At 35.7% G+C, this 105,773-nt stretch overlaps 1 protein-coding gene and 2 pseudogenes across 2 annotated transcripts; 2 read left to right on the forward strand and 1 right to left on the reverse strand.

Moving 5' to 3' along the window:
* The first annotated feature begins 5,770 nt into the window (after positions 1 to 5,770).
* On the forward strand, positions 5,771 to 46,907 carry LOC145991876 (NADH-ubiquinone oxidoreductase chain 5 pseudogene; annotated as a pseudogene).
* Positions 15,483 to 87,532, forward strand: LOC145991602 (uncharacterized). 2 transcript variants are annotated; one of them, XM_083127664.1, is made up of 2 exons: positions 15,483 to 15,568; positions 85,911 to 87,532. In XM_083127664.1, the coding sequence occupies exon 2, from the start codon at positions 85,936 to 85,938 to the stop codon at positions 86,899 to 86,901; it is 966 nt and encodes a 321-aa protein (XP_082983790.1). In that variant the 5' UTR covers positions 15,483 to 15,568; positions 85,911 to 85,935; the 3' UTR covers positions 86,902 to 87,532. The 2 variants fall into 2 exon arrangements, with proteins under 2 accessions (XP_082983790.1, XP_082983789.1); XM_083127663.1 differs by lacking the exon at positions 15,483 to 15,568 and adding an exon at positions 73,397 to 73,517.
* Positions 50,084 to 50,752, reverse strand: LOC145991877 (cytochrome c oxidase subunit 2 pseudogene; annotated as a pseudogene).
* Positions 87,533 to 105,773: the final 18,241 nt, after the last annotated feature.

Genomic DNA, 105,773 nt, shown 5'->3' on the forward strand with positions numbered 1-105,773 from the left:
TAAAAATAATAAATTATGTTTTCTCACTTAACGTTTTTAATTAGCAATTTACATATGTCACCAGTAAGAGTTTTTGATATAAGAATTTTGCAACGTGCCACCACTCGTAACTCCAGGATATGGAGTCACGAATTTGGTAACCCTCAGCTTCTTGTTCCGGCTAGACAGTCGGAAGCATCAGTTCTCAGCCTGAGATCGGGATTAAGACTATCCCCAATCTTCCAGGAAGGTAACCACAGAGCAGCACATCACGTCAAATAAAATTCAAATACTTTATAATAATAACGTCCAAAAACTTTAATCAAGGATCGCGCGCGTACATACTTATTCGCACAAATTAAAAATATATGTTGGGTCCTGCTTGCTCGTAGGCAGTGTTATGTTCTTATTTGTCACGACAGAATTCTCGCACCGCCTTCACCGTTAACAGCAAGACCTCAACTGCTAACCTTAGGCGCGAGGTGCAGCATAACAGGTTGTTCTTTCTTACAATGCTACAAACTCATCCCATAAAAATAACACAAGATAAGTTGATAATGTATACAGTCAGATTAATGCTAAATAGCGATAGTAAGCTTGGGTTGTGGTTGGCGAATGCCAACGTAGAACTTTTGACGTCATGAAGCGTCATTCCCCACTCCTAAAATAAACAGCCAATAGGAGATCGATATATTATTGAAAGCGAGAGAGAATTGATTTCCTATAATGTTATGATATTAACTAGAACAGCAAATAACGAAACTGGTTTTATAAAATAATTCAGTAATTATGTGATATCGCCCGAACACCTCTCACTCGTTTATTTCGTTAATTTTAGCATTGATACTTACCTATTCTGCATAGCGGATGATTCTTTAAGGTGAAGTTATGCCTTTTTCAATAAAATAGTGTCAACTGTTCATATTACGAGTCATTATTTTTCTTCCTTGTTCCGCTTGGGTAACAGACAATATGGCGTGCACTCGTCATGGATCATCGCGCGTCGTGCTTGTGTTTTGTCGATTTGGAGTGGATATGCAGTGTTTCAACCTTCTTAACAGAAAAATACATACTTTCGTGTTCATTATGTCATCACAAACCATTGACGGATAGTCCCAAAAAAAACATTCACGATAGCCCAACAAACCATTGACGGATAGACCCAAAAATTACTTTACAGAAAATGCAAGTTCCTTACATAAAAAGTGATTATTTGGTAAATATGCGATATCACCCGAACGGATTTCTTCAAATTTACAGGACAAACTACTTACTGAAATCAGTTTCTGTAGCATTGTCGAAGTTCTTTGAGGTATTTTCTTTTGCGGAAACTGAAAACTTCACCATAGAATGCTGCAGAACAAGAAATAATAACTTTTTATGTAAGGAACTTGCATTTTCTGTAAAGCGACAACATAATGCCGTTGTTTCCATTATGTACCTGCAGATGGCGCGAGCGTCGAAAGTCACATGGTCTCGCCAGTGTTTCCAAACGTGCCTTTTTTACGAGAATTTTTTTAACTATGCTTACCTAGCCTAACCCAACCTAACCTAACCTTGCCGGAAATGGTCCGTGGGGCTATCGTAAATGGTTTTTGGAGCTATCGTGAATGGTTTTAGGGGCTATCCGTCAATGGTTTTTTGGGGCTATCCGTCAATGGTTTGTGATGACATAATGAACACGAAACTAGGTATTTTTCGGTTAAGAAGGTTGAAACACTGCATACCCACTCCAAATCGACAAAACACAAGCACGACGCGTGATGATCCATGACGAGTGCACGCCATATTGTCTGTTACCCAAGCGGAACAAGGAAGACCAATAATGACTCGTAATATGAAAAGTTGACACTATTTTATGGGAAAAGGCATAATTTCACCTCAATGAATCTTCCGCAATGCATAATAGGTAAGTGTCAATGCTAAAATGAATGAAATAAACGAGTGAGAGGTGCTCGGGCTATATCGCATAATTACCACTTATTTCTTTTCGCGAAAGAAAATACCCCGAAGAACTTCGACAACGCTACAGAAACTGATTTCAGTAAGTAGTTCCTCCTGTAAATTTGAAGAAATCCGTTCGGGCAATGTCGCATATTTACGAATAATTCATATTTTCCCTTGCACATAAAATGATTAAATAAAGATTTAGATTATTTCAATCTTGTCAGTTGTTGTGAATTATCGGTATTAGGAAGAAATGTATTTAACATGTGCTTAAATAACAACATTTGCGTGAAAGATAGAAATAATCCCAGTCATCTTGGATTTGACAACTAACGAAAACATTGCATATAGTATTTAGGATAATTATTGGCCTATAAAATCTGAATAAATGTTGCAAAAACACGCGAATAATATAATAACATAAGATAAAACATAAATATATACATAATTTATGAAAACAATTAAGTATAAATAATTGAATGCAAGCTATTAATTTGAAAGCATACGAATAAGATAAATCGCAATATATGACTGAAATTTGCCTAACATGGCGGTCGTTACAATTTTCAGAGACTTGTTTCTTGCATGAATGCATGGATTTATTGAGAATTTTTTACATCAATAATACGAGGACATTTATGTAGCGCCTAGTGTCAGTAACATAAATTATGCCTTTGGCCACATTTGTTAGTTGGTTTTGAAGATATGGGGGTTTGAATTTAGGAAATTGTTTATTTCAAATCATCTCCATGGAATCGTTTACCCTAACATTGGGTTTGTGTTACGAGTGTTATGGATAAATCACGGATTTAGTAACGAACACTATTATTCCGTCATAATTGGAATATTCAATATTTCTTACCTGTGACAGACGCAATAAACAATGATTAACTTGAGAAAATTCAGTTGTGTACTACAGAGACATCTGTTGTCGATTACTCAAAGGTGAAAACAAGAAAATCGTTCGTGGCGACTACAGCAGTTAGGACCGAAATAACCATGCTTGATAGGCAAACTACATACAACATCTAATCTACAAATTTAACTAAATGTGTATGTTTTATGATTTTTACCTTACTGCCTTACAACGTGTTTAGCTGTTGTAAAAATTTCAATGCACGGGGAGTTCTGATAATGTTTCCATGGCCTGGTACAATAATTAGAATGCAACAATATAAAGATTAACAGCAAAAATGAGTTTCCTTGGTGACCAACTCGTCTGCTAGACCTGTAGGAGGGAAGCCTCTTATGAGAACTACCCATTATTAATCTTCACACTAATGCTTTTTAAGTGTTCCTCAAAAGTTAAGTGGGAACTTTGGTCGACGGTGCAAGTTGTATTAGAACCGGAAGTTGTTGTACTTAGTTCATTGTTGTTTGTGTTAATAATGGTGATTGCCGGAGAAGGGTCTGCTGCAGCAATACCACGTATGAATAGGGCGGTTTTGAATCAGGTACGTTCACAAGGTTCGTACGAGAAGATATTCGATGAAGGGGTTAGGGCATTTAGGCACCGCAGACCTGGATTGGCGAGACAGTCAGCGTTCACGCACCGTAAGTCAAAAATGGTACTGCTTCCTGGAGAAAACTGCGTCAGGAATGGTGCTGGCGACTGTAACAGACTCTTGAACGCGAATCACAAGCTAGCAAACTCGAAACAGTTTCCAGCACAACCGATGATGTTATTGATAGAGGACAGCAGCATATCGTCTAGTGACCCAGCGCTTGACAGCGCAAACACCCAGCCTGTCGCAATGGGAGGGACTGCTTTAATCTACAATACCGAACCGTACCCAGAGTGTTTACACAAAGATAAGGAAAAATGCCAGGACGCTACTACGTCCACCACAGAATCAAAGGTGAGTAAACATGCAAATTGGATCCTAATAATGAAAGAGGAAACTACATCATGCCACACGCCGATTTCTACAGAAACTCTGACATGTATAGACAAAATGCTGCCTGAGACTTACCGCACTTCCAACAAGAGCATTGACTCTGAGCAATACAACAGCTCTTGTAATTCTCAATCGTACGAGAACATGATGTCTCAGTCTAGTGTCTACAGTATTGGCACAACTGAATCCTTCTTAGCTTCCATAGCTCGAGAGATGTGCGATATATTAATGGGCAGTTTCTCTGCTACTGTTGAGAGCGAGTGCAACACGGATACATACGGTACGAATAACCGAAAAGTTAATGATATGTGTGATCCAACAGCTAGAATCAGTCAAATGTCATCTTCATCTGATGATTGCAGCAGAAAGCACACCAGCAATTCCCAAAGCGGTTTGAGTATATCAGTTGATATTAACAATTCGGAACCAGCTATTGATGCGAGCACTCCAGCGAATGTTTACATTATTCTTGTTGCTCCAAGGAATTTAAAAGTAATGCCGAACGATTACGACCCTATCTCAGTGATCTCAGAGGGAATATTTGGAGAGCAAATCGTCAAGACAAGTACCTCAAGAGATATTGTGGTTTCTACAAAGGAGACACCTTGGTCATCTACCGTACACAAACTGAATATGACCATGAGGCCGAGGACGATAATCAATAAGCAACAATTACCATTCGGTGCCCCCAACAATCACAGCAAGGAAAGTTCAACAATCGGTGTTAAGGGATCAATTCCTTCAACTATATCGTCATACATGTATACAGAACCTTTCACTGAATACACTACCGCTTCAAGCAGAGACGAATCTTCAACGCATGATACTGAAAGGAAACCGGTTATGATTCCCGTGAATTCCATCTTTAAAGTGCAGAGCGGTGATGGTATGGTTCGACTATTCACGACGACATCTACACACTCTGACGAGGAAAAGTTCGAAATTGATTTGCAACCATCAAGGACGCACCCGGTCGAAAGATATAGCCTGAAACAGAAGCTGAAACATACGTCATTCTTAGTAGAGACAACCACATTTTGGAAAAGAGGAACAGTTAGTTACCGGAAGGTACGAGGGCATCCCAGGACAAGTTCCAAGAGAAAGAAAAGCAGAAGGAGACCAATAGCACATCTGGTTCCAGAGCTAGTGGGAAAACTCCGAACGAACTCAAAAAGGAAGTTTAGAAACATCAAGAGCAATGGTAAACAAGTGAAGCATTAGGTTGTAAACAAGGTCCTAAGAGGAGTGATTTAGTGTGGTCCGATACATCAAGGAATTGGAAGACGTGTTGTGTTCAATGTACAGGGAATTAAGCTTGACAAATCCACGTTGCGTTTCCTAAGCGTTGTTTGCGTGTGTGTGTGTTATTCGCTTTTGCTATGATTGCAAATGTATTTTTGTGAAAAATGTTATATATTTCTTTATTTATTTGCTCATGAGCCGAGCAAACTGGCTGCTCAGTACGAAGGTTCTGGGTTCGAATTCTTGCCTGCGCATTTCATCTTATCATTATTCATCCTCAACATCGCCATTATGCAGAAGCGCGTAAAGTAAACAAGGACGCATTAACGCCGACAGAGATGAGGGGGATAGACGGAAGACTCCCCCAGCAGGCCAATTCTCTCCTTACCCTTCAACCTTCTCCACGTTACAAAAAATAAAAAGTTTCAAATGTACTTTATGTTGAGATAGGTTAATCGAGATTGAATGCACAGTTTAAAATACACCCCCACCCAAGATTTGATTGATTGATTTGGTGTTTTAAGTCCACTTTATGCAACAATAAGGCTAATTGGAACTGGACCAACAGCTGAAAGTGGGATCCGAACCACTATGTGCCTCCACCGGGTATCGAACCCGTAATCCCTTTATTACAAGGCGACGACGCAAACACTGCGCCATCGGGGAGCCACCTCCCCCCCCCCCCGAGAGAGAGAGAGAAAAAGATGGACGGGAGGGAAGAAGGAGAAGGAGAGAAGAAGTTGAGAGAGAAATGTCACCCTTTCGCCCAAGAAACAGAAGGAAAGGAGGAAAAAGAGGAGAGGTAACTTGGGAGGGGAGAGGAGGAAAATGACTTCTCTCTCTCTCTCTCTCTCTCTCTCTCTCTCTCTCTCTCTCTCTCTCTCTCTCTCTCTCTCTCTCTCTCATCCCCTCCACCCTCCCTGCCACCGAAGTGGTGTGAGAGAGAGAAAGAAAGACAAGAGAGAAATAGGTTCTCCCTGTACCTCTCTCCCACTATCTCTCTCTCTCATTGGTGGAGGGTGTTAGGATGGTGAGAGAGAAAGAGAGAGAGAGATCGAAGAAAAAGAGAGAGAGAGAGAGAGAGAGAGAGAGAAAGGGAGAGCAGAGAGAAAGAGAGCACAAAGAGAGAACGAGAAAAGAAGGGAGAGAGAGAGAGAGAATCGAGACAGAGAGAGAGCGAAAAGAGAGATAATATCTTCCTCTTTCTCTCTCTCTTTCTCTCTCTCCCTCTCTCTCTCTTTCTCTCTCTCTCTCCCTCTCTCTATTTCTCTCATTCTTTCTCTCTCTTTCTCTCTTTCTCTTACTCTTTCTCTCTCTCTCCCTCTCCTCTCTCTCTCTCTCTCTCTCTCTCTCTCTCTCTCTCTCTCTCTCTCTCTCTCTCTCCTACCCCACCAGAACTCAAACTGCTCCACACAGTGCCTCCACCGTGAATCCCACTCAGCAGGGACGACTGATGATAAAGTTTTGCGGATTTTTCGCGCTCCGCTATTTTCTACCCTGGTTCCCTTACTTTTCACCTTCTTCCTTTATAAAGAAAAAACACGTGTTATATATTTACGCTTCCAATTACAAAATATAATAGCCTTATTTTTTTTTTTTATTAATGCTGTTAAAGAACACGTTTATTGTAGGTATGTGTTTTGACATCTTAGCATAAATTGCTACATAATTTTGCAATATACTTATTATGTTTTGCAGTAACTTCAATTAATTCTTGACTACACAAATCTAACTCTTTTATGAACAAATAGGTACGCTTATGTAATCAGAAATAATATTTTTCCGCTACCCAAGGGGATTTTGGCACCCCGCCAGGCCCATACGCCGCCACTGCAATGTAGGACCTCTTTATTACAAATAGCAAACTGCGATATCTGTAGGGCTCAAGAGGACCTCCTCGACTTCTTTGAAAACTGTAGTTCCAGACCGGATTAGCATATCTGTCCATAAAGTGGACTTCAAAATACCGTACACAAACAAACAAAAGACAAGAAAAATATTCTATGTTGCCAAACAACACTTACATATACAACTTGAAGAACATGTTTAATTACACTTTCGCATCATCCCTTTCCGGTTTGCCTGCTTACTCACCATTTTTTGCTGGCGCCGTTAGTTTTCTGTCGCATTAACCAGCAGAGATTGCAACAAACAAAAATAATAAATAACAGTTAAGCTGTGAAAATGCTCAAGTCGAAGAAGTTGCCTGAGTAGTCAAAAGATGGCGCTGATAATCTGACTCTGGAAGAGACAACTAGCGCCGCCGCTTAAGTGTTATGCATCAGAACTACAATCAGGATAATCGCCAAAAATATTAAGATATTAAAAACCTATCTTCATTTTAGTAGCGGCGCTCTTTATACCTTAGTTCATCGCCAGAAAATTGTGATCACGTGGGCACAAATGTGGACAAAATATTTACATGGCTTATTCGATATTTATATTGACACCTTTTATTTTTCCTTGTTTCATTCTCTTCTTACCTTTCCTCTCTATTCCTCTATATTCTCCTTTCTCTATTATCTTGTTTTCTTACTCTCTCTTTTCTTCTTTCACTGTTTCGATCCCTCTCTCCTCCACTTTCTCTGTTTTTGCATGTGTACCGCTAAAGTTCTTGCTGCACTACAAATTATTGTAACCATATCTGATGTCGGTCATTCGGGTGTCAAAAGGGAAGACGGAGACCATTTCACGGATGGGTAGATCTCACCTGGTGGCAGTAGGTGAACGACGAGGACTTGTGATAGAAGGTTGATTGATTGATTGAATTGCTTTATTTTACTTTGTTTTTTGTGTCGCTTTTTTGTCACTAATTATCGAAGATGAGGATGAGTGATGATATGATGAAATTAATGAATGGACACTCACAAACATCCATGCCCAGGCCGGGATTCGAACCCGGGACCCATGGAGTCGTAGCGCGATGTGCTAACCACTCCGCCACGGGGGTCGGCTTATAATAGCAGGAAAATGACAAGGAAGAAATGACCTTTGCTAAAAGTACTATCCCAGCATCGCATTGACTGAAAGGGAAAAAAGCTTCCTTTTCCTCTTCATAATAACATTTGAAAGGTTTTTAATAGTTGAACCCTTAGTTGCGCTTGTGTCGCTTCGTGCATATGTGTAATACATACAATCGGAATGTATCCGAAGTACAAATTGCAGAAACATCCTATTAGGATACAAGAGATTGAAGAATGAACTGTACTAATGTACCACATTTGTACCACATTTGAGAGAAAAAATATATTGAGTTAGTAGCACCTAGCACAAGAAGGAATAGCTCGTATAGACCATCATGAACGTTCCAAAAAAAAAAATTCCAAGAGGGGAGGGGGGGCAAGCAAGGTATTTTTCCCAGGAAGGGGGGGACGAGGCACATATTCCCCAGTAATAGCATTTTAGTCTCAAAAAACATTACTTCGGTTTCAAGTCATGATGTTCCTGCAACACTTTTTCAATAATTAAGATATATTACTGTGACTGAATGAAATTGTATCAATGCAATATATATACACCTATATATGTATGTATATATATATATATATATATATATATATATATATATATATATATATATATATATATATATATATATATAATATTGGTTGACTCCCATTTTCCTGGGGCCATGCTCCCCTTGCAGACGTACATAGACCATATTAGCACTAACATGTCTTCTGACAATAGAATCAGGAGCTGATGCACAATATCCGACCACTATTAAAAGCAAACTTGCCTCAAATCTTTAACATAACGAAAAAGTAAGAAATAATGTAGATATATTAAATGAAGAAGCTAATATCTACATTTAATAAAGAATTTAGCAACAAACTTCTACCTGTGTTTTACTAATACTGAATCAGATAACTTATTCTCCCTATCACTAGGCATTCACACACTATCGGATTTTATTAATATATTTTAAAGTATTGACATATTAAGAAACATGTACCCCTTCCCCCAAAATTGTTTAAAAAATACACTTTAAAATATTTATGGAATGTACAGCCTAGTATATGCTCCCATCATGAATATGATCCGTACTGAAAGATTTCTATAGAACATAAAAAAAATGTTTTGTAGGTCTGAGCCTTCTATAGCACACATTTGGCAAGATTACTGTGGAATTACCACCAGATTCTTCTGCGCTCACTGTCTCAGAGTATCAAATGCAATTTGTAAGTGTGGTCTCAATGTGGGTTGTCTGACATGTAAATACTCTACCAACCATTTTAAACTTTGATTATTCATAACTAGAAATTTAAAGAAAGATCTCTCTTCTGCAGACTTCCCACACAATTTTTCATTGTTGACAATTTCAGTGTAAAATGACCATCTGTGCTGTATCTGGAATGTTCTCAATAAATAAATAACGCCTGCAGAAGCTACATCATGTGGTGAAATCTTGAGTTATTAAAACAAGTAAGTGTATGCCTAAACTGGACTTGAACTACTTATTGAAATGATGGCATGTGGCGTAATTTTTACCTTATGGTGCTAAATATCATGATATGTATTAGAACATATAAAGTTTGTACATATATAGTAAAAGTATTGAACTCCAATTTTAAAAATGCATTAAAAATCATCATATACATACATCACACACAATATGCCACATTTAGTCTCCACAAGTTTCTGTACTTTCTTACATTCAATCCTCAGAATATATTGTAATGCCTTTCTCGCTTTCCTGCTTGTTCTATAAAAGTGAGCTTGCAACCTTGCCACAGTAGGGTCAAATTAGGGTGTTCCAATCAGATGCGAAGAAATTTGACTAACTAGCATTTTCGCTATAATCCACATTCATAGGCGTGCGCACGGGTTGGAGCAAGAGGATGCAGTTGTCCCCCCCCCCCAATAATACTCTCTCACTTAGAAATGTACTGCAGAGGAATCTTATGACCGTTATTAAACAATATTATGCTCCTTACAAAATTAAGTATTTAGAAGCAGATGAAAGTTCCACTTAACTACTTAGGAGGAGGAAACTGCATTATTTCCTATGAAATTGAGCTATTTCTGGTTATAAACACTCGCACACACTTTATTCGTTGGCTGTATTAAATCTATGTGGTTGCAGAATAAATTGCCCACGCAATGGAAATCAGTAGCCGCGATAGGGTGACAAAAGTCGGGAGGGGAGAAAGGACAGTTTATCATTGTAGACAAGGCTTAGCGTTAAGAGACCATTGCAGTGGCAAAAAAAGTGCCAAAAAGTGCGGGGCAACTGCCCCCTACTCACATGCTAATCGACGTCACTGTTGGAAATGAATAAAATATGTGTATTTGCTTTGAATGTGCTGTACGAAACCATGTTTACATGTAAATGAAGTGTAATTATTGAATAAGTTGTTTTACATATGTAAAGAGAAGGGGGCAAAGAACATTGGCACTACAGAAGTTTGACTTCTTCTAATACAGTGATTTTCGACGAGTTTAAACACACACTATGTGCTCCCCCTGTTCCATACACATCAAAACAATAAAACATTGAGATGAAATTTGATTTTTCTTTATACGATTGTACTTTCATCAAGGCTTTTGTCCCCCCCCTAATCAGATGGTCTGCACACGCCTATGTCTACTTTGTTCACCACAAAATCACCTGGTACTAAACATTCCTTGCACGTAAATTCCTTTGTTTGCGAGATTTTTCTTCACCATCAAATTTAGTGGGATTGTCACAAATCAATTCACTTGTTTACCAGCTTGAGGCGTGAAACGTAGAGACAATTTTCATGAATGTTGTCGTTCACCTGCAATTAAGAATTTTTCGTTAACGTAGAGAATATACATGTCATTTGCAGTTATATTGTCAAACTTGACTTAACATGGATGCAAATATTTACCTATAACTCTGAGTTTTATTAGCTACTGTAAATACATAATAGATCTTGAATGTTAACCTGCTTATTTTAAAATTAGAAATGAAATCGATGCATCATATCAAGTATTTGAGAAAATAAAACGTGAGACACGGAAATCATTTCATAACTTGTGCCCTTTCTGATACTTCTGATGGAGACAAATACGTTAATGAAATATTAATATATCCACAATGTAATCTTGATATGCCAACAGTGCTGATAATTATTCGAGAAGATATATTTTCACAATATAACACACGTTGAACAACATTTATTTATGGCGAAAAAATTAAATTTGAAATTGAAGTAATCATGTAAGCATAATGAAATGTGTATCTCAAGCATTACATCTCAGTGAATTTTTTTTTTCATTCTTCAGCAATTTTTGTAAAATATCATGATGATTTGATTTGGAAAATGTACATGCAGTGCAATAGAAAAATTACTGCATCACAATAATTACAAAAGAATTATATTCTCATTTTGCAGAAAAAAATTTGAATACCTAATCTTTTTTCATCATTCCTTTCTCCAGCTTACATTTACGACTTAGGAATTTTTACTTTCATAAAATATCTAATTGTCAGCTTTTCATGCATAATGGGCATCATAACCTCCAACTAACATCAGTTTTGAAATTGAAATTCACACAAACAGGTTTGCAAGATAAGTGTAAAATATGTCTCAAATTTGGGAGCAATAACAAAATATCCTGGAAGCCCCCAAAAATAAGTAATGGACGAGCAGATTAATTTATGTGATAGTTGATTATTATCAACTGATGTTTGTTACAGCTTGGACATGTTTGTGATATTTTCCTCCATTATACTTTAGGAAAAAAAAAACAGTATATTCTTCTGATATCTAATTTATGTGCCTACCTCTGGTCCCTATTGTTCTTATTAAAATATGTATTGTTTTAGAGCAAACAAAATGTTTGTTCTTTTGTGAGAGTTTATTCAAGTTCATCTAACGTCATTCCCCATCCATGTCCTCATCATTTTGAAAGAGGCAGATAAAAAACACTAAAAAATAACAAAATACAAATATGAAAATGAGTATGTGGGTTCCATTTAATCATTTCTTTAATGTAATTCAGATTTAATAAGAAATGGCTGGTTTTACAGAACATCAATAAGTATTGTGTCTATGATGTTCCTATACATGCCTGAAAACAGTTATTTCTTTTTCCAAGTTTTGTAATATGTATACAGGAAAATTTCCTTAATCTGATTCTGCCGTAAACTGCCTACTTAATCACTTCACCTCTCTTACCACAAATATAGAACGGGATCAGTATTCATATCCGAAAATTATGTCTGTATGTCTTCCATGAATATAAACAGTTCACTTTTTTCAAAATTAAAATCATTACAAGTTCTTCCTGAATTGCTGTAAATATGAAAGATCGCTATTCCAAACGTTAATCCACATATTATTACAATTTAGGATTGAAAGCACATTTGCAAACAATCAAATAATACTTTACTTGAAAGCGTTCATGACTTTACATTTTAAAAACATTCGTAAATTGCAAGTATGTTTCATTGTTCCTGGGGGCATATATTTAATTAATTCTAACATTGTACAGCAAAGTTGCAAAAATTAGCTCATATGCCGTACATACGATTTATATTTGTCCTTGTACTTGAAACAAACAAGTCCTAACAAAGATTTGCAAAATATCCAAGATCAGAAAATTTCGAAATGAGTTTTACGAAACTTAATTGGGGATTTTTGCCTTCGAATTTCAATGAAACGGTACACAATATGTCACACGGGAATTATTGGCAATTCCAAATCGAAATATATTGCATTAAAATTACTTGGCGAATGGCAGCGGTGATGGAAATGACAATCATATATTAAAAAATAAAATGTCAAAATATTTTTTCTATATTATCAATGGCATGAAAACAATATAGATTGATAACACAGGGCCGCATGGGTTCTGTTGTTTTTATAATTTTGGGTGTTTTACATGCATTTGAACTTGCTGATGCTGAAACTGGCGTTAGTTTTCTCACATCACGCAAGAATGTTTTACAATTCACGATTTTTATGTGGGTTGTGGTATGCACGTTTCAGTGCAATTGAGGTGATTGTCGCTAGATGTCACTGGTACTTTTCAAAATTATTCAACAAGTAAAAAAGACTAACAAGCTTTAAATGCAGAGAAGTTTTGTTTCATTTAAATTAATTAATATGTTTTTTGCCTAAATGCTGAAAATAATACTATGTAAAACATTGATATATCATTTGAAATTAATTTTATATGTAACTCTCAAAAGTCCTAATTTGCATGGTGTGGCCATGGTATCTCGTGGTTGTCTGAATAGCCCAGATATGTTTTGCTACATCCACGGTGAATTTGTTCCCCGGGTACAGACACAGGAAATTACAGATTTTGTAAGAAGAGCATATTACGCATACTTTAAAATGAAACTAGGAGATCAAGATAGATCGTGGGCCTCACACAAGGTATGTAGATCATGTGTGTAATCTTTACGAAACTGGAGCACGGGAAAGCGACCATCTATGCCATTTGCAATACCTATGGTGTGCAGGAAGCCTCAGGATCACAGCAATGATTGTTACTTCTGTTCCTGTGAAATTGTAGGTCGAAATATTAGAAACAAGAAGAGGATAGTGTATCCCAATATTCCCTCTGCAATGAGACCTGTGTTGCACGGTCCAGACTTGCCTGTACCGACACCTCCATCAAGTCTTGAGTGTGTAAGTGATCCTGGTTCACTAAGTGATTCAGTGGAAGAAAGTGAAATGGAAGATGACATTTATGACCCCTCTCACGGATCTCGTGACCCTATACCGTTCACTCAAAGCGAACTCAATGAATTAGTTAGAGACCTAAATTTATCTAAAGAATCAGCTGAGCTTCTTGGTTCCAGACTTAACGAAAAGAACTTGCTGGTTTGTGGATCAACATTTTCCTGGTACAGACACCGAGAAAAAGAGTTTGTGCCTTATTTCTCGAAACAAGATTTTCTCGTGTTTTGTTGTGATGTGTCCGGTTTGCTGACTAAGTTAAATTTTCCTTGTCTTTGAACTGATTGGAGGCTATTCTTTGACTCGAATAAAACAAGTTTAAAATTTGTTCTGTTACGTAATGGAATATGTAATATTGCTCATTCTGTGTCACTAAAAGAAACCTACAGCAATATGCAACTTGTTCTTAATAAATTTAAATATGAGGACCATGGTTGGTTGGTGTGTGGTTATCTTAAAGTTTTGAGCATTTTACTTGGACTACAATGTGGATATACGAAAATGCCATGTTACATCTGTGAGTGGGATAGTAGGGCACGAAATTACCACTGGGAAAGAAAATAATGGCCAATATGGAAAATGTTGAACCCGAGTTCAAAGAACATCGTACAACAACATTTAGTCAGTCCTGAGAAAGTTGTACTTCCTCTTCTTCATATCAAATTAGGGCTGATTAAACAATTTGTGAATTCACTTAACAAGGAAGGACAATGTTTCCAGTTCATATGCAACAAATTTTCATCCCTGTCGTACGGCAAAGTGAAAGAAGGTGTTTTTGTTGGACCAGATATTAGGAAATTAATGAATGATAAAGACTTCGAGGAAACAATGACTGTAGCTGAAAGAGATGCTTGGATAGCATTTAAAAGTGTAGTGTTGAACTTCTTGGGGAACCGCAAAAGTCCTGATTACAGAGAAGTTGTTGAGAATATGTTACTTAAATTTCAAGAGCTGGGTTGCAACATGAATCTCAAATTACAATTTTTGCATTCACACCTTGATAACTATCCACAAAATCTCGGTGAATTAAGTGAGGAACAAGGCGAACGGTTCCATCAGCACATGAGGAATATGGAGAAAATGTATCAAGGACATTGGAGTGTTAGCATGATGGCTGACTACAGTTGGGCATTGTACAGAGCAACGCCAGAAGAAAATCACAAGAAAGTTAAGAAAGCTTACAGAAGAAAGCGTGCTAAACAGAACTGAAAAGTATGTATTGTGTAATGATTTTCTTGTGTGTATATTATATACTGCTATATGTCGTTTTCTATATTATATGGGTCCTTTGTGTCTGTCTATATTCATTTTAAAATAAACATGTTGATGCGTTTAGTGTGATAAGCTACTTATTCTGATTGAAGAAAAGAAAAATTATAATAAAACAGTATGCAATATTGGACAAAGCCCAAATTTTGAAATTTGATTTGTAAGAAAACCTTGCGTGATAGAGAAAAACGAATTTCATATTCGTGATCAGCATGGCACAAATAATAAAGTTCACCTATTAAACAAAAAACAACATTAAATTGAATTTAATTTGCGGCCCTGTGTAATCGATTGATTTGTATTGATTGACATACCCTTGAACGTAATTTATGTGAAGAAAAAAATAATTTTGCTTCTATGCGATGCGATTTTGTTGTGATAAAAGGAAACGCCTTCGAAGGTCAGAAGGTCGTTGCTTCAGTTCTAGGCGCCGTAGATCTGAGTCGTGTATATGACGAATCAACGTATTCGCCCTGCCCACTGTCAGTGATAAAGGGAGCCTTAGCAATAATTTTATGTCTGCTGCTGATTGCAGTTAGTGTGACACGAGCGTCTATAAACACCTATGCAGAAGTGAGTGCAAATTCTTATTCATTAATGAACTGTGTTTGCCACTAAATAGTGTTGTAGCTCATTCAGTGCAGTTACAGTAAGGTCATCATGGCCCGAAATTTTATTTGCATGATACATGTTTTTGGTTAAACCTAGCTAATGTGCTGCATGAATTTACGTTAGCGGTTTCAGAGTGTGTTCAGAGTCATTGCGTGTCCGCCATAGGTTTGCGAAGACCCTGTGATCAAGGGGGCAAAAGCCTTGATGAAAGTTCATTTCATCTCACTGTTTTAGAATTTTGCCAGAGAACGAAGCGGGACAGTTCAGTTACATATGAAATAATGCACCCTCCCCCTCTTAGTTGCTTTGAACTTTCATCGGCTTGAAAAATTCTTACTTTTCTTTAAGCGTGTAATGACGGCGATAAGATTCCTCTACATTAAATTTCTAGGTGAAAGTATAATAATATAGGTGAATGGACGTCTGAAAGGTACAGGGGTCCCGGGTTCGAATCCTTGCCTGGGAATGGACGTTTGTGAGTGTCCATTCATCAATTTCATCATATCATCACTCATCCCCATCTTCGCAAATTAGCCAAAAGTGGCACATAGAGCGAAGTAAAATAAAGCAAATCAATAAATCAGTCTGGAAGGGGCAAGGATTACCACGCCTTCCTCTTACAAAACGACTGTCAACCTAAACGTATATATTTATCACGTATAATTTGATTTCAGTCACAGTAATTTACCTACATTAATTATTACAATGGGGATGCAGGAACGCAATAATTTCAAATTCAAGTGGTGTTTTTTTTTAGGAGGGTAACTCTATTGTGAAGGTAACATGCCTTGGGAAAAAAACTGCGGACGTCCATGATTAGGGGGACAACGACCTCACTTGCCTCCCCCGTGCGCACGCCTGTGGTATCCACGTGTAACAATAAATGATTAAGCGCCAAGGGTCCCGGGTTCGAATCCCGGTCGGGCTTGGTTGTTTGTGAATGTCCATTCATCAATTTCATCACTCATCCCCATCTTCGCAAATTAGCCAAGAGGCACAACGCGAAGTAAAATAAACTAAATCAATAAATCAATCAATCAATAAATGATTAAGAAAGTCTATAGAAATTACATACTTACATACTACTGGTGCAACCACGGCGGTACTGGACTGACAGTGAGGGTAACATTGTGTGAACTGGCGAAAAGTTGCTACAATCCTTGTAAAGTGATCATGAGGGGAGGGCATGCACATAGTTGGAGGAAAAAATCACGTGTAATGTACTATAAAGTTATTTTGTGTTCTAATGCGTAATTTACGAGTCTTATCACTTGGCAAGCAGCAAACATGACGCCTACGGTTATCTGGAATAGTTCATATTTGCTCGTCCTGAAGTCCCTTTTAAGCAAAGATTTGTACATTATACTAGAAAACCAGACCAAGGATAGAAATTCTTATGCACAGTTCTTTTAATACTCATGTCCAAGCCGTAGCCAGTAATGAAACCGGAGTTCAATCACAAGTACAGAGTTCGTTCGTATTGATCGCTGCAATTCCTTGTGTTAGGTTCTATTGTATATTGTCCTCCATCGGGGTATGTGCAATGCAGGGTGTGAAATCATTTTAGACTGGTGGGGGGAGAAATATACTAATCTACAACCCCCCCTTCCCCCATATACGATATACATATTTATAATGTTGTTAAAAGTACAAATACATTACTAAATTAAAAATATCTTACTATTATTATTATTAATTATACAATAAAATTGTCACGTTTATATACAAATATCAGATATTATAAAGTAGCAAACTACGTCCTTTACTAACTGGTTAAAGATGTTAATAAATTATGAAGTAGTTGAATGGTTTATTATGTGCAAGATTTTATTTAGTTTTTGCTTTATGTTAATATAAATCAATCAGATTTCATAGTTATTATTGTCTTGCATTCTTGTTTCATTGTGCGTATTGATGTAGATTTGATAATGATCTCTTGAGAGAGGAAAAGCATTGGACACTCACAACTACACTAATTTGTGTATGTTTTCGATATTATTCTTAGTACAGTATATTTGAAATTAAAAGTAATTGCTTATCTTTTGTTTGTTGTAACAAAATCTCTCCCTCCCAGAAAATTTTTGGTGGGGGGGGATTTTTGAGGCCAAGATTGGGTTATTTTGCACCCGTCACATTATATGGGGTCCAGCCCCTTACCATAACTAAAATAGCATAATTGCAAATGTCCTGTTACTAAAATATTAAAATATTCTGACTTTCGTTAAAAGCTGAGGCTGTAAAATGGCACTCAGCACGCACAAGGACAAAAAAAAAAGGACAACACACACAAAATTATACTGACCACAAGGGCCAGTCGCCAGAGCCTCGTTAGTCTGCAAAATGCAGTCCGGGGTGTACGACGTGGAAGGTCAACCCTTACACCCCGAGATTTCGATGTGGAGAGAAAATAATAATAAAAGAAATATGGTGGTGAGAATTTTGGGCGGTGAAAATCTCCCCCTTCTTTTCTCAAACATTTAAAGGTGTTACGCTTTAGGGCCATGACTAAGGTTTAATATCTGTTATGTGTGTTGGCCATTTAAAACGTTATCTGTACTCAGTGGCTGCGATTAGGAGGGCCGAGGGGGTCAGTTTTCCCCCTCCCCACACTTCCACACTTGAAAGACAAATAACTACACCTCGTAAACTTTGGAACACATTTTGAGCACTTCATGTACACTTTTTTAAAGTACACTTTCGGTACGCTTCGAAGCACAAGAAACTGATATGCTTCGCGATTAAAAATATGAATAAAATGGAATTTTAATAAGAGTTGTTTTCCACGCGAATTGGTAAGATTATATAGCGCACATACATACACACGCATCAAAACTGGATTTTATGAACTTCGCTTGCATCAAATGACACATGAAATATATAATTATGGTTTTCTTGAAAATGCCTCGGTGTATGATGCATTATCAAATCGGAAATTTACTCTAGGTTCTTATGATACCAGTGCTCAAAGTGTGGAAACGTGGTGATGTTATCCTCCCAGTGAAGAAATGTTTAGTAAAGCATCCCCTCCTGCTAGGATAATTTGCCCAAGTATCCCTCATCTACTGTTTTGTCTCCATGTTAATTCGTACAAGCATCCCCCCAATCAATGACAATGGGAGTCCAGGGGGTCCGGACCCCCACCGAAATTGTTTAGCATTTGTTATATAATCGATGGTCATTTATTTCCACTGAATTTATTGGAAGGCAATGGATTGGGAATTAGTCCAGTCAAATTAGAGTTTAACCTGGACATTCAAGAAAATGAGACGAAACTTGCTGGAGCACTACTTGAGGTGTATTTCTCACAAAAAGTCCCAAAGAATCCCCTCGCGGGTTTCGGAGATATGACGTCATCAATATGGCCGCCGTCAGAATTTGTAGTTCAATCATTAAACGCGTATAACTTCTCACAAGATAGTGATAGAACCTTCGTTTTTCCACCAAATGAAAGAAACTAAATTGGGAAAATTATTAAATCAAGTATATTATCTGTTCTTAACACATTGTCTGAAATATATTACAAAAATTGAGGAAATTAGATTTTACATTACCTGTTTTAACGATTTTTCGTATATTACTTAATAATTATAAAGTACTATTGAAACATTTTGACATTATAACTGTAGAGCGTTTTAAGGACTATACAACGGTACCTGGTTATTTTCTCTACCATTTACCTTAAGGGAGTTATTTGATTTAATGTAGTGGTTGTTTGTTAGCTGATATACAGCCCTACTAGTGCGTTTGAAAAGCAAGGAAAAGTGGTAGATTACGGTATTTCACTTCTGGCGGAGAACATGCCCTTTGGGAATGGCATAGTACATTTCTTCCTGAATGTAAAACGCTCAAGACCACAAGTTTTTAAGCTCTCGTTCATCGGTAATGACGTCATCAAAATGGCGGCCATGACGAATATTTCCATTCCTGTACCCTGTTGATTCATTACAGTCATTTATCATTCATGGCTTCTTATTTTCATGAAAGTTGCAGTTTATAACTCTATTATGAAAATAAGAAATTTAAAAGACCCACTTTACCAAATAACATTAAATATGGTGGTGAATATGGCCGCCGAAAATTCAAAATAAACAATTCACCGATATGGTTAGGTTTGGTTTGGAATCATTAAGTGTGGCTTGGAGGTTCCAGAATTCAACGGTGAAACCAAAATTAGTGCCAGACTGTCTATAAAATAATACTAGTTATCTTTTGACAAGTATACATGGTGATTCAAAAGTTCGTCATCATAGACCAACTTCGTTATTAGAGCAAATAGCGAGAAATGGAAAATCATTGGAAATATGTGGCGTTGTGGCCACATTTCTTATTTCGGGCGGGCGGAATAGGCCTACTGTGCCCTATTACTAGACCTCGGATTTTTAGGTTTTACAAAGTGTGCTTTTAGATTCCTAAAATAGGCTCTAAAAATCCTAAAATAGGTTCTAAAAATCCTATAGTAGGTTCTAAAAATCCTAAAATAGGCTCTAAAAATCCTAAAGTAGGTTCTAAAAATCCTAAAATAGGTTCTAAAAATCCTAAAGTAGGTTCTAAAAATCCTAAAATAGGCTCTAAAAATCCTAAAATAGGTTCTAAAAATCCTAAAGTAGGTTCTAAAAATCCTAAAATAGGATCTAAAAATCCTAAAGTAGGTTCTAAAAATCCTAAATTAGGATCTAAAAATCCTAAAATAGGTTCTAAAAATCCTAAAATAGGTTCTAAAAATCCTAAAGTAGGTTCTAAAAATCCTAAAATAGGCTCTAAAAATCCTAAAATAGGTTCTAAAAATCCTAAAGTAGGTTCTAAAAATCCTAAAATAGGCTCTAAAAATCCTAAAATAGGTTCTAAAAATCCTAAAGTAGGTTCTAAAAATCTTAAAATAGGCTCTAAAAATCCTAAAATAGGTTCTAAAAATCCTAAAATAGGTTCTAAAAATCCTAAAATAGGCTCTAAAAATCCTAAAATAGGTTCTAAAAATCCTAAAGTAGGTTCTAAAAATCCTAAAATAGGCTCTAAAAATCCTAAAATAGGTTCTAAAAATCCTAAAGTAGGTTCTAAAAATCCTAAATTAGGATCTAAAAATCCTAAAATAGGTTCTAAAAATCCTAAAATAGGTTCTAAAAATCCTAAAGTAGGTTCTAAAAATCCTAAAATAGGCTCTAAAAATCCTAAAATAGGTTCTAAAAATCCTAAAATAGGTTCTAAAAATCCTAAAATAGGCTCTAAAAATCCTAAAATAGGTTAAAAAAAAATTAAATTGGTATAAAATTCCTGAAAATACTGATTAGATACAATCGTTAAAATCATAATTTCACAAGAACCGTAATGACCAAATATTAATTTTCTAAACAAATTTTAATTTCTTTGTATCATTTTCAAAATTATCTCCAAATGATTATAATACTACACTTAAGCTGTTAGCAAAAGTTACTTGTTGATATGAAAAATGAATCACGTTTCTATAATTTGCTGCACAATATCAGGGTAGCTACTCACTGGGAATTCCTTGAATTCCGGGAATTACACGTGAATTATTTGCTCCGGGAATTATGCGTGAATTACTGCCTCTGAAAATTACTCATGAACTTTGGTAAGACATATGTTTTCTCTATTCCCATTTTTTCCTTACGTAAACGTGAAAAATTGCAACTTTTATTAATCTAAATCCCATTAAATTTATAAGTGTTTATAAATGTCCTGAGGCAAGTTTCTTTCAGTTTATTTTTTATTTTAATATTTTTTTAGGAAGAAAAACAAAGCTACATGAAAAATATAACAACATTTTCATAATCCTTTATTTTCTTGTGTGTGGGGGCGGGGGCGGGGGGGGGGGGAGGTTGAGAGTCGGTAATACGTAAGGTTGGAATAGAGAAAACATCTGCTTGTATCCTTGAAGTTTTGGAAAGTTCGCCTTGAAAACGAGGAATTATACTTGAATTTTATGAATCTTTTTGCATCTTATCCACACTCAAACTCCGCCTTTTGTCTGTGAGGATCATTTCAGGTGCTGAACATTATTTGTAAACAGAAACATAGAGTCAGTGGTGCAAATTTGAATGCTGAAACATTACTTCCCAAGGCGTGAATGTCAAATACGACCAAACTGTCACGAAAGCGAGCAAGGCAACACAGATCAGAAGTTTGCACTTTGGACCGTGCAGGCTGTAAAGAAGATTGGGTGACAAGACTGAGGTGTTGGAGGAGGGGGGAAGGGGGGGGGGGGTTGACAGTTTACTTTATCTTAGGAGGCAAGGCTTAGCATTAAGGGAGAATTCACACCGAAGAGACACGCGACATGCGACACGTGTCGCTTGGAAGCAAACACTCAGTAATCAATGCAACCTTTCGAACACGATGCACGTGTCGCATGTCGTTTACGTGTCTCTCGGACTGTGACGTTTTCTCCATACCGTGCATCGTGTCGCCTCAGTTTATTGTCCGCGTATGCGCAGTGAATGCTTCACTCCAACGAGCTATATTTAACTCTAGAAGAGAGTCCAACAGGGGGCTTTACAACATGTTTGAACCTCGAATTTATTGATATAATAAAGTATCGATATGTACAGTCATGGACACTTCTGCGTTGTAACGATTCCATTGAAAGTTAATGGAATTGTTATAACCCAGAAGTGTCCGGATATTGGTACAATATATTTAATTTTCGGAGTATGATCAGGAATAGTTGGAACATCATTAAGTATCTTAATCCGTATAGAATTAGGCCAGCCAGGAAGTTTAATTGGAGATGATCAAATCTACAATGTAATTGTAACTGCACACGCATTTATTATAATTTTTTTCATAGTAATACCCATTATAATTGGGGGATTTGGAAACTGATTAGTACCTCTAATAATTGGAGCCCCAGACATAGCCTTCCCACGATTAAATAATATAAGATTTTGATTACTACCCCCGTCATTAACTCTACTATTATCAGGAAGAATTGTAGAAAGTGGTGCAGGAACTGGTTTAACAGTGTATCCTCCCCTATCTGCAGGAATTGCACATGCTGGAGCCTCTGTAGATTTATCAATTTTTTCATTACGTTTAGCAGGAGTATCCTCTATTCTAGGGGCAGTAAATTTTATTACAACAGTAATTAACATACGAACTATAGGAATATCTATAGAACGAGTACCATTATTTGTATGATCAGTAGTAATCACCGCAGTTCTACTATTATTATCACTACCAGTTCTAGCAGGAGCAATTACTATATTATTAACAGATCGAAATTTAAATACAGTAGTAGTATTTACGGTACTATAAACCCGAGAAAGTATGAACCCCTCTCCAGCAGATTTGCTATACTTAAAACAAGCTTAACATGAGCATATGAGCTTTTTGTTCAAGTGTGGAATCTTGTCTAATCTAAGATTTTTGTGAAAATGCCCTCGGGAATTTCCTCAGAAAGTATGACCCTCTCAGATTGATTTGTTTATACTTACAAAAGGCACTTTTGTGAGATTGTTATCCATAAATTTGTTAAAAATATGCCCCTCTTGTGGCCACACTTAAAACTGGCCATCCACACACATACACACACACATACACACACACACACATACATATTTATTTCTGGTTTAAGTTCAATTGGCCACCAGGCTCAATTTACATATCTAATATTAAGACAATGTAATTCTTCTAGAATTGCTCCGTGACAACAGACCCATCTATGTGCAAATGCCTGAACTCGGTGAATACTTGGGAACAAGTCAATTTTTTTCATTATGTCAACATTTTTAACTTCTTTTGCCAGTAATAGGGAAATGGTAGCAAGCATTAGACAAAGTACTTTGGAGCTGAATATTCCTTTTCTTAGACGTCGTATATTACTAAAATATTTTCAATTCACATATTTCTCATACCGCTGTATCTTGTTCTATTAGGCCTCTTCGAGAACATTGCCTATTAGGACTCTTCGAGAACATTGCCTATTAGTAAAATAATAGGACAAGCATATGGCGGTATGGGGATATGTGAATTGTTGGTTTCTTCAATTCACATAAAAGGATTGAATAGAAACTAGGATATTTTGCATTTGTTATATTCAATTTATTTGTTGTAATCTGTTCATATATAAAATCAAGCCCCGAGAAAATATAAGATCAATACTTGAACAATATGTGCGCATGACGGCCCCAAAGCGGTGGGATCGATACTTTCTGCACAGCGATCAGTTCATTTCGAGCCCAGCACCGGCGTGTCGATCAATATTTGGAGCAGCGATCCTTTACAAATTAGTTCCAGACAATTCCGCTCCCCTAAGCGTGGAGGCGCTGCGGTCGGGATTGCATGTACGCTCAGCAGAAAAACGGGATACATTCAGAAGAAAGTACTTCGGCAAAAATGTTAGAGAATAGCTCATGTTTCTGAATGTACTCTCACAGTGTTTCTATTGGCTCTGTAAAACTATAAAAGCTAGGGTACAGTGCAGATTCTTCACCATTGCTGGATTGGCAGTGGAACCCACTGCTCCACCAAAGTATAGGAGACTTGAAGCATATAATTTGGCGGAATAATCCAAGTAAGGTCATATATACATATACATACAAAGCACAGTGCTGAACTCAACTGATCCAGCATAGAGTTTTGAATTTGAACCCCAAGAAATTGTATATAAATACCAAAGCCAAAACTATTAATACACATACACACATACACACACACACAAAGCACAGTGCTGAACTCAACTGATCCAGCATACAGCTTTGATTTGAACCCCAAGAAATTGTATATAAATACCAAATCCAAAAATATTAAGTGTATACATACATATATACATACACACATACAAAGTACAGTGCTGAACCCCAACTGATATTTTTATTCAGTATAAAGTTTTGAATTGAAACCCAGGAAATTGTATATAATAAACAACAGCAAAAATGCCAAATCAAAAATATTGTAATCAGTGCAATAAGAATATATCCAGCCCCAATTGGGCCAAGCATCAAAAAATTTGTAATCCAGATAGATATAGAACTCCCACAAAAATTTGCCCCAAATGCAATAGAAAATACAACATGGAATATTTCACATATAAACATAAAGATACTTGCTCTGCATTGCCCTCTCAACCATCTACATCTGGTCTGAAAAGAAGGCACGAAGCACCTGTTAATGCCAGACATATGTTTTCTCTATTCCCATTTTTTCCTTACGTAAACGTGAAAAATTGCAACTTTTATTAATCTAAATCCCATTAAATTTATAAGTGTTTATAAATGTCCTGAGGCAAGTTTCTTTCAGTTTATTTTTTATTTTAATATTTTTTTAGGAAGAAAAACAAAGCTACATGAAAAATATAACAACATTTTCATAATCCTTTATTTTCTTGTGTGTGGGGGCGGGGGCGGGGGGGGGGGGAGGTTGAGAGTCGGTAATACGTAAGGGTCACCTCTCATGTCCATACCTGAGCCTGATTTAACTAACTTGCCCCAAAACAGTCTTTCTAGATGGCAACACATTCAGCAATTACAACAACATTTTTGGAAAAGATGGTCGAAGGATTATCTCCACGAACTACAACAGCGTCGTAAATGGACGGCTTCAACAGAAAATCTTCAACCAGGCATGGTGGTTCTGGTCAAAGAAGACAACGCACCTCCACTTACATGGAAAATAGCAGTAGTGGTAAAGACGGTGTAGTGCGTGTGGCAAAAATTAGATCAACAACTGGTTTTACTAAAAGACCAGTGAACAAATTGATTCCCTTACCTAATGACAATTGAATTAGCAAATCTGTTGATTGGAATTTATCCAATCAAGAGGGGGGAATATGTATAGGAATGTGTTCTTGTTTTCATTATTTGGTTTTGATGATGTGGGTTAAATTACTTTTGTTCTCAAGAGATGGCGTATGGAGTCCATGTATCAGCTGTTTTGCGTGGGCGCCAAGCAAAGAAAACGGTTAGTGAGTGAGAAGCAACATGGCGCGAATCGCAATAACCACAGCTGGACATTACTAAGAACATACGTCGTCTAAAGTGATTAGAATTGCCTTTCAGTGATACTTCATGGTAGTTAGTGCATTACAGGTAGAAAATAGATGTCTCAAAAGAATCAGCGTGTGCATTTGTGATTGTGTTTTCTTACAAGAATCAACGCAACTCCAACAGTTAATGAATTCAATTTCCGTCCGGGAGAGAAAATCAGCAAGTGTAAATGGGTTCTAGACTGTAAAGAACCTTTTTATGTTTAAATTATTTCAATTCGGTTCAAGAACCTATTTTTCCGGATCAATTTCAATACGGCCCAGGAACCTTTTTTTCAATGAAACAATATGCAACTTGTACCGAATTTAAATTCTGCGAGAAAAAGGGTTCCGGTACTGCAGCGGAACCCAATAGAACTCATTAGAATTTATGGGACCCTGGACCAGTGATGTGCCGTAGACTATAAGTTTACGTCTACATGTGTTGTCTACACGTAATCTACGCGTAGATTACATTGGTTTGTAGTTTACATAGACTACGTAGACAATCTAAAGTGCATTTTGAAGGCTTTCATGAAAGGAAAGTGACATTTTCAACTATATTGGTTCCTAACGAAATGAAAAGAATCCTATTTACAACAAAATTTCTCTTCTCTTCTATTATCAACTATGGATGAAGATAAATAATATGCAAACAACAACAGATGGCAGTTGTGAGCCAAGAGTGGTCTTTTCCCCATAAAACACTAGAATGTTTCCTATATTAGGTTTCTTCCTAGGTGAGAAATTGTTCGAATTTGGAAGAAAGAGTATGGAAAGGTGTCCTTACACATCAGCAACTGATTCCATGGCGCCCTTTTCTAAGTTATCACGTTTCGCCATGTTATTTACATACATTACGTAATCTACGTGTATAAAATAGTCTACGTGTAGAATGTAGACTATCGTTGTTTACGCGTAGATCCACATCACTGCCCTGAACCTTTAACAACCCTGGCCAATTCTTACCTTCTCAAATTCACAGCAAACCGTGGAAAATCCAAATCTGACACAATAGCTGTTGACTCGAAAGATGCAAAACTAACAATAAATGCATCTACTTCACCACTTTCCCTTCATTCATAACGCGTGTACTTTCCGTATCTGCACATTGAGTCACGCTGCACGATTTACACTGATGCAAGAAGTAATTTATGCAGTGTTGCCAGGGGTTGGCGCTCATGCCTATAAAAGATAACCACTCCTCTTCAGGAGAACTAATCATGCTGTACTTTGGATAGCAACGAAGACGAGAGAACCCGGGGTCACTGACGTCATGCGAAACATTTTACGACATATTACGTAGCCAACGATGCGAGTCTACCCCAGAATTATATCAGTGGGGACAGAGTAAGGTACCATATCTTTCCCTTCAGTCATAGAAACTCATACTTCACCTTTTATTACTATTACAAATCATAATATTGAAACTGAATTGAAAATACCTTAGCGCTCTTGATAACTTCAGACTTGAGTCCACTATTTAAATAGAAACAGGATTGGCCTTGCTTCTTTTCCATAAACATTTATCGTTTTGTTATAGAAAATTGTATGTCCCGAAAATTTCCCGAATTTTCTCGTTCAAGAACGCCGGGATTATAAAATTGTCTCTTCCTAATCCTATCCCGACCGGAAATTTTCGTACCGCATACTCTTAGCCAATGTAATAGGTAGACCTAGGATTTATGGTTTTTAACCTAATTTCTTCCTTTGCCCAGGTAAATAAGAAATAAGTTATGTCAGCGATTCATTCAAGAATGCAACAACTGACGAAGTTTTATTAGGTTTATGTGCCTAAATTAAACCTTGTTTGTAGGTTTTACAGGATTTTTGTATCTCACAGAGGTATTTACTAGGTTTGGTGGCGAAATAATTCAATGACTGGCGTGTTTGAAACATGTTTTCTGTCGATTTCCTTCCCTCCAAGTACATGATGTTTAACAAAGCTCTAAACAAAACAAAATGTCTGACGCCACTGTTACCTGCACACAGTGGTGGCGATTAAATGGGGCAGTCCCCCCCCCGCCCCTACGTCTTAACCCTGCACGAATTCACACCGAAGAGACACGCGACACGAGAGTTTCACACCGAAGAGACAAGATGCACGCGACACACGGCAAATGACACTTGTTTCTTTGCTCAGTTTGCATGATGGTATCAATATATTTGCATTAATCAGTTTATTAGTAAAAAAAAGTAAAGTGCTCCCCTGTGCATAGCACAACGCCAAGAAGGCGTATAGGCGGTGTGGGGGTAATGCCCCCACACTTTCTTGATCCGGTCGTGAGTGGGGGTGATGTAATCAGCATCACGCCCCTGACCGCCTTTACCCCCCAGGGTTTCCCCCAGGTACCCATGTTATTCGACGCTGGGTGGGCGCCGGGACCGCTTCATTCGTTTATTAGTCACCCGAAAAAAAGTAACAAGAACCATTGTTACATCTAAATCGCATTGTAAAATTTGTGCAAGTTATTGAAACTCGGAAGACGCATGTGTTGCATGAGAAAACTGAGAAATAATATGCACTGTCCTCAAACTGTATACGCTAGACGTTCCAGCCTGAATAAAGCGAATATCTAAACAGTAGAGAAATGGTTCTCAACCTTTGTGAAACTATAGCCTGACAAGTTAAGTCCCGATATGCGCAGATCTCTGTGGAGCACTTCCTATTACTTCATCCTCTCCACCACTCTTCTACATACTGGTCTGGCCTTGAGAGTACGACTGGTGCCAACTCAGCAAAATTAAGCTAAAGAAACAAGACTAACGTTTTTTATTGCGTGGATTGACGGCTCATATCAGTTTATCAGTGGTTCATTAGATTTAATCCGGTCTTTAAAAATGTGTGCGGTCCGCGGATCGTAAACTGTAGTATTACGCACGCGCGTTAAGGTTTATAACGAAGAGAAACTACTGGGCGAATGACTTCATCTTCTGAATGCGACATCGAGCAGTGGCCTGTTTTTTTTTAAAGCCGAGTGGGGTGGGGGTTCTTTTGTTTATCGTACAACAATCACTACGAGAAGGCAATCTGATAACACGCTTGCCTGTGTTATTTTTTAAAGCATTGAAATGTTCTTGCTCTTTACTCTTGGCTGCATATTTTTGAAATGCAAAAATCAAATTATGTCGGGTCCAACGAAATCCACAATCTGCTCTGGAAGGTCCCTTAGAGGACAGGCCAGATACATTGTTTACAATGTTGCAACATATTTGCGAAATCAGAAGCAGTTACATAAACTTAAGTATAATGTTGTCGAGTCCACAAACGCCGCCACGGGAGTATCTAAATTGAAAGTTTCTCAACTTTTAAAATAATTGGATTGGGTTGATTTGTTGTTTTAAGTCCACTTTATGCACAGTAAGGCTAATCGGGACTGGACAATTAGTTGCCTCCACCGCGAATCGAACCCGGGACCCCTTGATTACAAGGCGACGACGCTACCACTGCGCCATCGGGGAGGCCAAGTTTTAAAAGAGGGAAAAGAGTCGTTGGCGAAAGGTGCGCTGAATTTCTGTATTCCGACAGGTAGATAACTGCCCAGGAAAAAGCGAATACAAATTTCGTTGAAAATCCTCAGATCATTCCGCTCCTTCCAGGCTGAATAATAATACTTGATAGTAGTGTATACTTAGCGTTTCAACGCAGCACTTGGTACGAGCCCTCTTTTTTTATGGATTTAACCTCAGTGGTAGCATATTTTGACGATTTTTTTGTTGATTTTATAGCGTTTGACGACTTTTCAGTGCAATTTTCACCGCATCTAGTTTTTTCCCACCTCGCACTTGGTACGAATGCCACGATCTTACGTGATATAACTTAACCTATCCTTTTTTATTACGTGCTAAACTACACGAGAGCCTCTACAAAGTAGTACAATAAGCCTGCTTCACGGACATTAAGTGAGGATAAAAAATACATCAAAAACTCACTTTCTCTCCACGTTCCGCGCCTCATTTATTGCGCTGACGATGTTTCGCAGCGTAGAAAACAGCACCAAAACATCAAAAACTCACTTTACTCATTTGGGGATCACCAAAATCTCAAAAAAAAACAAAAAAACTCACTTTCTCTCATTTATTGCGCTGATGATGTTTGTTTCACAGCGTGTTTATATATCGTGACCTTTGTAAACCTCTCTCTCGGGAACGATGTGTGTAGTGGACTTTAGAGAGAGTTCTGCGCCCTTAAGTGAGGTTCAGTGTTAGCAACCCCCTGAAGAAAAAAGTGGACAGAAAAAAAAAAAAGAGCTCTGGCATCACTTTTTAAGCTATTTTTTACCTCCTGCTCTTATGCTAACTCGTCCTTTGACCTACACACTTTTGAAATGACTTACGACATTTTTTCCTATAAGTCTGCTGTCTCCTCCTACTGTAAGGTCCCTCAGTGTAATCTACTACGACCTTGTGTGCTCTCAGCGTAATCTGCTACGATGTTTTTTTTTTTTAAAAAAAAACAACTCATGTGTGATCTTCTGCGGTGTGTGTGTGTGTGAGATAATCAAAATTATTTTTGTTAAGGCCCCATCAAAAAAAAAGAGAATAAAATATATATCCTGCCAGAGAGATGGGGGGGTGCGTGGTGCCCAACAACCACTTCTAAATGGTCATGGCTATCAAAGCCACGCGCGCCTCTGTATAGAGTTTCATGAGTTATTATTTTTTTTTTAATTTGCGCACCGAACTAACTTACATTGTATTTTATATAACCTTGTTGATTTTTTTTTTTAGTATGTGGCAATTATTTTTTTTACGAATTATTTTTTAAAACTGTTCCGTCACCCTCTCGTTCTTCACGTCGTACGCGAAAGACTTCTCTGCGACCAGGATGACGCTGCACAGAGTATCGGCAGGCAGCGCGTCGTGGAACTCGCACACGATCTTGATGTTGGTGCGATCGTTGACCACCACCTGCTTTCTTTTTGTGGCATTGATGACGAACATCGGCCTGCGTGCTTTGAATTCGCTGGGCGCGTAGTACATGTCCACGCTTCCCTCGGTCACGCGCTTGTAAGCCGTGTAAGCTTCGTAAAGTTTTAGGTAATCGTCTTTGGTCATGTCGAGGTTGTAATTCTCGCGCGGGAACACTTCGTTCCTGCCGTTCTTGAGATAAACGTTCTTGATCTTGCAGTCGTCGAACTTGCTGGAATCTTTTTCCTGATTGTTATCGCGTCCGGTCTGAAAGAGTACAATGACGAAATCTGGCATGTCGAACTGTATGTTGTTGAACTGCGTCGTCACGTCGAATTCCATGTGACTTCCCGACGCCATCTTCTGCACGCACTGGTAACCGTGAAAGTGAATCGGTACCTGTGGACTCTTCAAGATCTCCGCTTTGTACTTGAGGGCGTAGTTGGTTTCGTATTCCACGATCGGCATTCTCAACTCCATGCTCCGTATGACGCATTTCGCCGCTTCGGGTAAAGTGTTGGCTATCGGCGTGCCGTCGGCGTTCAAGTTGGTGTATCGCATCAGTGCGTCGTTGTCGTTGGCCGCTCTTCGAAACGTGACGCGCAATCCTCCCTTCCACATGATCTCCTTGTAGTCCGAGAAGAAACCGGGAAGCAGACGCATGGGAAAGAGCACCGTGTGACTTCTCGTCGATATTTTCGTCCCCGCTTCGAATCCTCCCGCCTGATAGTACGCCGCGTCCGTTTTAGATAATTTCAATGTTCCAACTGCCGTCGACGTGATGCCTGGATAATCGATTCTGTCGATGACGGTGTTGTGTTTCCTCACCTCCACCTGCGAGAACAGGTGAGGCACGAAGTTCTCCACGAGTTTCAAATTGGCATTGGGCGGAAACGCTTCTCCGCTTTCCTTCTTCACCACGTCGAATTGAAGGTAGAGGTCCGCTCTGTGAGGATGAACGAACCCGTCGCCTACGTCCACGTCGTATTCGATCTCCCGATTCGCTTCGTTCAAATTTGCGAACGTGCGACGGTTCGGAGGAAAAGATTGCAACTCGTAACTTTCGATTTGCTCCATGATGTGTATGGTTAGTTATTATACGTCGATCTCCAGGACGGCCGTCGTCGTGGCACCTGCGAAATCCACCACGTCTTTCCTTTCTCGTTCGTCACCACCAACTCTATGTTGTCTATGCGGTTGCGACATACTGGAAAATAGATCGGCGATCCCAAGTCTTACCGTTTCCAAGATAACCCCACTTCCGGTCGCCATTTTCGATTTCCGAACATAGGTTCTATTCATATTTTACTCACGTATAGGTGTATGTGATGAATCCACAAACAGATTTTTCCTAAGTCTTACCGTTTCCAAGATAACCCCACTTCCGGTCGCCATTTTCGATTTCCGAACATAGGTTCTATTCATACTTTTTCTCACGTATAGGAGTACGTGATGAATCACCAAACAGATTTTTCCTAAGTCTTACCGTTTCCAAGATAACCCCACTTCCGGTCGCCATTTTCGATTTCCGAACATAGGTTCTATTCATATTTTACTCACGTATAGGTGTATGTGATGAATCCACAAACAGATTTTTCCTAAGTCTTACCGTTTCCAAGATAACCCCACTTCCGGTCGCCATTTTCGATTTCCGAACATAGGTTCTATTCATACTTTTTCTCACGTATAGGAGTACGTGATGAATCACCAAACAGATTTTTCCTAAGTCTTACCGTTTCCAAGATAACCTCACTTCCGGTCGCCATTTTCGATTTCCGAACATAGGTTTTATTCATATTTTACTCACGTATAGGTGTATGTGATGAATCCACAAACAGTTTTTTCCTAAGTCTTACCGTTTCCAAGATAACCCCACTTCCGGTCGCCATTTTCGATTTCCGAACATAGGTTCTATTCATACTTTTTCTCACGTATAGGAGTACGTGATGAATCACCAAACAGATTTTTCCTAAGTCTTACCGTTTCCAAGATAACCTCACTTCCGGTCGCCATTTTCGATTTCCGAACATAGGTTCTATTCATACTTTTTCTCACGTATAGGTGTACGTGATGAATCCACAAACAGATTTTTCCTAAGTCTTACCGTTTCCAAGATAACCCCACTTCCGGTCGCCATTTTGGATTTCCGAGCATAGGTTCTATTCATACTTTTTCTCACATATAGGTGTACATGACGAATCACCAAACAGATTTTTCCTAAGTCTTACCGTTTCCAAGATAACCCCACTTCCGGTCGTCATTTTGGATTTCCGAGCATAGGTTCTATTCATATTTTACTTACATATAGGCGTACGTGATGAATCCCCAAACAGATTTTTCCTAAGTCTTACCGTTTTCAAGATAACCCCACTTCCGGTCGCCATTTTGGATTTCCGAACATAGGTTCTATTCATACTTTTTCTCACGTATAGGTGTACGTGATGAATCCGCAAACAGATTTTTCCTAAGTCATGAATTGGAGGGTTCTATGACAACCTATATTAATTCTCGTAAGAGAACAGAAAACACAAAAAAAAACAATACTGTGGTCACTACAACAAATAGTCTTCTTCAACCCCAATCCAACAACCCAAAAATCATCAGCCTAACTAGAACCATGTAACTATCTGCCATCTGTTAGAGGTTTTGTGAACTTAGTGGTGCTTTGTTTGTGTGTACAATGCTTTTTGCACTTGGTTATCATCACCTAACATGTTATTAATTGTTTTTTAAAATTAATTACAACTGAAAACTAATAATTAATATTATCTAAAGTTACTAATTAATATTATACAAGTAATTGATATATTTTTTTTGTTCTTGTTGCTAGTGTTGGGTAATTATAGTTGTTGCAAAATATTAGCTCTCGCGTATGACAGTTTCTGAGTTTTGTTGGGTATATATAGACGAATCGAAATTTTACATGGTATCTTAAATTGTATGTTAGGGTACATGGTAGGAGAAATCATTGTATATTAGAGCGCTCTTTTAATGATTAGCCTATAACTGCATACAGGCAGCCGTAAATTTAGCATAAAATATCCTGATCCTGTTTCTTCTAGCATATGCGACGTTTGTTGTGGTGGGATCATTGGGGGAAATGTGATTCTCCCATGATGTCATCTGACGTACTAGCATATACGATACGAAGAACAGGTGTGTATGTGGCTTACTAGGATTAGGCTCATGGTAATGAGGTCCTAGTAGCTGAAACGTTGTCGGGGTATTTTGCATTTTTTTTTTATTACGTGCTAAACTACACGAGAGCCTCTACGTGATTTCTAACCCTTCTCGCAGATTACTATTACGTCGCTTTGGATAACCGTATTTAAATGAAATTGGTGACATTTGAAAGAAAAACTCAAATATTTTATTTTACAACTCGTAGACATTGAATGTGGCCGCCCCCCTCCCCCCACGAGTGCCCCTGCAGACATCAAGGCGATATTCCTATTCATGCCACACACGCTCCAACATGGACTGGATTGCAGAAGTGATGCGAATTTGCAGTTCTTGCAGGTTTTGAGGCAATGGCGACCAATTGTCATCATTTCCGGCACGTCCAATCCAAGCCGCTCATTCTGATGTTTCCGAACATGTAAATGCCTGTGAGGAGGTGAAAAATAAATTTATTGCCTTCATTTTCTTCCAATTGTGGAAATAAGCATTCAGTGAGCATGTCAAGATAAGCTGGACCTTTCACAGTGGCCGCTCGAAAGAAAAAATGACTTGACGTTTCGATACTCGTTCATTGTTGATATTGGTGTCCATTGTTGACATGCACAAAAAATATTTGAGTTTTTTCCTTTCAAATGTCACCAATTTTATTTAAATACGATTATCCAAAGCGACGTAATACCACTTTAAAGTATGACAGTATATTTATGGACACGGTGTACTATTTTCCTCCGAGCTTGCCTTTCGGTCTTCCATCAGAAGAAATGCTTGTAATTAATCACATAGTGCCATTTTTTACTTATTTTTTTGTCAATTTGATATTTACTTTTATGTTGTTTTGTTAGTCTTAATTTTTTTTACTTATTATTATTGCTTTCTCGTTGTTGACAATTTCAGTGTAAAATGGCCACCTGTGCTGTATCTGGAATTTTCTCAATAAATAAATATGTCAAATTCATAAATTGATTTGTTTAATATGGAATAAAGAAGAAAAAACCTTCAACAGTGGAAAGAATCCATAATTGTTCCTGTGTTTAAAAAAAGGTGATAAAATGAACTGAAATAATTACCGTGGAATTTTTCTCTACTCTCAACAAAATATAAAAATATTATCTCATATTCTTTTAGCAAGACTAACCCCATATGCTAATGAAAATATATGTGATTATCAATGTGGATTTAAACGTAACAAACCAAATTTTTCACATCAGACAGACACTTGAGAAAAGTGGGAATATAACGAAAATGTACCTCCATTTAAAAAAAAAAGAAACACATGATTCCATCAAAAGAGATAAAATATATTATCGATTTAGAATCTTGTTAATATGACTGACAAATGTACAATTCAAGATAGGTTATTAAAAAAAGATGCAACATATCCATTGCTCTTTAATTTTACCTTAGAATATGCTATTAGGAAGGTAAAAGAAACTAACGAAGTACTAAAATTAAACGATTTGACTCAACTGTTAGCATATGCAGATGATGTAAATACAATTAAGAATAATGCTAAAATATTTTTCAAAGCAGCTAAGGAAGTTAGCAAAGAGAAAATTACAGGCCGAAACCAAGTGATAATTATTCGTTTGAACCAGTTTCCAATGTCAAGTACTTGGGAGTAATACTAACAAATGAAAATTATATTAAAGAGGAAATGAAAAAAAAAAAGGCTTAATTCGGAAAATGCATGTTATTTTTTCTCTGTCTCCTCGTTTAATATCTAAGAAACTAAATCTTAAAATATACAAAACAGTAATTTTGCCTATGGATGCGAAAACTTGATCCCTTGAAGATAAATTGAGAGTATTTGAAAATAAGATCCTTAGGAAAATATTTCAGCCTAAAAGGGATGAAGAAACAAGTGAATGGAGAAGGTTACATAATTTAGAAGTACATAATTTATATTTATTTTCAAATATTATTAGATTGATGATTAAATCACGAAGACTTGGGCAGGCACGAATGAGAAAGGAAAAAAAATAAGAGTTTACAGGATTCTTGTTGGGAAACCTGATGGTAAAGGACCAAAACGAAGATGGACCTAAAAGAAATCGGTAAAGATGGAATAGAATGTATATAAATCTTGCTCAGGATAATTACAAATGGAAAACCCATATTGCTGCAGCCATGAACTTTCGGATTCAAGAAGCTTAGAGAGTTTGTTAGTTAATTAGTATACAAATGTAATATAATTTCACATATTTCAGAAACCAAAAGACAGCAACATGCTATTTATATTGACAAGGGAATTCCTACAAAACTAATTTTCCTCGTACGTTTACCAATAGCACTTACATCGTGTTTTTACTTCAATTATTCAATTATGCGATGCAAAGAAGATAAGAATTTCCGTGACTTTATAACATAAATTTGTGCGTTGAGAGAAAAATGGAAATGAATAGAGCTGTGCTCCAAAAACCAAAGAAACACGCTTTTGACTGACGAGCGGGAAACATATTAGAAATCAAGGACGAAAATTATGAACAGCGAATGCATGCTTCAGAGGAGAGAGGGGGATATTCAAAAGGAGGTGGAACACAGTAAAGCTCTTCCATGATAATTTTTGCTTTCTGATCATAAACGCTGTGGTAATTATTATTATCATCATTGAATGGTTAATTAGGTGCTCGGTTTACCTTGTCCCTCCGAACGAAAGATGGAATGTATACAAGCCTGTGCCTCCTAAGTTTATCGCGGCTATGAGGATGAATCGCGAAATGAAACGAACTGGAAACTTTCAATATATATATATTTTTTATAACATGCTTCACTAAGGAGGTCAAATGACAAGTTGGATTGCTATCTTTTTATAACTTGTTAATTTTATTACGAACGAAGAAAGAATGCATGGCACTTAATGCTGTAATGTTATTGATTAGATCATCGTTTATCTTGTCCGCATCGATTAATCTTCTTATGTTCTTCTTCTTCGTCTTCTCGTCGCGTCCATCTCTCCCGTTATCACAATCGAGACTTCTAGATTATCATTTCTTCTCCCTGCAATTTTTAGAAATGTAACGTTCGTTGAAACGTTTCAACGTTTATACAGAAAGGTTGAAACGTATTGTCACGAATAGTCGAACATGTCGCGAAAGGCAAAATAAAAAAAAAATAACTCAAATTCAAAATCGACCAAACAAGAGATAGTGAAAAAAACAAACAAACATGGAACCTTACAACATCCATTGAATAATCGACATTTTGCTGAAATGTCTCCGGCGTTCGCTGGATGATCATGAAAAATTACATTTCTAAAAATTGCAGGGAGAAGAAATGATAATCTAGAAGTCTCGATTGTGATAACGGGAGAGATGGACGCGACGAGAAGACGAAGAAGAAGAACATAAGAAGATTAATCGATGCGGACAAGATAAACGATGATCTAATCAATAACATTACAGCATTAAGTGCCATGCATTCTTTCTTCGTTCGTAATAAAATTAACAAGTTATAAAAAAGATAGCAATCCAACTTGTCATTTGACCTCCTTAGTGAAGCATGTTATAAAAAATATATATATATTGAATGTTTCCAGTTCGTTTCATTTCGCGATTCATCCTCATAGCCGCGATAAACTTAGGAGGCACAGGCTTGTATACATTCCATCTTTCGTTCGGAGGGACAAGGTAAACCGAGCACCTAATTAACCATTCAATGATGATAATAATAATTACCACAGCGTTTATGATCAGAAAGCAAAAATTATCATGGAAGAGCTTTACTGTGTTCCACCTCCTTTTGAATATCCCCCTCTCTCCTCTGAAGCATGCATTCGCTGTTCATAATTTTCGTCCTTGATTTCTAATATGTTTCCCGCTCGTCAGTCAAAAGCGTGTTTCTTTGGTTTTTGGAGCACAGCTCTATTCATTTCCATTTTTCTCTCAACGCACAAATTTATGTTATAAAGTCACGGAAATTCTTATCTTCTTTGCATCGCATAATTGAATAATTGAAGTAAAAACACGATGTAAGTGCTATTGGTAAACGTACGAGGAAAATTAGTTTTGTAGGAATTCCCTTGTCAATATAAATAGCATGTTGCTGTCTTTTGGTTTCTGAAATATGTGAAATTATATTACATTTGTATACTAATTAACTAACAAACTCTCTAAGCTTCTTGAATCCGAAAGTTCATGGCTGCAGCAATATGGGTTTTCCATTTGTAATTATCCTGAGCAAGATTTATATACATTCTATTCCATCTTTACCGATTTCTTTTAGGTCCATCTTCGTTTTGGTCCTTTACCATCAGGTTTCCCAACAAGAATCCTGTAAACTCTTATTTTTTTTCCTTTCTCATTCGTGCCTGCCCAAGTCTTCGTGATTTAATCATCAATCTAATAATATTTGAAAATAAATATAAATTATGTACTTCTAAATTATGTAACCTTCTCCATTCACTTGTTTCTTCATCCCTTTTAGGCTGAAATATTTTCCTAAGGATCTTATTTTCAAATACTCTCAATTTATCTTCAAGGGATCAAGTTTTCGCATCCATAGGCAAAATTACTGTTTTGTATATTTTAAGATTTAGTTTCTTAGATATTAAACGAGGAGACAGAGAAAAAATAACATGCATTTTCCGAATTAAGCCTTTTTTTTTTTCATTTCCTCTTTAATATAATTTTCATTTGTTAGTATTACTCCCAAGTACTTGACATTGGAAACTGGTTCAAACGAATAATTATCACTTGGTTTCGGCCTGTAATTTTCTCTTTGCTAACTTCCTTAGCTGCTTTGAAAAATATTTTAGCATTATTCTTAATTGTATTTACATCATCTGCATATGCTAACAGTTGAGTCAAATCGTTTAATTTTAGTACTTCGTTAGTTTCTTTTACCTTCCTAATAGCATATTCTAAGGTAAAATTAAAGAGCAATGGATATGTTGCATCTTTTTTTAATAACCTATCTTGAATTGTACATTTGTCAGTCATATTAACAAGATTCTAAATCGATAATATATTTTATCTCTTTTGATGGAATCATGTGTTTCTTTTTTTTTTAAATGGAGGTACATTTTCGTTATATTCCCACTTTTCTCAAGTGTCTGTCTGATGTGAAAAATTTGGTTTGTTACGTTTAAATCCACATTGATAATCACATATATTTTCATTAGCATATGGGGTTAGTCTTGCTAAAAGAATATGAGATAATATTTTTATATTTTGTTGAGAGTAGAGAAAAATTCCACGGTAATTATTTCAGTTCATTTTATCACCTTTTTTTAAACACAGGAACAATTATGGATTCTTTCCACTGTTGAAGGTTTTTTCTTCTTTATTCCATATTAAACAAATCAATTTATGAATTTGACATATTTATTTATTGAGAAAATTCCAGATACAGCACAGGTGGCCATTTTACACTGAAATTGTCAACAACGAGAAAGCAATAATAATAAGTAAAAAAATTAAGACTAACAAAACAACATAAAAGTAAATATCAAATTGACAAAAAATAAGTAAAAAATGGCACTATGTGATTAATTACAAGCATTTCTTCTGATGGAAGACCGAAAGGCAAGCTCGGAGGAAAATAGTACACCGTGTCCATAAATATACTGTCATACTTTAAAGTGGTATTACGTCGCTTTGGATAATCGTATTTAAATAAAATTGGTGACATTTGAAAGGAAAAAACTCAAATATTTTTTGTGCATGTCAACAATGGACACCAATATCAACAATGAACGAGTATCGAAACGTCAAGTCATTTTTTCTTTCGAGCGGCCACTGTGAAAGGTCCAGCTTATCTTGACATGCTCACTGAATGCTTATTTCCACAATTGGAAGAAAATGAAGGCAATAAATTTATTTTTCACCTCCTCACAGGCATTTACATGTTCGGAAACATCAGAATGAGCGGCTTGGATTGGACGTGCCGGAAATGATGACAATTGGTCGCCATTGCCTCAAAACCTGCAAGAACTGCAAATTCGCATCACTTCTGCAATCCAGTCCATGTTGGAGCGTGTGTGGCATGAATAGGAATATCGCCTTGATGTCTGCAGGGGCACTCGTGGGGGGAGGGGGGGCGGCCACATTCAATGTCTACGAGTTGTAAAATAAAATATTTGAGTTTTTCTTTCAAATGTCACCAATTTCATTTAAATACGGTTATCCAAAGCGACGTAATAGTAATCTGCGAGAAGGGTTAGAAATCACGTAGAGGCTCTCGTGTAGTTTAGCACGTAATAAAAAAAAAAATGCAAAATACCCCGACAACGTTTCAGCTACTAGGACCTCATTACCATGAGCCTAATCCTAGTAAGCCACATACACACCTGTTCTTCGTATCGCATATGCTAGTAAGTCAGATGACATCATGGGAGAATCACATTTCCCCCAATGATCCCACCACAACAAACGTCGCATATGCTAGAAGAAAAAGGATCAGGATATTTTATGCTAAATTTACGGCTGCCTGTATGCAGTTATAGGCAAATCATTAAAAGAGCGCTCTAATATACAATGATTTCTCCTACCATGTACCCTAACATACAATGTAACATTTCGATTCGTCTATATATACCCAACAAAACTCAGAAACTGTCATACGCGAGAGCTAATATTTTGCAACAACTATAATTACCCAACACTAGCAACAAGAACAAAAAAAAATATATCAATTACTTGTATAATATTAATTAGTAACTTTAGATAATAATTAGTTAATTATTAGTTTTCAGTTGTAATTAATTTTAAAAAACAATTAATAACATGTTAGGTGATGATAACCAAGTGCAAAAAGCATTGTACACACAAACAAAGCACCACTTAGTTTACAAAACCTCTAACAGATGGCAGATAGTTACATGGTTCTAGTTAGGATGATGACAATACCACAGTATTGTTTTTTTTTGTTTTTTCTGTTCTCTTACGAGAATTAATATAGGTTGTCATAGAACCCTCCAATTCATGACTTAGGAAAAATTTGTTTGCTGATTCATCATGTACACTTATACGTGAGTAAAAGTATGAATAGAACCTATGCTCGGAAAACGAAAATGGCGACCGGAAGTGGGGTTATCTTGGAAACGGTAAGACTTAGGAAAAATCTGTTTGGGGATTCATCATGTACACCTATACGTGAGAAAAAGTATGAATAGAACCTATGCTCGGAAAACGAAAATGGCGACCGGAAGTGGGGTTATCTTGGAAACGGTAAGACTTAGGAAAAATCTGTTTGGTGATTCATCATGTACACCTATATGTAAGTAAAATATGAATAGAACCTATGCTCGGAAATACAAAATGGCGACCGGAAGTGGGGTTATCTTGGAAACGGTAAGACTTAGGAAAAATCTGTTTGGTGATTCATCATGTACACCTATATGTAAGTAAAATATGAATAGAACCTATGCTCGGAAATCCAAAATGGCGACCGGAAGTGGGGTTATCTTGGAAACGGTAAGACTTAGGAAAAATGTGTTTGCGGATTCATCACGTACGCCTATATGTAAGTAAAATATGAATAGAACCTATGCTCGGAAATCCAAAATGGCGACCGGAAGTGGGGTTATCTTGGAAACGGTAAGACTTAGGAAAAATCTGTTTGGTGATTCATCATGTACACCTATATGTAAGTAAAATATGAATAGAACCTATGCTCGGAAATACAAAATGGCGACCGGAAGTGGGGTTATCTTGGAAACGGTAAGATTTAGGAAAAATCTGTTTGCGGATTCATCATGTACACCTATACGTGAGAAAAAGTATGAATAGAACCTATGTTCGGAAATCCAAAATGGCGACCGGAAGTGGGGTTATCTTGGAAACGGTAAGACTTAGGAAAAACCTGTTTGGGGATTCATCATGTACGCCTATATGTAAGTAAAATATGAATAGAACCTATGCTCGGAAATCCAAAATGGCGACCGGAAGTGGGGTTATCTTGGAAACGGTAAGACTTAGGAAAAATCTGTTTGCGAATTCGACGACTGCAAGATCAAGAACGTTTATCTCAAGAATGGTAGGAACGAAGTGTTCCCGCGCGAGAATTACAACCTCGACATGACCAAAGACGATTACCTAAAACTTTACGAAGCTTACACGGCTTACAAGCGCGTGACCGAGGGAAGCGTGGACGTGTACTACGCGCCCAGCGAATTTAAAGCACGCAGGCCGATGTTCGTCATCAATACCACAAAGAGGAAGCAGGTGGTGGTCAACGATCGCACCAACATCAAGGTCGTCTGCGAGTTCCACGATGCGCTGCCTGCCGATACTCTATGCAGCGTCATCCTGATTGCAGAGAAGTCCTTCGTCCACGACGTGAAGAACGAGAGGGTGACGGAACAGTTTTAAAATATTCGTAACAAAAATTGCCACATACTAAAAAAAAAAAAATCAACATCCAACACATTTTAAATTATATAAAATTTGTGAAAACCTTAAAATACTGAAATATTAAAACAAACAGAGTCCCTTGTAGGTTAGTTCGGTGCGTAAATAAAAAAAAAGATAGGTTAAGTTATATCACTTAGGATCGTAAAAAAAATATAAAATCGTAAGAAAAAAAGATAGGTTAAGTTATATCACGTAAGATCGTGATATACCTACCAAGTATGAGTGGGGAAAAAAATTTTGCAGTGAAAATTTGTACTAAAACATCGCTAAACGCTAAAACATCGACAAAAAATTGTCAAAATATGTCAAAAACTGATATTCAATTGATAAAAAAAAGGGATACCTACAAAGTATTACTTAGAACCGGCCAATATACACTACTCTTGATTAATAATACAGGCAAAATAATACTTGATTTAAAGGGTAAAATTGTAGTCCACGAAAATTTCTTTTATGATGTATTGGTATAATAAATAAAATTATAATAGATAATACTAGTGCTACTACTCCCCCAAGCTTATTTGGAATTGATCGTAGAATGGCATATGCAAATAGAAAGTATCATTCTGGCTGAATGTGTACGGGGGTTACTAGTGGATTTGCAGGGGTAAAGTTTTCAGGATCTCCTAGGGTTGTCGGAAATATTAATGAGAGTTGTATTAATCTTAAAATTATAAGTATAAACCCTAATATGTCTTTTATGGAGAAGTATGGATGGAATGGGATTTTATCCATGTTACTATTAATAGATAGTGGATTATTAGATCCGGTTTGATGCAAAAAAAGTAGATGAACTATGGATATTGCTATTAAAATAAATGGTAATAAAAAATGGAAGGCGAAGAATCGAGTCAGTGTGGCACTATCTACTGCAAATCCACCCCAAATTCTTTGAACTAATATAGTTCCTAAATATGGAATTGCCGAGAGTAAGTTAGTAATTACTGTGGCACCTCAAAATGATATTTGACCCCATGGTAGTACATATCCAACAAATGCTGTTGCTATTGTTGCTAATATAATTATAACCCCAATAGATCATGTGTGAAAATATAAATAGGATCCATAATATATCCCTCGTCCAACATGTATATATATACAAATAAAGAAAATGGAGGCTCCGTTAGCATGAATAGTTCGTAGTATTCATCCATAGTTTACATCTCGGCAGATGTGTATTACTCTAGAAAAGGCTAAATCTGTTCTTGAAATATAATGTATTCCTAAAAAAAGACCTGTTAAGATTTGGATTGAAAGACATATTCCTATAAGTGAACCAAAATTTCATCAGTAGGAAATATTTAGTGGGGCTGGTAAGTCCACTAATGCATTATTTCCTAGTTTAGGTAGGGGGTGATAAATCCGTGCTGGCTTTGTCATTTGTAATTATTTAATTATTTTTAGAGGGCCATGTGAAAATCTAGTAATTTTTACAATTGCAATTAATGTAATAAATAAGTATACTACTGTTATAGTAGTTATTATTATAATGGATTCGTTGTATAATTTTATTCCTGGTAGGGGGGTGTACTTCTTCAGGTTGTATATGTATCTATATTTTGTAGTATTGATGGGGTTAATAATGGATCTATCATTATTAATATAAATAAACATAATAACATTAGGGTTACGCCCATAGTCATTATTTTTGTTCTTATTTTGAATATTTCATTTGGTGTAAGTCTTGTTGTATAAATAAATAGAACTAGTATTCCTCCTAAAAATACTAGGAATAATACATAGGAAAGTCATGTGGATTTTAGGAATGTTGATATTGTTAGACATGCAGTAATAGTTTGTATAATTAGTATAATCCCCATAGATAGTGGATGTTTTATATATAGTATTATTAGTGCTAATAATAATATAATAGTAATTAGTATTAATTGTATTTTAATATCAAGGAGTAGTTTAATAAAAATATTGGCTTTGGGAGCTAATGATGATATAATTATATCTTCCTTGATGTTTTTAGAATTATTAATTCATTTATGATTTACAAGACCATTGTTTTTATTAAACTATAAAAACTTATGTTAAGAGTATTATTTATATTAATTATTTTATTTATTAAATTTTTATGTTTTATTTCTCAACGTAGGCATTTATTAGTAACTCTACTAAGACTTGAATTTATTGTGTTATCCTTATATTTATACATAACTTATTATTTTATTAATAATCAGGAAGAAGCTTATTTTTGTTTATTATTTATTTCATTTTGTGTATGTGAGGGGGCTCTTGGTCTATCTGTTATAGTATCAGTTACACGTACTCATGGTAATGATTATTTTAATTCTTTTGTATTATTGAAATGTTAAAATATATTTTTTATTTTATATTTTTAATCCTTTTGAGATTTAATAGTTCTTTATGAATGGTGGTTCAAATTTCTATTATTTTTGGTTGTTTTTTGTTTTTATTAATAGTGTGATTTGGTATCGGAGTATGGGGGGCTGGTTATTTTATTGGATTAGATGTGATGTCTTATTCTTTAATTTTACTTAGTATTTGAATTATTTTTTTAATAATAGTGGCTAGAAATAGTATTATATCTATTTATTTTTATCCTTGTAGATTTATATTTTTGTTAATTATTTTATTATTATTGTTAATATTAACTTTTATAAGAATATTTTTTTTATTTTATTTGTTTTTTGAGGGCTCATTAGTACCTACTTTATTTTTAATTTTAGGGTGAGGATATCAACCAGAGCGAGTACAAGCAGGGGTATATTTACTTTTTTATACATTACTTGCTTCTTTACCTCTTTTGGTTGGTATTTTTATGTTAAATTATAAGGTGGGTGGTCTGTATATATATATATATTTAGATATATTAATATTGATATAAATTATTTTATTTGATATATTAGAATGGTGTTTGCTTTTTTAGTAAAAATACCTATATTTTTGGTTCATTTGTGATTGCCTAGGGCTCATGTTGAGGCTCCAGTTAGTGGGTCTATAATTTTGGCTGGAATTTTATTAAAGCTTGGAGGATATGGGATTTTGCGAATTATTTCTTGTATTGAGAGATTAGCTATTAAATATAATATTTTTTGATTTGGTATTAGAATTGTTGGGATTTGAATAATTAGTCTTGTTTGTATACGTCAAATTGATTTAAAGGCCTTGGTTGCATATTCATCTGTAGCACATATAGGTCTTGTTTTAATAGGGATTATAACTATAGGAGCATGAGGGATAAATGGTGGACTTACTTTAATAGTAGCACATGGTCTTTGTTCTTCTGGGATATTTTGTCTAGTAAATATTACTTATGAACGATTAGGTAGTCGTAGTATATTAATTAATAGGGGAATAATTAATTATATTCCTAGATTATCTTTATGATGATTTATATTGAGAATTACTAATATGGCTGCTCCTCCTTCTATTAACCTGTTGGGTGAAATTAGTTTATTAAATAGAATTATTGGGTGATCTTACTTTAGTTTTGTAGGTGTTGCATTACTCTCTTTTTTAAGTGCTGGTTATACTTTATATTTATATTCTTATACTCAGCATGGAATATACTATTCTGGTGTATTTTCTTGTTGAAGAAGTAATATTCGTGAATATTTATTATTATTTTGTCATTTATTTCCATTAAATTTTTTAATTATTTTTTGTTCTCCAATATTTCATTGAATTTAAAATATTTAAGTAGTTTAAGTAGAATAGTAAGTTGTGGACTTAGTGGTAACTAAAAGTTCTTAAATCAATGGTTTTTATTTTTTTTATTACAAGTATAGTATCAATTATTTTATTGATTAGTAGAATAATCTTATTATTATTAGGGATAATATTTTTAATTAAGGATGTTACAATTTTTATTGAGTGAAATATTGTTAATTTGAATAGTTCTAGTATTATTATAACAATATTATTTGATTGGATATCTTTAATTTTTATAGGCTTAGTTATATATATCTCTTCTATGGTTATTAATTATAGAGGTTCTTATATAGAGGGGGATTATAATATAAATCGATTTATTATTTTAGTTTTATTATTTGTTGGATCTATAATGTTTTTAATTATTTCTCCTAATATTATTAGAATTATTTTAGGATGGGATGGTCTAGGATTAGTTTCTTACTGTCTAGTAATTTATTATCAGAATGTTCGTTCCTATTCTGCTGGGATACTAACCGCTCTGTCCAATCGAATTGGTGATGTATTTATTTTATTATCTATTGCTTGAATATTAAATTATGGTAGATGAAATTATATTTATTATTTATGATTAGTTTCTGATTTTGATATAATATTAATTACTAGATTTATTATTATTGCTGGAATAACAAAGAGTGCACAAATTCCGTTTTCTGCATGGTTGCCGGCAGCTATAGCTGCACCAACCCCAGTTTCTGCATTAGTTCATTCTTCTACTTTGGTTACTGCTGGGGTTTATTTATTAATTCGTTTTGGAGATATATTGATATATACTGTTCTTGGTAGGGTACTTTTATTATTATCAGGGCTAACTATATTTATAGCTGGGGTTGGTGCTAATTTTGAATATGATTTAAGGAAAATTATTGCTTTATCTACATTAAGACAACTTGGATTAATAATGTTAACATTATCTATGGGATTAAAGGAGCTATCATTTTTTCACTTGTTGACGCACTTTATCTTTAAGTCTTTATTGTTTTTATGTGCTGGTGTAGTAATTCATGTTATAGGTGATGTTCAGGATATTCGTTGTATGGGGGGTTTAATTAATAAAATACCAATAACTATTTCTTGTATAATAATTTCTAGTCTTGCCCTATGTGGAATACCATTTTTGGCTGGATTTTATTCTAAGGATTTAATTTTGGAAATATTAAGTATATCTTCTTTTAATTTAGTAATATTTGTTTTATTATGAATTTCTACGGGTATAACCATAGCTTATAGTTTTCGATTAAATTATTATTTAGTTGGTAAATCTTATAGAGGTACATCATTTCAATTCTTTTCTGATGATGGGGGGTGAGGTATGTTTAAAGGTATATTAGGCTTATTATTCTTATCTATTGTAGGTGGTTCTGGATTAATATGATTAGTCTTTCCTTCTGTTTTTGTTATTATTATTCCTCTTAATTTGAAGATAGGGGCAATTATTTGTATTTTATTAGGAGGGTGAATTGGATATAATATCACATCTTTCTTGTTCGAAATTTATCCATTTTTTAATAATGAAATAGTATACTATTTATTAGGAGGAATATGATTTTTACCTTATTTATCCTCTGGTGGATTAATTGGTAGTTCATTTATTACTGGAGGTCTGTATATTAAGGCTATTGATTATGGATGAAGTGAACTTATGGGGGGGCAGGGAGTGTATAAATATATAAGGAGTGGTTCTTTAAATATCCAACTAATACATTCTAACTATTTTAATATTTATTTTATATTTTCATTTTTAATAGTAATTTTATTAATAATTTATGTGTGTTTATGTAGCTTATAATAAAGCATAATATTGAAGTTATTAGGAAGAATAAAATAATTCTGTAAACACTTCTTGAACTTATTTAAAGTCCAGCTTTATCATGAAAAGATAATGTAATTTTATACTAAAGAAATAATGTGAAGAGTATTAATGGAATTTCACCACTAAAGATGGAAGTTAGCAGCCCCCACTTAATAATATACCCCTTAACTGAGGAGATAATCCTAATTTTATTATTAACATTAATATGCCGCCTTCCTTTGGCTTCAGTCAAGTAAGCAAGGGTAATATATACCAATTTATTCAGGTCGAAGCTGATTGCTTTTGCTTCTTGCTCAATAAAGTAAATTGAATTATTCAATACCTTTTGAATGCAACTCAAATGTTATTATTAACTATTACTCCAGCATGCTCATTCTAGTGATCCTTGGGTTCATTCATGATATAAACCTAAAAGTAAAATTAATAGGAATAGGAGTCTAACACATAGTCAATATATTAATTTTGAATTAGTAATAATAACTGTTATTGGTAATAGTAATACAATTTCTACATCAAAAATTAGAAAAATTACTGCAATTAGAAAGAATTTTATAGAGAATGGAATTCGTGCTGAGGATTTTGGGTCAAATCCACATTCAAACGGCGATCTTTTTTCTCGGTCTGTAATTATTTTTTTTGATAGTAGTGTGGATAATATTATTACAATTGATGTGATTATTATAATTAATAATGAGGCACTTATGATTATATTAATTATTTACTTTATTTTATTATAATCTTTTTAATTGGAAGTTAAGCGTACTTTAAATATACTAAGTAAATTATCTACCTCATCAATAAATTGAAATATAAAGGAATAATCATACTACATCTACGAAATGTCAATATCATGCTGCTGCTTCAAACCCGAAGTGATGTGTTGGTGAAAAATGGCATAAGATGTGTCGAGCTAAGCATACCCCTAGGAATGTTGATCCAATAATAACATGTAGTCCGTGAAATCCTGTTGCTATAAAGAATGTGGATCCATATACTGCATCAGCAATAGTAAATGGGGATTCATAATATTCATATGCTTGAAGAATAGTAAAATATACTCCTAATATTAATGTTAATATAAGTGCTTGCGTTGTATGTGAGTGGTTTTTTTCTAATAATCCATGATGGGCTCATGTTACTGTTACTCCTGAGGCTAGCAGAATTGCTGTATTTAATAAAGGTACTTGTATTGGATTAAATGGAGTAATCCCCTTTGGTGGTCATAGTATTCCTAGTTCAATTGTCGGGGACAAACTTCTATGGAAAAATGCTCAAAAGAATGATACAAAAATAATACTTCTGAAATAATAAATAAAATTATACCTCATCGTAGTCCTATTATAACTTGATTTGTATGTAATCCTTGATATGTTCCTTCTCGTGAAATATCTCGTCATCATTGAATTATTGTAAGGAGTATAGTTGTTATTCCTATTAATAATAGTACTATATTTTGTTGGTGAAATCATCTAATTATCCCTGTTGTTAATATTATTGCTCTAACGGCTCCAGTTGCTGGTCATGGGCTTTGATCTACTAAGTGATATGGGTGGTTTTGGTTTGTTGACATTAGTTATTTTGATTCTCTAGAATAAATAGCAATTAATAAGGCAAATACATAAGACTGAATAAATGCTACGGCTGTTTCTATAATAATTAATATAATTTGTGCTAAAATTAGTATTGAAAGTCCAATAATTTCTAATATTGTTCCTGTATTTCCAATTATTGATATTATTAAGTGTCCAACTATTATGTTGGCTGCTAATCGTACTGATAGAGTTATCGGACGAATTAGATTTCTAATCATTTCAATACCTACTATAATTGGTATTAATAGTGCTGGGACACATTCCGGTACTAGATGTGCTAATATATGTTTTGTATTATTAATTCACCCAAATAGTATAAATGATAATCATATTGGTAGGGGCAGGGTTAGGGTAAAGACTAAGTGACTTGATCTAGTAAATACATAGGGTAGTAATCCTATTGAATTATTAAATAAGATTATTGAAAATATACTAATAAATATTAGAGTTCTTCCTTGGTGACTAACTATTCCTAAAAATGTTTTAAATTCTTCATGTAATTTTACTATTATTATATTATATAATATAGAGGTTCGTGATTGTATTAATCAAAATGGGGCTGGAATTATTAATAATCCCAAGAATGTTCTTATTCAATTTAGTGATATATTTATAATTGATGATGTTGGGTCGAATGATGAGAATAATCTTGTTATCATTTTCAGTATTTAATTTTTGGTTTATTTTCTATTTTAAAATTGTTATTATTTAATAATTTATTATAATTATAATAGTTGACAACTATAAATAGAAAATAAATTAATATAAATATTCTAAATAGAATAATTCAGTTTAATGGATATATTTGTGGGATAAAAAAGTATCTACAAAGATAATTTAGGTTTGACATTCCTATGTTATATATTAACTAACTCTTTTCATTAGAAGTAGTTGTTATATTACTATTTTGTGGTTTAAGAGACCATTACTTACTTTTCAGTCATCTAATGATTCTTGTATAATTTTTATTATTCAATTAATAAAAGATTTGTGAGTTGTAGTTTCAACAATAATTGGTATAAATCTATGATTAGATCCACAAATTTCTGAACATTGTCCAAAAAATAGACCAGTTCGACTAATATTTACCCCTGCCTGGTTAAGTCGTCCTGGAGTGGCATCTATCTTAATTCCTATGGATGGCATAGCTCATGAATGCAATACATCTGCAGATGTAGTTAGTACTCGAATATCTATATTAATTGGTAGTACTGTTCGATTATCTACATCTAATAATCGAAACGAGTCTAAAGATATTTCATTTGTTGGGGCTATATATGAATCAAATTCTGCCTTTATAAAATCGGAGTATTCATAACTTCAGTATCATTGATGCCCAATAGTTTTAAGGGTTAATGAAGGTTGATTAATTTCATCTAACAAATATAATAAACGTAGAGAGGGTAGGGCAATAAAAACTAGGGTAATTGCTGGTATAATTGTTCATATTGTTTCTAACATTTGTCCTTCTAAAAGTATTCGATTTGTTAATTTGTTATTAAATAATGATGCTATTAAATATCCTACTAATACTGTAATTATAATTAAAATTAATATTGTGTGGTCATGGAAAAATATTATTTGTTCTATTAATGGGGAGGATCTATCTTGTAGTCCTATTTGATTTCAGGTTGCCACTTTTAAGTAAGGGATACCCCCTATATTTGAAGCTTAAATTCAATGCACTTCTCTGCCACCTTAAAAATTAGTTGTTAGTAAGTAGTATTGGAAGTTCTGAATATGTATGTTCAGAAGGAGGTGACATTTGATATCATTCAATTGATGATGCTTGTTGTAGATTAAATAATGTTGGTCGGGCGCTTGTTATACCTTCTCAGGTAATAAAAATTATAATAATTACTGCTGTAAATGATAAGATTGATCCTAATCTTGAAACAATATTTCATATTGTATATGCATCTGGATAATCCGAATATCGTCGTGGTATTCCTATTAATCCTAGAAAATGTTGTGGAAAGAATGTTAAGTTGACTCCAATAAACATGGAGATGAATTGAATTTTTAATCAATCTGGATTTATTATTACTCCTGTAAATAGTGGAAATCAATGTACTAGTCCTGCTATAATAGCAAATACTGCTCCTATAGACAGTACATAATGAAAATGTGCTACAACATAGTATGTGTCATGTAGTACAATATCTAGTGATGAATTTGCTAACACTACTCCTGTTAATCCCCCTATTGTAAATAAGAAAATAAATCCTAATGCTCATAATATTGATGGGGAGTAATTAATTTGTGTTCCATGTAGTGTTGCAATTCATCTAAATACCTTAATTCCTGTTGGTACAGCAATAATTATTGTAGCTGCAGTAAAATATGCTCGTGTATCAACATCTATTCCTACAGTAAATATATGATGTGCCCATACAATAAATCCTAGGAATCCGATTGCTATTATTGCATAAATTATTCCAAGGACTCCAAATGTTTCTTTTTTACCTCTTTCTTGAGTTACAATATGTGAAATTATTCCAAATCCTGGTAGAATTAGAATATATACTTCTGGGTGTCCAAAGAATCAGAATTGGTGTTGATATAAGATTGGGTCTCCACCACCGGATGGATCAAAAAATGATGTAGATGTAGTATGATTATTCCTTTATATTTCAATTTATTGATGAGGTAGATAATTTACTTAGTATATTTAAAGTACGCTTAACTTCCAATTAAAAAGATTATAATAAAATAAAGTAAATAATTAATATAATCATAAGTGCCTCATTATTAATTATAATAATCACATCAATTGTAATAATATTATCCACACTACTATCAAAAAAAATAATTACAGACCGAGAAAAAAGATCGCCGTTTGAATGTGGATTTGACCCAAAATCCTCAGCACGAATTCCATTCTCTATAAAATTCTTTCTAATTGCAGTAATTTTTCTAATTTTTGATGTAGAAATTGTATTACTATTACCAATAACAGTTATTATTACTAATTCAAAATTAATATATTGACTATGTGTTAGACTCCTATTCCTATTAATTTTACTTTTAGGTTTATATCATGAATGAACCCAAGGATCACTAGAATGAGCATGCTGGAGTAATAGTTAATAATAACATTTGAGTTGCATTCAAAAGGTATTGAATAATTCAATTTACTTTATTGAGCAAGAAGCAAAAGCAATCAGCTTCGACCTGAATAAATTGGTATATATTACCCTTGCTTACTTGACTGAAGCCAAAGGAAGGCGGCATATTAATGTTAATAATAAAATTAGGATTATCTCCTCAGTTAAGGGGTATATTATTAAGTGGGGGCTGCTAACTTCCATCTTTAGTGGTGAAATTCCATTAATACTCTTCACATTATTTCTTTAGTATAAAATTACATTATCTTTTCATGATAAAGCTGGACTTTAAATAAGTTCAAGAAGTGTTTACAGAATTATTTTATTCTTCCTAATAACTTCAATATTATGCTTTATTATAAGCTACATAAACACACATAAATTATTAATAAAATTACTATTAAAAATGAAAATATAAAATAAATATTAAAATAGTTAGAATGTATTAGTTGGATATTTAAAGAACCACTCCTTATATATTTATACACTCCCTGCCCCCCCATAAGTTCACTTCATCCATAATCAATAGCCTTAATATACAGACCTCCAGTAATAAATGAACTACCAATTAATCCACCAGAGGATAAATAAGGTAAAAATCATATTCCTCCTAATAAATAGTATACTATTTCATTATTAAAAAATGGATAAATTTCGAACAAGAAAGATGTGATATTATATCCAATTCACCCTCCTAATAAAATACAAATAATTGCCCCTATCTTCAAATTAAGAGGAATAATAATAACAAAAACAGAAGGAAAGACTAATCATATTAATCCAGAACCACCTACAATAGATAAGAATAATAAGCCTAATATACCTTTAAACATACCTCACCCCCCATCATCAGAAAAGAATTGAAATGATGTACCTCTATAAGATTTACCAACTAAATAATAATTTAATCGAAAACTATAAGCTATGGTTATACCCGTAGAAATTCATAATAAAACAAATATTACTAAATTAAAAGAAGATATACTTAATATTTCCAAAATTAAATCCTTAGAATAAAATCCAGCCAAAAATGGTATTCCACATAGGGCAAGACTAGAAATTATTATACAAGAAATAGTTATTGGTATTTTATTAATTAAACCCCCCATACAACGAATATCCTGAACATCACCTATAACATGAATTACTACACCAGCACATAAAAACAATAAAGACTTAAAGATAAAGTGCGTCAACAAGTGAAAAAATGATAGCTCCTTTAATCCCATAGATAATGTTAACATTATTAATCCAAGTTGTCTTAATGTAGATAAAGCAATAATTTTCCTTAAATCATATTCAAAATTAGCACCAACCCCAGCTATAAATATAGTTAGCCCTGATAATAATAAAAGTACCCTACCAAGAACAGTATATATCAATATATCTCCAAAACGAATTAATAAATAAACCCCAGCAGTAACCAAAGTAGAAGAATGAACTAATGCAGAAACTGGGGTTGGTGCAGCTATAGCTGCCGGCAACCATGCAGAAAACGGAATTTGTGCACTCTTTGTTATTCCAGCAATAATAATAAATCTAGTAATTAATATTATATCAAAATCAGAAACTAATCATAAATAATAAATATAATTTCATCTACCATAATTTAATATTCAAGCAATAGATAATAAAATAAATACATCACCAATTCGATTGGACAGAGCGGTTAGTATCCCAGCAGAATAGGAACGAACATTCTGATAATAAATTACTAGACAGTAAGAAACTAATCCTAGACCATCCCATCCTAAAATAATTCTAATAATATTAGGAGAAATAATTAAAAACATTATAGATCCAACAAATAATAAAACTAAAATAATAAATCGATTTATATTATAATCCCCCTCTATATAAGAACCTCTATAATTAATAACCATAGAAGAGATATATATAACTAAGCCTATAAAAATTAAAGATATCCAATCAAATAATATTGTTATAATAATACTAGAACTATTCAAATTAACAATATTTCACTCAATAAAAATTGTAACATCCTTAATTAAAAATATTATCCCTAATAATAATAAGATTATTCTACTAATCAATAAAATAATTGATACTATACTTGTAATAAAAAAAATAAAAACCATTGATTTAAGAACTTTTAGTTACCACTAAGTCCACAACTTACTATTCTACTTAAACTACTTAAATATTTTAAATTCAATGAAATATTGGAGAACAAAAAATAATTAAAAAATTTAATGGAAATAAATGACAAAATAATAATAAATATTCACGAATATTACTTCTTCAACAAGAAAATACACCAGAATAGTATATTCCATGCTGAGTATAAGAATATAAATATAAAGTATAACCAGCACTTAAAAAAGAGAGTAATGCAACACCTACAAAACTAAAGTAAGATCACCCAATAATTCTATTTAATAAACTAATTTCACCCAACAGGTTAATAGAAGGAGGAGCAGCCATATTAGTAATTCTCAATATAAATCATCATAAAGATAATCTAGGAATATAATTAATTATTCCCCTATTAATTAATATACTACGACTACCTAATCGTTCATAAGTAATATTTACTAGACAAAATATCCCAGAAGAACAAAGACCATGTGCTACTATTAAAGTAAGTCCACCATTTATCCCTCATGCTCCTATAGTTATAATCCCTATTAAAACAAGACCTATATGTGCTACAGATGAATATGCAACCAAGGCCTTTAAATCAATTTGACGTATACAAACAAGACTAATTATTCAAATCCCAACAATTCTAATACCAAATCAAAAAATATTATATTTAATAGCTAATCTCTCAATACAAGAAATAATTCGCAAAATCCCATATCCTCCAAGCTTTAATAAAATTCCAGCCAAAATTATAGACCCACTAACTGGAGCCTCAACATGAGCCCTAGGCAATCACAAATGAACCAAAAATATAGGTATTTTTACTAAAAAAGCAAACACCATTCTAATATATCAAATAAAATAATTTATATCAATATTAATATATCTAAATATATATATATATACAGACCACCCACCTTATAATTTAACATAAAAATACCAACCAAAAGAGGTAAAGAAGCAAGTAATGTATAAAAAAGTAAATATACCCCTGCTTGTACTCGCTCTGGTTGATATCCTCACCCTAAAATTAAAAATAAAGTAGGTACTAATGAGCCCTCAAAAAACAAATAAAATAAAAAAAATATTCTTATAAAAGTTAATATTAACAATAATAATAAAATAATTAACAAAAATATAAATCTACAAGGATAAAAATAAATAGATATAATACTATTTCTAGCCACTATTATTAAAAAAATAATTCAAATACTAAGTAAAATTAAAGAATAAGACATCACATCTAATCCAATAAAATAACCAGCCCCCCATACTCCGATACCAAATCACACTATTAATAAAAACAAAAAACAACCAAAAATAATAGAAATTTGAACCACCATTCATAAAGAACTATTAAATCTCAAAAGGATTAAAAATATAAAATAAAAAATATATTTTAACATTTCAATAATACAAAAGAATTAAAATAATCATTACCATGAGTACGTGTAACTGATACTATAACAGATAGACCAAGAGCCCCCTCACATACACAAAATGAAATAAATAATAAACAAAAATAAGCTTCTTCCTGATTATTAATAAAATAATAAGTTATGTATAAATATAAGGATAACACAATAAATTCAAGTCTTAGTAGAGTTACTAATAAATGCCTACGTTGAGAAATAAAACATAAAAATTTAATAAATAAAATAATTAATATAAATAATACTCTTAACATAAGTTTTTATAGTTTAATAAAAACAATGGTCTTGTAAATCATAAATGAATTAATAATTCTAAAAACATCAAGGAAGATATAATTATATCATCATTAGCTCCCAAAGCCAATATTTTTATTAAACTACTCCTTGATATTAAAATACAATTAATACTAATTACTATTATATTATTATTAGCACTAATAATACTATATATAAAACATCCACTATCTATGGGGATTATACTAATTATACAAACTATTACTGCATGTCTAACAATATCAACATTCCTAAAATCCACATGACTTTCCTATGTATTATTCCTAGTATTTTTAGGAGGAATACTAGTTCTATTTATTTATACAACAAGACTTACACCAAATGAAATATTCAAAATAAGAACAAAAATAATGACTATGGGCGTAACCCTAATGTTATTATGTTTATTTATATTAATAATGATAGATCCATTATTAACCCCATCAATACTACAAAATATAGATACATATACAACCTGAAGAAGTACACCCCCCTACCAGGAATAAAATTATACAACGAATCCATTATAATAATAACTACTATAACAGTAGTATACTTATTTATTACATTAATTGCAATTGTAAAAATTACTAGATTTTCACATGGCCCTCTAAAAATAATTAAATAATTACAAATGACAAAGCCAGCACGGATTTATCACCCCCTACCTAAACTAGGAAATAATGCATTAGTGGACTTACCAGCCCCACTAAATATTTCCTACTGATGAAATTTTGGTTCACTTATAGGAATATGTCTTTCAATCCAAATCTTAACAGGTCTTTTTTTAGGAATACATTATATTTCAAGAACAGATTTAGCCTTTTCTAGAGTAATACACATCTGCCGAGATGTAAACTATGGATGAATACTACGAACTATTCATGCTAACGGAGCCTCCATTTTCTTTATTTGTATATATATACATGTTGGACGAGGGATATATTATGGATCCTATTTATATTTTCACACATGATCTATTGGGGTTATAATTATATTAGCAACAATAGCAACAGCATTTGTTGGATATGTACTACCATGGGGTCAAATATCATTTTGAGGTGCCACAGTAATTACTAACTTACTCTCGGCAATTCCATATTTAGGAACTATATTAGTTCAAAGAATTTGGGGTGGATTTGCAGTAGATAGTGCCACACTGACTCGATTCTTCGCCTTCCATTTTTTATTACCATTTATTTTAATAGCAATATCCATAGTTCATCTACTTTTTTTGCATCAAACCGGATCTAATAATCCACTATCTATTAATAGTAACATGGATAAAATCCCATTCCATCCATACTTCTCCATAAAAGACATATTAGGGTTTATACTTATAATTTTAAGATTAATACAACTCTCATTAATATTTCCGACAACCCTAGGAGATCCTGAAAACTTTACCCCTGCAAATCCACTAGTAACCCCCGTACACATTCAGCCAGAATGATACTTTCTATTTGCATATGCCATTCTACGATCAATTCCAAATAAGCTTGGGGGAGTAGTAGCACTAGTATTATCTATTATAATTTTATTTATTATACCAATACATCATAAAAGAAATTTTCGTGGACTACAATTTTACCCTTTAAATCAAGTATTATTTTGCCTGTATTATTAATCAAGAGTAGTGTATATTGGCCGGTTCTAAGTAATACTTTGTAGGTATCCCTTTTTTTTATCAATTGAATATCAGTTTTTGACATATTTTGACAATTTTTTGTCGATGTTTTAGCGTTTAGCGATGTTTTAGTACAAATTTTCACTGCAAAATTTTTTTCCCCACTCATACTTGGTAGGTATATCACGATCTTACGTGATATAACTTAACCTATCTTTTTTTCTTACGATTTTATATTTTTTTTACGATCCTAAGTGATATAACTTAACCTATCTTTTTTTTTATTTACGCACCGAACTAACCTACAAGGGACTCTGTTTGTTTTAATATTTCAGTATTTTAAGGTTTTCACAAATTTTATATAATTTAAAATGTGTTGGATGTTGATTTTTTTTTTTTTAGTATGTGGCAATTTTTGTTACGAATATTTTAAAACTGTTCCGTCACCCTCTCGTTCTTCACGTCGTGGACGAAGGACTTCTCTGCAATCAGGATGACGCTGCATAGAGTATCGGCAGGCAGCGCATCGTGGAACTCGCAGACGACCTTGATGTTGGTGCGATCGTTGACCACCACCTGCTTCCTCTTTGTGGTATTGATGACGAACATCGGCCTGCGTGCTTTAAATTCGCTGGGCGCGTAGTACACGTCCACGCTTCCCTCGGTCACGCGCTTGTAAGCCGTGTAAGCTTCGTAAAGTTTTAGGTAATCGTCTTTGGTCATGTCGAGGTTGTAATTCTCGCGCGGGAACACTTCGTTCCTACCATTCTTGAGATAAACGTTCTTGATCTTGCAGTCGTCGAATTCGCAAACAGATTTTTCCTAAGTCTTACCGTTTCCAAGATAACCCCACTTCCGGTCGCCATTTTGGATTTCCGAGCATAGGTTCTATTCATATTTTACTTACATATAGGCGTACATGATGAATCCCCAAACAGGTTTTTCCTAAGTCTTACCGTTTCCAAGATAACCCCACTTCCGGTCGCCATTTTGGATTTCCGAACATAGGTTCTATTCATACTTTTTCTCACGTATAGGTGTACATGATGAATCCGCAAACAGATTTTTCCTAAATCTTACCGTTTCCAAGATAACCCCACTTCCGGTCGCCATTTTGTATTTCCGAGCATAGGTTCTATTCATATTTTACTTACATATAGGTGTACATGATGAATCACCAAACAGATTTTTCCTAAGTCTTACCGTTTCCAAGATAACCCCACTTCCGGTCGCCATTTTGGATTTCCGAGCATAGGTTCTATTCATATTTTACTTACATATAGGCGTACGTGATGAATCCGCAAACACATTTTTCCTAAGTCTTACCGTTTCCAAGATAACCCCACTTCCGGTCGCCATTTTGGATTTCCGAGCATAGGTTCTATTCATATTTTACTTACATATAGGTGTACATGATGAATCACCAAACAGATTTTTCCTAAGTCTTACCGTTTCCAAGATAACCCCACTTCCGGTCGCCATTTTGTATTTCCGAGCATAGGTTCTATTCATATTTTACTTACATATAGGTGTACATGATGAATCACCAAACAGATTTTTCCTAAGTCTTACCGTTTCCAAGATAACCCCACTTCCGGTCGCCATTTTCGTTTTCCGAGCATAGGTTCTATTCATACTTTTTCTCACGTATAGGTGTACATGATGAATCCCCAAACAGATTTTTCCTAAGTCTTACCGTTTCCAAGATAACCCCACTTCCGGTCGCCATTTTCGTTTTCCGAGCATAGGTTCTATTCATACTTTTACTCACGTATAAGTGTACATGATGAATCAGCAAACAAATTTTTCCTAAGTCATGAATTGGAGGGTTCTATGACAACCTATATTAATTCTCGTAAGAGAACAGAAAAAACAAAAAAAAACAATACTGTGGTATTGTCATCATCCTAACTAGAACCATGTAACTATCTGCCATCTGTTAGAGGTTTTGTAAACTAAGTGGTGCTTTGTTTGTGTGTACAATGCTTTTTGCACTTGGTTATCATCACCTAACATGTTATTAATTGTTTTTTAAAATTAATTACAACTGAAAACTAATAATTAACTAATTATTATCTAAAGTTACTAATTAATATTATACAAGTAATTGATATATTTTTTTTTGTTCTTGTTGCTAGTGTTGGGTAATTATAGTTGTTGCAAAATATTAGCTCTCGCGTATGACAGTTTCTGAGTTTTGTTGGGTATATATAGACGAATCGAAATGTCACATTGTATGTTAGGGTACATGGTAGGAGAAATCATTGTATATTAGAGCGCTCTTTTAATGATTTGCCTATAACTGCATACAGGCAGCCGTAAATTTAGCATAAAATATCCTGATCCTTTTTCTTCTAGCATATGCGACGTTTGTTGTGGTGGGATCATTGGGGGAAATGTGATTCTCCCATGATGTCATCTGACTTACTAGCATATGCGATACGAAGAACAGGTGTGTATGTGGCTTACTAGGATTAGGCTCATGGTAATGAGGTCCTAGTAGCTGAAACGTTGTCGGGGTATTTTGCATTTTTTTTTTTATTACGTGCTAAACTACACGAGAGCCTCTACGTGATTTCTAACCCTTCTCGCAGATTACTATTACGTCGCTTTGGATAACCGTATTTAAATGAAATTGGTGACATTTGAAAGAAAAACTCAAATATTTTATTTTACAACTCGTAGACATTGAATGTGGCCGCCCCCCCTCCCCCCACGAGTGCCCCTGCAGACATCAAGGCGATATTCCTATTCATGCCACACACGCTCCAACATGGACTGGATTGCAGAAGTGATGCGAATTTGCAGTTCTTGCAGGTTTTGAGGCAATGGCGACCAATTGTCATCATTTCCGGCACGTCCAATCCAAGCCGCTCATTCTGATGTTTCCGAACATGTAAATGCCTGTGAGGAGGTGAAAAATAAATTTATTGCCTTCATTTTCTTCCAATTGTGGAAATAAGCATTCAGTGAGCATGTCAAGATAAGCTGGACCTTTCACAGTGGCCGCTCGAAAGAAAAAATGACTTGACGTTTCGATACTCGTTCATTGTTGATATTGGTGTCCATTGTTGACATGCACAAAAAATATTTGAGTTTTTTCCTTTCAAATGTCACCAATTTTATTTAAATACGATTATCCAAAGCGACGTAATACCACTTTAAAGTATGACAGTATATTTATGGACACGGTGTACTATTTTCCTCCGAGCTTGCCTTTCGGTCTTCCATCAGAAGAAATGCTTGTAATTAATCACATAGTGCCATTTTTTACTTATTTTTTGTCAATTTGATATTTACTTTTATGTTGTTTTGTTAGTCTTAATTTTTTTACTTATTATTATTGCTTTCTCGTTGTTGACAATTTCAGTGTAAAATGGCCACCTGTGCTGTATCTGGAATTTTCTCAATAAATAAATATGTCAAATTCATAAATTGATTTGTTTAATATGGAATAAAGAAGAAAAAACCTTCAACAGTGGAAAGAATCCATAATTGTTCCTGTGTTTAAAAAAAGGTGATAAAATGAACTGAAATAATTACCGTGGAATTTTTCTCTACTCTCAACAAAATATAAAAATATTATCTCATATTCTTTTAGCAAGACTAACCCCATATGCTAATGAAAATATATGTGATTATCAATGTGGATTTAAACGTAACAAACCAAATTTTTCACATCAGACAGACACTTGAGAAAAGTGGGAATATAACGAAAATGTACCTCCATTTAAAAAAAAAAGAAACACATGATTCCATCAAAAGAGATAAAATATATTATCGATTTAGAATCTTGTTAATATGACTGACAAATGTACAATTCAAGATAGGTTATTAAAAAAAGATGCAACATATCCATTGCTCTTTAATTTTACCTTAGAATATGCTATTAGGAAGGTAAAAGAAACTAACGAAGTACTAAAATTAAACGATTTGACTCAACTGTTAGCATATGCAGATGATGTAAATACAATTAAGAATAATGCTAAAATATTTTTCAAAGCAGCTAAGGAAGTTAGCAAAGAGAAAATTACAGGCCGAAACCAAGTGATAATTATTCGTTTGAACCAGTTTCCAATGTCAAGTACTTGGGAGTAATACTAACAAATGAAAATTATATTAAAGAGGAAATGAAAAAAAAAAAGGCTTAATTCGGAAAATGCATGTTATTTTTTCTCTGTCTCCTCGTTTAATATCTAAGAAACTAAATCTTAAAATATACAAAACAGTAATTTTGCCTATGGATGCGAAAACTTGATCCCTTGAAGATAAATTGAGAGTATTTGAAAATAAGATCCTTAGGAAAATATTTCAGCCTAAAAGGGATGAAGAAACAAGTGAATGGAGAAGGTTACATAATTTAGAAGTACATAATTTATATTTATTTTCAAATATTATTAGATTGATGATTAAATCACGAAGACTTGGGCAGGCACGAATGAGAAAGGAAAAAAAATAAGAGTTTACAGGATTCTTGTTGGGAAACCTGATGGTAAAGGACCAAAACGAAGATGGACCTAAAAGAAATCGGTAAAGATGGAATAGAATGTATATAAATCTTGCTCAGGATAATTACAAATGGAAAACCCATATTGCTGCAGCCATGAACTTTCGGATTCAAGAAGCTTAGAGAGTTTGTTAGTTAATTAGTATACAAATGTAATATAATTTCACATATTTCAGAAACCAAAAGACAGCAACATGCTATTTATATTGACAAGGGAATTCCTACAAAACTAATTTTCCTCGTACGTTTACCAATAGCACTTACATCGTGTTTTTACTTCAATTATTCAATTATGCGATGCAAAGAAGATAAGAATTTCCGTGACTTTATAACATAAATTTGTGCGTTGAGAGAAAAATGGAAATGAATAGAGCTGTGCTCCAAAAACCAAAGAAACACGCTTTTGACTGACGAGCGGGAAACATATTAGAAATCAAGGACGAAAATTATGAACAGCGAATGCATGCTTCAGAGGAGAGAGGGGGATATTCAAAAGGAGGTGGAACACAGTAAAGCTCTTCCATGATAATTTTTGCTTTCTGATCATAAACGCTGTGGTAATTATTATTATCATCATTGAATGGTTAATTAGGTGCTCGGTTTACCTTGTCCCTCCGAACGAAAGATGGAATGTATACAAGCCTGTGCCTCCTAAGTTTATCGCGGCTATGAGGATGAATCGCGAAATGAAACGAACTGGAAACATTCAATATATATATATTTTTTATAACATGCTTCACTAAGGAGGTCAAATGACAAGTTGGATTGCTATCTTTTTTATAACTTGTTAATTTTATTACGAACGAAGAAAGAATGCATGGCACTTAATGCTGTAATGTTATTGATTAGATCATCGTTTATCTTGTCCGCATCGATTAATCTTCTTATGTTCTTCTTCTTCGTCTTCTCGTCGCGTCCATCTCTCCCGTTATCACAATCGAGACTTCTAGATTATCATTTCTTCTCCCTGCAATTTTTAGAAATGTAATTTTTCATGATCATCCAGCGAACGCCGGAGACATTTCAGCAAAATGTCGATTATTCAATGGATGTTGTAAGGTTCCATGTTTGTTTGTTTTTTTCACTATCTCTTGTTTGGTCGATTTTGAATTTGAGTTATTTTTTTTTTATTTTGCCTTTCGCGACATGTTCGACTATTCGTGACAATACGTTTCAACCTTTCTGTATAAACGTTGAAACGTTTCAACGAACGTTACATTTCTAAAAATTGCAGGGAGAAGAAATGATAATCTAGAAGTCTCGATTGTGATAACGGGAGAGATGGACGCGACGAGAAGACGAAGAAGAAGAACATAAGAAGATTAATCGATGCGGACAAGATAAACGATGATCTAATCAATAACATTACAGCATTAAGTGCCATGCATTCTTTCTTCGTTCGTAATAAAATTAACAAGTTATAAAAAGATAGCAATCCAACTTGTCATTTGACCTCCTTAGTGAAGCATGTTATAAAAAATATATATATATTGAAAGTTTCCAGTTCGTTTCATTTCGCGATTCATCCTCATAGCCGCGATAAACTTAGGAGGCACAGGCTTGTATACATTCCATCTTTCGTTCGGAGGGACAAGGTAAACCGAGCACCTAATTAACCATTCAATGATGATAATAATAATTACCACAGCGTTTATGATCAGAAAGCAAAAATTATCATGGAAGAGCTTTACTGTGTTCCACCTCCTTTTGAATATCCCCCTCTCTCCTCTGAAGCATGCATTCGCTGTTCATAATTTTCGTCCTTGATTTCTAATATGTTTCCCGCTCGTCAGTCAAAAGCGTGTTTCTTTGGTTTTTGGAGCACAGCTCTATTCATTTCCATTTTTCTCTCAACGCACAAATTTATGTTATAAAGTCACGGAAATTCTTATCTTCTTTGCATCGCATAATTGAATAATTGAAGTAAAAACACGATGTAAGTGCTATTGGTAAACGTACGAGGAAAATTAGTTTTGTAGGAATTCCCTTGTCAATATAAATAGCATGTTGCTGTCTTTTGGTTTCTGAAATATGTGAAATTATATTACATTTGTATACTAATTAACTAACAAACTCTCTAAGCTTCTTGAATCCGAAAGTTCATGGCTGCAGCAATATGGGTTTTCCATTTGTAATTATCCTGAGCAAGATTTATATACATTCTATTCCATCTTTACCGATTTCTTTTAGGTCCATCTTCGTTTTGGTCCTTTACCATCAGGTTTCCCAACAAGAATCCTGTAAACTCTTATTTTTTTTCCTTTCTCATTCGTGCCTGCCCAAGTCTTCGTGATTTAATCATCAATCTAATAATATTTGAAAATAAATATAAATTATGTACTTCTAAATTATGTAACCTTCTCCATTCACTTGTTTCTTCATCCCTTTTAGGCTGAAATATTTTCCTAAGGATCTTATTTTCAAATACTCTCAATTTATCTTCAAGGGATCAAGTTTTCGCATCCATAGGCAAAATTACTGTTTTGTATATTTTAAGATTTAGTTTCTTAGATATTAAACGAGGAGACAGAGAAAAAATAACATGCATTTTCCGAATTAAGCCTTTTTTTTTTTCATTTCCTCTTTAATATAATTTTCATTTGTTAGTATTACTCCCAAGTACTTGACATTGGAAACTGGTTCAAACGAATAATTATCACTTGGTTTCGGCCTGTAATTTTCTCTTTGCTAACTTCCTTAGCTGCTTTGAAAAATATTTTAGCATTATTCTTAATTGTATTTACATCATCTGCATATGCTAACAGTTGAGTCAAATCGTTTAATTTTAGTACTTCGTTAGTTTCTTTTACCTTCCTAATAGCATATTCTAAGGTAAAATTAAAGAGCAATGGATATGTTGCATCTTTTTTTAATAACCTATCTTGAATTGTACATTTGTCAGTCATATTAACAAGATTCTAAATCGATAATATATTTTATCTCTTTTGATGGAATCATGTGTTTCTTTTTTTTTTAAATGGAGGTACATTTTCGTTATATTCCCACTTTTCTCAAGTGTCTGTCTGATGTGAAAAATTTGGTTTGTTACGTTTAAATCCACATTGATAATCACATATATTTTCATTAGCATATGGGGTTAGTCTTGCTAAAAGAATATGAGATAATATTTTTATATTTTGTTGAGAGTAGAGAAAAATTCCACGGTAATTATTTCAGTTCATTTTATCACCTTTTTTTAAACACAGGAACAATTATGGATTCTTTCCACTGTTGAAGGTTTTTTCTTCTTTATTCCATATTAAACAAATCAATTTATGAATTTGACATATTTATTTATTGAGAAAATTCCAGATACAGCACAGGTGGCCATTTTACACTGAAATTGTCAACAACGAGAAAGCAATAATAATAAGTAAAAAAAATTAAGACTAACAAAACAACATAAAAGTAAATATCAAATTGACAAAAAAATAAGTAAAAAATGGCACTATGTGATTAATTACAAGCATTTCTTCTGATGGAAGACCGAAAGGCAAGCTCGGAGGAAAATAGTACACCGTGTCCATAAATATACTGTCATACTTTAAAGTGGTATTACGTCGCTTTGGATAATCGTATTTAAATAAAATTGGTGACATTTGAAAGGAAAAAACTCAAATATTTTTTGTGCATGTCAACAATGGACACCAATATCAACAATGAACGAGTATCGAAACGTCAAGTCATTTTTTCTTTCGAGCGGCCACTGTGAAAGGTCCAGCTTATCTTGACATGCTCACTGAATGCTTATTTCCACAATTGGAAGAAAATGAAGGCAATAAATTTATTTTTCACCTCCTCACAGGCATTTACATGTTCGGAAACATCAGAATGAGCGGCTTGGATTGGACGTGCCGGAAATGATGACAATTGGTCGCCATTGCCTCAAAACCTGCAAGAACTGCAAATTCGCATCACTTCTGCAATCCAGTCCATGTTGGAGCGTGTGTGGCATGAATAGGAATATCGCCTTGATGTCTGCAGGGGCACTCGTGGGGGGAGGGGGGCGGCCACATTCAATGTCTACGAGTTGTAAAATAAAATATTTGAGTTTTTCTTTCAAATGTCACCAATTTCATTTAAATACGGTTATCCAAAGCGACGTAATAGTAATCTGCGAGAAGGGTTAGAAATCACGTAGAGGCTCTCGTGTAGTTTAGCACGTAATAAAAAAAAAATGCAAAATACCCCGACAACGTTTCAGCTACTAGGACCTCATTACCATGAGCCTAATCCTAGTAAGCCACATACACACCTGTTCTTCGTATCGTATATGCTAGTACGTCAGATGACATCATGGGAGAATCACATTTCCCCCAATGATCCCACCACAACAAACGTCGCATATGCTAGAAGAAACAGGATCAGGATATTTTATGCTAAATTTACGGCTGCCTGTATGCAGTTATAGGCTAATCATTAAAAGAGCGCTCTAATATACAATGATTTCTCCTACCATGTACCCTAACATACAATTTAAGATACCATGTAAAATTTCGATTCGTCTATATATACCCAACAAAACTCAGAAACTGTCATACGCGAGAGCTAATATTTTGCAACAACTATAATTACCCAACACTAGCAACAAGAACAAAAAAAATATATCAATTACTTGTATAATATTAATTAGTAACTTTAGATAATATTAATTATTAGTTTTCAGTTGTAATTAATTTTAAAAAACAATTAATAACATGTTAGGTGATGATAACCAAGTGCAAAAAGCATTGTACACACAAACAAAGCACCACTAAGTTCACAAAACCTCTAACAGATGGCAGATAGTTACATGGTTCTAGTTAGGCTGATGATTTTTGGGTTGTTGGATTGGGGTTGAAGAAGACTATTTGTTGTAGTGACCACAGTATTGTTTTTTTTTGTGTTTTCTGTTCTCTTACGAGAATTAATATAGGTTGTCATAGAACCCTCCAATTCATGACTTAGGAAAAATCTGTTTGCGGATTCATCACGTACACCTATACGTGAGAAAAAGTATGAATAGAACCTATGTTCGGAAATCCAAAATGGCGACCGGAAGTGGGGTTATCTTGAAAACGGTAAGACTTAGGAAAAATCTGTTTGGGGATTCATCACGTACGCCTATATGTAAGTAAAATATGAATAGAACCTATGCTCGGAAATCCAAAATGACGACCGGAAGTGGGGTTATCTTGGAAACGGTAAGACTTAGGAAAAATCTGTTTGGTGATTCGTCATGTACACCTATATGTGAGAAAAAGTATGAATAGAACCTATGCTCGGAAATCCAAAATGGCGACCGGAAGTGGGGTTATCTTGGAAACGGTAAGACTTAGGAAAAATCTGTTTGTGGATTCATCACGTACACCTATACGTGAGAAAAAGTATGAATAGAACCTATGTTCGGAAATCGAAAATGGCGACCGGAAGTGAGGTTATCTTGGAAACGGTAAGACTTAGGAAAAATCTGTTTGGTGATTCATCACGTACTCCTATACGTGAGAAAAAGTATGAATAGAACCTATGTTCGGAAATCGAAAATGGCGACCGGAAGTGGGGTTATCTTGGAAACGGTAAGACTTAGGAAAAAACTGTTTGTGGATTCATCACATACACCTATACGTGAGTAAAATATGAATAAAACCTATGTTCGGAAATCGAAAATGGCGACCGGAAGTGAGGTTATCTTGGAAACGGTAAGACTTAGGAAAAATCTGTTTGGTGATTCATCACGTACTCCTATACGTGAGAAAAAGTATGAATAGAACCTATGTTCGGAAATCGAAAATGGCGACCGGAAGTGGGGTTATCTTGGAAACGGTAAGACTTAGGAAAAATCTGTTTGTGGATTCATCACATACACCTATACGTGAGTAAAATATGAATAGAACCTATGTTCGGAAATCGAAAATGGCGACCGGAAGTGGGGTTATCTTGGAAACGGTAAGACTTAGGAAAAATCTGTTTGGTGATTCATCACGTACTCCTATACGTGAGAAAAAGTATGAATAGAACCTATGTTCGGAAATCGAAAATGGCGACCGGAAGTGGGGTTATCTTGGAAACGGTAAGACTTAGGAAAAATCTGTTTGTGGATTCATCACATACACCTATACGTGAGTAAAATATGAATAGAACCTATGTTCGGAAATCGAAAATGGCGACCGGAAGTGGGGTTATCTTGGAAACGGTAAGACTTGGGATCGCCGATCTATTTTCCAGTATGTCGCAACCGCATAGACAACATAGAGTTGGTGGTGACGAACGAGAAAGGAAAGACGTGGTGGATTTCGCAGGTGCCACGACGACGGCCGTCCTGGAGATCGACGTATAATAACTAACCATACACATCATGGAGCAAATCGAAAGTTACGAGTTGCAATCTTTTCCTCCGAACCGTCGCACGTTCGCAAATTTGAACGAAGCGAATCGGGAGATCGAATACGACGTGGACGTAGGCGACGGGTTCGTTCATCCTCACAGAGCGGACCTCTACCTTCAATTCGACGTGGTGAAGAAGGAAAGCGGAGAAGCGTTTCCGCCCAATGCCAATTTGAAACTCGTGGAGAACTTCGTGCCTCACCTGTTCTCGCAGGTGGAGGTGAGGAAACACAACACCGTCATCGACAGAATCGATTATCCAGGCATCACGTCGACGGCAGTTGGAACATTGAAATTATCTAAAACGGACGCGGCGTACTATCAGGCGGGAGGATTCGAAGCGGGGACGAAAATATCGACGAGAAGTCACACGGTGCTCTTTCCCATGCGTCTGCTTCCCGGTTTCTTCTCGGACTACAAGGAGATCATGTGGAAGGGAGGATTGCGCGTCACGTTTCGAAGAGCGGCCAACGACAACGACGCACTGATGCGATACACCAACTTGAACGCCGACGGCACGCCGATAGCCAACACTTTACCCGAAGCGGCGAAATGCGTCATACGGAGCATGGAGTTGAGAATGCCGATCGTGGAATACGAAACCAACTACGCCCTCAAGTACAAAGCGGAGATCTTGAAGAGTCCACAGGTACCGATTCACTTTCACGGTTACCAGTGCGTGCAGAAGATGGCGTCGGGAAGTCACATGGAATTCGACGTGACGACGCAGTTCAACAACATACAGTTCGACATGCCAGATTTCGTCATTGTACTCTTTCAGACCGGACGCGATAACAATCAGGAAAAAGATTCCAGCAAGTTCGACGACTGCAAGATCAAGAACGTTTATCTCAAGAACGGCAGGAACGAAGTGTTCCCGCGCGAGAATTACAACCTCGACATGACCAAAGACGATTACCTAAAACTTTACGAAGCTTACACGGCTTACAAGCGCGTGACCGAGGGAAGCGTGGACATGTACTACGCGCCCAGCGAATTCAAAGCACGCAGGCCGATGTTCGTCATCAATGCCACAAAAAGAAAGCAGGTGGTGGTCAACGATCGCACCAACATCAAGATCGTGTGCGAGTTCCACGACGCGCTGCCTGCCGATACTCTGTGCAGCGTCATCCTGGTCGCAGAGAAGTCTTTCGCGTACGACGTGAAGAACGAGAGGGTGACGGAACAGTTTTAAAAAATAATTCGTAAAAAAAATAATTGCCACATACTAAAAAAAAAAATCAACAAGGTTATATAAAATACAATGTAAGTTAGTTCGGTGCGCAAATTAAAAAAAAAATAATAACTCATGAAACTCTATACAGAGGCGCGCGTGGCTTTGATAGCCATGACCATTTAGAAGTGGTTGTTGGGCACCACGCACCCCCCCATCTCTCTGGCAGGATATATATTTTATTCTCTTTTTTTTTGATGGGGCCTTAACAAAAATAATTTTGATTATCTCACACACACACACACCGCAGAAGATCACACATGAGTTGTTTTTTTTTAAAAAAAAAAAACATCGTAGCAGATTACGCTGAGAGCACACAAGGTCGTAGTAGATTACACTGAGGGACCTTACAGTAGGAGGAGACAGCAGACTTATAGGAAAAAATGTCGTAAGTCATTTCAAAAGTGTGTAGGTCAAAGGACGAGTTAGCATAAGAGCAGGAGGTAAAAAATAGCTTAAAAAGTGATGCCAGAGCTCTTTTTTTTTTTTCTGTCCACTTTTTTCTTCAGGGGGTTGCTAACACTGAACCTCACTTAAGGGCGCAGAACTCTCTCTAAAGTCCACTACACACATCGTTCCCGAGAGAGAGGTTTACAAAGGTCACGATATATAAACACGCTGTGAAACAAACATCATCAGCGCAATAAATGAGAGAAAGTGAGTTTTTTTGTTTTTTTTTGAGATTTTGGTGATCCCCAAATGAGTAAAGTGAGTTTTTGATGTTTTGGTGCTGTTTTCTACGCTGCGAAACATCGTCAGCGCAATAAATGAGGCGCGGAACGTGGAGAGAAAGTGAGTTTTTGATGTATTTTTTATCCTCACTTAATGTCCGTGAAGCAGGCTTATTGTACTACTTTGTAGAGGCTCTCGTGTAGTTTAGCACGTAATAAAAAAGGATAGGTTAAGTTATATCACGTAAGATCGTGGCATTCGTACCAAGTGCGAGGTGGGAAAAAACTAGATGCGGTGAAAATTGCACTGAAAAGTCGTCAAACGCTATAAAATCAACAAAAAAATCGTCAAAATATGCTACCACTGAGGTTAAATCCATAAAAAAAGAGGGCTCGTACCAAGTGCTGCGTTGAAACGCTAAGTATACACTACTATCAAGTATTATTATTCAGCCTGGAAGGAGCGGAATGATCTGAGGATTTTCAACGAAATTTGTATTCGCTTTTTCCTGGGCAGTTATCTACCTGTCGGAATACAGAAATTCAGCGCACCTTTCGCCAACGACTCTTTTCCCTCTTTTAAAACTTGGCCTCCCCGATGGCGCAGTGGTAGCGTCGTCGCCTTGTAATCAAGGGGTCCCGGGTTCGATTCGCGGTGGAGGCAACTAATTGTCCAGTCCCGATTAGCCTTACTGTGCATAAAGTGGACTTAAAACAACAAATCAACCCAATCCAATTATTTTAAAAGTTGAGAAACTTTCAATTTAGATACTCCCGTGGCGGCGTTTGTGGACTCGACAACATTATACTTAAGTTTATGTAACTGCTTCTGATTTCGCAAATATGTTGCAACATTGTAAACAATGTATCTGGCCTGTCCTCTAAGGGACCTTCCAGAGCAGATTGTGGATTTCGTTGGACCCGACATAATTTGATTTTTGCATTTCAAAAATATGCAGCCAAGAGTAAAGAGCAAGAACATTTCAATGCTTTAAAAAATAACACAGGCAAGCGTGTTATCAGATTGCCTTCTCGTAGTGATTGTTGTACGATAAACAAAAGAACCCCCACCCCACTCGGCTTTAAAAAAAAACAGGCCACTGCTCGATGTCGCATTCAGAAGATGAAGTCATTCGCCCAGTAGTTTCTCTTCGTTATAAACCTTAACGCGCGTGCGTAATACTACAGTTTACGATCCGCGGACCGCACACATTTTTAAAGACCGGATTAAATCTAATGAACCACTGATAAACTGATATGAGCCGTCAATCCACGCAATAAAAAACGTTAGTCTTGTTTCTTTAGCTTAATTTTGCTGAGTTGGCACCAGTCGTACTCTCAAGGCCAGACCAGTATGTAGAAGAGTGGTGGAGAGGATGAAGTAATAGGAAGTGCTCCACAGAGATCTGCGCATATCGGGACTTAACTTGTCAGGCTATAGTTTCACAAAGGTTGAGAACCATTTCTCTACTGTTTAGATATTCGCTTTATTCAGGCTGGAACGTCTAGCGTATACAGTTTGAGGACAGTGCATATTATTTCTCAGTTTTCTCATGCAACACATGCGTCTTCCGAGTTTCAATAACTTGCACAAATTTTACAATGCGATTTAGATGTAACAATGGTTCTTGTTACTTTTTTTCGGGTGACTAATAAACGAATGAAGCGGTCCCGGCGCCCACCCAGCGTCGAATAACATGGGTACCTGGGGGAAACCCTGGGGGGTAAAGGCGGTCAGGGGCGTGATGCTGATTACATCACCCCCACTCACGACCGGATCAAGAAAGTGTGGGGGCATTACCCCCACACCGCCTATACGCCTTCTTGGCGTTGTGCTATGCACAGGGGAGCACTTTACTTTTTTTTACTAATAAACTGATTAATGCAAATATATTGATACCATCATGCAAACTGAGCAAAGAAACAAGTGTCATTTGCCGTGTGTCGCGTGCATCTTGTCTCTTCGGTGTGAAACTCTCGTGTCGCGTGTCTCTTCGGTGTGAATTCGTGCAGGGTTAAGACGTAGGGGCGGGGGGGGGACTGCCCCATTTAATCGCCACCACTGTGTGCAGGTAACAGTGGCGTCAGACATTTTGTTTTGTTTAGAGCTTTGTTAAACATCATGTACTTGGAGGGAAGGAAATCGACAGAAAACATGTTTCAAACACGCCAGTCATTGAATTATTTCGCCACCAAACCTAGTAAATACCTCTGTGAGATACAAAAATCCTGTAAAACCTACAAACAAGGTTTAATTTAGGCACATAAACCTAATAAAACTTCGTCAGTTGTTGCATTCTTGAATGAATCGCTGACATAACTTATTTCTTATTTACCTGGGCAAAGGAAGAAATTAGGTTAAAAACCATAAATCCTAGGTCTACCTATTACATTGGCTAAGAGTATGCGGTACGAAAATTTCCGGTCGGGATAGGATTAGGAAGAGACAATTTTATAATCCCGGCGTTCTTGAACGAGAAAATTCGGGAAATTTTCGGGACATACAATTTTCTATAACAAAACGATAAATGTTTATGGAAAAGAAGCAAGGCCAATCCTGTTTCTATTTAAATAGTGGACTCAAGTCTGAAGTTATCAAGAGCGCTAAGGTATTTTCAATTCAGTTTCAATATTATGATTTGTAATAGTAATAAAAGGTGAAGTATGAGTTTCTATGACTGAAGGGAAAGATATGGTACCTTACTCTGTCCCCACTGATATAATTCTGGGGTAGACTCGCATCGTTGGCTACGTAATATGTCGTAAAATGTTTCGCATGACGTCAGTGACCCCGGGTTCTCTCGTCTTCGTTGCTATCCAAAGTACAGCATGATTAGTTCTCCTGAAGAGGAGTGGTTATCTTTTATAGGCATGAGCGCCAACCCCTGGCAACACTGCATAAATTACTTCTTGCATCAGTGTAAATCGTGCAGCGTGACTCAATGTGCAGATACGGAAAGTACACGCGTTATGAATGAAGGGAAAGTGGTGAAGTAGATGCATTTATTGTTAGTTTTGCATCTTTCGAGTCAACAGCTATTGTGTCAGATTTGGATTTTCCACGGTTTGCTGTGAATTTGAGAAGGTAAGAATTGGCCAGGGTTGTTAAAGGTTCAGGGCAGTGATGTGGATCTACGCGTAAACAACGATAGTCTACATTCTACACGTAGACTATTTTATACACGTAGATTACGTAATGTATGTAAATAACATGGCGAAACGTGATAACTTAGAAAAGGGCGCCATGGAATCAGTTGCTGATGTGTAAGGACACCTTTCCATACTCTTTCTTCCAAATTCGAACAATTTCTCACCTAGGAAGAAACCTAATATAGGAAACATTCTAGTGTTTTATGGGGAAAAGACCACTCTTGGCTCACAACTGCCATCTGTTGTTGTTTGCATATTATTTATCTTCATCCATAGTTGATAATAGAAGAGAAGAGAAATTTTGTTGTAAATAGGATTCTTTTCATTTCGTTAGGAACCAATATAGTTGAAAATGTCACTTTCCTTTCATGAAAGCCTTCAAAATGCACTTTAGATTGTCTACGTAGTCTATGTAAACTACAAACCAATGTAATCTACGCGTAGATTACGTGTAGACAACACATGTAGACGTAAACTTATAGTCTACGGCACATCACTGGTCCAGGGTCCCATAAATTCTAATGAGTTCTATTGGGTTCCGCTGCAGTACCGGAACCCTTTTTCTCGCAGAATTTAAATTCGGTACAAGTTGCATATTGTTTCATTGAAAAAAAGGTTCCTGGGCCGTATTGAAATTGATCCGGAAAAATAGGTTCTTGAACCGAATTGAAATAATTTAAACATAAAAAGGTTCTTTACAGTCTAGAACCCATTTACACTTGCTGATTTTCTCTCCCGGACGGAAATTGAATTCATTAACTGTTGGAGTTGCGTTGATTCTTGTAAGAAAACACAATCACAAATGCACACGCTGATTCTTTTGAGACATCTATTTTCTACCTGTAATGCACTAACTACCATGAAGTATCACTGAAAGGCAATTCTAATCACTTTAGACGACGTATGTTCTTAGTAATGTCCAGCTGTGGTTATTGCGATTCGCGCCATGTTGCTTCTCACTCACTAACCGTTTTCTTTGCTTGGCGCCCACGCAAAACAGCTGATACATGGACTCCATACGCCATCTCTTGAGAACAAAAGTAATTTAACCCACATCATCAAAACCAAATAATGAAAACAAGAACACATTCCTATACATATTCCCCCCTCTTGATTGGATAAATTCCAATCAACAGATTTGCTAATTCAATTGTCATTAGGTAAGGGAATCAATTTGTTCACTGGTCTTTTAGTAAAACCAGTTGTTGATCTAATTTTTGCCACACGCACTACACCGTCTTTACCACTACTGCTATTTTCCATGTAAGTGGAGGTGCGTTGTCTTCTTTGACCAGAACCACCATGCCTGGTTGAAGATTTTCTGTTGAAGCCGTCCATTTACGACGCTGTTGTAGTTCGTGGAGATAATCCTTCGACCATCTTTTCCAAAAATGTTGTTGTAATTGCTGAATGTGTTGCCATCTAGAAAGACTGTTTTGGGGCAAGTTAGTTAAATCAGGCTCAGGTATGGACATGAGAGGTGACCCTATAAGAAAGTGACCAGGTGTTAAGTAAAAGGTGTCACTGGGATTATCAGATATTGAGGTCAGGGGTCGGGAATTGAGGCATGCTTCAATTTGCGTTAACAATGTTGCAAGCTCTTCGTATGTCAAAGTAGCATTTCCCACTATCCTCTTAAAGTGATATTTCATAGACTTTACAGCGGCTTCGCACAATCCTGCAAAGTGGGGCGCGTTAGCTGGAATGAAGTGCCAGTTGATTCCATCTTTTATTGCAAAATCTTCAAGTCCACCTTTTAGCTGTTCTGCTTTGAAGAGTTGACTGAGTTCTCTCAGTTCTCTATTAGCTCCAACAAAATTAGTCCCGTTGTCACTGTATATGTTTTGACATTTTCCTCTTCTAGAAACAAATCTGCGTAGAGCAGCGATAAATGCGTCTGACGTTAAGGAAATAACTGCTTCAATATGCACTGCTTTAGTAGCCATGCACACAAATATAGCTACATATCCCTTGGTAGTGATTCTGCTTCTTCTGTTTGTTCTTATGATGCAAGGACCAGCATAATCTACTGCTGTATTTAAAAATGGACGTGATGGTGTGACTCTTGGGCTTGGTAATTGTCCCATGAGTTGATGTGACGCCTTGGCTTGCAACTTAAAACATATTAAGCATTTATGGAAGACAGATCTTACTGTTTGTCTGATATGTGGAATCCAGTATTCCTGCCTTAAAGAGCTTATCAACAATTGAGGCCCTGCATGTAATAAACGACGATGTTCTGATTCAATTATGAGTTGCGTCAGATGATGTTTGGTAGGCAAAATTAATTGATATTTGCTCTCATATGGCAATTCTGAATTTTCGAGTCTTCCACCAACTCGTAACAGCTGTCTGTCATCAATAAATGGATGAAGATCCTTGATAGGACTATTTTTTGATACTTGTTGTCCTTCTTCTAAGTCATGAATTTCTTGTGGAAATGAAATGCGTTGCACAATTAAGATACATTTCATCAGTACTGCACGTAATTCAACATAAGAAAAGTTTCCTGTTCTCTTCGAAACAGGATTCTTAACATTGTAAATGAATCTGTAGCATGTTGCTACTACATGAAGCAATCTCTGTAATGTGGAAAATCTCAGCATGAAATCTGCTTCTGTTCCATGTATCTTGCTAAACATTGATGTAACTATCTTCCTTTGTTCTGTTATGCATTCTTCAAGTTCGCTATTTTCCATAACATGTAATGGCCAAGTATCTTCTTTTAACCACGTAGGTCCATTCCACCAAATTTCCGAATCCTTGAGGGCTCTTGGTTCTACTCCCCTTGTTATCAAATCTGCTGGATTACACTTAGATGTGACATGATGCCATTGGTTAATAACAGAAAGTTCCTGGATCTGTGCAACACGGTTACCTACGAAGGTTTTCCATCGAGTGGGGGACGCTGCTAGCCACCCAAGTACGATTTTTGAATCTGTCCAAAAATATGTACTGTCAATTGGAATTCTCAAAATTGGTGTTGTTTTCTTAACTAGTTTAGCTAATAGAAGAGCACCGCACAATTCTAGTCGTGGCAAAGTAACTTTTTTTATTGGCGCTACTCTTGACTTTGCGCACAGTAATTTAACATTGATTCTTCCTAACTCATCTCTTGATCTAATATAAATGCAACAACCATAAGCTCCTTCTGCTGCGTCGCAGAATCCATGTATCTGAATGTCATTTGTCTTTTCTGTTGTCAGTACAAATCTCTCTATTTGGATGTGAACTATATCTGGTAGTTGTTGATACAAATTCGTCCATTGGTTTCTTAAATCTGAATCTAATTGTTCATCCCACTCCAATTTACAACTCCAAAGTCTCTGCAAAAACATCTTGTATAAAATGACAGTTGGACTGATAAGTCCCAGTGGATCAAATATGGAGCTAACAATTGACACAACTTGTCGTTTGGTTATGTTCGTTAATGGTGAACAAAAATCTCCATCTTTCGCTACTTTGCACGAAATTAAAAATTTGTCTGTTGATGGTTGCCAGATGAGGCCTAATGTGTTTATTTCTGCTTCATTATTGAACTGAAATGGTAAATGAACTTCTCTGTGTTCTTCTGGTACTGCTTGCACCAATTCCTCACAATTGGAGCACCATTTGCGTAAAAAAAAATCCACCTCGTTTCAAGAGTTCATTCAGTTCAGACTGTAAGTTGAGCATAGTTTCAATGTTATCACCTCCTGATGCTACATTGTCACAATAAAAATCAAATCCCTTAATAATATGCTGGATGCATTGGGAAAGTTTTCGTTTTCCTGTCTTGCAAGCATTTGTAATGCTGCAACAGCTTGGTACGGCGATGAGGTTAAGCCATAAGTTACAGTTAATAATTCATAAGTTTGTATTTCTTCGTTTGGTGATTTTCTCCACAATATTCTTTGATATTTAGTGTCATAAGGATGGACTCTAATGTTGCGAAACATCTGGGCTATATCTGCTGTAAAAACTATCTTGTGCGTTCTGAACCTCAGTACAATAGAGTATAGATCTTCTTGGACTGTAGGCCCTGTCATTAGAACATCGTTAAGGGATAGTCCACTGTCTGTTTTCGATGATCCATCAAATACAACTCTCACAGGTGTTGTAGTACTTTCTCTAATAATAGCAAGATGCGGTAGGTAATATGACTCCTTGTTCTCTTCATCAGTAGTTTTAATTTGCTTCATGTGGCCTAATGATTCATAATTGTCCAATGAATTCACAATAGTTCTTTCTGCCTGAGTGTTGGCTGTGTTGTTAATCTTCTTTCCAACTGATGAAATCTTTTGTCTGCTTGTTGAAACGAATTCCCTAATTCAGTATGATTTGGTTTGAATGGTAGCCTAACCATAAATCTACCATCCTTCTGCCTGATGGTTGTTTCTTGAAAATGCCTTTCACAATCCATTTCTTCTTTGCTCTTGGTCTTTGTGAATACTTTCTCTAACTCAAAAAACCTCTGTAATTGTAATTGAAGGCTATCTTCAGTACGTACAAAACATGAAGTAACTGTTGTAGGTGCTTCACATTGTTGAGGCATAGCTCCTGCTAAAATGTATCCTAACTCTGTATCTTGAAGTACAGGATAATTTCCTATTCTTGTTCTTCTATCTGAACGTAGTAGCAAGAAAAATAGTTCAGATCCAATCAACAAATCTATGCTGCCTGGCTGATGAAATGAAGGATCAGCAAACTGAATATCCTTTGGAAGATTCCAAGTACTGCAATCGATTACCTGTGTAGGCAAGTCGCCTGTGATTTTTGGTAACACAAGACACTTCACTGTTGTTGTATAATTAGACGTTCTAGACTGGATTACAACATCTACACAATGTTTAGTTTCAAGACACGAATTGTTTATTCCCTGAACTGGAACAACATAGTTTTCTTTCGTCAGTCGTAGTTTTAGCACTAATGATGTGGTTACAAAATTAGACTGACTCCCACTGTCTAAGAGAACTCTGCAATAATGAAATTGTCCATTGTTGCCCTTTACCTTCACTAAGGCAGTTGACAATAAAACTTGTGAAGTGTGTCTTTCTTTAACTGTACAATATGAAGATTGAGGTGCTTCATCTCTTGCCACATTGTTGCTTTCTTGAGGAGACACCCTGGAATTCAATAGTTGTCTATTGCTTGTATTGTTACTGACACTCGCCGATCTTGGTCTTTCAGGTGTATCCCTGTGCAAGAGAGTATTATGTTTCAAATTACAAATTTTACAATTTCCAGATTTACAAAATTTCACTGAATGTTTTGAAGATAAACAATTAAAACAAAGACCTTTCTTCTTCACAAATTCTTGTTTCTGTTTATAACTTGCCTGTAAGAAAGTCTCACATTGGTACAAAGTATGATTTGCGGAACAGTACATGCACTGAATGTTAGTGGATGTTGCTAAATACGTGTTGCTTTGTTTCATGAATTTACCTTGTTTATCATGTGATTGAAACTGCTTAGCATTGGTGTCACTATGTGTCGGTTTCATGTTTTCTAAAGCTTGACACCTGCGCTCTACAAATGCAAATAATTCTGACAAGGTAGGAAAGTAATCATGCTCTTGTGATAATTCAAATTCCTTACGAGTATTGTGATCCAAATGAGATACAAAATGTTGTGATAAAATGACTTCATCCAAAGGCACCTCAAGTTTAAGAGCCTTTAAAGCATTCAGATTCGAGGTTGCTGTATTTACAAACTGTCTCAATTCATTTGCATCTTCTTTACGCACCGACTTTATGTGTAATAGTTCACTAACGTAATGTGATGCAATAAGCCTGCTATTATCATATCTTTCAGTGAGCAAGTTCCATGCTACTGTATAATTTGCCTCACTGACTTGCAAGTTTTAAATGAGCTTACTGGCTTGTCCCTTTAAAGAGGACCGCAAATAATGAAATTTTTGTATTGCTGGTAATGTATTGTTATCATGGACCAACACTTTAAAATTGTCCTTGAATGGAAGCCAGTTTTCATAATTTCCATCAAAAGAGGGTATGGAAATCTTTGGAAGTCTAAGTTGAGACTGAACTGACGTAACAGAACTAGTACTAACACTGGGCTGATTCATTTGATCATGCCGCATCACTATTGTCTCCATTTGAGACCTAATGCTGTAGTACTTTTCTTCAAATTCTATTCTGTGAACTTCCTCTTCGGTTGCTTCCGATTGAAGTTCCAAACTGGTTTGAACGTCATTGAATTTGTCCCACATCTCTGTCAAGTGACTTAATCTCAATTTAATTTCCTGAACACTCTGTATATTAATGTCAAATGCATCGACGAATGCTTTCATACGGGTCAATTGCCCTTTGTAGCTTCCTCGCACAACTTTTAAACGTTTAATCTCTGCCTCTGTCATGGTGAAAGGATAACTGATAAGGTTTCACAATAATGCAATTAATGAACGTAATGTAATGTAAAGAAAGGAAAAGGAAATGGTACTAAAATGAGCCTCCCTTACCTGCAAACTTCAGCGCTGCCGATGTTGGACACACAATCGTCTCGCCGGTTGGAAACACTGCTGCACTGCTCGCACGAAGAATCAGCTGATTTCCTTCCCCGCCTTCTGAATATGCTTGCTACGCAATAAATTTAGTATCGAGATTCCGGAATGTCCCTTCTGCCACCCGCACGAAACGTTCAGTTCTTGAGACACGAATCCACACAACTGGACCACGCTATGTCAATGCAAAACTAGAACACACCGTTCACCACAAAGTTTACAGTTCACAGTCAGGTAGAGGTAAGACATCCAAGGCTTGGAGGACCATAAAAATGTTGGAGTTGCGTTGATTCTTGTAAGAAAACACAATCACAAATGCACACGCTGATTCTTTTGAGACATCTATTTTCTACCTGTAATGCACTAACTAACATGAAGTATCACTGAAATACAATTCTAATCACTTTAGACGACGTATGTTCTTAGTAATGTCCAGCTGTGGTTATTGCGATTCGCGCCATGTTGCTTCTCACTCACTAACCGTTTTCTTTGCTTGGCGCCCACGCAAAACAGCTGATACATGGACTCCATACGCCATCTCTTGAGAACAAAAGTAATTTAACCCACATCATCAAAACCAAATAATGAAAACAAGAACACATTCCTATACATTAACAATTCCTGGACTTTTAACATCCCCGGGATTGGCGTCCATTTCTGTGCACTGGCATGCCTTTAATTCACATGCAGAAACGAAAGCTTTGGATATTACGGGTCTAGGGTGTTTATTTATTTACACAATGAACAGGGACAAGTCTGCTATTACAGAACGTAAAACCGTTCTGTATTTACATACTTGTCCGCAAATCCGTTCAAATAGATTCACAAGACAGTACCTCCGCTACAGAACATTGGCACTGCTGTCAGTCCCCTTGCCATTGGGTAAAACTATTTTGAACAATTTGTTTGCAGTGAAGAGTGAAAATGCAGACAGCAGATATTATTTTGCTCACAACTTGGTGAAGTATAAATTAACATAACATGAACAGCAGTTATTAAATTTGTTCATCTTGTTTATGAGCCGAAGTCTAAGTAGCGATAAGTACGAGTTTGGAAGTTATTTCAGAAGGGAGCTTCTTTATCTGTACCTTCGCTGCCTCCACTTTAGACAGAAATCTGTGACTTTGAAGTCATTATGCACATTCCTTCCACATCAAAGGCCAACAGCTCCCAAGTTTTGCTGCTTCGGCCGCGGGTGGAATGTATGGCAAGCACCATTAAATATTGTAGGCTACAATTTTCTTGTATGATATAAATATCCCTGTCACCATAAGTGGTATGGAGTGTGTAGTAAGGAAAGATATCATTGTCATCCCCTAGCATCATCTCTAGCTAGGATAATTTTCACGATCATCCAGGGGTGCCCACAGGGAGGATTGTGGCGCAGATTGCGCCATCAAAATTTTGGGGGGATTTTTTCCTTAATGTAATATAAAATTCAACATTTATATATTATTTCCAAAATAAATGTAAAGACGTTTGTTTACATCTGAGGTACACCATTATTTAATCCATTAGATGAAGAAAATGAAGTATTTAGAGGTAGCGATGCCCACAGGTGGGTTTGTGAACTCACGTTATGTCCAAGCAACTTTCTTTTTTTGGGGGGGGGGGACGATTTTTTGTGAGGGAAATTTGATGTGAAAGAGTACAGCATTTGGCACAAGTTGAATTACGGTATTAACTATCCATTGCTGTTACATGAATAGCAAATTCTAGACTGCCAAGGAAATTGTAACGGGTAATATTATTATTAAGGAAGTGGGGATATCCAACTCTTACACATTGGGTCTTAAATCGACACGTGGATTCTGGTGGGGGATTGAGAATTAAACGTTGGGAGGGGGGGCCAATATCCGACTATTGAATATTATTGATAAATCTTAGATTGTCGTGAGAATTTTAGTTAGGGGGCTGAGCATTAAATTTGGGGGGATAACCAACTCTTGTGTATTAATATTACGTCTGAGATTGTAGCGGAAAATGTGGTTTGGAGATTTTTTTCTTTTGTAGGGAGTAATATCTAGGTTGAAGGATTGAATATTAAATTTGAGGCGAGGAGATATGGAGTTCTTAATAAAGTGTAAAATCTTACATTGTCTTTAGGGTTCGAACATTATATTTGAGGACTATATTTAGCGATATGGTATGCGCACGTTTCGGCGCCGAACATGGGAAAAGAGAAGCTGGAAAGAGTAAATATCGAGGGATTCTATGAAAGTATTGAAGTCCCATTAAATTAATATTCTTGCAAGCCTGCAAAGAAATGGATATAAAAATTGTCTTGCTCGCTTCGCTCGCAATGTTGCGTTGCAAAAATGCGTGTCTGGCATTTTCATGAGACGATTGTGAGGGATTATACTGTAGCTGCATTACAAGACATTAGGCACAATATTCTCGATATTTATTAATATAATTTCTTAAAATATAATGTTTATTGACGGTATACTGCTTAATTTAAAGCAGGTGAGTCAGTTTGATGATATGGTTCTAGTAGCAATATTATTCTAGAGCGTGGCTCAATAAGTCACTTAACACCCCCTGTACAGTGGGATCCATGAGTATTACCGTGCAAATTGTCCATGACTATTTTCATTAAGATTTCTCTCACATCCTATGTGTTTTTAAGCGATGGATTTTTGTGTATGCTGGTGCAGAAGTTGTCAACAACTTGTCTTGAAGCTTTTATTTGGTCAAATAAAGTACACGAACTTGGTGATGGACAATTTGCACGGTAATACTCATGGATCCCACTGTACAAGGCCACTGAGGAATGGAACGTGAAAATGGTGAAGACCAATCGTTATCAGTCCAAGGGGGAACCACATTGACGCCACCCGCGCGGTCGGCGGCCATCTTGATGCCCGCCATCTTGAATTCAACTTCAGAATTTTAAATGGGAAGGGGGTGATATGATATATCAAATCAGGCTAGAATTTCACGAGAAATGCAATGGTGAAGGATTTTTCTATGTATCTTTAACCAGTAAAAGTTAGGACTGGATTCTTGTATCGATTTGCTCCTTTTCGAGGTGTTACAAAAATGCCTTAAAATTTGTTTAGCGCATCGGTAATGCATCGAGATCAAAGTGATGTCTAGGAGGAGAAGTTCGCATGCCATTGCACAAGATTTTAATCTGATACATCCATGAAGAGCTGCGCATTATGAATGGTTGTCGCGAACAATTTACAGTGTGACACTTCCATTTAATGAAATGTCCTTCACAGTGACAAGGCTAATGTTTATGTTCATAAGGAAGTTCATAAACAGAATATGCGACCCTTGTCATCTGATAAAATAACTTTCGACAGAAACTGCTTCACAACGTTCCCATAGTGTTCTGGTGTTCCTCCCTATTGAAAAAAACCTCTGTAAAAAGTACCTTCTTCCATAAGCTAGGATGAAAAAAACTGTTTATTTAACACATCCAAGTAGCCCTAAGCATTTAAGGTTCCGTTGATGAAAAATTGACTAACCAATCGAGTTCCACACAGCACGACACACCATTAACTTACCAGCACTAACCATTCAGCTTTGATCTGTCGAAAATGGGTTATCAGATAAAAAGCATCGAATATTCTGTTTATGAACTTCCTTATGAACATAAACATTAGCCTTGTCACTGTGAAGGACTTTTCATTTAATGGAAGCGTCACACTGTAATTGTTCGTGACAACCATTCATAATGCGCAGCTCTTCATGGATGTATCCGATTAAAATCGTGTGCAATGGCATGCCAATTTCTCTCCCTAGACATCAATTTGATCTCGATGCATTACCGATGCGCTAAACAAATTTTAAGGCATTTTTGTAACACCTCGAAAAGGAGCAAATCGATACAAGAATCCAGTCATAACTTTTTACTGGTTAAAGATACGTCGAAAAACCTTCACCATTGCATTTCTCGTGAAATTCTAGCCTGATTTGATATTTCATTTGCTCATTTCCCATTTAAAAATCTGAAGTTGAATTCAAGATGGCGGACATCAAGATTGCCGCCGACCGTTTGGGTGGCGTCAATGTGGTTCCCCCTTGGCCTGGCAAAGATTGGTCATCACCATTTCCACGTTGCGCGCTGCAGTGGCCTTGTACCGAGGGCGTTAAGTGACTTTTTGAGCCACCCTGTATTATTGATTCCCTGTAGGCTAAGCTGCAATAGTTGTACTAACTGTGTACTTCATAGTAACGCCTTGCCCATTACTCGATAAAACAGGAAAATAAATAGTGTCAAATTCGCATTTCTAACTTATTGTTGTAGGGTAAATTTGCACTCAAGATGAAATCCATGTAATTATTGCTATGGATTACTAAAAAAAATGTAGTTACCCCAAGCAGAGGGGGTGAGTTGTTTGAAGGAGGCACCTTATTATATTCTCGTCCCGGCCTTAGGAATTTCTAGCTAGGGTTCTGTAATTCTCGATTTTAAGTTGTATAAGACTTTGTGTTAAATACCCAAATGGTGGGTTATTGAAATCTTGTTCTCCAACCACAAACACTGTTTAAATTCATATTTATATAATTATGACACTTGAGATTACTATCTTTCCGTTATTTCGAAAATTTGAACCATTAACAAATATGAACAGTTTAACAGGCTATTGTATTAAAATAAAATGAATTATTACGTATTCACCAAAATATTTTGAGGGGTAATGCATCCACGGTCTAGCTGGGGGATGGAAACTTCTGTTTAAGGGCAGATCAAGTATCGTGTTCAATAATGCTTAAAAAAACGTTATTTTCAGTAGACACACTATCGTAATTAAATACTTCATGTCGATTACCACATGATTTGGGGGGACGCATGACGCGTGTCAGTAGGTGCGAGTCAGTGTTGGAACGAGATGGCACTTTCACGAGACGAGACGGGACAGACCAGCGTCTCGTCTTGTCTTTGGGGCATGGAAATGAGACAGGTTGGGTGATACTTAAATTGTGATGGTTGGTGGTGGTGATTATGTGGGGGAGAAGGGTTGTGTTCTCCTGCACCACGACTTCGAACACTGCTTATCGTCGCAATTAGTCAAAAGTAGCAAGATAAGAGCAATACTAAATTAACCATGCGTTCTCATCCTTGCGATTAGATAAATTGTCAGGAAAGCAACGTAAGTTGGATAAATTCATAAATTTGCAGAATATATATTAACGGAAGAAAACTGTCGTTTACAGCACGAAATTTAAATACTGCACGTGGCATGGATGTTTGTGAGTGTCCATTCATCAATTTCATCATGTCACCACTCATCCCCATCTTCGCAAATTAGCCAAAAGTGCCACATGAAGCGAAGTTAAATAAAGCAAATCAATCAGTCAGTCATTCAGTCAATCAATCAATCGGAACTTTTTATGTCACAAACAAAAAAAAATTGTGGCAACTTGCACACACACACACATACTAAAATGTTTAATTTCTCGTCTGCTTATCCTGGGTGAAAATCGAACGATAAGCACAGCCAAAATGTCGTCACTGTCAATCAGGTTGAAAAGAAAACGAACACAAACTGTAAATATCCACTATTAGAAACTATGATGTGTGTTCTGGAAAATATTCAGAGCTTTTATGAATTTGCGCGTGTGATGACTCAGATGTTCGATAGATGGCAGGTCAAGTGTGTAAAGAGTCTTCTCGGCAGTCCGCATTCTTAGCCTTATAAACCAGGCACAAGATAGAAACCCAGTCTCTGAATAGGATAGTGACGTTGACTCTTTGAAGTTCAGAATCTTCTCCAGAACTCACCTCGTCGATAACCAGAGAGCACTTCGCCAGCATTTTTTGAAAAGAAAGCTTCATTATTTACAAACTCAAATGTCGTCATTTTTCTCTTGCAGGTCAGTCTGAAGGACAGCGAACACAATGCTAGCACAAATCTTGTTGCTGTCTATGGTGCTAGCCTCTGGAAAGGACTTTATCTGCTCTTCACCATGCTTTTGCTTTGACAAGAGGTTGGAGAAGATTGCAAGGTGCAGAGACTTGGATTTTGACCACATCGTTCCAGCTGATTTGCCACCGGAGACAACTTCCATAATCCTAGCTAATGTTCTGGCAGATCAACTCCCATGCCACTTGTTCAGAGACCTTGGTCTGTACTTACTGACTCACATCAATGCCTCCCACAATTTGCTGGAAACTGTGTGTAAGGATACATTTAATGGGCTTCCAAATCTCAGAAAAGTAGACCTTTCTTGGAACCGCCTTAGCCATTTGGACCCAAACACGTTTTCAGATAACCCATACCTGAGCTCTCTGGATCTTCGCAACAACCAGCTGTCAAAATTATCTCAAAATTCTCCATTCCTAGTCGAAGTTCACAATCTCGAGAAGCTCTACTTGGGAGGAAACAAACTGGAAAATCTTCCTCGCAAAGCATTTGCTGGAATGGTTAAACTAAGGCGTCTTGATCTGGGAGCAAACCACTTGAAGATAGTTGATTTGGTTGTCCTGACAAAACAGCTACCTGCTTTACGCCTTTTGGAATTGTACAGTAACCCTCTTGATTGTTCTTCAGTGGAATTCTGTCTACTTGACAACCAACATTCTTGTGATAATCTCGTGGAAGGCCTGAAAGTCATTACCGACAACTGTATACCATTTGCAGAAAGGGGCTCATCCGCCATCAGACCAATTCCCACAGCATCCATTGTAACTACTAACTCCACAATAGCTGACAAATCAAGTATCACCGCATCAAATTCCGAGTACCTTATTATTATCATCATTGCAATTTCTTCCTTGGTTGTACTGTTGGGTGTGATTCCGTACGCGTGTTATAAAATATATAAGAGGCGCACAAATTCACGTGAATTATGGTGCAGATATTGATAGTGTGAGTGGCGTATGCAAGTGAGGGGTTACGGGGTTTAACTCCCTCCTTGAACTTTTGAAATGTGTGCTGTGAAAAAATTAAAATGGCCAATTTATCACAGTGAAAGATCTGTGACAATACTACTACTATTACTACTAATAATAATAATATTAATTTGAATTATTATTCCCATGCAGCACCGAGAAAAATACACCATTCCAAAGACATTCGTCTTTCATAATGAATGTCTTGACAATAAACAGGAATTATTGAAAATAAAATGTGAGGGCAACTATGATTTAAAGGAGAAAAAAGGTTGTTTTGAATCTCAGCTGCAACAATCTTCAATAAACATGTTTTCTTTATTTCTGTGAACAATGAGAATTAACTAAAGAAAATTCTTGGTTTGGCCGACAAGAATACATAGTCACCAGCCAGCCTTCCCATTGTTTACCGCAGCACATTTGAATTTCTGATTTTGAACGACAATAAGCTTAACTATTGTAAAATGTTTTGTAGGTAAGAACAGCGAGACAATCCAGATGTGAATTATCATGTATGAGAGCGGTATTTGCGCGTTTCATATAAATCTTTAGTGTTGTTTGGGATCCGTCCATATACTACTGGGTGATTTTTTTAACCTGAATCATTTCAATATCTTGAAAAAAAATCATCCTACAAAAAAATGTTCCAAATAAGAAGTTGATAGTTTGGAGGGGAAAGTTTAGTGGTGCAACAAAAGAACACCCCCTCCCCCTCTTGTAGGTGGGGCGGGGGGCAACTTTGAAATTTCAAATAGATACCCCTATTTTTTATTACAGATTCGGATTTTATGGGACAAAAAACATAAGTTTTGTCTGAAACATTTTTTTCGATTCGTGATAGATGACGCTATAATCGACAAATTTTCATTTCTTGAATGTTTACACTTTAAAACCAATGTATTTCATTTCGCAATTCATTTAAATTAAAAAAATAAAACATTTTTGTTCCAGGACTTCGAAATTGTTGTAAAACAAATAAATTTATTTTGAAAATACAAAATTACTCGACAATTCTGAGCTCTAGATATCTCGATGGCTAGTAAACTACATTCACTTCTCAATTACATTAAGTGTTCAAAATGGTGACCTTATACATTTATTGATCCGTGCTTCGAATGAATGTACACAACTCAAAAGTACCTCTGGTTCAATTATGGCCCAAGCGTTTTGGATTCGCTCTATCATATTTTCACGAGTAGTTGGCAATTCTCGAAACACTTTATCTTTTAGGTAGCCCCACAAAAAAAGAAATCTGGTGAAGTAAGATCTGGTGATCTGGCAGGCCAATTTACAGGACCAGCTCTGCCGATCCATCGGCCATTGAAGTCACGGTCGAGTACTTCACGTGCTGCTCTAGAAAAGTGCGCTGGACATCCATCCTGCTGAAACCGCATGTTCTGTCTCAGTTCCAGGTTAAGATCTTCAAGTAATATTGGCAGTTCATTTTGAAGAATGTCGCGGTACTGTTGACCATTTAAATTTCCATCAATGAAGTGGGGACCGATGAGTTTGTCATCAATAATTCCACACCACACGCTTACAGTCCATGGACGCTGATGCTCAACTTGGTGCAGCCAGTGCGGATTTTCGACACTCCAGTAATGCATATTATGCCGATTGACCGTTCCGTGGTTTGTAAAAGATGAATCATCAGAGAACAATACCAGATGAAAGAAATTTGGCTTTATTTGTATTTGTTCACGTGCCCACTGACAAAACGTCACTCGATTTTGAAAATCATAGCCATGAAGTTCTTGATGCAATGACACATGACATGCATGATATTTATGATGCTGTAAAATCTTCAAAACACTGCTCTGGGACAATCCGGAATTTCGAGCTACTTCTCGCGAGCTGACATGAGGATCATGGGCCACATCAGCTAACACATTAATTTCATTTTCTTCTCCAGTAATTGTTCTTCGACGGGTCCTTTGTTTAGGTTTAACACTACCTTCAGTAGTAAATTGATTGACTGTAGGTTGAAACGAAGCGAAAGAACGCACCCTGTCTGGAAAACGCTGAGCATAAACAACGACAGCTTGACGGAGATTCCTGCCAGATTCTCCATACACGAGAACCATTTCAATTTTCTCTTCTACAGTTAATACATCCACAGCTTAGTCAAATTAATCGCTCGGAGCATTCTTGTGATCTAAAAAACAATGATAAATAAACAATGATTTAACAGGAAAAGTCTAAAAAAGGAACTGTTTCTTGACATTGTTTTATTTTTTTAATTTTATTTTTCTGTTGTAGCTTTGTTAAGCATATTCGACACAACAATAAAAAAAATAAACAAATATCGAATCTAAATTTAAATGTTGTAAATAGGCGAATTGCCAGCTTAATGAAATCTCAAAAGATTTGTCAAGAATTAGTACAAAGTTCATGCACGAGAATGTTTATTTTTTTTTAATTTAAATGAACTGCGAAATGAAATACATTGGTTTTAAAGTGTAAACATTCAAGAAATGAAAATTTGTCGATTATAGAGCCATCTATCACGAATCGAAAGAAATGTTTCAGACAAAACTTATGTATTTTTCCCATAAAATCCGAATCTGTAATAAAAAATAGGGGTATCTATTTGAAATTTCAAAGTTGCCCCCTGCCCCACCTACAAGAGGGGGAGGGGGTGTTCTTTTGTTGCACCACTAAACTTCCCCCCTCCAAACTATCAACTTTTTATTTGAAACATTTTTTTGTAGGATGATTTTTTTTCAAGATATTCAAATGATTCAGGTTAAAAAAATCAAAATGAAAATTTGTCGATTATAGCGTCATCTATCACAAATCGAAAAATATGTTTCAGACAAAACTTATGTATTTTTTTCCGTAAAATCCGAATCTGTAATAAAAAATAGGGGTTTCTATTTGAAATTTCCAAGTTGCCCCCCCGCCCCACCTACAAGAGGGGGAGGGGGTGTTCTTTTGTTGCACCACTAAACTTCCCCCTCCAAACTATCAACTTTCTATTTGAAACATTTTTTTGTAGGATGATTTTTTTTCAAGATATTGAAATGATTCAGGTTAAAAAAATCACCCAGTATACATGGTGACGAAGAAACAAAAAATGCTCCTAGAATTTGTTAAATTGGAATGGCCAGAAAGTAATTTTGTTCTATTGCTTTCATAAATAGATTTAAGTAGATCTCTACTACTTAATAGTAGTAGTGGTAATAGTAGTAACAGCAGCTGCAATAGTAGTATTATCAGTAGTATTTAAACTAATTAATTATAAGTATTATTAATTAAATATGAGTATTTTTAATTAAAGTATAATAAAACAATGGTAATGTGAATTTGGAGAGAGTTTTAGAAATAACCCCCATCCCTTGATGAAATCCTGCGTACGCTACTGAGTGTAATTCAAGGGAGTCAGTCGTCGCGATTAGCCAAAAGTGGCAGAAAAGCGAGGTTAAATAAGAAAAATCAAATCAATTCAAGAGAGTCATTCTATTGAAGATCCTCTTATGAGCAATTGATCAGGTGAAGTTTGCAGAAAAAAAATCTGAGCTTTTGAAGGCTAACGTCACTCATCTTCAGCTAAAAGAGAAGAAAGTGGTTTAGCTTTCGAAAGGACGCCATCTTCTCCAGAACACACGTGATCTGAACTTCTTTGCTATACTCAGACTCAGAAAAGTAATGATGTACTTGTGTTCTGGTTTTCAGCTAGCATATTAAAAAAAGGCTGCTATTTTTATTAATAAAGTTTTAAACGAGTTTCTCATGAAACTGTTAATAAATACAAATAGCACTGCAATTTGGCTGAAATCTTCAAAGTTTGGTTTTGGAGTGGCTGGGGGCCATTTTGTTGCCACGATAACTTTCGTAAAATTAGAGATTTTGTTTTGAAACTTCAAAAGCCTTTGGTTTTATATTCAATTCGTGGGCAAATAACTATTAGACCTCTCAGCAGGGGCGGATTAAGACGAAATTGGGCCTGATGCTTGAAATCTTCGGTGAACAATAAACACAACGACGTTATAGTTACTTCACAGCGCAAAGAATAATAGTAACTGTATAATAAGTAACGCTGTGTCTAGGCGTCCGAAATTGGGGCTCCAAATTTCATTCTAAGATTTATTTTCAGGTTGATATAGCGAAAGAAAACTGTTCATCTTTCGGAAAATTCTCGTCTGTTTTCATGTGGTCCTATTTCAGGAATGAGCCTAATGCTGCAGCATCAATAGCACCCACCTTAATCCGGCCCTGCCTGTCAGGAGACTTCAAACTCAGGCATTCCTGAGAAGAAATGTTTCAGATAAGGGCAGTGGCCTTAATTTATTTTGTAAACAGACCCAGTACTGTGTGTGTGTATATAATATTATGAATGTATATTTATTTCACTTAAGTGTGAATCTTCGTTTGAAGAAGGCCCTTTAGAGGGGGAAACGTTAAGTTTATAGTGTATTATTTTGCAATAAATTCTACCTTGGTCAACATTTTGAGCAGTTTATTAAACATGGAAATATGTTTAATAATGTTTGGAACTTGGACTTGATTTGTTTCCATCCACTTGATCATACAAGTACAAATTGCACTATGATGTGGGATAGGTCAATTACATTAATGTGTAATTTTGAATACAAACAAATTGACTCATACTTATATCTATTAAAATAGTAAAAGAATAACGTAGAGAAATGTAAAAGCAATAATTCTTAGGGAAAGTTACAAAATAATGTAATACTAAAAAGAAAGGAAAAAAAGAGTTTTAAAGGTAATGTCCATCATTGGAAAATGTGATGTAAGTAATCTCCTGTACAATAAAACAAATGTTTCATTAGCAAGCTCTTTATTTTCATTTTAAATTTAGTTGCATTGTGATTCTTGAATTGCTCTGGCAACTTGTTACATAGCTCTATACCTTGATATTCTAGACCACTTCGTGTTTTGGATGTGCGGACAGTTGAAAGGTGGAGGGAGTTATGCATACGAGTGCTGTACTTGTGTATATCTTATATTTTTAAAACATTTCAGAATTTCTGCGAGTAAAGCACAATGTTTCTAGTATGTACACACATGGAAGAGGTAATATTTGAAATTCACGGAAAATTTGTTTTGTTGGTATTGAGAGAGATACATTCTTCATTATTTTTAATATCCGTTTTTGCTAAATAGAAACTTTCTGCATTTTGGTTGAAATGCCCCGCAAAGAGATAATGTATGTGAATACAGATTGCATTTGTCCAAAATACACTGTCCTTGATTCATTTAAAAATAAAGCATTTCTTAAAATTCTCATCATGTAGCAGAGCCTGCTCAACTTTTGAGTTAAATTAGTAATATGCATGTCCCAAGATATGTTTGTATCTATGCATACTCCTAAAAATGTTCTTGCATTTCATTCTTGGATGCCTTTGTTAATAACTACATTTTTTTTTACTGGATTGAAATTCATTAGAACTGTTTTATTAACATCAGGAAGAGCTTGTTATTCTTTTGCTATGTGTTCAATTGTGCAGTTGTTGAAACTGAGTTCTTTTGAAGTTGCTTATGTTCCATGCTTTTTACTATAATATTTGTATCATCAGCAAAAAATTATTGTTTGAGAGACTGATAATATTTCTGGTAGATCATTTATGTAAAGTCAAAATAAAACTTTTCCAAGAATTGAACCTGTTTAATTTAATTAATTCTGTTAATATCCACGTACAAACACCTGTCATTTTAATAAGAAAGGAACCAGTTTTTTTTGCTGATTTCATAGTGGTCCAATTTATCTAATAAAATGTCATGATGTACTAAACCAAATACTTTATTAAAATCTAAAAATAATCCATACACGTGCATTTTTTTTGTCCCTCGATTTTAGTGTTACTTGTGAATTCAAAAGTAGCTTGAGATATTGATTTTTTTCTTTTGGTATCCAAATTGATGTTTTGATAAAATTTTGTACTTTTCTACTAATCTCTTCAGTATAATTTTCTCTACTACTTTAGAGAAAACTGATAAAAGAGAAATTTGCCTATAATTTGAGCATTCTTCTTTGCTGCCTTTCTTGAATAATGCTCTCACCTTTGTAATTTTTGTACTCACTAGGAAAAATACCTGTTTCTAGAGACGTGTTGCAAATAATTACTAGTGGTTGTAAAATACTATTCGCACATTTTTTAAGTAGCGAACTTGAAAATTCATCTGGCTCTGAAGATTTTTTAGATCTATAATTACTTTTTCAAATTCTCCCTCAGTAACTGGGATGAGAAGCATCGTGTTTGTGTTTCGAGGAGTGTTTAAATATGTTTTTAATGTAGGCTTAGAGATTACTGCATTTTTATTTAAGGTATTAGGAACATTCACAAAAAATGCATTAATCATTTGTGCTGCATCATAGAGATTGTTTCCTTTCTGTACATCAGATATTATTTCTATTTTTTTAAAAAAAATTGTGTTCCTTTTCTTCTTACCAGTTTCGTCATTAACGTCATTCGTCCTATAGTTTCCTTGATCTATTTGCAGATTTGCAGATTTTATCTGCGTTGGCCAAATTCTTTGCATTGTTCATTACCTTTCTGAGGATACTTACATATTTTTTGTAATGGTCTTTAGATATTGGATTCTTGTTTTGCTGGATTTCTTCACATAATTTTATTTCTGTTTCACACGAATTTTTTATCCCTTCAGTTATCCAGAAAGTTGAGGGATTGTATTGTGTGTTTTGTATGGACAATACCACTTCAAAATGATATTTTTGTGTCTTGTGAATAAGCTTACTTTTGTATTTAACTTTCCCTCTGTGACCACATCAGTCCAGTTTTCTTTCTTCAAGGAATAAAGCCAACAAAGTTTTCTATATTTTCCTTAGTGATCTTTCTTTTCTCTACAGTAGTGACATGTTTTGCATTCTTTAATTTTGTATTCTGTGGTGAACGGAAATTTATGAAAACTACATCGTGATCAGATAGGGCTAAAGATAAAATATTTGTGGAGTATTAAAAAAATCTTGATCAATATATGATTTACTTGTCGGCGTTATCCTTGTTGGTGAATTTATTATTGCGATTAAATTATAAGAGTCAAAAAATGATCCTAATTGTCCATCTGGTGAACAATTTTGTGGATTAGAGCAGAATCAAACTCTGGGCTTAATTTTTCTTGAGAAGGAGGGGGGAGGCAGAGTCGAAAAGTTTTCCATCCCATAAAAAATAGCATCCATGATTTGTTGCTAAATAACTGTTACATTTGCAAAATCTCAAGTTTGCTCTTTATTTCTTTGGTCCTCAGGTCTCAGAATGTTAACAAAAGTATCCTTAATTTGTAAATTTTTGAAAACTTGAAAATTTGGGCCCTCCTTGACCCCGCCAAGTTACGCATATGATTTATTTGTACGAAAGCTTCAACATGACAAATATAAAAGTTTTTCCTTTGTTGCGAGCGTTATATCATGCTATACACTCAAATCAGGAACTGCGGGGTAGAAGGGCGGGGGGGTTGAAACTTGACGGTGTTTCTTTATTCAAATCCAGTATCAAACCACAGATCTAGCAGCTTGCAAATTTCCGATTTGAAATCTCTAAATTCACGACAGCTATGGTCACGAGAATGGTGACATGTTTATTCCATCTGATATATAATGCAAGATCTCACAAATATGTAACACATCAGTGTCAAATTCCCGAAGAGACAGGGAAAAATCTATGGCAATATTTCTGTACTAATTTCATGATACGTGCACATGTTTATGATTTGAATTGGTGTTCTGGATCGGAGATAAAGATTTAAAGGTTATGCCAATGCAGACAGTCCATATGCACACAATTAGTGATTACAACACTAAGATAAGTAGGATGGTGTGAAACAATATTATCGGAAATTGTATTTTCAACTTATCTTTTGTAAGTTAGTCATTTAGATCAATACTCCAACACCAAACTTGCCATAATGAATTTCCCAAGTAACATTTGTGTGTACACATGTAATGGTTTCTGTACATAGAATGGTTGTAATGCATCTGTAATTTTATCATTAGCGGTAGTAAGTATTTCTTGATAGAGAGTAAAAAATGCTGCGTTTTTCTTGTAAAAGAATTGATTTATTCTTATTATTGTATCCAGTGTATTTATTCTCCTTATGAAACAAATGTTTTTGTTAAAATTCTGACGAAAACTTTGAATGTTTAGACATGTCAAACTAAAGGGAGTTTTGAAAAGTTTCAAAATGCTGTCATGTCCTTTTCAAGGAAAAGGAAAATGTAGTGATTATAAAACTAACTAACTAACTAACTCCCTAGCCTTCTTAAACCCGAAGGTTCATGGCCGCAGCAACACAGGCTTTCCATCTTTCCCTATCTTGAGCAAGTTCTATATACTCTTTTCCATCCCTACCGATTTCCGTTAGGTCCATCTCAACGTTGTCCCTCCATCTTCGTCTTGGCCTTCCTACAGGTTTCTGGTTTCCCAACAAGAATCCTGTAAACTCCTCTTTCCTCTCCCATTCGTGCCACATGGCCTGCCCACCTAAGTCTTCTTGATTTAATTATTCTAATAATATCTGGACATGAATACAAATTATGTAGTTCTAAATTATGTAACCTTCTCCACTCACCTGTCTCCTCATCCCTTTTAGGTCCAAAGATTTTCCTAAGGAACTTATTTTCAAATACTCTCAATTTATGTTCCTCTTTTAATGTAAGGGACCAAGTTTCACATCCATATAATACTACAGGCAAATTTACTGTTTTGTATATTTTAACTTTTAGTTTCTTAGATATTAAACGAGAAGACAAAAGTTTATGAAGAGAGAAGTAACATGCATTTCCTGAATTAAGCCTACTTTTTATTTCCTCTTTAATATAATTTTCATTTGTTAATATTACACCTAAGTATTTGAATTTGGAAACTGGTTCAAACGAGTTGATATCAATAATTAGATTTTGATTATTACCTAACACTTGGTTTCGGCCTGTAAGCATATATTTAGTTTTCTCTTTGTTAACTTTCAAACCTATCTCTTTAGCAGTTTTGAAAAATATTTTAGCATTATTCTTAATTGTATTCACATCATCCCCCAGTAAGCCTACATCATCTGCATATGCTAACAACTGAGTCACACCATTTAATTTTAGTCCTTCTTCAGTTTCTTTTACCTTCCTAACAGCATATTCTCAGGCAAAATTAAAGAGCAATGGAGATAATGCATCTCCTTGTTTTAACCCATCATGAATTGTAAATTTGTCAGACATATTAATACCCACACGAATTTTACTTTCTGTTTCACTGGTGCATGTTTTTATCATACTAACAAGCTTCTTAGGTATTCCAAACTCTACTAATATATTATATAATTTATCTCTTTTGACCGAATCATATGCTTTTTTGAAATCAATGAATAGCTGATGAACATTTTGATTATATTCCCACTTTTTTTCAAGTGTCTGTCTGATGTGAAAAATTTGATCTGTAGTTGATCTGTTACATTTAAATCCACATTGATAATCAATCACCTATAATTTCATTAGCATATGGGGTTAGTCTTGTTAAAAGAATGTTAGATAATATTTTATATGTTGTTGAGAGTAGAGAAATTCCACGGTAATTATTGCAGTTCATTTTATCTCCTTTCTTAAACACAGGAACAATTATGGATTCTTTCCACTGTTGAGGGATTTCTTCTTTATTCCATATTAAACAAATTAATTTATGAATTTGACATATTAATGAATTTCCACCATATTTAATTAACTGAGCTGTTATTAATAGCCTGGTGCAAATTCTCAGAAATGTGGCTGTAAAAAGTGTAGGAAGCATTTTTGAGGAAAAGCGGGCAAACAAAATTTTCTGAATGTAATTGATATGCTGATTACGAATATTTTGTTTGCCACTCTCGATTTTGATGTTATGTGCTTCAAATCGCTAAAAAACAAAATGGCGGCCATCCTAAATGAGCTCCAAATAACTTTTGAAGGAGCAGAAAGAAAATAGTGATCTTGGTGTTAAACATTATGTTTTTGGGTATGCTGAATCCAAATAATATGTTTTCCAATCTGAAATTTTAAGCTGTGTGCTCCAAATCGCTAAAAAACAAAATGGCGGCAATACGAAATGAGGTCCTAATAACTTTTGAGGGAGCAGAACGAAAAAAGTGATCTTGGCGACAAACATTATGTTTTTGAGCAAGCTGAATCCAAATATTATGTTTTACAATCTGAAATTTTAAGCTATGTGCTCCAAATCGCTAAAAAACAAAATGGCGGCCATACAAAATGAGCTCCAAATAACTTTTGAAGGTGCAGATAGAAAAGAGTGATCTTGGTTTCAAACATTATGGTTTTGGGTATGCTGAATCCAAATATTATGTTTTCTAATCTGAAATTTTCAGCTATGTGCTCCAAATCGCTAGAAAACAAAATGGCGGCCATCCGAAATGAGCTCCAAATAACTTTTGAAGGAGCAGAAAGAAAATAGTGATCTTGGTGTCAAACATTATGTTTTTGGGTATGCTGAATTCGATTATTATGTTTTCTAATCTGACAGGTTTGAAAATTGTAGTTTTTTCCTCTTTTTTAAACAAAAGAACCACAAAAATGACTAAACCTATGATACATTTTTTTTCTTTTTTTACTTTATTTCAGAATGATAGAAACATAGAACCATGGATCCACTTATAAATTTGAAAAGACCTGCACCTGTGAGCCATCATCTTAAGATGTTTGTTATCAGTTCCTTCAGAACATTGCCACAAACAAAGGATTTAGCTACTTCAACTCCCCTCAAAGCTGAAACACTGGGCCAGTTAAAGCTAGACACCTTCGTGAAGGAAAGGATGATGACCCCTGGTAAAAGTCACATACAAGTCAAGTTTAGTGATCCTCTACATAAGTCAAATGCAAAGACCTTGAAGTCCCTCTATGAAGTTAAATTGGTAGTAAGTGGCAAGGAAACCATTTTGAAAACTGACAGGAATATTCTCCAGCGCCTCGTAACTGCGTATGAAGCAGGTCGTAATGTGGATCTAAATCGCATTTTGTGTCATGAACTAATGCCAATTCCAATCTCCCTTGCCAACACAAACGGAAGTCTGAGAACAGGAAACAAAGCCATTCTAGCTGATGTGATAAACAAGGATGTAATTTGTCCACCTGATATATCAATTTCGTCTGCGTCATGCCTTATAATAGATGGTCAAGCATTAGTTGTTGCACTTGGAAAGCCTGCAGGAGTTTTTAAACTTTGGTCAACTGGCAGATGTATTTCTTAACCTTGTTCTTTCTATGGGAAGAAGCTTTAAGAGGATTGAGGTCACCTTTGATCGGTATAACGCAACTTCAATGAAGGCTGGAACAAGGGATAGGCGCTTGAAACATGCTCATTTAGTAAGGAGAGTAATAGAAAATGGATCCGTGCCAATCCCCAACAAATTCAGTGACTTTCTTGCTAACTCGGAGAATAAAAAAGATTTGGCCTGTTTTCTCTCTAATCATTTGATCGACAATGCTCCTGAAGACAAAATATTTGTGGTTTCCGGTGGATTTCATAATGAGGATGACGTACGGACAAACAATCGTGATTTGTCTATTGAAGGATTGCAGGTAAACCACGAAGAGGCGGACACTCGCATTGTACTTCATTCTGGTGCTGATAACATTGTTGTCTCAGCACGTGATGCAGATGTATGAGTGCAATTGGTAGCGTTATTTCACAAGATTAGATGTACGAAATTGTGGTTGCGAGCAGGAACATAAAAAAAAATACATTCCAGTACATGAAGTCAGGCAGAAGCTTTCATTTACGGATCCTGTCTTCGAAACTCTCATCCCATTCCACGCCATAACAGGATGCGACACAGTATCCTACATTGCTGGGATCAGTAAGAAGACAGCATGGAAAATATTTAACACTAATAATAATGATCTACTAAATCTTGGTGTTGACGAATTGAAACAAGAAACAGCACACAAGGCAGAGGAGTTTATATGCAAGTTGTATGGTGTACCGGATGCGAGCAACTGTGATGAAGCCAGAGTAAAGCTGTTCAGCAAAGGGAAAACACCACAAGCACTGCCACCCCCCACCCCTCCTCCCACTACCGATGCTCTACGGTTACATGTTCAACAGGTCCACTATCAAGCCATGGTGTGGAGGCAGTCGGTCATACCAAAATCTGTGTTACCACCACCTACTATCTTGGGATGGAAAATGGTTGATGGCCAGCTCGTTCCAAAACTTCAATCGCTGCCACCAATTCCACAACTCTGCTACGACATCATTGTCACCTGTGGATGTTTGGGTGATTGCATATCCGCTACATGTTCCTGCAGGAAAGGCCAGCTTGTACGTATTGCAGCTTGCAAATGTACAGATACTGGCACTAAGGAGTGCATGAATATCCGTGACTAGAAAATGTTATACTATTTTTGTAGGCAAAATAAGGTTGAATAAGGATAACGTGCGGATTTATCATACACTGGTACTGTTAATATTTCAATATGGTCTTATGCTTTGAATAATATTATTATTTTGCTTCTTTACTTTAGCAATTTTCTATACTTTTTTCTGTATTAAAAACCTATTGTTACACTGTTTTATTCCTAGTTCAAAAGTATGGATACGAAACATTGCATGGATGCACGTAGCCGCCATTTTGTTTTTTAGCGATTTGGAGCACATAGCTTAAAATTTCAGATTAGAAAACATAATATTTGGATTCAGCATACCCAAAAACATAATATTTGACACCAAGATCACTATTTTCTTTCTGCTCCCTCAAAAGTTATTAGGACCTCATTTCGTATTGCCGCCATTTTGTTTTTTAGCGATTTGGAGCACATAGCTTAAAATTTCAGATTAGAAAACATAATATTTGGATTCAGCATACCCAAAAACATAATGTTTGACACCAAGATCACTATTTTCTTTCTGCTCCTTCAAAAGTTAATAGGAACTCATTTCGTATGGCCGCCATTTTGTGTTTTAGCGATTTGAAGCATATAACACCAAAATCGAGAGTGGCAAACAAAATATTCGTAATCAGCACATCAAATACATTCAGAAAATTTTGTTTGCCCGCTTTTCCTCAAAAATGCTTCCTACAGTCAGAATTTTCGAAAATTGTCCCAGTCTATAAATCAATGCCAGGTGCTTTGTTATTCTTTAGCCTTTTAATAGCATCTTTAACTTCAGTCAAGTTAGGTTCTGGAGCTAAAGGTTCTGCTGTGTGGACTTCATTTACTTCTGATTTATCTCTTACACGGACATTTAAAAAGTCATTAAAGTAGTTCTTCCATCTATTTAGAATATCACTTGGGTCAGCTAGATAATCACCGTCTTTATCTTTTATCAAGTTTACTTTAGGTTGCCACCCCTTTCTAAATTCATTTACACCTTTATATAAATCTCTGATATTAGAGTAAGGTGGGGTAAGACTGCGCGGCGGGTAAGACTGCGCACCGGTTTTTCGAGGTGAAAATCACACACAGTTGGCACCACTGCCCCATTGTTACTTCGTCCAAGATGGTAGCTAGCTGTGGACAGTGGTGAAGATACGTTTGAAATTCGTTGTGCTGAGAGAGGTAAGTGAAAAGATTTTGAGGGTGTTTGCTATTTATTTTGGTACTACGTGTTTTGAGTACTACGTCACTGTGAATGTATACAATATTACGATGTTGATGGATAGAGGAAGCTGTGTTAATGCCGAGTCCACCTGCGTATTAGTTTCCATTGCTTTGTGCAATGACTGGGCAGCATCACATGATTTGCTCAGGAACGCAGCACGGGGCACGACTGCGCACGTGCGCAGTTTTACCCCACAAGTGTGTGGCTTGCAAGGCCCAGCTATTAAATAGATCATTTTTTGATCCACTGAAGTCGTTTTATTCATCTGAGTGTGATAAGTGGATGAGTAACCATTCGGGTCGCCAAATCACAGTTTTCCAAGTGGCATCCATTTTTACAAAGGCATATGGAAAGGCAGCTACAGTTGGGAATGCCATGAAGGGCTTTGAAGTTACTGGATTATTCCCTTTCAATCAAGACTTCTTCACTAAGGACGAGTTTCTTCCCTCTACTGTGACAAATGTATCAGCTCCAACTCCAGGTGGGCAGTCTTCAACAAGTGGGGTTAACCATACTGGATCATACGGGCACATTTCCGTTTACTAGATTCACCACTTCCACGTGCAGAGCATATTCAGCACCGCCGACGAAAGGGAAGGCAGTCTCAGGTGTTAACTGGACCTCCATTCAAAGTCAACTTGCAAGCCTCGTTGGCTGAGAAGAGTAAGAAGAAAGTTCAGGGGAAACAGAAACGGAACATCGTTGTTGAAGAAGATGTAGCAAGCAGAAAACGCCAGAAGAAAGAGTACAATTGCCCAGGTTGTAATGAGAAGTACAGCGATCCTCCAGTAGAGGATTGGATCCAGTGTTCCACATGTGACGAGTGGTGGCATGAAAATTGCACCTCGTATGAAAGAGGAACCTTTATTTGTGATTTGTGTTAGCGATTCCTAACCCAAGTGAAGGACGGGATTCACTGTGCCTACTGTGAGAATGCAACGAGATATGTATCCCATATGATAGAACTTTTTTTAGGTGATTTGTGTTTCTTTTTATACAAATGTGACTCTGTGTAGAAAGTGCGCATTCTTACCCGAACTTGATCGCAGTCTTACCCCGCGGTGCGGGTAAGACTACGCATTTGCATGGTCACGGTTTTGTAATTGTTTCATGCAGAAATATTGTTCATTCAGCTTTCGGAAATTTACTGTAAGTTAGCAAAGGATAGTGCAATGGGTATTGCTTTTTTCGTGTGTGTCTGTAGTTTCATAGCTTGAATATAAAATTATGAACTCAAATTGCGCAGTCTTGCCCCACCTTACTCTATTATTATATGCTGTTTGTTTCAATTTCGTTAATTTTCCTTTTCAAGTAATCTCTTTTTTTACTTCTAAACGTGCGGTTAACTTCTCGCTTTATTCTATTATAATTGTTTAGATTTGTATCATCAGAGTTATTTAACCACCTAAGTCTAGCCTGATTTCTTATTTCTATTACATTATGACATTCATTATCAAACCATGGCTTACTTTTTCTCGGTTTATGGTATCCTATACTTTCTTTAGCTGCTGATTCTATTGCATTACGTATGTGCTCCCAATTCTTATTTACGTCTGTTTCATTTATATTTTCATCATCATTTAAATCCTGCAAAACATCAAATCTATTTGACAGTTTAATTTGGTAATCTTTCTTAATTCTTTCATCAGTAAACTTTCCTGTATCAAATTTTAGAACTTTTAGATTTTGTTGCTTATGATTTATCACTGAGAGTTTTTCTCTTAATTTAGCAATTACTAAATAATGGTCACTGGCACAGTCAGCACCTCTATGTGTACGAACGTCAATTATACTAGTGTAGTGATTATAGAATGAGACATTAATAAACGATGAGCATGATTTCATCATTTGCTTGAAAATTGAATATGTGTCATCCACTAGCTAACTTTAAAATCTCCATTTGAACATTTTATTCATGTACATTTTTTAAAATGGATTTCTTTCAATTGTACTTAGTCAGATGACAGGTATGAATCCGAAAACTGAGGGCAAATAAAGTTAAATTATTTTTACAATATAGCTAAATTGCAAGTAATATATATATATATATATATATATATATATATATATATATATATATATATATATATATATATATATATATATTCACTTTCCTTTGACCCAGGAATATTCATCTTGGAAAAAGTTACATGTGAGAGAAAGTGATTTTCTAATTGCAAGTGCACATATTACATCGCAGGGTTAATAAGTATGAGGATTCTAATTGTCTTCCTGCAATTTATCGACTATATTATTAGAATGCAATAAAGAAATGAATAATTAAAGTAAATGTTGCAAAGCAGATACCAAGAAAATTATATATATATATATATATCCATGCTTCATCTATGGAAGATATTGCAATGATTGATTGCTTTCACCAGTAGTCAGTATTGTATTTCAGAATGGGCTCCTCCCTTATCAACCGTCGCCTTCTAAAGGCGTAAAGAAGCCCTGAAGATGAATTTCTCTGAATATTACAACTTAATATACAAGATGTTTAATCCTTCTAAGGAAGTGAAATTAATTACCACTATACACTATTTAAATTAGATATTTATTGCTACACATCTTCACAAAATACTATAGAATATGTATTATACTTTACGCAATATGAAGTGGGATAAACTTGGCAAAAAATGAATCTATTTAATACATTTATAAATAGTTTATTTTTTTCTATTTCTTGAATGTCAATATCAGCTTGAGTAAGATTTTTGTTTTGCCTCAGAGATGGAATGTAAGATTCAATTGCAGTGTAAATGTCTACCTTTACTAATTAATATTCTTGGTTCAAATATATGCAAATATATTATTAATAATAAGTAAGCACAGAACAGGAAGGAGTGGAAAGATGCATCAAACCGTTCTGAGGACGATGAAATCACACACACAAACACCAATAATAATAATAATAATGTATGAACGAAAATATTAAAGTGATTGATTGATTTGGTGTTTTAAGTCCACTTTATGCACAGTAAGGCTAATCGGGACTGGACCTACAGTTTAAAGTGGGATCCGAACCACTATGTGCATCCACCAGGTATCGAACCCGGGACCCCTTGATTACAAGGCGACGACGCTACCACTGCGCCATCGGGGAGGCCTAAAAGTATTTGTAAAATTGTGGATCTATCCGTATCAAAAATATTGAGCCCTCTGTACACGTGCGTGTAAAATTGTTATCCATGCAAGGAAAAAAATCAAATATATCTCATTGGAAAGCCAGAAGTGTCTGCTTTAGACAATAGCAGGATGAGTGATTTAACTCTGTCTGTTCTCTATTCAGACAAAAATGTTCGTAAAAGTGTGTTTTTTCGTGTATTTCTTTTTGGGTATATAATTCGAATTCAATTGTGTGTAGCTTCTTGTAAGCCAGTTGTAGTAACATGAAATTTCTTGTGATTGAAGCTTGCTTATGTGGATATCTCAGCTATAGTATATATAATGTTGCTATCATCTATGGAACAGCCACAATTAATGCTTAATTACAATGTTGCAATCTCGGTAATGGTCAGACAAATGGCGATGCATTGCATATCAAAATAATGACCATGGAATAAACATCAAATTTCCACATCTTTTCACATTGTAGGAATTGAAAACAATAGACAGAATTGTTTCTTTTGGCAACCGGCTCGCGCCTATTTCGTCTCGTTGATAAGAATCCACATAGAACAAGCGCGCTTTAATCCCTTTGAACTCTGCGTCCAGCCCGATAGTTTTGACACGGTCAGGTTGATTGATTGATTTCTTTGGTGTTTTAATTCCACTTTATAAACAGTAAGGCTAATCGGGACTGGACCTACAGTTTAAAGTGGGATCGGAACCACTATGTTCCTTCACCCGGAATTGAACTCGGGACCCCTTGATTACAAGGCGACGACGCCACCACTGCGCCATCGTAGAGGCCCTTTTGACACGGTCAGAGTTGTGCTATTACGCGTTAAAAAAAGGTTTTCTAATTGACACGTAAATTACGCGCAAGAAGCGCGTAAAATACGTAAAAATTAGAATCAAACAAAAATAAAAAGAAAGCATGGTTATTGCGATGATTATTGTTATGTATGGTAGTTGGCAGTGGCAGAAAACAAAAGAAAAGGCTTTGAAAAAACCTTCCTTCCGAATTTGTATGTTCTCTTATATACAATATAAACATTTAAAGTGTATAACAATTTTTTTCAGTGAAAATTAAAATAACGACAAAGTATTTTTTTTCAGTGTTGAAAGCAATAAATGTTCTGTTTAATCAGCAGTTTTTTTCCAGTACAACGTATAACAATTAACAATCAACGTGCTTTGTTTTGCAGTTGTACATACGTAGGAAAAATAAATTTGAAGCTGTTACTAAAATTTTAAAATCCAATCCAAATAAATTGTTGTTAATGGATATGTTATGTTATAAATTCAAGTACTAATGCAAGACGTATGTATCAACCGGTTTTTCAATTTTTAAAAATGTGAAAGAACGTTTCTATTTTTAAAAATCTGTTAGTGAGCTACATGAAGAATCTGCAGAAACTAATGTTTTTGTGCTGAAGTATGTAAGAAAATTAAAGGTTAAAATGTAGTAATATAATTAAAGTAGGGTAACAGTAGTATAAGCCGGAGACACATTAAACTCGTTTGTTTTCAAATAAAAATTATTGCTACTTACCTCATATGCATAGCGGAAGATTTTTCAAGCTGGGGATCACTTTTTTTCCATGAAAAAAGCGTTATTTTTAACATTATAATCATTTATTGCTCGTTGCTAATTCGGCGGGCAAATTTTGACTCACGTTGTCTATCGTCAGCTGATATGCAGTATCGTCAGCTGATGTGCAGTGTTTCAAAACTTATGAACCGATAAATGCCGCACAAACTATTCACAAAAGGTTTTTAAGCGAAAATTGTGGCTAGACTCTACTTTATGTCCTTATCTGCATGGTGATTGCTTCTTTGCGTTCGCGGTGCGCCATCGTGGTGCGGCACCCGGCATCTCTTCGGGTAAGTACCTTTTTCTTTTTACACTTTCTGTTCACGATAGCCCCACTATCCATTCACGGGGTCGAGGTATGCCTACGAGGTTAGGTTAGGCCTGTTAGGTTAGGTTCCATTAGCACTCATTTCACCCCTAAATATGTGCTTCATCATCTTAAAAATTCCTCAGTACGTTCAATTGCGCATATCCGGACAACATCGGTTTTTCTCGATTGACTCCTTCAGGAAATTTTTGCTCGCTTTGGGATTTACGTTGTTCAATTCCTTATAAAATAAGCTTTCCAACGATATATGACACGTATT

The sequence above is a fragment of the Lepisma saccharinum genome, chromosome 8, assembly GCF_977018435.1.
Source record: "Lepisma saccharinum chromosome 8, izLepSacc3.1, whole genome shotgun sequence".
Taxonomy (NCBI): Eukaryota; Metazoa; Arthropoda; class Insecta; order Zygentoma; family Lepismatidae; genus Lepisma; species Lepisma saccharinum.

Bases quoted from the DNA above. Each gene is read 5' to 3' on its own strand.
- LOC145991602 (XM_083127664.1), top strand. From the start codon at position 85,936: ATGCTAGCACAAATCTTGTTGCTGTCTATGGTGCTAGCCTCTGGAAAG.